Genomic DNA, 144,179 nt, shown 5'->3' on the forward strand with positions numbered 1-144,179 from the left:
AAATTTTTCAAACCATATCATGTAAGTGTGAATTTTCCATCAATATATAGGATTTGAAATGCTATCATTCATAAATACTTTTTCAGAGAATGTGACAAAAAATAATGTTGCAAAACGTTTATCCTTGTAACTTTTTATCACAAAACCTGTAGCAGATATCATACTTGATGATTCTCCAGAAATCTAGTCAAGCTTCATGTAATGTGTTTCACACAGCTTTCTAGACTTCCTTCATACTGTACTCAAAGACTAGAGCTTGCGAAATATCATGAGTTCTATTTGTTGCGTGAGTTTTTGCGACTGCCTGGTGTCTGTTGAAGTTCTCGAGCTCGTCTGTCTTCTCTCCATTTCTGCATCATCTTCATCATCTGTTCACTGATGTTCTGTTGTGAAGTAGGTGACATCCGGTCAAATTCTCCAGGCTTTAACGTGTGGCCAAGTATGTCTCTCTGTAAACATATATACATTGTATTTAATAATATTGTTGACTGAGGTAAAAAAACAACTGAATGTGTTGTTACTGTAACAATGTAACTTTCTGGAAAAAAGCTGAGGAATGTACATGATAAAGAGAATCTTTTAGTCTCTATACAGAGATATGGAACTCTTACATTGCCTAAGGCAAGGCTTGTCTCTGGGAATTTTTTTCCACATTAAAATCCTTACCCCCAGCCTTCAAAATATGTTTTCACCAATTTTCTGGATCTCAGCACAGCTCTGTTTGCTCTTACACTTTTTTAAGCTTGCTACAAATGACCTTGATACCAGTAGCCTATCACCTTGAGTTACCTACCTGTGCCCGCTTGATGTCCTTGACATTCTGTTGGAGATACCCATCTGTCTCTCTATCAAGCTCTGCCTTGTCTTCTCCTTGGCCATGGGCAACTAAAGGCCAAACAGTGGACAACACAGGTTATCGAAGGTAAAGGGAGTTAAATTCTGTTTTATATGCCGATATGACCATAGAGTTCAAAACATTTAACTATATCACAGATGAAACAACCCTCAGACTGAAATAACTTCAGAATTAGGTGTCTATTAAGAAGATGAACATCTTGATTCCAGTATACCAGTATAATGACTGAAAATTGACCATGTACCTATTCAGAATAAAAACTCGTAAATTAAAAATCAAACAATTAGAAATCTTACTTTTGTCTGCTCCAAGCTTCACTCTCTGTAAGAAGTCTATGAGAACTTCGCGAGTCTGGTTGTCTGGGGATTTGGCAGGAGTCGGAGCTCGTTTATCCTCTTTTATGGTAGGTAGTGGCTCTGGGGTTGATACCCGTGTAGGTGGGGGCGCCACACAGAACCGACTATAAATAAATATTGTCACTTCAAATTTCAGATATATTTCTAATGTTCATTCTGGGCATGTTGCAAGATTAAAAGATATAAATAAAAACACACAAAGGATTTCTCAAAATGTTGTGTCATGATATAATTTAAGTTTGGCTTAAATGGAATTAGTGAGTAAGAGTTTTTGACTCTATGGGTGGTCTCAACTAAACAGCGTATGTAGTTATTTTAAGACAAACTTAGTTGATATATATATATATATTGCCTCCAAAGTGACCTGACAGATGTGATATTAAATTGATTTGAGTAAAGAATCAATTAAAAATTTAAGTTCTTGAGTTCTTCTTTCATTTATGGAAATCTGTTTCCATGGATACAACCATTTCTATGGTAAGCACCATTTCCTGTAACTTACCTGATAACAACTGAGGATCTTCCTGTTGAGGCACGAGATCTCTGTGAAAAAAACCAGACGAGCAAATCAAAAACTAAACCTATTGAGCTATGTTGTCATTGATGAATGAGATATGCAAAAGAGGCAGAAATCCTGTGATCAAAAAGCACATGAAGAAAATGAAAATTTCTGATTGGATATGGCTTTGAAATACATTATCAACAAGTCATTTAATGTCAAATTATTAATTTTCTTGGTAGATTTACTATCATTGATTTCATGGGCACTCTCAGTCCATAAATTCAAATAATATCAATATGCTGTTAAAATTAGTATCTGTAAATTTATTGGGTTAGATATGTATATCCACAGTTTTTTTTTCCTTAAACCATGTAAGTTGAAGCTCATGGAAATAAATGAATCTACAACAACTGCATGTTTTCCATGATAATAAATCTATTTGACAGTAAAGGTTTTAATACAACACTCCAATGGCTGACGTGTGACACAGACTGAAATGTGACACTCATCAGCTGAAACGTGACACTCATTGGCTAAATGTGACACTCACCAGCTAAAATGTGACACTCATTGGCTAAAATGTGACACTCATCAGCTAAAACGTGACACTCATTGGCTAAATGTGACACTCACCAGCTAAAATGTGACACTCACCAGCTGAAATGTAACACTCATCAGCTGAAACGTGACACTCACTGGCTAAAATATGACACTCATCAGCTGAAATGTGACACTCACTGGCTAAATGTGACACTCATCGGCTGAAACGTGACGCTCATCAGCTGAAATGTGACACTCATCAGCTGAAACGTGACAATCAGCAGCTGAAATGTGGCACTCATCAGCTGAAATCTAACACTGATCACCAGCTGAAATGTGACTTACTTGCTGAAATGTGACACCCACCAGCTAAAATGTGATACTCATCAGCTGAAATGTAACACCCAACAGCTGAAATGTGACACTCTCAGACTTAAATGTAACACTCACCAGCTGGATGTGACTCTCTAAGGCTGAAATGTGACACTTAGTATTTATCATAAGTTATCCTCACCTATTTTGCCGACAATGAATTTGTGATTCTTACCTTTGTTCTATGACACTCACCAAAAAACACATGACACTTACCGGTTTGGTATAACCAAGGGCAGATACCTCCATTCTAAGACGTGCTATCTCCTCCTGGGCTCTCTGTTCAGCCTGCAGCCTCTTTCTCCGTTCCTGCACAGAACAAATGGCACCCATGATACAAAACCAACCAAGATCTTTTACTAAGCTCTAAAAGGTTTTACATGACATGCTTGGAATGCAAAAACATTCTAGTTAAATGTAAGAGTCAGAGAAATGCATCTTATATATGACTGTCCTTAACAGTTTAATCATAATTTAGTGCGTATTTTAATATTTGTAAAAATAAATAGCTTTAATTTTATTACTGCTAAAGTGTAAATGACATTTTAAGAATCAAAACGCCAACACACAGCAGAAGTTAAATGATTATCTTACGTTTAATGTTTCTTCCAAGATGAAAGAAAAGGAAATTATTATGTGGGAGAAGAATATAAAAATCAACCTTTGAGCAGAAATAACATATCCTCATATTTGCCTTGTGAACAGCCAGGTTAATGCTGAGTCAGACAGGTGGCTACCTCACTGAACAGCATGCTTGAGGCCCAATCATGCCAGCAACTGAGGTAAAATTTCTTGTCTAAGGACACAACCACACCACCATAGGGTGATCCGTGATCTCAGTTTCCATAGAAACACAAGCTCCACAGGTAGAGATCAAACACCTACTCTTAGATCTGCACCTGAGAAACACAAGCTCCACGGATAGAGATCAAACACCTACTCTTAGATCTGCACCTGAGAAACACAAGCTCCACAGGTAGAGATTGAACCCCTTGTCTTAGATCTGCACCTGAGAAACACACACTCCACAGGTAGAGATGAAACCCCATCATTCAGGTTTTCATCTGAGTGAGCATAGTTAAATACTCTACTGTCTGATCTATCACAACCCCCTTCAAGATTTATCTTATTAATTCTCCCTATGACAAGATGTTTTGTTTTCATCATGTGTACCTCCTGAACCATCTCCTCCAGTCTCATCCTCTCCATTTCTAACCTCTGTCTCTCCCCTGCTGCCATTCTCTGGTATTCCTCATCTTCCTCCCTAAACACCAAATTGATAAAAAAAAACATAGTCACATTATAAAAGAGAGATCATTATTAATGTCTATAGGATATGTACAACTGCTCTATATATTTTCCAGTTTATTTGAATACCCACAGAATACCATAAATTATTGTTGTTTTGATGATTGTATATTTTATTATCTTATTAGAATCTTAAATAGATTAGAAAATTAAATAATAAAGGAGTGAAATATCTAAATATAAAGTCATGATGGCAAATCATTCATCACTCATGTCAATTATCACAGGTTGTGTAGTTTGTATTCCTATATATCTCTTTGAGAATATTCACAGAAACACATACACAGGTAAACAGCTGAACTGGGAAGATTAAGTGAAATTTGTTATAATAATGCTGAACTTACTCTTACAATAGATAGCCAATCCACCATATTATATCCTTAATAAAACCTTCATTTATGGTTTTTTTTTCAAGTCATTGTTTGTACAAAACATTAACAGCACACACCAATATCAGTCCCATGTTAACACCTCACAAAACCACAATCATGGTAAGTATATGGGACAAACACATGAACAAAGAATAGACAATCCAAGTAAGCACAGTGTCAAGTGAGCTCAATTTTGAGGCATTAATGAAAACCTGATTTTGGATTAAGTTGCAATATCAAACACAATTTTTTTAAAGTATGACCATGGAGGCATAGTTATTTCTTAATTTGTAAAAACTTCAAACTTTTATATGATAATACATTAAAACATAGTTTAAATTTCTGAATATAGGTTATATAATTTTTTTTTTGTTTTTTTTGGCATTCCACACCAACACAAATGGTTATCCCTGGATACATGTCACACTACACACACAGACTGACAAGATACATTAGCTTACATAATAGGTGGTTCAGAACGGGAAAGGGAAGATTGACTGAAACAAAATGTGTCAAAGTGCTTCAAACAGGGTATAGTGAAGGATTGAAAAACACATATCCAAGCTCTAAATTGTGAATGTGTTAAATTTGGTTTTCCTGAAACAAAAATCAAGACTTGGATATCTATTTATTACTGTGTGATATTATCCACCCCAAACTTCAAACTTCATTCAGGGGAGAGGAGGAGAGCTGTTCATATATAAGCCCATAAGCTTTCCTAATATAGTTTGACCGGTCATTTTTCACTGAAGATAAGATCAATTTTATCTGCAGTAAAATGAAGTTTCTTCATGAATAATTCATTGCTGATTTTTTACACTCCTTGTTGATGTTTACCACGACAATATGTAGATAATTAAAACCAATTAAACTGTTACAGAGATACAGAAATATGGAAATTTTACACCCAAATGTAGAATTTAGGAACAGGATCCAGACTGAAACACGTCTCTACTCATAACCAATCTTCTCCATTCCACCATTACAATGACGTTGAATCACTGAAGCAGAGCTAAACACAACTTCTTAAAGCTGATTTTTGATGTCTATGATAACTTTAGAAAACTGAAATGTGGTCAACGGATTTCTGTATAAAACTGGTAGGAGACCCTGGTAAGGCTAAAGTTACATTCTACATGGAAAAAAGCAATAGAAGTAAAGGAAAATTGAATTGTAAAATGAACAATAGAGTCAAATTAGGAAAAAAAATCACATTAACTTAAAGAAAAAATGAAATGATCAATTGGAGATTGTATCCTCATAAGGCAAACTAAATCCATCCTTTTTGTTGAACAGTGAACAGAATCGAGTCAAACATAAAACAATTATTGATGAAACAAACAAACCTTATATGTCGAAGCCTGATTGATTAAATATATTCAGGATGTTAAATTATCATATGAAGTGTTGGTTACTTCCAGCATATGCAAAATGTTCTTTGTTTAAATTCATGTAAAGCATTGATAGTGTATATAAAGGTTAAACAATTAACAGGGATCAAGTATCCGTTAAGCTCAAGTATGGCAGGTAATTTAAATTAAAAATGGTTTGATAATTTGTCCCTAAGAATGCAGGAAGGCTGGTTTGTAAAACTATAAGTGACACAATATATAGATATTCTACACACATAGAACATTACCTACTCTGACAAAATGTGTGACAACTTGTGATGTTATTCAATCACTCTTGGGAGAACAAACGGTATCAGGATATGTTACTAAGTGTGTCTGGTAATCTCTTCACACAATAAAATCTACATTTGACAGGTGTAGGGATGTGCAACTGATCCATATTAAGAACCATAGCAGACACACTAACCTTCGTTCCTTGATTGCCAACTCTCGTTTGCTGATTTCATTGTCCTTCTGCATACGTGCCATTCTGAAAAATACAAATTTGTGATTTTGTGAACTTCATGTTTTTTGCTTGTTGGGTTTTTTTAGTCCGTGAATAGCCAGGGTCATTTTCAGCTGGGATCACTTTGAAGTAGCGTTAACAACCTGTGAAAGGCCGATCCAGTGTGATTGGAGTAAGAATGTAACCTTGACAACATAGACCTGTCTATTTCTCAACTCCCTGAGAATCATGCCCTGTCAATGGTAAGGAGTGTTGAACTACACACAAAGAATCATTACCTGAGTTTGTGTGGGTCGACACTTCACTGACTAACACATCACAGCCTCCTGACAAGTTCAGTTCAACTGTGCCACTAATAATTCACAAATAAAGTCTTGTAGCAGTTCACATTTCACACATATAAGTCTGAAACTTTGTTAAAGAAAAAACAATCACCTCATCCATCAAAACTGACGTGCCTGACATGACATCATATACTTATTTATCATGACATGACAATAGAGGCTACAAATACACCGCTAAGATGATTTCAATAATGAAAACCATCAGTATGGTATGGTATGGTACCTCTCTCGCTCAGCTTCCCTCTCCTCTCGGGCACGACGCCGCTCCTGGGGTTTGGTGTAAGGCGGGATAACATCGTTGTACCAGTGACGCCATGGTGGGTGTTGAGCTGGAGGCAATACAGACAGAGAATATCACAAATGATTTATAGGATTAAAAAACTCATGGACAGTTTCAGGCTTTTTAAAAATATATATAACCTTTAAATGTTATACATAAATTTTGATAACTTATGACCTTTTTACATAAATATCTTTAATGAACATTGTATCTTAATGGCAATAACTCAAGGGCCCATATTCATGAAAGCATTCTCATGCTCAAGCATAAATTTTGTGCTCAAGCAACTTTTTTATAATTCACCTAAATCATATAAAATAATCAAATATAAACCTTGAATATAGCTTTGACTTTATTCCTTTCAAAATTGTTTTTAAATCTTTGGCAAAATTAGCCTTATCTATTAATTTTTAATTTAAACAAGACATAAAGCTTTGAGCACAAAACTCATGCTTGAGCATGAGAACGGTTTCATGAATCAGGCTCTGGTCTTGATACAAATAAATTCATGTCCAATGTAATTTTTTTCAGGTCTGCAGAAATACGAATTACAAAATCCATTGTTAGCAATAAAACAATAATAACTCTGTTACTTTGAAGCCGAGATTATGTGTTCACCAGTAGACTTATAACACGACAAATTTGGCATGGATAATAAATGATTTTTGAAGACTAACAGTAAATACTTACACTGTGTAGGATCCAGCACAGGCATGGCAGCTTTCTGATCTTGTTGTAACATTGAGTATAGCGTCTTGAAGTGGTCAGTCTTAACCTGTAGTACAATGCAGTAATATAACATAAACATTAGAGAACTGAAAGTAAAATCAAAGTAAAAATATCTAGACATACCCTTATGACATAACATATACTGTGTGATAGTCGATGAATTTACTCAGGATACAGATAATTTTGTAAAAATTAGATCAAATAAATAAAATTTCTGTATACATAATTCAGTCTTTTTATCTATGAAGTAATATACGAAATCATACATTATAGAAAGCAGAATAAGTTCTACACACTAAATTATACAATATTGATCATCTCTAAGATGGTAGCCAATCAAAACTCTGCTTTCAGCTGTAATTCCTTCACAAACCAAAGTTCCTTTCACCGTGGTAACAAATGGAATAGTAATATGATTCAGTAAAAACCTACTAAAAATATATTTTCATCTATATTTATATGAGCAATTTACTATCAGTTTATCCCTTTAAATGATCGGAAGTTTTACCCTAATAAGAAGCACTTCTCTATGATGAACACTTGATTATACAGAATACTTTACAATCTGACCTCATATTGAAACTGTGGAATCATTAGTCTTGGTCCCTCTATCTTAAGGGTTTTTTCCATCTCCCCTGCCTGTTAAAAGAGGAAGAAAATGATTTTAAATAAATTTCTCTGCAAAAGGTCTGAGCCCATATTTGCTACAAGTTACCTATAATTCTATGTACCATCTGCTCACCTTTAGTGAATGCATTTCTTTTATTTCTAATTTGGATAATTTTGTTCTAAATTTCTAAATAAAATGTTTATCTGCAAAACGTTGTTTAGATATATCAATCAACAATAGTATCATGTATTTCAAACATTTCAATTAATTTTGAAAATATCCTTTTTTGAAAATCAAATCTGAAGATTAATTGTGTTACTATAATAAATTGCTATAAATCCAGATTCATTCGGAAGAGTCTTTTATCAATTCTTCAGAGGAAAAAAAGTTATCGAAAAACAGCTTAGATTTTCTGACTGACTTTCTATACATTATCAACTGGTTAAAAAATAGTAAGGAAAATTTTGGTTTTAAAGTTTTATAGTCCTTTGAGGATAAATTTTTGATGAAACACTACCGATGATGCATCTTTAAGTTTTTCTCTGAGAAGTCCCAGAAACACGAGTGTTACGTTGGTCAGCCATTCTGTGTGGAAGCCTGGAGTGTTTGATCCGATCATATACTGGTCCCATACATACAGAAGTGTGTCAAAGTTAAGGTAAGCTATCAAACAAAGAGAGGAATAGGTATAAAATTTACATATATCTCAGAGTAATTGTATACATTCAGGAGTTAATATGGAGGAGGAGAACATGAAGAATGAGGGAAAGACTGATGTATTCCTAGGAGATTTTCTCCTCTCTTTAAATCAATACTTTCAAAATGAATGACTGAGTATCCTACCATTCCTATCAGAATGATAATGAATTTCAAATCTGAGCTTTCACTTTAAGTAAGTTAGCAAAATCTGATGATTAGTACCGTTTTGAAGATCAGAATTGTAAGAAATACATATAATTTACATAGATGTGATACACTGTGATAAGGGGAAGTAACTCCATAATGTACACGTAAACAGATTAGCTCAATATTCATAAAGATAGTAATTTTTCCACTTAGGATATCTGGTTTGATAAATTTATCAAGACCGCTATGTTAAGTTGATGATATAAAATATTGTTGATATACATTATATGACAAGCTACTGAGTGTAAATGTTTGGTGATATCAGATTCATCAACCCCTCCCCAACCCCACTCCCCTCCCCCATAGATACAGGTCATACAGACCATATACACTAGCCATACACTGTTGAATATCAAAGGCCAATCTTATCAATCAGATATACATTATTTCTCAACAGAGTTACACAAACTCCTATAAGTAAGATGATAATTGCTTATTTAATTAGAAAAAGTTACTTTATATCATTATGTAAACAAAACAAAAAAAACAAAAAAATCCATCCAAGCTGTCCTAAATCAATATCATTGAGTAAGTTGATAACAGGTAAATTTGTTCTTAACAAAATTAAAACAAATTAGTATCAGTTCAAGGATTCCATATTATATTACATTAAGTGTATATTGCCTGGTCAGATAGCACAGTAGTCATACTAGCTTAACACCTAGGTGCCCAAGTTCAACCTTCCACAGGACTATAAAATGATAGTGTCACCTTCACCACTTAGTAAAATGTCAGAAGCACCCCAATTTCCTCCTACATATAGTTCCATACACTCAAACAACAGATATGATGCAATAAGCACAAGATTTTGGAGAAGCGATACTCACTGACAAACATGCCACGTATCACAGGACGGACAAGAGAGGTGAGACCTTCCATCAACAGTGCATATTTACCAGTCTCCGTTTCCACAATCTTTTCTGTATTCAAAGATATATAAGAAAAGATAAGTTTGTATGAGGTGTTTTGCTGAACAATTCATAGAAATTCAAGAACATATTTTTTATTATTTTCCTCTGTAATTTTTGTTTTGTTTAAACAGATGAAGAATAACTTTTATTATATTTTCATTATATAAATAATCAGGACTTTTAAATGTAGTTTAACATGTTACAAAAGACCTTAATTTTCAAATGAAATAAAATATTATCTAATTTTTCAAATTTATTGAATAGTAATTATCACCAATAATCATTTTCATTTAGTAAGTATAAGTTTTGATCTAATGTTATATTTACTGTTGTGAAACTGAATTTAAAAAGAAAACAAATAATGACCGCACCTATCTGGATTTATTTTAGCTGGATCTTTAAGAAACTGATTTTTTTTTCAAATCTCACTGAAAGTAGTTTTATATATTATTTAACAGTTTTAGGCCCTGCTTTTCAATACCAAGGGAAAGCATATTTTCCATTTGTGAAATACAGAGCTGTATTCATCCTAGGTGCCTCAAACCTGATGATTTATAACAATTTTTTGTGAAGACTTCAAGTTTTTGATGTCATTCCATCCAATGAGATGACAGAGTGACTTTAATTGTGCTCATGTATCTTAGTTCAGATGTACAATATGTAACCGTACTATAAATTTTCCTATATCTGAGGGAAGCTAAATGTTACTTGTTAGAGGTGTCTTACCCTTGGTGCTGACAACATTATTGACAATAGCCCTGGCCACACTTGGAAACTTCTCCTGTAATTCTCTAGCCACTTTGTCTACAAATGCTACCATCTCATCTTCATGTTTCTACAGGAACAAAGAATTCAATGGGTTCGTCAAAAAACGTCAAACATTATTGAGCCTATATTTGAGAGAATTACATAATGTTAATGTTTGTAAGTTTCAACAATATTCATTCAATAATTAAACAAAATAACACATATATATATTATATTTAGGATTGAAATCAAGTCTGAATCTTACATTAATTCAATTACAATTTATTAGGTTTAATTTCATATAGATATTTGGAATACGCTTTCTAAAATTCACTTCAATATCCAAAAACCATTAACTTTTCATTGAAAAATGTATTAATGTGATTTTAATTATTAGAGTAATTTAATGGGTCTTTTTGATAGCTTTCATTTTATGAAATATTTGTGATAAATTCTTTTCTTTGGAAGTGAAATGCAATCAGAATATAAACTTATGCCAATCTATCCCTTATACAAATGGGAAAGGAACTTAATAATTATATACATAACTATCTAATAATGACATTAATTTCAATCTCTGTTGTTTACTATTTAGAGCTAATGACAATATATATTGGTAAATATATGTTCTACTCCAGTGTTACAGATAAAGATCACAGTGACCTACATCAGAGCCAGTGTCTGTGACAAAGCCTGGCCTAGAATCCATGTAAGAAATGTATTGCTCCACCAATGCGGCAATCACTCGACCAGCAGGAGGCTCGCGTCTGTAATATGTGAAACAGAGTATGTCATAAAACACAACATAACAATCTACATAGCAACTGATGAAAGATTGTTCAAACTGACATTTATTTGATATTGATTTTCAAAGTCAGAATTCAAAGTCAAGACGGAGAGGGGAACGGTATTTTTGGTTCCTATTTTTTGTTTCTAATTTGTTTTAAGCATCTCTTAAGCACTCTGCAATTATGCTAAATACACCTATGAAAATGTCTTTATCATCCATGTAACAAAAAGTCTGACTAATGTCACTTTGATTTTGAGGTATTAATTTCAGACTCCACTCAACTTGTATCATAATTTATAGATTTCTTTGTGGTAATAGACCGATATACATGTACAATATACATATGTATATGATAAATATTGTAGGGTGTCATATATACAAAACATAGCTTGCTGTTAATGACCTCGACTTAAGGCCAATAATTTTCAAATATGTCATCATGAAGTCAAATATTAATGTGAAAATGACAAACCAAATACCCGGTCTACAACTTTTAAGACTATGTGGTGTAAATTTCTTACAAGTTTCAGCAGATGAGCAAGTAAATCTAAGCTGTCATATGTTATGATTTTATATATTTTAAATCTGTTAATTTTGAGGGGTTTTAGTTTTGGGTGTTTTTCAGGATGGCATTTAAATTCTATAAAATAGATACATTGAGAGTGATGTCAATAGAGTTAGCCTGGCAGTCTGATTCATGACTGCCAGAAGGTAAAAAAACCTTTTTGATTTAAATTCTTGGAATAAAAAAATGTGAAAATATAAACCATTAAAAAGGTATAGTGCTTACTTTGGCATGTTGGGTTCATTCACTTTCACAAATGGCACGACAAGGAGATGGTCTACATCTCGAAGCCTATTCTTGGTCTTCAGAGATGCATGGTAGTATGACAAAACAGCTTTCATGGCATAAAATGACCCTGGTAAGAATCAAAGCACAATGGTAAATTCTTTGTCACCTGTACAGTGATAAACTGCTTCTTCCTCATCTGTATACCATAACTGGCCTATAAGCCCAGAATACCAACACATTACATCTTCATTATCAGACAATAAAAATTCCCTTGTAGGTGACTATTCTGAACAAGTACAGAAATGCCAGGTTTTGTTGGTGGAGAAAAGACAGATTTCCTAGAGAAAAATCACCTATAGTCAGTACCTGGTGACTGCCCTATGTAAGACTCATGTCTGTGACGAGGAGGTGAAGGGCCAGTGATAAAAGACATTCAGAGGCCTTAATCACTTGGCCACCTCAGCCCCCTACATCATATATGTCATCCTACTTTTCATATCACTGTTAAAATGTCAGGTATGTATGTATACAAAAATAAGAATTTTTTTCTTTGGTTGAACGTTCCGTTATTTGTTTCATTTCTTTATTCATTTTCCATCTTTGTAAAAATTGTTAGCCCACCACAAATACCAGGTTATTTCTTGTCCTACAAATTTTGAAAATGAACGTACAAACCTATTACTTTCAGACAAAGAAACTGAATGAATGCCTAGTACCTAACGTAGCAGTTGCCAGAAGATCATTTCTACATAAAAACAAGTGCAATGATAAGGTAAAAAATATGGCAATGGTTTCAAAACACTGACCTAGTAATAAGCCTTACCCACAGATCCTTTAAGATCAGCAAAAGTCGACTCTGTATTTATCAGTGCCTCACATTTCTGGGATATCTCAAGGTCATATGGGGAGATTGCTGCCCTTGGATTACTATTCAGTTGGTCAACATACTGCTTTCTTACTGTCAAAATATATAAAATTCATATGTTAAACATATCAAAGAAGCCAGACAAGAATAAAAATGATAAAATTTCTAGGAAGAAAAATATGATGAATCTTGGACCAGAGTGGCAGTGTGGTGAGGAATGGATGTAGAGATGTAAATAATGTGAGTCAAATACAGATGGAAAAAGTCCAGAAAGGAGGTGAATCTTGAAAAGGACTGTGTTGTGTGAGGTGAGGGAATGAAAGAGTAGTAATGGAGAGCACAATTTTTCTATTTAGGAAGCAAGATTCCTGAGTTTTGGCCATAATTTTAGATAAGGATGTTTGATCAATCAAACTTCAGTATTATTCATAATTTTGAAAATCCAATTTATTCACCTGAATGAAAAACATGAAAATATCTTGCATGAATGGATAAGATTATTAAAAGAAGGACTGTGAATTTATAAAGATAATTTTAAAGGCTCAAAGTCTGCAATTACAAGGAGTGTCATTATATACATATGTAAGTCATAGCATTGAAGTATGGGGACATGATATATTTAAAATGACCACAGAAAGAGAAAGAATTCTAGCAGAGGATGGTTTAAAAACAGTAGCCAATGGTGCTATGGGCAAGGGAGACAATCAGAATACAAAGAAAGATTTAATCTAATAGATAAGTTTATCGATCATGTGTACCTCTACTGTTGGTGAGATAGAGTCTCCAGGCCACCTGTCTCAGGGGAGGAGGTAGTGCCTGGTTTAGACAAATGTTTAGCTTGTTTTTCATGTCTGGCCATTTCTTCAGCATACTAAGTGAGCCCTCTTCTGCATTCTCTATAATGAGATCAGACTTGGTTCCAACAGGGGCATCCTCTAGTAGCTGACGAGAAACCTCCTCATTCAAGTGTTGGTCCAAGAGAACTGAAACCTTCTTAGACAGGTTTGTAAATATACCACCTACAACAGAAAGTCTGTCTAAGTAACCAACACCTCTGTATAGAATCATTAAGCGTTGTCAAGTCACAAACTTAGGAAGCGTTACAGTAAAACCACATTAAAAATGGTTGGAAATTCTATCTACTTTGTCAGGAATATACAAGTAAAGCTTCAGCTACCTTTCTGGATCACCACATACAGCATTACATACTAAAGGAACAAAACTGATCTGATTTACTTTACACTACATTTATAATTTTTTCAGCATATAAAAACAAACCTTAGAACAGATATATGTAGCCAGGTGTTCATATACAGTACTAATGTACTATAACTACACATTCAAATCAATGCGTGTCACGCCAGTGTTTGGAACGTGATTGGAATGTAGGTATAAATGTACGTAGGCATGTATGTGCGCATGCACGGACTACTCGTCCATGTCCCAAGCACCGCCCTTTTCCCACTTCACTCTTACTTTGTCTCTCGATGGTTACACATTGAGAGAGACATATTCCAGTCATCATCACAAATTCCTTACTCTGGAAGTTCCTGGTAAGAATCTTGATTGTTAGTTTAAATTCTATAATCTTAAACATAATAATCATTTATTATATTTAACCATTTAATGTCCCTTATTTCATAGTATGAGTGATTATGTATGTTTAATATTTCTTAGGTTTATCTGTTTATGACAGTGAAATAAACACATTTTTAAACACTGAACTGCAATGTGAAGTCATATGAACCTATGCTACATATATAAAAAAAGCTAACTTAAATTACAAATTATTAATGCAGGTCATTGTGGAAAAGACATAAAACTTAATTTTGCTTGTTCCAAAACAAAACCTTTTTGAGTGATTTAGAACTGAACAGTATCTGTTTGATCTTTAACACCAATGTTCCTGGAGCTGAACAGTATCTGTTTGATCTTTAACACCAATGTTCAAGGAGCTAAAACGTATCTGTTTGATCTCTTTCACAATGTTCAAGGGCATGTTTACTAGTGTCAGACATCATACCATATACATGCACATGTATTGCATACATGATATATTGTTTATATGTACCTGGTAGAAAAAAAAGCACAGCAAGATTGGAGTTCCAACCAGGGACCATCTGAATTCAAGACAAATGCTCTAACAGCTTAGCCACCTCGAGCTCATCGTCAATGATCGACCAAGTCTATTTTGATATATATATTTATGTCATATTTATCAGTCTTTCTGAGATGAAATTTGAGTCATTTTCTATGTAAGCAGTCCTTTCAACCGCCATATGTCCCAATGATATAAGTCTAATATTTTTTCATGTTTCTTTTTATTATTTTTTGTCTCCTATTTTTTTGATTCTGATAACAAAAATTGGTTGATGTTACCAATGTTACAACACTGTTTTAGAGAATGGTATGATCTAAACATTAATAAAATTGCACACCTCCTTCAATAGCAGCTGTGGCCCTTTCCATAAATAGCTCCTTCTCAGCCTCAGACAAGTCTGTGAAGTACTGGACATGACTTTCTGTCAGCTGTTGTTGGATGGCTTCATGTAACTCCCCTAAAAATGTGTTCCATTCCTGCAATAATTGTTAATTTACTTAATTATCATTAAAATAATAATATATAAAAGCAGTGAGAAAATTTTGAAAGCGAAACAATGTTTCCGTACCACTTCCTTAGCCTCTGGAACACAATGAACATTTAGGAAAGCATACAGCTCTCACGGTCGTGAAATAGGTGTCCTACATTGTACAAGAAAAATCATGTATGTTGTCGTAACGTATTTGTTAGATAAAGTCAGGAGGTAAAATTAATACCATACCGATGCAAGACGTAAATTTAACATTTCAAATCATAGTCAAATAGATATTTACCTTTGAATCACTAATTCCCTGTTTACAATTTATCAACCATCGGGGATACGTTTGCTGAACCGCCATGATGTAAACATTCTTGGAGTGAAGGAAATGTTTGGTGTACTAACTACAGTCCGGTCCGCCCGGACCGCCAGGTGCCGCCTGGTATTGCTCGTTACAGTCCGAGACCGCCCAGTACCGTCCGGGAACCATATATTGACCGCCTGAACTTTTATTTGCACCTATTTCAAGATGAGATTGTCATATGCAAATATATTAACGACATCTATATAATAGTGAAAATATATTGTTCCGAGTTATGGGTTTTAGAAATCAGTGATGTCGCAACAATTTGCCATAGGTCTTGTTATTTGCAACTGATACCGGGACCGCCCAGGGTTTTATTTCTACACCATATACTTAAATTTGCCTTCTATACCTATATATGAATAGAATCAATATCTTTATCCAGAAATGATGAGAAAATATTTTAAAAATTACAAACTTATTTTCATTTGAAATAATCGATATCGCAGCAATGCGCTCGCATCCTGTTATTTGCAATAACGGCATCGCCTCGGCTTTAATTTCTATTCACGTATCGTTAAACTTGACTTTTATACATATATATGAAAAGAATAAATATCGCAATCAAAAAATGATAAAAACCTATTTTAAAACGTCCAACTTATTACCATTTGAAATCATCGTTATCGTAACAATGCGCTCACATCCTTGACTGGGACTGCTCGAGATTTTATCTCTATTCATGTATCGTTAAATCTGTATTATCTACATTTATGTGATTAAAATGAATATCATAATCCAGAAATAATGAAAATTTAATATATTCATATACAAAACTAGTTTCTTTACATATGAGTATTAAAATCAAAACATAGAGGTGACTTTCATCATGTTTGTTATTAACGAGATAAGGTTCGCAGTATTACTGATATTTTCAACTCAACACGTACAATACAGGCCGCGGAATTGACGTATACATCATCTATCTACAGTAATTGTAATAAGATATTGCGTATGAATTTATACATGAATAAATACATACAGTCATTCGGGCAAGGCTCTTTAGGGTAGAATACTTCATATCTGTCGTGGCCGCTAAGACATTTCTGGCGGAGTCTTCGGGTTCCTTAACTACACCACTACATGTTAACGGGATCTTTCGCCCTGTATAAAAGCCATGTTTTAAATTATTGTAACATAAATAAAGATTGAAACTATATTTGATATATTTACGAGGACATGGGAACTATGCTAATATTGTGGTACCAGAAGAGCAATTTTGTATATAACACAATAGCACAGGAATGTCAACACTGTAATGTAAACAAAAACAAAGTATCAAAATCAACTTTGGATTTTTATCAACATAGCATTGCTTCTAAACATGGTTCAGGCAGATTTCCTTGTTTTGGTATTTGTAACGCTATGTTCTTTTTAGGCTTTAGCTTTTTTATATCAATATTAATACATAATTTACTGTTGGTGTGTTTTTTTTACATCAGATACACGAACTTGTATGCTTTCAGCTACCAAGCTGATAAAAAAATCTATCTTTTCCTAGAAAACAATGGAAGTACTGTTACACACACGCGCATCACTGGGAACTGAGCGGGTATATCATGTGAGCATATACCTTATATTAACTAATTATTTCATTAATGAGGTAATTTGATAAATTAACTCCTTTGATTTAATCAAAACCGATTGCATTATGTTTAGACGCTGTTCTCCCACAATAGACAAGCTATGCTGTTCTCACACAATAGACAAGCTATGCTGTTCTCCCACAATAGACAAGCTATGCTGTTCTCACACAATAGACAAGCTATTCTGTTCTCCTACAATAGACAAGTTATGCGTTTCTCCCACAATAGACAAACTATGCTGTTCTCCAACAATAGACAAGTTATGCTGTTCTCCCACAATAGACAAACTATGCTGTTCTCCCACAATATACAAGCTCTGATGTTCTCCCACAATAGACAAGCTATGCTGTTCTCCCACAATATACAAGCTCTGATGTTCTCCCACAATAGCCAAGCTCTGACGTTCTCCTACAATAGACGAGCTATACTGTTCTCCCACAATAGACAAGCTCTGATGTTCTCCCACAATAGACAAGCTCTGATATTCTCACATAATAGGCAAGCTATGCTTTTCTCTCACTATAGACGAGCTAACCTGTTCTCAAAGAATAGGTAAATTATGCAGTTCTCCAACAACAGACAATCTTATCCTCGTTACTCCAGGGGTAACGATCACGTCTGCTCTCTGCATCCCTGGAATATGTTATGGAAAATTGAAGGTTCCATGTGTGATATTGTGACACCTTGTGGACAAGACGAAAAGATTAGTTTGATCCTTTGATGAACATTAAATAAATCTTGCATAATGGTATAAGGTAATGGCTTTGAAGTTGGGTGTCACTCCGTTGTAGTCTTCAAATGGAACGTACCATTTGGGGCAGAAAAATGCATCAAAGACCAAAAAGTGCTTTGGATATCAAAACAAAGCAGTGTTATTTCATTTATATAGCCTATGTTTGAATATGGTTTGAATAGCTGCAAATTACAAAATAGAAATGGATTATTTTCAGCTTTATAACATTTATATGACGAAACTCCTTATTGTTTCAGCATTGGCATTGTGGTTGATTTCGTTATTATTTTTCTAAGGTTTTTTGCTCATCATTAACAGTCTAGGGAAGGTGCTGCTCAGCTACAAAGACTTCAAGGCGTCGACAGCCTCTATGGTTTTTAATGTACACTAATTCGGACCACTCAGCAATGGAAACTGCATTGTTGGCAACAACATTGCTAGAGAAGAAGATAGCATTTGTACCTGTGGTTGTGGGAAAGAGATAAAAAGATGAAACACTGCAATTGGTAGGGATTTTAACATTTTCAGCATTTCTAAAAAAATGAGAAAAAAGTTATTAACATTAGTCTGACTACTCCACTCCAAAGCCCCATGTTAATTTGTTCTATGTATATTCAGCTTGAATATGGTAATGGTTCAATTTCCATGTGATATATTGTGATCACATGGGGCTGATCATACAGTGCCTCAAATTATCACAATTGACTGTATTTGTTTGGGATTACATGTCAAAAATCAAGGTCACTATTAATAGAAATAGAAAATGTGCTAAAAAAGTCAAGGTCACTGTTAATATTGATAGAAAATGTGCTAATTTACGATAACTATTTAGTTTGTTAGCCCATCATTATCAGCCCATGGAAGTATTGGACTGAATCGGGAAATATAGGTAAAGCTTTAAAATCCTTCTCCTCACGTATGGGAGAGGGAATATTAAACAAATGTTATCGAACCTGTAGATGTTTGTTGCCTGTAAATGAATTGTTATATTATTATTATATAAAGATTATTTATAGACTTGTGTATACAGATGTACATTTTATTGATTGTTGCTCAAAATTTAATACAATAATATTTTTAGGGACTTTGTCTTTAGAATGCACCAAAAGTTATCTGTAGTCACTTCACAAAGGGACATTTTTCAAAACAAGACACATCAAATACTTTATAAATTTAATTAATGAATTAATTAGTTACGTAAAGCTATATACAGTACATATAATTTAACGTTTCTGGAAATATGTAGATTGGACACCTGCGTGAAACAATATAAATGATGCTGGCATGAAGTTCAAGTTGCTTCAAATTTAAAATAGGTGAATTTTGATACTATATCATTGATTGAATTTTTTTTTATTAATTGATTGGTTGGTTTGATTGATTGATTCTTTGTTTTTGTTTTTAATAGGACTTGATTCTACATGGCATGGATTTGTAGACATGATTATAAAGGAAAACCGCCCTGTGGCAATAAATTCTGGATATGGATGAGTCTAAACTATTTCAGGAAGAAGCGGAAGAACAGGAAGGCTGTGCCCTTGTGCATGATAAACAAAAGTCTGATAACACTCAGTTAATTGCTGAAACAAACACAAATACCTTTTCATAGGTGGGTGCGAATAATGACGATGTTGGTCTTCCCATACCAGCTTTTGGTTGTACACCCACTCAAATATTTGTCTGTTTATATGACTGCAGAAACGATGTTTTTTAAAGAAAACATTACCTTTACACCTTGATTATGATATGGTTGTACATGAATTTCCTATTATTTATGAAAAGAGATGTTACAGATGTTATAACACACTCTGATCTCTCAGAATTCCAGGCACAGAATTTTCCTTAGATGCGAACATACAGGAATTCTATCAAAAAATAAAACCTGTATTTACAGGATGTGCATGTGGGCATCCGATATCTGATATTACCGACTGGTGTTGTGATAATTCATAATTAATATCAAACGTATTTGGAAAACTCTTGATACGTAACTGAGGTGGGAAAATATCATTTTCACCTGAAGTGAGACCAGATCAAAACCTGTTTAATACAAGGCAACTCCGTCATTGTTTTTGCAGAGTGAGCGAGAAAGATGCATGTTCTGAAACACATACATTAAAGTAAGTCACCAACCTTTTCGATTTAAAAACTTGAAGGCATAGGCCTACCTTCCACTACATTAACATTATCCAAATTCATTATACAGGTATATCTTTTCTCTCACCTCAGACAGGGATATCCCACGTAGACAAGGATATCCCACGTAATACCCCATCCTAGATTTTTCTATCTCGCCCGATCTGTCTAGTACCCTTACGTGCGTTTTCGCGGATTTATTTTGCGAATCGGTGTATTCATCCGTGTGTAGGCGTAGGTAGCACCTACATCCGTGCATTTTCAACAAAAACGTAGGTTATGTCAATGTAAAAATTGATCGATATTCTATTTGATTAATCATTTTTGAGATGTTTACAAGTTGTTTACAAGTGAAGAGGCTGTGTGGATAGTCTAAGGCTCCCACAGGATACACCAAACTCTGATGAACTATTATGGAATAATTTTCATAGCAGTGGGTGCGAGAAAAAATCTATTACCTTTAACCGAGGAGATCGGGATATCTCACTCTCGGGCTAAGATCTTGTAACAACCTAATCTCGGTTAACGCCTCGGTTGGGAATCTTTTTTTTCAGGATCTTAAATCTCTACTGATATAACCCGATCTCGCTCAGTTACAGGTTATAGATTTTATTAATCTTGTCCGTTAAACTTTCCATTAGTCCTTCCGCTATCCTGGCTGGGCTCTATCTGCTATACTCCTTGCCATGGGAATTTAAACTTGGGATTTGATTTCCACTGGGTGTCATTTAACAAAACTAGGACACTCTGACCAACATTTTGGCATTTGACCTACATCAAAGACAAAGTTTGTCTATGTTTTTTCTCCTTCTTGCTTGTCACTGAAATACACGAGGAAAATGCTGAAATATATATTTGGAATGTGCAGTATCCTATTTATAGTAATTTCAGTCAATAAGGAATTGTATTCATGCAACCAAGATGGAAGATGAATAAATATAATATCTTTTGTTTTAGTAATACAGGCCAAATAAAGGCATTGAAAATTCTTAGTTTTGTCTATGAGAATATTTTCTGACTCACTAATGGTGACTATATTTAGTGGCTATGATGTAAGGTGAAATCAACCTAGAGAAATGGCCTTCGACGTGTCAAATTGTTTATATGGGGGGAGTATATAGGTACAAGTTTGTGTTTCCAACAACACTTGTTAAACATCATCAAGTACCTGCTGCTATACTATACTGGATGTACACCTGTAATTATCGAGCTTATCCTTTGTTAGACAAGAGGGTGGACCCCATCTTAATGGTCAGTAGTAAACGGTCATCGTATATATAGAGTTTACCTTATCCCATCTATTCACTGACAAGCTCGTAGGTTCAACATGGCGTCTGTTTGGTTCATACTGCTTCTTGTACCTGCAGCCGGTAAGTACTTTTTTATTGTCTGTTGGTAACATATGCTTTAACTATACCTGTTATAACGTAACAAACAACATATCATGCTTGCCCGTTTTCTTTATTTTTAAAACAAATCGAAAACAGTGTTGGTACTGTAATTATATACCATTCTTTACCTTTTTTGAAAGATTAGGAAATTAGTTTTTAAATACAATTGTTAAACGAGTACTGCTCAGGAAGTATGTATAGTATATTCAAAGATTTCGCTCCGATAAAGAGAAGATAGCTTCTTGTACCATACTCAATATTTTTGTACTATTCAAAAACCTTTTTCTAAGATGTCATATTCAGTTTTGACTAGTCATTCTAGTTATCAAGACATTCCGCGCCAAAAAATTATGCCTTCGAGTAGTTGCTTTACATAAGTGTTTAAAAAGATAATACAAAACAAATCAAATATTCAAGATAACATATGTAATTATTGAAGTATCAACTATCAATGTATGTTTTTACTATATGAGTAAATAGCTCATTACTACTGGTAGTCACCCAATCAATTTAGTAACCATCTTGTTCACTTGTACTGTAAGATTGACCATTCGGTCTTTTACTTCGTTTGTAGTTTTACATTACCTGCAATATGTAAATCTCAGCTAGCACACGATGCATTCATAAATAAAGACATTATTTAGATTTGTAGTAAAATGCAAGTAACTTTTTTTTGGATTTGCAAACATCCCTGAAAACTTCTTTTTTTTTTACTTCTATAAAAAATGTACATGGGAATATCCCCATTTCACATCTCTTTGATAAGGTCTCCTGAAATTATGACTCACCATAGAATTAATAGCAACCTTTAAGTAAGTACAGGTCGCTAAATCATACTAAACAGATGTAAAGAGAAGAAAATAATGTGTTCTTTCACTGGTAGCATGATAATTATTTGATACATGTTATTTTGTTCTTGTTATTTTAATGATAAGATCATGCATTAAAAATCATATTATTTTCAGCAAAATAATTCATTATTAATTAACAACTCTTTATATGATTTGTAAGTTCATTTTCTATGTTATAAAATAAGTTTTTATTTTAACTGATAAAGATAGAAAGACTTAGCAACTTTATACTCTTTCTAATCTACTCGTTGTGTGTCCTATCACTATGACCTTTGGTATTTGTCTACGTCAGATCTAACAGTACGTAACGTAAGTCCATACTAAGATAGGACACGCTATGTGTATTGGGCGTAAAGCAAATAGCTTCAAAACTAATTACATTGTACCTACCGACTAGTCCGGATGTAAAGTCAGGTTGAGATCTGACACTCAGAAGCGAATTTATTTGAAATCTCTCTACACAACACTCGGAACAATAAATGTTTTTAATAAGTGTCCCTATTTACCCATGAAAAGTATCGATTTGACAGAAATTCACATTTAAAACTTACAAGCACTCTGCTACACATATACGTGAACATAATTATTTTTTTATTCATTTGTTTTTGCAATATTTCTATCAACGTTGATAAATGAAATTAAGCTGTTTTACTTACCTTTAAATGTGTTTAAAAAAAAAAAAAAAAAAAAAATCCTGGTCTCCATAAATAAAGATGAAAAAAAAAACCCGAAAGATCATCAGCGAATTCATTAATTGATTATATTTAACATTATTGCCCCACAGTATAAATAATATCCGGTAGTAACCCGCCAGACTTGATCCTGTTGGGAATATTCAGATATTGTCATGCAAAAGAAAGTTCTGACGACAAAAATATCATGGTTTGAAAAGAAGGGTTGTACAAAAGACGCAGTGAATCGCAAGGGTTCGATACAAATTTAGAATTGGGTAAAGTAGAGCCAAAAAATGATAAATGGGCAAAATATGTTATGACAATGTACTATTAATATGTTATGTTATGATATTCCTTTAACAACTGTAGAACATAAATATATCCTATACATTATTATATCTTTCCTCTTCAGTTCTTTGTTATAACTGCAAAGGCCGGTCGAATGGGAACTACGAGATAGGCTGTCGATCATATCTGATTTGCAATGATGGTGTCCCGACGATTCACGATTGTCCAAGAAACGACACACATTTCACTGTTTACAACAACATAACGGGACAGTGTGAAGAGTATGTAAAATATAGTTTTTTTTATAGGATCTGTGAAATATAGAGACGATGTTAATGTAATTGGCAATTAGGCTGTTAGTGGTTCTGGAATACTGGGTAATAAAATACAGATTATTTTAGGCTATCAATACATAATGAATATTTAGCAGGATAATTATTAACTAAAATTTATATAATTACCAGATATTTTATATAATTACCAGATATTTTTTACGATATTGATTGTGATAATGATACCTTAAACATAGGCAGTACACCATATGTCATGATTTACGTTCTAGTCTAAATTGGTCCATGATATATATAGTTAAAAAGGTAAGATGCTGGCTTGTAGCTTGTAGGTGTGAACACGACAACAAAGTAATTTAAAGAAGCTACGTTGTTATGGTAAAAATACCATTGTTTGGGACCCCCATTTCAACTTGGACTGTCGTCGCTCACCTTACACTCAAGATTTCTCCCTACCAAACACTAGCGAATTCATCAATTCGATTCTCTGTTGTTGTTGAAGCAATTGGGATGCTAAATTGGAAAATGGTTTCTCAACCCGTATTAAATTCCTATCTAAGCATTGACTATAGGGAATAGAAATCAACATTCTTTTTTTTGAAAAAACGAAATTTCAAGTTCGTCATAGTTGCGAAAACTTTTTAATTCCTGAGTGAAATGAAGAGGAATTAGCGTACGACCGATTTTTTCGTGGGAATAATAATTTCGTCATTTCGCGGTGCATTAACATGATCACGCAAATTTAAACAATGAAGTATTGAGACGTGCGTACTTTTACATCCAGATAATCAAATCTTAATTTGTTCAAATGTAATACGATCATTTTAAAGAGAGTCGGAAAAACTTATAATAAAGCATAGCTCAAATTCATAACTCAGGTAGCTACATAACGTTCAAACCGGTTTCCGGACAAGTGTTACGGAAAAAGTTATTCTTGGTTAAAACTTTAGTGACGTTTATTTGTAACTCGCGGAACATGCTGTTATGACGTTTTATGTTCAAGGAATTGAGTTTTACACCATAGAAATAAGTTATATAAAGAAATCAGACCATATCATTATTTTCACAGGATTTTTTTTTTTCAAATCAATTAAGGCAACGATAACTTAAAAAAAAAATAAAAACTATCTTTAACAATATGTAAACCAGAATCATAAGATAGTCTACAAATTTGATATCTAGCCCAAGCAGTGTGATGCATCCCTGTGGAGTGTTGCGGAACTGCATCGGTGCCAAGGATGGCCAGTACCCGGATGTGGAAGAACAATGTAAAACATTTTATACATGTTTCGCTGGATCATTCCTAGGACACAACTTTTGCCCGGCAGGTGAGGGAATCTTTTCTTTTAGTATATTATAACGACAATACCACATTGAATTGAATAAATGATGGTCGTATGATAATGATAATTCATATAATTGTTTAAAAAGAAGCGTGGTTGATTCTGAATTGAAAAATATTTTTTATCACAGAACTCGTCTTCCACTGTTGTTATATATACATAAAATGCATTTATGAAATGAAATAGAAATTTAAAAGTTTCATTGCTTGATTGTGATTTCTAACTCAGTCTGAAACTAAATGTTACGATAATTTATTCATCTATTTATATTGAGACGATTTGTTTAAAATTTAGATATCTTCATGTTTTTTTTTTCTGTTATACAAAGGGCTGGTATTCGATTCTATTCAAGGCACGTGCAACTGGGAGTATGATGTGCCCCCACCCTGCGGCACAAAAGTCGTTACATGAACGTGGGACTGAAGGGGGAAGCTGTGGGTCGTTTATTGTGACAATCTTTATATAAAAAATACAAATCGCGGAGTTTGAAGATTACTGTTTTTTCATTGATCATTTATTGATCCAAATCGCAATACGTTTCTGCTGAATTTCCACAACACAACGGGGATGTCAGTTAAATATTCAAAATATAGTATTTAGTATTCGAAGAATTAAGAATAGATATCAAAATCGTCAAATGATAGCAGCGACCATGCAGGAAAGACAATTTAGTGTTTTTTGTTAAGAAATGGTGTGCGCTTTCAAACTATGGTCTACAGTGCACTAAGAAAAATGATTCGTTTAATTTTTAAAATTCACTAATTTTGTTAAAATCAGTAACATCTCCATCCTCGTTGTGAAGTAAAATTACTGTAATCGTACGTATTTTAGGGTAATATTATTTTAGCGCTTTTGACGCTTAAAGTATGACGTAAAATATTATTGCGCTTAGCAATTACATTCTGTAATCTATATATCGAATAGATTATGCGCCAACTGGTGATGCGCCTAGATTTAATTGCATGGAATAAGTATTTTTAAAAATGGGGTGTCATAACGAAGAAATAACATGCATTAGTTACCTATAATAGAATTCCATTTATCGTGCTGTTTTTAGTATAGACAGGTATATATAAACAACAACAGAATACACTAACATGTGGACACAATCATAATCTAAACTCTAATTCAATAAAACTACGGCAAAATATGAACAAAATAAAGATTTACAAGGAGACTCCCGAAAAAGTACAGGGATAATATGACCAGGTGATCCGGAAGAGTAAGCGTGCTTTACTTCTTTGACGACGCCCTCCGTATAAATTTTGGTGAATCTAAATAAGTAATGTTGCATTCCCAAATCAGACCAAAGTATACTAACGAATATCATGATAAGAAACATTAACACTGGCAAGTTTCAAATAAATATTCTCCCAAGGATATAATACATATGATTTAAATGAAATCATATATCGATTTTGCATTATGTTTCATCAATTAGTAATACGAATACTTGCATTTCAACACAATGTGAAGTTAAGGTTCCTGGTAATCAGACATGCAGAACAGCTATTTGTAAAATGCTGGAGTTCAAAATAAAATACTGACATGGACAAGTTGAACCATACATTTTCGCACCTTCCCGATACGAAAACGGCAAATATTGTTATGTACCTCACGTGATTGGTGTATTAGTAAGACTTATTGTTACACGCCTCTTCTAACTGGTCCATTGGTAAGACATATTATTACACGCCTCTTGAGATTGGTCCATTGGTACGACTAATTACTACAAGCCTCTTATGATTGGCCCATTGGTAAGACTTATAGTTTCCTGCCTCTTGTGATTGGTCCAAAGGTAAGACTCACAAATCCACGTCCAAGGCGGCAATTTACGAATTACGTGCACACAGAAAGATACAAAAGGTATGATGTATGCAGCGATACAAAGTTAGTGTTCAAGTTATATTCTGTTACATGAAAAATGAATTAGAAACCTTGTGCTTCAGCTGGACGACAGAACAAAATTACACATGTACCCTGGCATGCACGTACCGACGTTGTCATAACTAATTTTAACACATTACAAATCGAAGTATACTTTTGACCCTGTTAGCATTGTATGAGTTTCAGGCACGTCATATGTTACAAGTTGCGTCAATGTGACCAAGTGAAAAAATAAGTAAAACAAAAATACCCCGAAAATCATTCTTTAAACATGCAGACAAAAATTGCAAATGATATATTTTTTAATGGAAATACTTTAAATGAATGAAAGGGAAAACAGTGTTATTGCTTACACTATATATTGTATGTGGTATTTCGTCATGTGTACAATAGGAATAACTCCATATCAAGATGTCTGATAAATAGGAGTTTCTGAAAATCCTAATCGAAATATTAGTTTATATTGAATCATAAACCAAAATCACAAGTACACGTACCACTAAAGGTATCTGCGACACGTACGCTGTCTACTTAGAAGTACTATTCATTGTTGTCGCAAGAAGCGCCTTGACACACAGGAGATAACAGCGTCAGCGTGTTACCAGAAAGGTCATCGTTACTGTCAGAGTCAAAATGGTGGCCCTGATTGTTCTCCTTTCTGCTATCTTTTACACAGGTAAACTTTGTCAGTTACGTGATGTCTTTTTCAATGTTTGAATGTTAAAGTTGACGTTACCGTACCAAGACCTTACAGTGTTATATAAATCTACTTTAAATATAAAAGGTTATTGGAATTGCGTACTAAAATTAATTGATAACACTCATTTAGGGAAATTCTATTTGTTCTAAAATACCGATATGTATGAAAGATATCTTTTATCAATATTTTCAGATCTTTTGGCTCTGTTATGTCTATTTCTAAATGTGTGTCCATTGTACAATTGATGCGAATAACACGTTTAACCTCTTAACTCCCAACTACGCATTTCTACGCATTGTGTCGTGGGTGTTAGGAAAATAGTCATATCTCCTTTATTTATGGAGGTATTGATCTACAGATTACATCAAATAAAACTAGAGAGCATGCTGAACAACTGTCGATAGTAGTAAATTTTGTTTTGAAAAATATTTCTTGTGTTTTTGCAAGCTAAATATATAAGGCATTTCCCCCCGAACATTTTGGATTGATGATGTCGTGTGCAGGGTGACCGTAAATGTCTATTCGCGGGTACGGTTTGTAGTCAATATATATATATTTTTTTTTTCAAACTGAGTTATCTACCCTGATATCTGAAAATGAATACACAATGATGCATGTAAATGCATTTAGAATACTTCTTCAATAGATCAGAATTTACAAAATGTGTATAAAATAGCTTTCCATTTAATGCTTCTTGAGTTAAATTGTATATAAACAGAAATAAACGTTTTTCGAAAATTTCAAATTTTGATTGCCATGGGATTTTAAAATGCAAAAAAAATTGCTTTGTTCCGAAACTATAGCAAAGAAGAGTTTTCAAATTCCAATTTCATATTCTGGAGAATGACTAAATTACTTATTTTGTTATACAAACCTTTCCTTATGTTATGAAATTTGGGAAGATAGAAATAAAATTTGTCAATTATTAAAAACGTTATACTTTAAAAATGAGCTGGTAACCATGGCAACAACCGGTAATGAGTAAACTTCTGTTATATTCATATCCCTAGGTCCCTACTCCAGTAGTTCACAAAACTATGCTAATGATAGGAAATTAATATTTTTTTCACATATTCAAATTCTGGTTGATATGGTAACATTATTATTGGTAAAATATGATTTTTGCCAAAAGATTTAAAAAGCTTGTTTTCCCATATTTCTTAATATATAGGGGTTGCTTAGAAAGGTGGCGGGAAAATGCTGCAAATTCATGTTGAAGCAAAATGACAGATTTCACTCAGGTTCATGAACAATTCCTGGAAGTTAAGAGATTAAATGAAAATATAGTATAATATATAATACAGAATATAGAAAATAACAATAAAAACATATTTGTTGGAATTACCTAATCATGGGGAAAATCAAATATTGGAAGTTCGGAATTCTTATTTGCAACGACAGATATGATCCGCTTAGTTTGAAACGTGTTCATAAATCTTATTGGAGATTATTTGTGAAATCAATAAATATTGAAACCAACTCGACGAATCTTTTAATGAGGTCAAAGTGCACATTGAAATATAAGTTGTGGATTTTTACGACGAAAAAAAAAAAAATGAAAAATTAGAATTGAAAAAAAATACCGGTATGTTCGCAAGATGTTAATTTAACCTCAAAACGTTAGAATATGACCAGGTTTCCGGACCGAAGATACGTAATAAGATATATGAAACACTTTCACAATGACATCAGCGTAATGATTTACTTGTTTGAAGGTTCGGCATATGAGTGTGCCCCTAACTCCAACGAGACGGTGGAGATAGGTTGTCGAGCTTTCTACCGTTGTGAGAATGGTGTCGGCTCCCTGGTTGATTGCACAGTGATCAACCCACAGTATGTCTACAACTCGGACACTGAAATGTGTGACGAGTAAGTTTACAACATTTTACGATTCTGTCGGATATTTGATAGGATTATCATTAAATAAATGTTCTAGACATCTACAATTTTTGCCTTTTTAAAAGCTAAAAAATATGATAATACTAAAGATGTGAGGTAACATAAATTTACAACGGAGCAGATGTTTTTGAATAAATATTTATACACATGAATACCTGGCTTGCTTTTCAATACTAAATATATTGTATCAGGCCTTTTACTGTTTACTTGCCGAGTAACGAAAATTAATTACGCTCATTTACTTATATCACAGTGCCCTAAAGGTGCCACCTCCTTGTGGTCAACAGAAGGACTGTACAAATTTGAAGGATGGAAGTTACGCTGACAAGGATAACAACTGTGTTAGCTACTACACATGTTACAGAGGCCATTTCTTCGGTCACAACAGGTGTTCCCCGAGTAGGTTTAATCTCACATGTTTTATGTCTTGTTTCAATTTAATCATTATTTTTTTTTATTTAAAAAATCAGCATTCATTGAATTTTCATTGGTTTGACATGTAAATTTTAAAATAGATGAAAAGGTGTCCTATTTACGTATTTTGCTCTGCATTCTGTTGGTAATGAATATACATTATGAATATAGGTCAAGTTTTTGATAAATCAAGTTTAAATCTTAATTATCATATCACTTATCAAATTAATGACTAAAATGCAGTTGTTACAAAATAATTTTGTCTTTCCCAGATTTGATTTTTGACGAGACACTACAGACATGTAACTGGCCACAAAACGTGCTTCCACCCTGTGGGACAAAAGACACTGCGTAAGTCCATGGTCCATATTACCAACATTCGGAACCTATGGAAACAAATTTCAGCCAAGAATAACCCTGAAGTACCTCATGCCACTTTGCAGAATTATTTATATAATAATTCATTCAAAATTGTGATGCTTTCAATAAAGTGAAAAGTGTCAAAAGAAGGTTTTAATGTCTTGATTTTATTATTGTTGTTATTATCATTCTAATCATTGGAGACTATCAGTACACGAATTATCACAAATGTCGCCTCGATTAAGATTGCACAACCATCCATAAAGAATTTAAGGAACTTTGCTTCATCACTCACATGTGACATAAGCTTTTTCATTCATAACACGGCTTCAACATAAGTCTTTTTAAAAAAATGAAAAATACAGAAAAAATCAGCATACATGTTATTCTTAAGGGTCATTCTGCTCAAGTTGCAAAGTTTCTGACTGTTCTGTACATTTATAGAACTCATTTTAGTACATATGAAGAGATTGATAATAACATGTAATTTCACATCGTCCGGATGCATTGTGCAGCTTCATTGTTACGGGAAATGGAGCTGAAATAATGATTTTGGCGTTACATATGTTTATCTAAAACATCAACAGGCATGAAATTTCACGTAATTTGACGTATAAATTTGAAAATAAAACGAAAAGAAGTTTTATATGTCTTGGTAAACTTATATCATTGCATTCTTTTTGTATATATATATATTTCCAGTTTCATTTACACAGCTGAAGCCGCTTACTCTTCCGGAACACCTGGTCTTCTCATCGTACGTTTCAGGAGTCTCCCTGTAAATCTTTCTTTTGTTCATATTTTACCCTAGTTTTATGGAAAGTTAGTTTGAATTATGATTATGTTGCCATGTTGGAATTATCTTGATTTTTTAACATTTCAAACGTTAGCTACTATACCGAAATCTCAATTAATTATCCAGATCAGATAGCATCATAGTTTCTTCATGTACATGTGTACTTAGTCCGATGAAGATTTCCAAACTTCTATCATAGATTTCAGTGCTTTTGATCGATTGAAGGGTTCAAGATGATCGATTGCAAAGATGGATTGGTTTACGTTCCTGTCTTACATTAGACAGAACCTCTTGACACAAGCTAGAGTCTTCTAAAATGGCAGGAGTTCTCAAAATAACTGTCATCATTTAAAAAATAGTTAGAATCGGTAACTTTTCTACCAGGGAGATTGACTCTTACCATATTTATTTGAACAAATTATTTGGCGAGACAGCATAAAATGAGAGTGGAATATGAGGAAGTCAACAAGATGATCAAAAGCTTAACTGAATTAAAGAAAATAGTATTGATCTTAAACTTCAAGTGCTTATTCATGGTATCTGCGTGTGTGTGATTGTTTAATTGAAAGATAAAATTGTCACCAAATTATCACCGCACATGCCAGTGTCGTCCATTAAATATCAGTTCTGTTTGGTATGCAAAATCATTTGTATGTATACCTATGTGCATTTCAAATAACAAGTCCACGGTTTTTATGTTATTTGATCTTTACATGCTGTACTCAGCATAGTCGTCGAGAAAGTAACAGATGTGTTGCTTCGATAGGTAGACCAGGAACTTGGACGAATTAAAGACCTGGTTAAAAACTATTATCAAATACCACGTCAGTTATTCCCTAGAACCGTCAATATGTTGATCCTATTTGTATTCCTGTCTGCGTTCTTCTCCACAGGTAAAAACCTTTCAGATTCTAACTATTTTTTATCATTTTCGTATTTGCAGCAATATTGATTATCAGTAAACTTAGTCAGTTTACCTCTAGCTTATCATATAAACATGTATATACATTTTAAAAAATTATTTCCTTTGTGTTACCGACATATAGTAGACCTAGATATTGTCCATCATTGTATATTCACTTTCAGTCCCTTTTTGTCATTGGACTTTTGTCTTTTAGGTTTTCTGTTTTTGTTTTTATTCGTTTATTTGTTCTGTAATATTTATTAAGACATTTTGTCATGTCTTTGTGGCGTTTTTTTTTTGTTAAACCCACACTTTTTATTACAACTACTGAAAAAATGTAATCTTTTGTTCATTTTATGGTTTATGTAACTGTAAGATATGTTTTTAATTTCATAAATAAATGCAAAGTCACCCTCTCTGTAAGGGTGGACTTTTTCATTAATATTGATTGTTGTGTCGTTTCTTGTCGTAGTGTGCAGATACATAAAAGGCATCTAAGGCATTAGCTTAATTTATGTACCGGAAACACTATACAAGATACTTTTATTGTCGAATTTTTTGTTAAATAGATACGAGTTATTTTTCTGTTAAAGAATTATAAGAGTTATTTCCCTTGATTTTCTTTCCAAAAATTACTAAGAGTTCTGTCCCTTGAATTAGAGGGACATCGGTCATCTGATTGGCCAGTTACTTTCGCGGGGATGCTGAGACCCCTGTCATAAGGCAGCCTTCGTTAATTGTAGGAAAACGTATTTCATTTAGTGGAGTAGATTTGCATTTGTTATGCAAAATTTACCCACCCACTTCCACCCTATTGTCTGTTCTATAGTAACGTTATTTATTATAAACAATTGTGGCGGTTTTTTTGTTAACCTCACATTGGTTTTTTATTATAATTACTGAAAAAATAATCTTTTGGTCATTTAATGGTTTATGTAACTGTAAGATATTATTTCTAACTAAATCAATAAATACAAAGTCACCCTCTCTGTAAGGGTGGACTTTTTCATTCATATTCATTGTTGTGTCGTTTCTTGTCGTTGTATGCAGATACATAAATATATTTATAAATATTGCATATGACTTTAACGTTTAAGGAACGAGTCAGCAATGTGCCGCAGGCGCTACTGAGAACATTGCCGTAGGCTGTCGAACTTACTACCGATGCGTGAATGGTGTTGGAACCTTAGTGGTATGTGCAGATGTTGGAGCCGAGTTTGTCTACAATTCGGCTACAGGACACTGTGATGAGTAGGTTTAATATGTGTTTATCTTTTAATCATATCAATCCATATTGGAGTTTTACAACTTTGTGTAATGTTCTTTTAGGCGATATTAGTATTCGTGTAACAATTCGTTATTGAACTCAAGACAGACAACAGTATGATTTATTGTACAAAAATAATCCATCCCATTTGTCATTAGTACGATATTATTACTGTTGGCATAGGAAAGGTGACAGTGAAAATAATCTATGTTAGTTTTATCCGAGTTATTATCCACTGATGACATCAAACTGCACATATCATATCTAAACATACATAAATATAAACATTAGAACGCTGTGTAATACTTACAGAAGATTATAAAAATATCAGTACCTGGCTATGGTATATAAATATTATATTTGCATAATCATCAAAGCTCGTCTGTGTAATACAAATATATCATATTTATACAAGCATCATGACTTGTCTGTGTAATAACATTTAAATTGATAAAAATATAATATATTTGTGTAATAAAAAATAATATTTGCACAAACATCATAGCTCGTCTATGTAATAACATAAATTTAAAGATATGTAAACAAAAAAATAACATGTCTGTGTAATAAAAAGATTTACACAAACAGAAACTAATGACGTTTTCTATAAATATCACCAAACGTTTGTGTAAAAACGATCTATATACGCATCATAACTCTTCTAAGTAACAACAGCAGTTCTATAGACGAAAGTGTTACAGAAAAGTCGGAACCAAGTACATGTAAACATTGTGTTACATTTGAAACATGTCATCAAAAAGACAATGCATTCGCAACTGCCAAATGTGTCATTTATATTTCTCGTTTTCATACGATGCTTGCACTAAACCATTCTTCAATATTATGATATTAGAGGTCTTTACAAAATATAGCATATGCCTGTATTCTTAGTCCACATAACGTGGCGCCACCGTGTGGACAGCAAAAGGACTGTACGAACAAGGGTGACAGAAGTTATGCAGACAAAGATAATCATTGCCATAGCTACTACACCTGCAACAGGGGTACTTTTTTTGGACATACTATCTGCGCTCCATGTAAGTAATACCTTGCTGTTCTTGTATTGGTAATAGTTGTTAATATTTGCGAGATTTTCAATTTCGCTTACTTTGTAAATGCATCAACATTCCCGAAAATAACACCTCTTGAAAACATTTAGATTGTAGCATCGCTTTGCCAACAGAGGGTCTGGTTAAATTAGGAACTGTGGTTTAATGAAGTCAAAATGCGACCTAATAATACAGAAGTCTGGTAAAAGATAACAATGGTTCACCAGTAGCCGCACCCTTTTTTCTCAAGATGGTTGTGCCTTTTGGTGCTTATAAGTTGTTAAATTTGAAACAAGTCACAACTGAGTTGATCAAACTATCATTTTTTTTTAGTTTTGTTGACCAAATATATATTCAATTAGTATTATGAGAGTGCGTTTTTGAATGATGGTTTTAACCCTACATATACATATACAACCATTTCCCTTAATTACTTGTTCTAGAAGACCAGTATCGTTAGTCTATTTCTTCTATACGTATAACTGCACCATGATGAAGTCAAATGTTTCATATGAAAGCATATTTGGATGTAAACATCAGATGGTTTATGATATGATTTTAGAATATTTCACATTTTTTACCTTTACAGCTTTGGTGTTTGACGAATCTTCTCAAACATGCAACTGGCCACAGAATGTTGTGCCTCCATGCGGGACCAAAACTACTTAAACCACAGAAGCCATTGTTTCCTACTGACATATTTGGGAAAACATAATGATTTTATGTATCAATTAAAGAAACCATAAATATCAAAAGTTGAACATTACTATTTGAATGTGTTATGATTCACTTCGTTATTTGTAATTTTTAGTCTGAATGGGCTGAAATCAGATCTCAAAACAAAGTGCAGATGATCATAACGTTATTTGGCTGAATTACATTAAAATGATCAACTAAAAATTACATAAAATAACCATCTCTATGAATAAACGAAACCAATAGACAATATGACATGTTATATTTGCTCGACTCTTTTGTTGTTATCCAGTTGTTTTTTTTTTGTTTTTGTTTTTTTTTAAGGATATTTTCTTTCAATTAGTCCCTTCTGTTGGTCCAGGTAAACAAATATTTCTAGTATATAGCAAATTACAAACAATCACAAAACAAACACAATACACTTAAAACAAAACACGTAAACATTTCTTTTCATTAAGCAGCAGCATACTGTGTTACATAAAATGACCTTTAAATTGTGAACTATCTAGACACCCAATATCAACAATTTAACGGCATTGATTGTGAACTACCCAGACACCCAATATCAACAATTTAAAGGCATTGATTGTTAACTTCCCAGACACTCAATATCAACAATTTAAAGGCGTTGATTGCAAACTACCCATACACCCAATATCAACAATTTAAAGGCATTGATTGTGAACTACCCAGACACCCAATATCAACAATTTAAAGGCATTGATTGTTAACTTCCCATACACCCAATATCAACAATTTAAAGGCATTGATTGTGAACTACCCAGACACCAAATATAAAAAAAAATTAAAGGCGTTGATTGCAAACTACCCAGACACTCAATATAAACAATTTAAAGGCAGTGATTATGAACTACCCAGACACATATTATCAGTAGTCAACTGTGATATAATTTTCGTCATACCCGTTTTAATTTCAATGAGTAATAGCCAAGAATATAAAACAACGATGTGACAATTACTATTGTCATAATATAACAATATATAGGGAGCTCCACACCAATCCCCATTAATACATCACGTGACGTCAGTACATCGGTCGTGTTATTTCCGCACTGAGAATAGAAATCTGGACTTGTTTGGTTACACCTGGATAGAAAGGATAAAACAAATGTATATAATAAACAAGCAAATGATAAAGAGTTATGTAAACAATGAAAAAGTATAAAATAATTTCATTTGGTGTTCTATTTAATGTTTTGACGCAAACATGATATCAAAGTCTTATCATCACGGAATCGACGTTACAAATAGAAAGGTAGATTCATTTCTTATAGTTCATTGTAAGCAGGGACAACAATCGAAAGTTACAATGCTTTGATGTATCTTAAAAAGTTTCCATAGTTATCTAAATATTATCTAAATATAACTTAAAATGAACTAAAATCATATAATGAGTTATGGATAACACATAACACTAATGCATTTTCTTCAGATTACCTCGATGGATTATGAAATATTGACACATAGCAGAATTAAAACAATTATTACTATAATGTATATAAATCTTATGTAGTATTTACTTAGTAAAAATCTTGCTACTTGTCAGAATTCAAAAACACATATAAACATTCTTTTCAGGGATAATCACAGAGGCTACGTAAACGTACAAATTGTCATGGTCAAAATCTTCGCGATTTCCACTTAAAACGAACTATATTTCAACGACGTATATTTTCGTCTGGACGTTAAAGGACATATAATACATACATGTCTCATTATTTTTCGGATTATATTTCCAGGACAAAGCTATGTACCGTGAAAAAAAGCGAAAATATCATCCCCGCGAAAATAATTGTGTCTACGTTATACATCGTTGCTCTGATTAATGCTCAACACAGTTGTTACCAAAAGATATTATAAGCTTTAAAATGTATATTTCTTACCAAACGTCATCCATATCCTTTAGTATATAAGTCATTATGGCAGAGTAAGGGTAGTGAACCAGTGTGATGTACTTCACCCACTTTAGCCAGTCAGGCGGATTGATATTAAGAAATCCTCCTATAACATTGATGATTAAAAATAAACTGAACACCTTTATCATATAATCTTTCTTTTTTCTTAACACAAACATCTATAAAATTCTAAATGATATTTCAATGAAAAATCGAAACAAGCCTAGCTCAAAAATACGTTTGTCATGAACATAAACCTTTGATTTTTTTATATCAATATACTTGAATTGCTTTTAAGGGTGCTATCTTTATTATGTTATAACTTGGATTATCAGTTAGGGAAATAACTTCATGACTTCATTGAAAGAATAAAACTTTTTGCGTTTTGTTTTGAAAATTGATTCTAATATGAATAAAATCGTTAATTACAATGTTTATTGTAAAATATTTTAATATATACCTAGTAATAGCCCGCCTAATATGATAACATTTCCCGCCATCATGCTCAGTTTGACGTTCTTGATCAGAACGCCAAGGTTATGCGCCAAACTCTAAATAAAAAAGCAGTGATATACATATATATTTTGATATATAGGATGTTATTAATGTAGCTTTTACATATTTTGAAAATGTTTTTCGTTCCGATGTCTTCTTTTATCATGCTGTTTTTAAAATAAAATCATATTACGCGATGTCCATATCTACTAGCTAGATGTATGACACAGTCCGTCCGTAACCAGTAAAGTCACGTGACTGCCATGATAAACTACATTAATACTTGACCGCTAAACTTGTCCAGCGCACTCCACTATCTATATTTTTTTCGAGATGATAAACTTGACACACGAACTTGGCATACATTCGAATGGCTGAAAGACGTACATTCTTCTGAATTCTTATTCTTTTTTGTCCATATGATGCAGAAAAGCCAATACAGAGGTAGTTCTGTTCAATTTAACAGGTTTTAGAAAAATAATATAGAGTAATTTACATTATCTTAAATCCAACACGAAAGCGGAAATTTTGTGTTTCGTTTTCAACCATGCAGGACGATGGATGCGCTACAGCAATTTATGAAGAATGTGTTTATTGTTGGAACTCCTCAATGATATAACGTTGAACGGTTTTAGTTATTTCTAGATGCCGTAATAGTTTCGTGTTGTAGAAATATACCGTCCTTATCAATGTCGTGAAGACAGATCACGGCTATGACCGAAGAGAAAGCTGACGTTTTCAGTGAAAACAGCCGTATTTCATGCAAATTCACATTTATGAATGTTATCTGTTGACGAAACTTAACATTATCTAACCAATATCATCATCATAAAGGAAACAACCACAAAAAGTAAAGGCAACATATCAACAAGCGCAGATATTCCACTGATGCTGTAAACATTGTGACGTCATCGTAATGTAAAACAGTCAACAATATATCTTTTATATGAATACTCCAACTAGTAACCAAATGAAACGAAACGCAAAGCACTGAGTATCGCAAATGTTGAACATTCGAACTTGGATAACAAACTGTTTCTTTACAAAAATGAATTAACAATTGCTTGATATGAACAACAGATAGATATTATTTAGTTAAAAGTTATATATACGCTTTTGTTGTATAAACATATTTCTATTGATAGATTTCTATCAATGCTGTACATGGTTTTACTTTCGTTGATTATACCATACTTTCGAGGTTTGACCCAACATATACTTAACATGCAGATTTGTGTTAATACTGTACTCTGGCTGCCAACAATATCACATGACTAATCAGGATTAGAACTAATCAATTTGATTTCGTTCCATAAACTTAAGATATTACAATATTGATATACATTTTGCCAAGAACAAAACTTCATTTCGTTGTTATTTTTTTTTCATTTCAATAGTTTTTTTCGTCAAATTCTCACCTGCATCATTAGACAGTTAAGCGTTCCAATCCCCAGGTATACGAAGTAGCCGTCCACCCCTCCCAAACCAGCCAACCAGTACACAGCAGTGTTAAACACAAAAGGTACTGAAAGCAGGAGAGGCATCTCACTGGTGATTTTAGCGAGGTAGTAAGCTGACAATCGGTACGCCCCGGCAGCCCGGTCCTTACTGACAACAGCACGCTCACCAGTAACTGTCAAAAACCATTCTATATATGCTACTACTAGAATTCCACGAACGGTGGATACAGTAATTAAATGTTCCTTGTTTCTCAAATATCTTATAAATGTTTTCAATAAAATGATCCAGTTCGCACGGAAAACTAGAGATATTTATTTTCGCATTGCAGAAAAAATAAAATATTAACATTTCATGTTGGAAATATAATTTTTCTTAACAATTAAGCATTTGCATAAATGCATTTTATCGATCGTGAAATACTCACATCCTAAAAGCGTTGTAATGAGCATTTGAAAGGACCAATAAATCAACGAAATAGTCACCTACAAGACAAAAAAGTGAGTTTCTTCATTGTGCACATCTTACATATCTTTAAACCTTACTCTTCCACGCCTCTATAAACCTCCTTTAACATTTCGATAACGTTTCTCACTATTTCACACCTCTATAAAGTTTCTTAAACTTTCCAAACCATACAAACTTTCTCCAACAAACTTTTTCCATCTCTAAGCATACTATGATTTTCATCTCTATAAATGTTCTTACTTCTTTACACATCTATTAACATTCTTACACTTTTGATATCGCTATAAACATTCTAAGGTTTTCGCACCTCTATAAACTTTCTTACAGTTCTACAGTTCTATAATCTTTCGTACACTTTCATATCTCCATGAACTTTCTTACACTTTCATACCTCTTTAACTTTCTGGCATTTTTACGCCTCTTTAATCCTTCTTAAACATTTACATCTCTGTAACCATTCTTACGAATTCAAATCACTATAAACTTTCTTGCACTTGCACATCTCTATAACCTTTCATACACTTTACATCTCTATTATCTCTCTTACAATTTCATATCTTTATAAACTTTCTTACTTTTTCACACCTCCATACACTTTCTTATTCTTCTCATCTTTATAAACGTTCTTAAGCTTTTACATTTCTATAAACTTTAATGCGACGCACAATTGTATAACGACATCAGTAAGCTATGATATGAAGATATTAACCAGCTTGATTATCGAAATTCGTGTTTATTACAGTCATACCAAACCCATTCGATCTCGGACGGTGTTGATCGAATCATCGATTTGAAAGAATAAAATGCTGGCAAAGGATGCTATGAAAGCAGCTTGTAGGAGGTCAAACTTTTCGAATATTCTTCCTTTCGATTGCTTGTATGACCTCCAGTTGAGCATTTTAAACTGAGTCCAAATTGAAGTGCTCCACCGTCGGGTTGTCTCCCCTTCACCAATGATACTTTTCTCCACCACAATGTCCTCAGATAATGGTTTAACTTAATGTTAAAAAAAGAGAGAGAAAAACAACATTACCAAATACTGTGTTATTTACGAAAAACAGTGCATCAACAAAACCCTGACCATCTTTGGTAAAGGAACGAAACAATGTGATAATTGATGTGACCAGGTCAAAATCAGCAATCAACAAAACTGGGACGTGATATATAAGATTAGCATTAAGTGGTAGCGGCCATTAGTTGAATATATACGTATGTAGTGACCTCATCTTGAAATTACTTCATAACAGACACACAAAAAGACTCTAACCTAACACGAGTTCCACATCTTCATGCCTGCGATCTTTCGTAATTTTTTTGACATTAGATCCGTTTATCTTGTAAGGCGAACATGAGCTTTCTTCCTTCCCGAGCAGACTGTAAAACACATACCTAAGCGTTGCATTTTTAGCGATCTATTTATTTATATGTTTATTTATCAGAACTAAAAGTGAATACTATTTTTATCTAGCAATGTTAATTTGAAATTCCTTAAACACATCAAATTATTAACTAGATCCCTGCATAAAACAGACACAGAACTCTAACCCATGTGTTTTACAGCAACACAAATATGATGCATTTGTCATAAATGTATATTCTGTATTAATTATCCATTAATATAATAATCAATATGTTAGCATTGCTTGACTTATATTGATGTTGAGTTTGATCATTAGTTTTCGTCGTTTTTAAATCCAATTGTTCGCTCTACTTACATTTGAATTTTACCAGTGTTCTCTTCTTCTAACTTCGAGCTTATATCAGGAGTCAGAATCTCTACTAGAGATAAAAAATCACTCAGTAAAGTTTCTTGATTAAAAGGCAAACCAATACGTGATGTTACATAATGATCCGATTTATGAACTTTCCTGGATTGAGGAATATTTGAAAAAAAAAAGAATAAATAATAAATCTCAAAGACACTGCGATCACTGATGATATTGACCGATTCTCCCTGAAAAGGTTTCCTTATGTGATAAGTTCGATAAAAGTTGGACATGTTAGATCCGAATCAGTATGCCTGTAGTTCTGTTATACTTATTTACGGTGTTCTCGTTTTGTGCACGTGACATTATTTACTTTGATTGGCCAAGTTTTAAACGACGGACTTCGTCGATGAAGCACAAAACGCTTACCCTTCCGAAACATCCGATCTTATCATTATGAGAAGTCTGATAATCGTGTTAGGTTGTTACGTACTATTGGTTGCCATAAAATATCTCGAATCAAATGTTCTAATATCATTTCGTATAACCTAATACCATATATTACAATCTCAGTCTGGAGTGGTTATACGAGTTACCAGGTTTCAGTGTTTTCAAATTGCTGTATTCGATTTTATACAATGTAGGATCAATGACTGTACAAAAGACACACAAGTGAATGAATCCTTTTTACGGTTTAGAGTGAGATACAGTAGAGCCAACCAATGAATTAAACAGCATCATACAGCTGTTTCGTACTTCTAGGACTCGTCAGTGATGCTAAGGACCTAAACATATGGTATAATTGGGATCAGGAAACATAAGTACTTACAAAGAAAGTCAGCTGGATTGTAATGTTGATTACAAGGCATTCCTAGTCTAGCGAAATGTTCTGTAACCTTGCTGGCTAAACCAAAGTATGCCATCTATAATAGAAGGTGAGAAACCACTTTGATAAATTTAACAAAAATAATAGTTTATTGTCAAAATACAGCAAATGTCAGCATCAACTTCAATGAATGTTTACCTTTCCTTCCATAAGCAGTAACAGTGTGGAAAACATGTGGAAAACTTGACTGGAGGGTTGGTGAATGGTAGCCACAATTGTTTTGTTACATTGTGTAGCATAATCCTTCAGCTGTTTCATCAAAGAATGTGCTGTACTGGAGTCTAGACCGGATGTAGGTTCCTTTCGATCATATGAAAGCAAATATTAATAACATGAAAGTAGTCCAACAATTTATATGAACCAACCGTGATTTCTGTGTTTTTGTATTTTGCTTTTGGGTTTATATATGTCTTAATAAGGTCGATTATTTTCCTACACGTCATTATTGGCGTGCAATATATATGCAAGAAGATAGTTGTAATTGAGGTTGAGCACTCACGTCTATAAGAAGAATATCTGGATCTGTAAGAAGCTCACAGCCAATGTTCGCTCTTTTTCTCTCTCCTCCAGAAAGACCACGACTGAAAATATCACCAACAGCTAGAACAAAATGAAACGATATAAGCAATCCAAAAATGTAATCGGAAACACACGCATAAACTTCTACCTGGTTTTACTTTACATAAATATATTTGAATACATACTCATAACGTTTGAAATTGATTAAAATTAATATTATATCCCTTCAGATATTATTGCGAATGTAAGAAAATATCACCATGCCACGTTTTCCAAAACTAGGATGTTGGGATATAATGAAATAGTAGAAATATTTACACGTAAATTCTTAAAACAGTACAATGGGAATGTAATAAGATATTCCGGAAGAGTAAGCATTTTCTGCTTCATCAACGACACCCGCCATTTATATCTGGGTCAATCCAAATAATTGTTTTCGAATGTCTTTAGTGAAATTTTAATTTCGAGAATGTATAGAATTACATGCAAGAGAGTGGGAAATGTCTTTCTACATTTCATCATGTTTATATTTTCAGTAAATACCTTTGCCACATATCACAGATGATAAGTATGTACCTGCTCACTGTTGTACTTACCTGTATGTAGACACTTCCTTAGGCCAAGGGAATCGACAATTCTATAGATCTTTTCAATCTTTTCCTGTTGTGGAACTTGGTCTGGTATCCGTATCATTGCTGTAAACTAGTAGTACTTTATATTTTTAGTTTTGAAATAATTCAACATAGGAACAGTTTTACCTATATTTGTAATATCACATGATCTGTGTATAATGACATAAGTTAAAATAGTCAGATGTCAGATGTGATAACCTGTTTGAATGATAATATATCGTACGTCGTAAAAATAATATTATAACTCATATTTCAGTGTATGAATGCACTTTTTCCTTATTAGAATATATATCGATTATGGGGAATATTGAAAGAATATAACATCATGTATCATATATTACAAGTGACCCTACTCATTGTTCATAAGAGTACAGATGGGATTATCCGAGACGTGACAATATCTAACTGGTCTTATCTCGTACATGTTACTTATCTTTATATATACAGGTAAATTCATCTTCATCTCAAATGTAGATGATGATATATCTGTATATATATGATATAGCTTCTCACACAGGTGGTCTCCTCTCACATATAAGTGATAATTTTAAAACAAATATTAACATACGATATCGTAGTTACATTCACTGTAAAGTCATAATAATATCTGATGCAAGTAACCCTTTCCATATTCAGGATCTTTCACAAACATAAATTAAGGTCATGCTTTCATGTAATACCGTCTTTCATATTAGAGACATTCCATTTAATAGGAATATGTAAATGAATCTATTTCAAATTGAGTAATTGTATAAATAAGCATGTGTATGACCATTAAGGAATATAGCAAGTTAACTAATAACATGCATTTTAAAATCTGCATCATATTATAATCACAAAATAACGAATGTATCAATAATTGAAAAATGAAGTGTTATCATTACATTGCATTTTCCGTTTTTTGCTTTTTTATTTATATATTTTTTTGTTTTTTGTTTTGTTTTTTTTTTTTTTTTTGGTTTTGTTTTTGTTTTTCCCAAAAATATGGTTTGTTCACAAGTATAATCATAAACATTGCTGAAGAAAAATCTTTCAATAATGAGATACTCACATAAAGTGTTTCCCAAAGTGTCAGATTAGATAAAAATATATCATCCTGTAGTACATAACCAAGACGACGCCTCTGTGTTTTGTTAAAGGGTTGTCCATTCAGATTGATTGTTCCAGAGTCAAATGGTATTCTTCCCGCCAAAACATTGAGAAGAGTAGTTTTCCCAGCGCCTGGAAAATAAATACAATAACTTTATTTACCTAATGGATCTTTTTATACGATGGTTAATTATTCTACATAATTTTTGTTGAAATCGATTTATTTATATCCATCCTCTCTCTCTCTCTCTCTCTCCCTCTCTGTCTGTCTGTCTCTCTCTCAACCCCAACCAAACCACCCTCCTCCTCCTCCTCTCTCTCTCTCTCTCTCTCTCTCTCTCTCTCTCTCTCTCTCTCTCTCTCTCTGAAACCAATAAAACCCATGCTTAAAACAAAGCAAGTTAAGTTCGTTAATAAGGAAATCATTATGTGTTAAGCAATTCTTCATTGCTTAATTCCTCGTATGGTTTGCAAATTACATGTGCATTTAAAGATAAGGAGTTTTTAGTAAAATGACTGAATACTTATTTGATATTGCACGATAAGTTATTGATAAAGGGGAAAATTAATTATTTTCTAAATATCATTATAGTCGATATAAAATTGTAAGTACATTATGCACTTCTGGCAAGTATTCCTTTTCTATCCTGGAGGCCACTTGCAATATTGACTGTAATGACACTTAGAAAACATTTTGTTTTGAATATTTTATCTGTGTCTTTATTTATCTATTCATCTACTTAATGTAAAAAATAACATGAGGCTAAAATATTTACCTGTAGGTCCCATAATAGCTAACAGATCGCCACTACATGCCGATCCAGAGACATCCCTCATTAGCACCTTTGCTTTAGTTGACACTACTAAATTTTTAAAATCCAGCCTGGAAGAACTTGAAATTGTCTCCATGTTTATAACTAGACACTAGTACTCTCGTATAGAACACTTCTTCCTGAAATTGAAACAGGCATTTGATATTCAAAACATGACAGTATATAAGGTGAATCATCAGCTAAAAAACACATTAAAACTTTATAGATTTCCGTTTTACCACCAACTCATGAAAACCAAAATCAAGCATTTTCTAGCATTATAATCCAGAAATCTGGAAATGTCATTGTTACTTGAATTCACATGTAAACAATCAAATTGATTAATGGATCGTTAGTTTTCCTTTGTGTTACGTTTTTGTATACATTGTGTGACATTACTTACTTGGATTGACCAAGGTTTACATGTTGGGTGTTGTCGATGAACCAGAAGACGCTTACTCTTCCGGCACACCTGTCTTAGTCTAATTGTATTGTTTCAGGAGTCGCCGTGTAAATCTTTCTTTTGTTCTTATTCCCCCCTTCCTTTATAGAATTTGAGTTTAAATTATGAATATGTTGCCACGTTGGTATTTTCGTTTTGTTTTATGAACAGAAGCTAGATGAATCTGTTTTTGAAATAGGATTTATGCTTAATGCAAAAACACATAGATAATAACTAGCTAACATAACAATACAGCAAGTATATCAAAAGAGGGCTGGAAGGGCAATTTGATTTATTGCAATATTTTGATTTTGACTTTTATTTCAACCAATTTGTATCATCCATCTGGAAAATCATAGGTTTGAAGAATTTGCATACCTATCGTGATTGAGGAGTCAAAGAAGGACAAAATACCTGTATGATACAGTTTAATTCTTTTTTTTTTTTTTTTTCTTGTACTTTGTCTCATTCTTAATGTGTCCCGTGAGCAATTATTGTGTTGCATTCTTCGCTTTCCTTATCTCTTTCATCAAGAACTGACCACAAAACCAATCATATTTTTTAAAAAAATTAAATAGCGCAATCTGCACAGTGTCCCAAAATGTTGTCAACTTGGTTCAGAAAGTTCTAACGAGAAAGGCGTATTATTGCATACTGGATATGAAAAATATCTATAATGATTATTTTCCAAATAACATGAAATAGAAAATGTAAACCATTGTAACCGTTAACTTTGAAAACACATCCTTAAATATATATATATATATATCCGCATTAACTACCATGTCAAAATTAGAATTGCTGTTCAATCCGGAAATTGGACCAAATTTCATTTTAATCACCTGATGTAGAGGAACATTTGTATCAAACTGAATGAGTAAAGTAACATTCGTATAAAACCACCTGATGAAAAAGAACATTCGTATAAGACCATCTTATGTAGACGAACATTCGTATCAAACCGAATGATGTCGAGGAACATTCGTACCAAACCGAATGATGTAGAGGAACATACATATCAAATCACTTGATGTAGAGGAACATTCGTTTCAAATGACCTGATGTAGAGGAACGTTCGTATAAAACCGCCTGATGTAGAGGAACATTCGTATAAAACCGCCTGATGTAGAGGAACATTCGTATCAAACCAACTGTTGTAGAGGAACATTCGTATCAAATCACTTGATGTAGAGGAACATTCTTATCAAATCACCTGATGTAGACGAACGTTCGTATAAAACCTCCTGATGTAGAGGAACATTCGTATAAAACCACCTCATGTAAAGAAACATTCTAATCAAATCACTTGATGTAGAGGAACATTCGTTTCAAATCTCCTGATGAAGAGGAACATTCGTTTCAAATCTCCTGATGTAGAGGACCATTCGTATAAAACCACCTGATGTAGAGAAACATTCGTATAAACCGCCTGGTGTAAAGTAACATTCGTATCAAATCACTTGATGTAGAGGAACATTCGTTTCAGATCTCCTGATGAAGAGGAACCCTGATGTTGAGGAATATTCGTATCAAACCACCTGATTTAGATGATCATTTGTATAAAAACACCTGATGTAGAGGAACATTTGTATAAAACCACCTGATCTATAGGAACATATATTTCAAATCACCTGATGTAGAGGGACATTCGTATCAAACCGCCTGATGTAGATGAACATTCGTATAAACCGCCTGGTGTAAAGTAACATTCGTATCAAATCACTTGATGTAGAGGAACATTCGTTTCAGATCTCCTGATGAAGAGGAACCCTGATGTTGAGGAATATTCGTATCAAACCACCTGATTTAGATGATCATTTGTATAAAAACACCTGATCTATAGGAACATATATTTCAAATCACCTGATGTAGAGGGACATTCGTATCAAACCGCCTGATGTAGATGAACATTCGTATAAAACCGACTGATGTAGAGGAACATTCGTATCAAACAACCTGATGTAGATAAACATTCGTTTCAAACCACCTGATGTAGAGTAACATTCGTATCAAACCACCTGATGTAGAGGAACATTCGTATCAAACAACCTGATGTAGATAAATATTCGTTTCAAACCACCTGATGTAGAGTAACATTCGTATCAAACCACCTGATGTAGAGGAACATGCGTATCAAACAACCTGATGTAGATAAACATTCGTTTCAAACCACCTGATGTAGAGTAACATTCGTATCAAACCACCTGATGTAGAGGAACATTCGTATCAAACCGCCTGATCTAGAGGAACATTCTTATCAAATCACCTGATGTAGAGGAACGTTCGTTTCAAATCACCTGATGTAGAGGAACATTCGTTTCAAACCGAATGATGTAGAGGAACATTCGTATCAAACCACCTGATGGAGAGGAACATTCGTATCAAACCACCTGATGTAGAGCAACATTCTAATCAAACCACCTGATGTAGAGGAACATTCGTTTCAAACAACCTGATGTAGAGGAACATTTGTATCAAACCACCTGATTTGGATGAACATTTGTATAAAACCACCTGATGTAGAGGAACATTCTGATCAAATCACCTGATGTAGAGGGACATGCGTATTGAACCACCTGATTTAGAGAAACATTCGTTTCAAATCACTTGATGTAGAGGAACAATCGTATCAAACCACCTGATGTAGAGGAACATTCGTTTCAAACCACCTGATGTAAAGTAACATTCGTATCAAACCACCTGATGAAAAAGAACATTCGTATAAGAACACCTTATGTAGAGGAACATTCGTATCAAATCGAAAGATGTAGAGGAACATTCGTATCAAACCGAAAGATGTAGAGGAACATACATATCAAATCACTTGATGTAGAGGAACATTCGTATCAAATCACCTGATGTAGAGAAACGTTCGTATAAAACCATTTGATGGAGTAATAAGTTTATAGTATGAAAATCAGAGAAGCTAAAGCTAGATGTTAATTGTCATTTCCATCTTGAATAGCATGATATACCAAGGAAGTTACCGATATTTATACTTACGGTACGTAGATTGCAGTGTGTTTTGATAAACTTATTTACCAAGTAACCGCCAATGCTGTATTCTGATTTCTGGGTAATACACATTCTGCCGTGATGTGGTTTTATTTTTATCCTTATAACACGAATGAGTAACGAGTCGTTTTTTATCAGGCTAAAATTCAATTCAAAATATCAGGGAAAGTACACGATATGTAGACCGTATATATCAGTTTAGGGTAAACTACATTGCGTGCATGGATCACTGACGATTGTAGATGCCTGGGGTGTCATACTTGTACTATACACATAAACAAACATGAGATTAGTCTACTTTTGCTGTTGTAAATACAATTGGTGAAAATAAATTTTTTATCAACAGCTATACAGAATTAGATCTTCCAATGTCTGTTTTAATATATCATCATATAATACGCATATATATTCAGTATTCGCTCAATGCTTAACCTACAAATATTTTCCTTGATCATATAAGGCGTTCTTTATGACCTCTAGTAGTAACTGAGTTCGTTTCAGCTTCAAACACGTAAACAATATCAACCATACCAACATGTTCTGATGAATCAATTAAAAACAAATAACAGATCCCACCGATACAGTTACACGGACATGTAAACTTTATACTTACGACCGTTTGTATGAGTCCACTAGTAACTGTCGCACTGACCTGTCCAATATCCCTCCATTGTAAATCGCCTTTTCTACTAGGTCAATTCAAATAGCACTGAATCATTACATAAGTACACACACACGTCTCGTCTAAACTGGAATCTAAACCTTTGTTGTATTCTTAATCAAAACATGTGTAAGTAACATCGCTGATTGCTAGGTATAACAAAAACCCGCGCGCACTGAACCATGGAACCGGTGTATCTTTAAAATAGGGCCCATACCCGGAACACCAAATCCGCCAAGTTGAAAGGAAGGTGTTTATATAGGGAATCCTTTGAAGCTAAGATTATAGTCTGTCAACTAAGAATGTCAACTTATTTTATAAATAGGATACGTACATATCAATAATGAAATAGGTAATATGAAAGTGTGTCATGTGATCCTGTAGTAGCCTCTTTCCGGGAAGTAGTGCATATATAACTGGGGTCATGATGCCTTCTGTACAAGGATGCTGTAAATCTGGTGAAACATAGTATGACAGGTGTAGAATGTGCCAGCCCAGAAGAATGTGTCAGATGCTGCAAGTTCCGTCAGGTTCTCTGATGTAGCGAATGCGATCATCCTCTTGTTCTGTTCACCGTCGTCACTGAGGAGAAATGGTTCGCCTGAAAACAAGATTCACTAATATATACGATAAAAGTTATGATAATTTACACTAAACTGAAAGAAGTACAAGATTAACTAATATATATGACAAAAGTTATCGATCGTACACTAAGCTGAAAAAAGTACAAGATTAACTAATATATGTGTGACAAAAGTTAAGCAATAAACCAAACAATGAGAAATTGATGCTTCAAAGTGCAGATTGAAATATGATAATTCTACAAAATATACTGGGCTTTTATACATTTCCTATCGAACAGCTTGGTATTGGAACAGTTTAAACAATACCCAAAAAAGATTCAAATCTCAAGTAAAACGTCACTTTCAAGACAACATGAAAGAGAAACATAACAGTGATTATGTTTACTATTGAGACACATAATGTTTTTTTTATCTACATTTTGAAGGACCCCAACGGAAATAAGCGTATATTATTACGCTTTTTGGGCTATCCTTGGATAGATTTGTTTAACATATATATCAGCTGTCTTTATTGTGATTTAATGTTCCGGTGTTGCATGTTTTATTTATGTCAATTTTTCACCTTATGTACTATGTAACATGTATTTTATTTATCATGCTTTGTATACATTTGTGCAAATCTTTCCTGAATAAAGGAGTAGATGCACTTTGGCTCAAAATTGGCCTCAAAAAATATTTTTTTAAATTGTTAGAAAACTCTTTAATCATGTACCCATTTGTGTTATTTAACAACTTATCAGTTGAAATGCAGATAAAAATAGGTTCATAACGCGTGTGATGACGTCACAAATTTCGCGGGAAAACGTCACGTTTACAAAAAGTCACGATTTTTTTTCGATATTTTATGACTTTGAACGAAAAATTAACTAACTCCCCAAGGGTGTACCAATTTTATATTTATCAATGAGAACGATTTCCACATTATGTTTGCGGTGCTGAAGTATTTTTTGGTACATGCCTGGGGAGGTATTTAAAATAACAAATATCTTCTGAATTTGTAACCACATTTCACGATTTTAGTGAGATTTTGACGTTGCCCAGCGTAACGTTAGCGTCGAGACCGACTACAAGATTGCGGAAGTAAATGGATGCTGAAATAAAAGACAAAAACATGAAAAATGACTTGACTTATGTTTGTTAATAAAATTAGATAATAATAATGAAAAAAATGTATTTTTAAAAATGACAAAAAAGTATCCATCTTAACAACTCGTAGATTTTGCAATCTCCTAGGCCCGAGTCTCATGCGCTACATTGTACGTTAGTCTAAACTCGCATAGAAGATCTTGTAAGTTTCAGCCTACATTTGAAGTATGTTACGTAGAAGAGCTGTCAACACAATCTGCACATCTTGTAGAAGTTGTCTACATCTCTAACAGGTATGTAACAATATTATGTAGAAGATATCCATGTTGTGTATTCGCGACATTGTCGTGATTTGTTTACGTTTGTGCATATGAGCAGACGTCAGATCTGACCTCGAAAAAATAGTCATTGTAGATATTGCTAGTGTTTTGATAAGTATGCAGTAAGTAAAAATACAATAAGAAGTATAAAAAATAAAATAAAACCTTTTCTTTTTTTGTTTGCAAACGGTATTTTCCATAATAACGTTGTCGGAGTCTGCGTCTAAAAATAGAATTTTGCAACCAAACAAAATGCAGGGGTTTATCGTCAGAAAAAAAATAATGGCTGAACTGTATTTGCTACAGTGTTGTTTTCAAAACATACACTAACATATAAAAGATGAGAAAGTGTCCCTATATACAAGATATAAACTAAAGAGTCAATTCACACACCCATAATAAATTCAGTGTACATCCGAAGTGTGTTGGTTTTGAATTATATTACTAACAAACTAAATAGTGACGTAGTTAGCCGCTGTAGTGTAATGGTGAAAGTGCGATGCTCTGGAGCTGCACATTTGCCGCGGCGAGTTCAAATCGCGGTCACAAAACATATTGTTTTGTTATTCTTATTTTTTTTCTATAACTTTCACCTCAATAATTCTCAATTGTAATAGTTATATTCATCAATAATGTACTGATAGAATTATAAATATTTGAATATTTTCAGGACGTTATATCATGTTGCTACATGTATTTTTCCATATAAATATCCTTGCATTCTAATACAAACAATTATATTTGCATCGATAGTCTTGGTGTTACAAATATTTCTTTTGGAGATATTGTAACTCTTACATCGCGTTCACAGGCACTCGAGGCCAGGATATTATTTTTTAAACATTGATTTTTGTTTTAGCAACGAAATACCAGCAGAATTCAAGTTTATATGCCGGTTGACAAATCCGAGGTCCACGGTCATTAAAAATACACAAGGCAAGCAACTCCAGATTTTAAAAAATCGACCCCTCGCTTGGAAACTGGCTCAAAAAGTAGTTATGATAAGTTCCTTGTAAAACAATATGTATCCGTAGGTAGTGTGTATATTTACCTTTTATTTGGTGCATAACATTACAGGCAACGAGAAATTCACAATACGTACATGAGATTAACATCTCAATAACCGGAGATTTTATCGTCCATGTAATTATCTTTGACGGAAGTAACATGCCATTTCAAGGGCGGTCACTCCGACTTTTTGGGAGAGGAGTTCCGGATAGCACTATGCCAGTGAACAGGTAAGAAAGATTCCGATGTCATTACGCGCGTAACTTCAAAATAGATATTTTTATTTCTACAAATACATTTGCGGGGATGGAAAAATAATGGCTGGGCAAAAAAGTCCACATTTGCCAACTCGGATACAATATCATGGTAAGGGATTATACAGAATGCATCAACTTTCAATCAAGCTGGCGGTAATGAGAATTTTTTTTTCAAAAAAAAAATAAGAAAAAAATCATGCAGATAATGAAATATTACTTTGACATTATATTCAAGGTCATGGATAAACCCTTAAATAACATCTTCTGATAACCAAAAAGGCCTTGGGTCATGATATTTGGTCAGGAAGTCCATTGTATGGATGTTTGCCAAAAGATACAGTACCTGTAGCAATACAAGCCCTTTGGGCCTCTTGGTTAATAAGTAATATGTATTTCTTTTCAAATATTCTCAATAACTTGACAAAAATCACTATGGAAAAAATCATTTAATTTCCAATTTCTAAGTTAATATATTTCCCCCACGATATTTTTCATAAATTGCGCCCTTTTTTCATTATCTGCATGATTTTTTTCTATTTTTTTTTTGAAAAAAAATTCTCATTACCGCCAGCTTGATTGAAAGTTGATGCATTCTGTATAATCCCTTACCATGATATTGTATCCGAGTTGGCAAATGTGGACTTTTTTGCCCAGCTATTATTTTTCCATCCCCGCAAATGTATTTGTAGAAATAAAAATATCTATTTTGAAGTTACGCGCGTAATGACATCGGAATCTTTCTTACCTGTTCACTGGTATAGTGCTATCCGGAACTCCTCTCCCAAAAACTCGGAGTGACCGCCCTTGAAATGGCATGTTACTTCCGTCAAAGATAATTACATGGACGATAAAATCTCCGGTTATTGAGATGTTAATCTCATGTACGTATTGTGAATTTCTCGTTGCCTGCAATGTTATGCACCAAATAAAAGGTAAATATACACACTACCTACGGATACATATTGTTTTACAAGGAACTTATCATAACTACATTTTTGAGCCAGTTTCCAAGCGAGGGGTCGATTTTTTAAAATCTGGAGTTGCTTGCCTTGTGTATTTTTAGTGACCGTGGACCTCGGATTTGTCAACCGGCACATAAACTTGAATTCTGCTGATATTTCGTTTAAATAACGTCAGTTATGAGTGCTAAAACAAAAATCAATGTTTAAAAAATAATATCCTGGCCTCGAGTGCCTGTGATCACACATCAATGTGTGTACTGCGAACCTCTCTCGGATTCCCTAAGTACATGTATATTATATTTTCCACCACCTCCCGGTAATATCAACAAAGCGGTTCGATCCCTCGAGAATTCAATCCACACATACCAATTAAATTTTTCATCTGTTACTGAAATTAGTTATCATTAATTATTTCTTGTTTATTCATTAACTACAAAAGTAAAACATTGATGATTCCGCTCTGATCGAAATGATGCTATATACAGCTAACCTTGTTCTATTTTAGCATCCAGTTAAAGGTGGAGTTGATTGCTACTGGCAAATACCGACATGTCAACATAATCTCGAACTAGATCAAACGGAGGTAAAAATGTCAACAAAACATATTTACACTTGATAGATTTGCCATTTTTCTGTTACCCTTTTTATTTTTGTTTTTTGCTTTGTTTTCTTTTTTTTGTCAGAAGCTTTACCGCAAGAACAAACGAGATTGAATTGTCACTTAACAATAAACAGTAAGCCCCAATTTCTTAAACAAATGTTCATTAAAAACGTTGTAGATTAAAACGATATTGACAACTTACATACAAACACCTGCCATGGTTTTTAGTCAAATTCTGATCTTAGAGGTAAACCTTATATCACCGTTTATCGCGCCCTAATACGTGTGTAATGATTATACCGTCATTGTTTATATTCGTTCATTACGGTTATTTGCCAAAGTTTGATTGCAACAAACTTACCTATACATACCAGGATAGTAATTGGCAATAATTTATGAAAATAAAATATGATAATTAATGAGGATGACATTAATGCCTTCTGAACTTCAGTTCAATGACTCTTTAGATTATCTCACAAGAGACGCCTACCTTTGTGTGCGTTTACCATTGACAAACGCTCGGCAATCTTGACAATTATGAGATATGGTACAAATAATTCGATGTTAGATATCAATCACGGAAATAAATAGACACGTGCAGCTGTGATTAATACACGTCATAGGTGGACTGTTTCATCGACCTCACCATGTTCTGCTGAAAAAAATAATTGTGGAAGATGATGGTCGGCGTCTTCTTATGGTAGTACACGTTCTCTACAAATTGATTGTCGAAGTGTTCTTCATAATCAGAAATTCAATCTCTGGAGTTCTTTAAAGTTCTAATACCGTTACTTACTGTATAAACAGGACTGTAATCCTGATTTGATAGTACTGAGGTAGTAAGGAGTTAAAAGTGCCTGGTCTAACAACTAGCGAGCCAGGAATAAAACACTGGGTTTTCGCGAACTTAAGGAAAAGGCCAGTGTTTTTATCATAAGTAGACAATCTAAACTTGTGTAGCAGGGTGTCCTTCGCAAACCTATTGTTTTTATATGCAGGAAATGCTACAATGTCTGCCTATCACGCAAAGACTTGATCTGTTAAGGAAAAGAAACGTATATTTTGTTGTTGTTTTTTGCTGTTGTTTTTTGTTTTTGTTTTTTGTTTTGTTTTGTTTTTTTAATTCCTAACTGCTACTTCTTTTAAGAACGATAGACCGAATATATTTAATCCACTCTGAAAGTAAATTCAGCGTAACATGCTCTCGTTTCATCCGCTCTCTGGTATTGTTTCCGGGAAATTCATTAGTATCTTGATTCTCATTCCAATGAATGGACGGGGATTCACGATATTTTGGATTAGATGCACACTTTTTTCAAGTTATGTTTAAAAATCCTTTATGGCGTTTATATGTTATACTGTGAATAAAGATTTGCCCTAATACATGTTACATTTTGAGTCAATATTACCTTCTGGCTATGGTCAATGAAAAAAAAGTCACTATAATTTGCTTTTACCAAAAAGTCTTTAAAACACCTAAAACATCGTATCATACAGGTCAATTTGTAGCTTTCTTCAATATGTCAAGCAAACATTTCTGTATCCAAGGTAACGAATTATGTCAGTGCTACATATTGTTCATAATGTGTGTTGCTCGTGTACCGTATATATATATCGATTGGAGAGTCAAATAAAGTTCTGTTTTGTTCTTACAGTAATACGTTTTCCTTTTCATCCTGGACTAATGATGTCCAGCATTCGGTCTGGAATGGGGATGAAACAGTAATTCTCTTGTAGACGGGACTGGTACATAACACATTTATCACTATCTGTACTCATACAGCACATTGGTCGTTACCGTCTCTGACACCGAATGTATATTGTCAAGCTCGACACAGAATGTGTCGTAATTATTGTGGTCTATAAATCAGTCCCGTATCACGTTTCTTGCGTATGAATGCATTTCTATAGAATGGAAGAGATCGTGTTAGTTCAGATCAATGGAAGAGAGCTCAAGTGCTTCCCTAAACTTTAGATGCGTTATACAAACAGTCAGGATAAATGACCACGTGGAACGTCCAAGGTTATACTGACCCACGGACATAAATAGCAAAACGAAGATAATGCTAATCGTAAACATCTTTTTGTACAGGGGATACACTGGTGATCTATTCTAATTCGTTCAAACTGTAGCTGAAAATTACCTTACCAAGTATCACGTTTATTTGCAATTTTGTAGTGATATGATTAGCAACAAGGACAGTAGTGACAGAGTCCCAATTCAATCTCAAATTCGATGAAAGGAAGAGAAGTTTTTGTAAAAGAACAACGAAACACAACCAGAGTAATTAAGCGTCTTCTGTTTCATCGACGACGCGGCCATGTAAATCTTTGCCAATCCCACCAAGCAGGCAGACTCCCAAAGGAGGACAATGTCAACACCCAGAACGGAACAACCGAGCATCAAACACGTCCAACGTTATATCCCGCTAAGAAATAAAACATCTCCAAACGAGATCACAGGGTCTACCAATTTCTTTCCTGCAGTGAATCACTTACCCCAATATTGGCACAATGTGGTAATGAGTACGGCACTGTTGTATTATCTTTAAGTTTTTTTCTGATACTGGGGTATAAATGGAATCTTCTGAATCATCACGATCTTAAGGCATTGATTAGGTGTTTCACCATAGTTGTCGACAGCTGACGATCGCTGCATACTTTACACCTGCCTTTGATAGATTTGAGACTAAACAGGCTATTGCATGGATTACAGCCACTATCTTTATTTCACCAGGGAATGCTTCCTTGTATGATATGGTAGCAGAAAAAATGCCGATATCTGACTTGTGAAAACCATGGGTTCTAACTCAAAATTACTGATGTATCACTCATTTCCACTCAAAAGAACACATTTAAATGAGAAATATCTTTCTAAACACCTGTCTGAAAATTAACGACACCGTCATGGCAACAAATTACTTACGTTTCAGCAAATCCGAACTTGGAACAGCTTCATACCATGACCATTTGTTGACATTGAAAACTTCGCTTCCTGTAAAGCTAGTTTTTGATGTATAGACATAGATTTAAGTCTTTCCAAATATTAATCTCCAATTTGCTGCAAAATATTCTGTAAAATATGAAACCCCACATATGAAGTTTGCTTCAAATACGCCAATTATTGAATGAAGATTTACATTTTTAAACATTTTAAAAGCGTTTATAATGTGATAATTTAATGAACTATAGTGCGAACATGTACAGCTACATGTAAAGATGTGAAATTTCTATTTTCATCATCAGAAAACACGGCATTACTAACATTGTATATGAAACAGAAGACGCATATCCTTCTTGAACATCTGGCGATGTTCTCTCTGCTCTTGTCAAAGGATTTTGTACAACTTTGTATATATAACCTATCTTGCCATCGTTTTGTTGTTGTTTTTTAGTTAGAACGAATATTTTGTCTGCATGTTTTTTCTCGATGAAATGTACAAATATAGTACGTTTTGATACTTGGTCGAAAGTCTGCAAGCTACGACTAAAACGTGTTGATCACAACTGCATTTTATATTTACGATAAACAAAACAAACTAACAAAATATGATTGATTCATATATTTGTTTAACATAACCTCTCTATATGCTAGATATGAACACATTTGTTTGACACCATTGAACATATGTTACATATTTCGTAAATCGTCCGGACCAAGATCCTATATTCTATATATACAAAAAATATACATGCATATTATGTATACAAGAACACAATGGTACAATTATATCGATTTCGATAAATACATAGATAAAAAAATGTTCCGACGCAATTAAAACAGATAGATTTTGATTTGAATAATTTTATATAAATATTATTTCATCGTTACAGGAGTGTGTAATGAGTGAAATGGTAAAAGAAAGATATCCAGCGCAACAATTTGTTATAATTTTTAGATAACTTAATAAAAGGCTATGTTTTCGGTCAAGCACAATGTTAAGTCACTTTGTACATTTCAAATATGTATTTTAAACAGTGAAAGAAATCCCCTTACCACCTCTGCTTGTTTCTCTTCCCAACCGTGGCGTTTTATATTTCTAGAGAAAATGGGGAACGGACAGGTCTGTGTATACTTGGTCGTATTCTTGCGCAAGGCACGTTACCCTAATTGCTTTGAATGTCACGCGACAGTTTCCCGTATGATGTTCAGTGAGGTAATCGCTAGCTATTACAAGATCTCGCTTCAAATTGAAGGGCCGATAAACCCAACAAAACACCCAAACACTTTACATTAAATCAATTAAACAATTAATGTAATTCTATTTATCATCTCTTTTTGAATTATGTTTTTTTTGTGATACATGTATACAACACAATTCATTGAATGTCGCTGAGGACGTTTCTAATTATGTCTTAATCAATGAACACCCCGTTAATCATGTGATAGACGGATTTCTGTATAAAATGTATCTATCTCGTTATTGAACTAGTACCAATAATTTACGATGGTGATTATATTTTATGTGACTCTCTTTGAGCTGTTTGACGGGTTAGAGCCCTCATCAAAACTTTTAGGCCATTTAACAGGAATGGGCTTATACATATATCATCAATTATGTAATGCAATGAATAATCATATTCAATTTACGGAAAGCAATATGTATGGGTCATTAGAACTACACAGGAATCATCAAAATTGTGAGAACACCGCTTGGTGAACCTTTAACTAGTCATAATGACGTAAAGAAAATTATCTCGACTGTAAAACGACGCCTCTCTCCCGTTCGATTGGTCTGTGTACTTAATCTCTCACTCAGATATCAAGATGGAATGTTTCTAAAGCAGTTATATCAGATCGTTAGCGGTTACAAATAAAACAGGTACCATTTGTGCGTGTGAGCCTTTTTTCTAACCCTCCTATTGAGCTGTCATGGAGACATTGACAGACACATGTACGGACATTTTTATTTTCATAAAAATAGAATTATACCACAGAGAAATGATTTTAACACATATCTTTATAAATCTAGTATGGACGCAATTCCGTTGAAATTGCTTGCACGTGCACATGCGATAAAAATCGCAGGGAAATGATATCAACAGAAATAACTGGTTGTAATTAAAAGATGGGTTATCATAGCAGGCATAGCTCGCAAAGTTTTAATGTCCTCGAGACACCTGGTTGGTAACACGAAATAAAGGACGAAACTTCGTAGTAACAAACAAAAAACCAATTATACCAAATTGCAATCTTTCTTAAACTTCGCAGAGCCTTTTTGCAGTATTTATATGAAAAGTCAGTCTAAATGTCTGTCAAAAAGTTATGTTAATGAGAGATATGGTAAGTTACTGTGTCTAACATATCTATTGTTTTTTTTCGGTTTTGTTTATTACATATCTATTTAAATGTTTGGCTATTTTGATATTCTATTCCTTATAGATTTGATTTCTTGGACCTTGCCCAGAGCCAAGTGAGAATGTAAAGCCGTCAATTTCTCAGTCTCAGGACATTTGTACACATCTGAACAATAGCACCAGAAACTGGTCACATTATATAGACATCTTTACAATGATTAAAATAGGTCAGGGATCAACGGACGTGAGATTTCTTCACTGATAACTAAGAGCGTTATGTTTTAACTATAGGTCGTGTATTATCGGACGTGAGATCTCCACAGACGGTATTATATTAAAGAGCGTTATATCTAAACTATAGGTCGCGTATAAACGGACGTGAGATCTCCACAGACGGTATTGTATTATAGAGCGTTAGATCTTAACTGTAGGTCGCGTATTAACGGACGTTAGGTCTCCACAGACGGTATTGTATTAAAGAGCGTTAGATCTTAACTATAGGTCCCGTATTAACGAACGTTAGATCTATACGGAAAATGTTGTATTTCAAGTGTCATACCTTCATAAACGTCATAAGTTTACGGACGTTGAAACTCCACAGAGCGTTACAGCTTTACAAGAAGGCGTGAGTTGACAGACTCCAGATCTCCACAGACGATTTTGTATCAACGACTATTTGAACTTTATGATAAATTAAGGATTAATTGTTACACTTTAGATAGCATGCCTTTTTAAAGATACGTGTAGTACAAGAATTACGAATGACTGAATCAATGTCTTCCATGTACCTGGCATAAACATTGTTGACGTTTATAATATGTAGCCGATACTGGGAGAGTGTGTGGTGATTTAAAACAAATATATGATATGCACTTGAAGTCTGTTTCTTAATGAAATGTGATGCATATATACCATTGGTTTTTAAGACTCCGTGGATTTGTTTTAATAATTTGTTAATGTTTTGTAAATAGTGACTAATGATATAGCTATCAAATTATCATAGTTTTCCATACAGCCCGATCGTCAACTCTCACTAACTCGACAGCGAGATCTACAACATGACAAACAAGGAGAGATAGTTTTATTAAAATGAAAAAAGGTATACATTCCGATCAAGCTTGTTGGTTACATCCTGATCAATATTTTTCGAACAAACAAAAAAACTGACCAGGAAGAATGAAGCTTTTAGAACGAATATTGATTGATGAGGACGACCGTCCACGGTACTGCTACAGTTAGTCTGAGATTGGAATCCGTGTTTTTGTTAACAGATCGCAAATTTGATATTTTCATGAATCGCCAATGGTTACGGAAACGTCTGCGCCTTTTCAGTCATGTTTTAGACCGGTAGTTAGCAGCGTGCAAGCACGTGTATAATCCTAATATGGCAGGTGTAACTTCAGCTTCTAATGATCTTATACTTCTGGCATTCTATCGTTGTGAGGAAGCATTTTTTACGAAAAGAACCTATCGGAAAGAAAAAGCAACTTAGAATATACAACAGAACCTTAATTCAAACACAAATTAGATGAAACTGTGGCACATAGGCATATAAGAGCAGAAGGAAGATAAGACCATGTGTTTCGAATGGGATAGCGTTGTTTTCTTCTACGGCCCCCGCTATAAAGATTGTGAGTCATATTACTTTCCCAAAGAAGGACAAGGTGAAGAACTGCGGACCACCAGGTGTATTTACGGTATTCAAACATATCCAGCTTCATATCCCACAAATAAATAGAAAATTTAAGATATCATATACTTTAAACCCGGAAATCGAAAGACATCTGTACGAGAAATGATACTAAATATGTGTTGTTATAAAGAAAAGGAACCATTAACACCATTTTCTCATGCTGACTTTAAATTCAAAGGTAGTTCAATTATCTTTTTGATATTTAAAAATTCTGAACTTGTGTATTTTGTGTTTCATTGCCGAGGGAGTAATTTTTGGCAACATATTGACATTTTACTGTATGTTTATTGTTCGCAGTAAATAAACAACTTAATAGATATAAAGATAAATACCAGCAGTTTGCACACATGAACAGTACTGGTATGGTATTGATGGAAATTGACCACTTATCATTGATCAATTCCGGCGAGAGGATATTAAGATCAAAACAGAAATAGATCATAAGCGTTATAGACGTGTAATAGTATTTACAAATATCACGTGATTACATCAGACATACTCTTAATAAGATTTTCACGAGAACATGTTTAGCGACGTTCACCTTTTTTAACAATATGTTGAAAATAGCGTTTGGTTTCCATCCGGAATCGATGTCCAGTAGCAAGGTACAGATAGAAATTACAAACATAGTGAGACATCCCTATTGCATACACGGCCTCGCGAACAACCATATATTTAAAATGACTCTGCCATAGCGGGTCTTTAGAAATGTTGTCGTAAGTCTCAATATTAGGAGGAAAGAAATCACCAATAGCATATAATATTGTCACTGGTAGTGTAGTAAATATTAGATAGAAAGACACAACGAGAAGCATTTTTGTCGTAGCCGATCTGTGTTTCGGTGGGGAACCATACAAATGGCGCGCCCGTCGCTTTGATCGACGAATTGTGAATATTAGAAGAACGTTCATGCCGAGAATTAACACCGGGACGAGAACAAACATGGTAGATTCTGTAACCCACGTCCAGTGTTTCCTAAACTCATCAATGCCGATTCTGATATCACAAGCATGATGTGTGTAGTCATAATCCCAAATGTACGCTTGTATACCTCCCGCAACCAACACGAACAGAGCCAGAAATAGAATAACCATGGCGGCTCTCTTCACCGTGCAGTAAATGCGACGTCCGAGAGGAAAACGGACTGATATAAACCTCTCGACAGTGAATGCCATCGTGAGCAATGGAGACATATACTGAACCGCCATGTAAATCACCGGAAACGCCTGGCAGACGACAGGTACACCGATCGTCTTAATTTCCCATATGTACTCAAGGTCAAACATCATGGACAGAACCAAAAAAAGCAGATCTGAAATAGCAAGAGAAGCAAGATAGCAACCGGAAGAGTGGAGTAGGGGGCGCTGAAGCCACATGATACACGCCAGGATGTTGCCAGGGAATCCAAACACGTACATGATGGCCTTAACAATCTTTGGAATCTCGTAAATCACAGGTAAATGTTCTTTGTAGATCACGTGCATCGCCATAAATGTTTGTACGGTTGCGTCCTCCACACCGGAAGTTGACGAAATGTTCCATGATTCCGTTGTGATGTTCATCTGAAACGAAAAAAATGGCGACAATGTCACGTCCATCAGACTAATCCTATCTATCATGTCTAGACTGAAGTCACATCAAGGCTTCCTAATGCAAATAACTATTCCCTGAAACTTTTTGGGCGAGCATACAATGCGATAAACATACGATCGCGTTACAGGCTTTCGACGCCATGAAGGAATTTATGTGACATTTACATCCCCATAAAATAGGCTCAAGTCTATAAACACGTGCCTTTATTTGTTGTATATCACGGAACCAATTTTAATTGATGTTTTTAGTCCATCCTTTTTTAATTGATACCTTTACATCGATTCTAACAAATATATGTAAAGTCTATCTGTTGTATCTATGTCAATATTTGTTTTGATTTGTATCTAGTCGCTTATTTATTTTACACAAAATGTTGCTATGTATGTTTCTAATTGTTGAATAGTGGATACTAGAAGACTATACTGAAAATGAACTATTTCTTTAACAAAAGAAGAAGAAGAAAATGTCTGAATTAATTTATAAGTGGACAGTGACACCTAACAAACTGTTGCTACACACGACATAGTGAATGATCATTACATTATATCGTTTGACTGTCCAGTCTAATTAATACTGGTACAATTTACTTTGTGTCTTCAATCCATGTATTTACCATTGAACCACCGGACGGTTTTCAGTAATAATAGACATTACAACATCAAAGACTAAAAATCATGGTGTAATAGATTGAAAAGCTAACCCTCACGTCTCTTTTCTTTTTACTATCTGGCTTTATGTATATACGTAAATGATTATAACAATACATTAAATTTGCCCACTTCCTGCTCAGCATATCAGTACAACTGGTCCCTCGGTATACTGACGTCACTGTGACAACTGGTCCCTCGGTATACTGACGTCACTGTGACAACTGGTCCCTCGGTATACTGACGTCACTGTGACAACTGGTCCCTCTGTATACTGACGTCACCTTGATAACAGGTCCCTCTGTATACTGACGTCACTGTGACAACTGGTCCCTCTGTATACTGACATCACTTTGATAAATGGTCCCTCTGTATACTGACGTCACTGTGACAACTGGTCCCTCTGTATATTAACGTCACTGTGACAACTTGTCCCTCTGCATACTGACGTCACTTTGATAACAAGTCCCTCTGTATACTGACGTCACTGTGACAACTGGTCCCTCTGTATACTGACGTCACTGTGACAACTGGTCCCTCTGTATACTGACGTCACTTTGATAAATGGTCCCTCTGTATACTGACGTCACTGTGACAACTGATCCCTCTGTATACTGACGTCACTGTGACAACTGGTTCCTCGGTATACTGACGTCACTGTGACTACTGGTCCCTCGGTATACTGACGTCACTGTGATATCTGGTCCCTCGGTATACTGACCTCATTTTGATAAATGGTCCCTCTGTATACTGACGTCACTGTGACAGCTGGTCTCTATGTATACTGACATCACTGTGACAACTGGTCCCTCGTTATACTGATGTCACTTTGATAAATGGTCCCTCGGTATACTGACGTCACTGTGACAACTGGTCCCTCTGTATACTGACGTCACTTTGATAAATGGTCCCTCTGTATACTGACGTCACTGTGACAACTGATCCCTCTGTATACTGACGTCACTGTGACAACTGGTTCCTCGGTATACTGACGTCACTGTGACTACTGGTCCCTCGGTATACTGACGTCACTGTGATATCTGGTCCCTCGGTATACTGACGTCATTTTGATAAATGGTCCCTCTGTATACTGACGTCACTGTGACAGCTGGTCTCTATGTATACTGACATCACTGTGACAACTGGTCCCTCGTTATACTGATGTCACTTTGATAAATGGTCCCTCGGTATACTGACGTCACTGTGACAACTGGTCCCTATGTATAATGACGTCACTGTGACAACTGGTCCCTCTGTATACTGACGTCACTTTGATAACAGGTCCCTCTGTATACTGACGTCACTGTGACCACTGGTCACTCGGTATACTAACGTCACTATGATAACAGGTCCCTCTGTATACTGACGTCACTTTGATAACAGGTCCCTCTGTATACTGACGTCACTGTGACAACTGGTCCCTCTGTATACTGACGTCACTGTGACAACTGGTCCCTCTGTATACTGACGTCACTTTGATAAATGGTCCCACTGTATACTGACGTCACTGTGACAACTGATCCCTCTGTATGCTGACGTCACTGTGACAACTTGTCCCTCTGCATACTGACGTCACTGTGACAATTGGTCCCTCAGTATACTGACATCACTGTGACAACTGGTCCCTCGGAATACTGATGTCACTTTGATAACTGGTCCCTCGGTATACTGACGTCACGTTGCTACTACCTGTCATCCCATGTTTCGGCTGTTTCAATTACTGGATTTTCGCTTATTTTAACCGAAACTAAATTAAATTAATACCGCAAAAAACATTGTTTATTATGAAAATTAAAAAAGTATTTTCAGAATAGAACTATTGTCGATATAGTCGATAATTGCTAGTGCCTTACTGGAAATTTTCCCAGTAAATAAATCATGGGTTTTGTCAAAAGGTTACTGGCTATTAGACGACGAAGCACAATTCAACGTTAAAGATTAAATTTGATAATAAATTATTGTTTAGCTTTGGAGAAGGAATTACAAGCGTGCTTACCAAAATACAAGAGAAACAGTAATAACTGCATTTCTAACTTTCTCAGTTTCTTTCTAGGACTCAGTTATAACACCATCCCAAGGGACAGGTTCTCACTTGGAAGCTATGATAATTACTGATGACGGACAATAACATACACCCAGATAAATGTACATTAGAAAAAACGGATCCTAGTCATGTATGTAGTGCCATAATATCTGGCGCTTTGCGTCCTAAGAGATATCGCATACACAATGAGGATGTGCTGGGGAAAATGGTTGACGGAAAGATTGTAATCGCACAGATTCCAATAGTGTAGTATCTAAATACACGTACACGGATGAATCTTTTATCTAAATAAGACCATCGGTATTTCCCAAACCATTTAATATTTGAATAGCAAACACAGAATCATAGAAATATCTTGACTGAGAACGAAACCACAAAACTTGAAAATATTCCGACATATTCAATCTGCCTTCGTCGGTCCGGAGGTGAGTTACGACCATTATAGACAGGTGAAAATTATATTCACATTTCTTGGCTAAGGTTTTATTTTTTCCTTAATTTACATTACTTCTTCGTGGTGTTTTTATGATAGAATTGATGTTAAATGGACAACATTCTTGTTGGTTGCGTCTTCTGTTCTTTTATCCCCGTGCCAAGTGATCTACATGTTTTACCATCTACAATGCCTTTTACGGTTATATGGTCTTTTTTGGCCATGTAACCACTGAACGATCACTCACCATTGGATTGATAAGGCCGGAATGAATCTGCAAAAATATTTTCTGAAGCATGGTCCGAATTTAAAAGTTAGTGATATGTCAGTGAAGATAATACATGATGACGTCATAATGTAATTAAATTGGTCCTCTGATAAAACCTAACCTAAATCGATTAATTGAGAAAAGTGCAGGTCTTTTAGTCGGTTGTGCGTAACCATGACAATATCAACATGATTTTCATTTTTTCAACATTTTTAATTGGATTATCAAATTTCGTATTTCCATCCTGTGTGTGCTCATTTCACATGCAAATGAACAGAAGGACGTTAGGTCATGACCTACAAATTTAAATCAAGAAAAATCGATATTGTTTTCCGAAAACTTCAAATAACATTACTGGCAATGAAGGCTTTAAAACTTAAAATCAACGTTGCTGTAAAATCGATATTACTTTATTTTGGAAACATCAATATGGACACAGGAGTAAACAGCTTCAAAGACCTGTTTTAAAATCATCATTATCTTTTTTCGCCCATTGACTTTGTGGTAAATACTATTAGAGATGTATGACTGGTTTACTGTTTCAAATAAAACAAACATGACTATTTCAGTGTATTTGAAATACGAATTTCAAATAGATTTAAACAATCGTGCTTTTGCTAAAAATCGAATTAAAAATAAATAGATATGAATGATCTATATTGGCTTACAAAAGTGTCATGAGGGTAAATACGGTATTGTGTTTACATATATATATAGGGTGGTGCTTTTTTTTTTCTACATTTACGGTAGTAGTGTTACAATACACATTTTTTCCACAAGATGGTCAGGGCTACTGAGGTTTTAGTCTCTAAACTTTATTAGCAATCATTGCTCTCGGGTTAGCATTAAGCATCAAAATGTTTAAAATAAGTCTATTTATGGAAACACAAGGTTTAAAATGTTCTAGTAGCGTGCTTGCCAATAGAAAACGCGGAAATTACAGTGAAAAAAATCTGTTATAGCTCAAGAACAATAAAAGATAATTAATTTTAAAAAATAGAATAACTACCCTTGACTATCCTATCCAATTAAACAGAAATCGCGATATCAAATGTAACTACAAATACCTTTAGCTGTCTTGGCATGAAATTTAAAGTTCGTTTGAAAGACACAGCTTTGCCTGTAAAGCTGTCATTCGCAGTAAATTAGGTAAAATTGAATTACGTCATTGTCTGTAAGGATTGGTACTGTAAGCCCAATAAATCACAAACCATTTTTGTCAACAATGTAATTTTTGAACAGACGTCGATTGTTTTTCAAACGAGATTTTGATAACGTGGATTTACTTGTGTTACACCAATGTTCTAACGTCAAACATGTCGATTTCACTTTATTGTTAAGAGATGTACTTTAGTCTACTATTGTTCCTGTCGGTACATCATAATGTGTTCATCCTAAAACACAATTACTGGAAATAAATCAATTTCTTTCTTGGTGATGACAGACAGTACAATAAGATTAGGAGGGATGGGCTTCTTACACTAAAGGGTTTGATACAACTATCGGCCGCTTGCTTTACATTATCCTAGTAAAGTAATGTTTTAAATCAGGTTCTACTCAGAAAATATTCTACTTTTACGTCTTTCCTCGTATGTAATTTACATTTCCAATCTCGTTTTATGAACAAATCTGTATTAAACGTTCAGCTGTGAACTGAATTTGACGAGCGTTTTACAGAACTCAAAAGAGAAACTCCAAATCAAATATACATATCAACTATATGTAATTACCGCCAAAATGGTCTCACGTGGAGGGATTGATGGTTTAATAGTTTGTTAGTCCAGATACAAACGGTTTTTCTCAACATATGTTCATCTCACTGGTAAAAGGCTTTACATTAAATTCATTATTTTACTCGATTTATTTGAATGAAAGATTCGAAATAAACTGAGTGCTTCGAACGTTTGATCAATGCTGGACCAGTGTTCCGAATATATCATTCATAGTGTTTCTGTCAGCAGGTTTTTACCACACGGTATACCATTGCTTACGAGACATACGGAAAGGATTATCAACGAACACTTCAAGGCTTCATTGGTGTCAGATGAAATAGACGACTGGGCATTTTCTGGCGCCAAACCGCCTAGTTTGGCCTCCGTTTTTAGGCCGGTGACCTGTAAATTAAGTCTATTGTAAAAGACATGTTGGGTCAATTGATATTCTCTGAAGAACAATTCGACATAGGTTTCGAGAGTCCGTCGGGGACGGATATCAGATAACGAAGGGAATAATGGTGATAGGAAATTAATCTTTGATATACATATTAAAACAATTGGTAGATATTGTCAGTGTTAATCAGTTTGAACTTCATAAATACATTTATTAGACTGGTCACAATGCTATCGGATTCGTTCTGGCCTTTACTTTGACTTTGCTAAATCGATTTTGCTGTGATAGCGTCTACACGTATTTTGCAAATGTACACTGAGGATAAATCTCCCCCGCGGACTGATGTCCATATATATGGACTACCTATTTTGATTAATGATATTGATAAAGACATCATTGATACTGTTTATTGTCTGGTACACTAAACTTATCTTTTGTTTCATTACTCAGAGCCGTTCTAGGTCCCATAAAGATAACTTAACTACATCATGTAACCAACGTATTCTGATTCATATATTATTCCATACAATCGACTCAATGTCTGTCCTTCTAAAATGGCTGTCATATTTTGTGTCGTTAAATTTTAAACAAACTTCCATTTTCATGATAAGTACCAATTCATATGTAAGACTAAAATTGTATATCTAAATATATAACCCCAGAATGATAATGCAGTAGGATAACAACGCCATTGTTCATTTGAAAAATATCAGAGGGATAGGAAAAAACCCAATATTTGTTCTTTGTTAGTGCGATTGAGGAACGTCAAATCACAAGATAAAATTCTAATGCACGTTCGACAAGCCTCGTGTTTGTCAACTGGAGTTTTTTCCATTATGATTCGCTCATCTGACCTTAAAAGAGAGAAAAAAGATTGCATTATCAGTGTTACATGACATCTGGCAATTACACAGCATTAACATGGAGTTTTAAGGAAACATACGCCTTTATTTGACAAAGAGAAGAACACTCGAGAGAAATCATGCTCAACTTAGTATACCTCCAACGAAACTTCTTGTTGCAGATCACTGGATACTCCCATAGAATTATCTAATAGAGAAATGTCTTCATACACTGCTAAAAGGTTTGAACAACCTCAAAATAGAGGGTTGGAATAAAGCACCTATATTTTGGCTTCCCTGATCGAAAACTATTACTTTAACAGTAAAGACACGTGAGCCCTATCGAGTATATGAACATTAACAAGAAACACATGATGAACGACCACATAACTTGTGTAAAAGGTGCTTGAGGAGTTGGTAGCTACCGTACATCAAAGCTTTGTGACACATCCAAATTGAATTGTAATATACATACAAAAGGATCAACATTATTACACAAAACTGTAACGATATTTAACAATTACAAAGAGTTAAATGTACCAACCAATAGAACCAAACAATACAGACACTATTTTAGTGGATGCTGCAACCAAGTAGAACCATCAGCTAAGCTTGTGTAGACGAATTTTCAACACGGCCTCAAAACATCCAGAAGGAGCGTTTGCCAGTATAAAACCGTCATCTGGGTTTTCCAACCTGACTCTATTTCCAATCATGGGCGGTCTAACATTGGATTTACGCACATCTCTGTTTTCTAATACAGTAGGCCTATGTCAAGGCATCTATCTTCACTTGGTCAACACATTAAAGTACTTAACTCGTATGTTTTTTGCAATTTTGAAAAATGAGAATGATGATATAGACTGTCGCACGATAGAAGATATGGTTATGACCTGCTCCCGCAGGTACAATTGCCACAGACTGAGCCAGGCCGTCCTCCACTTAATTCAATATAATCTCTAAATTGACAAGTTCGCTGCGCTCCACGAAACGGAGCAATCCGTCATCACACTAAATTTGAGGGGACGTGAGCTGCCACTCATCATATTCGCGATAGAATTATAACTATCATGAAGAGCAGCACGCTCTTGACCCTTTTACTGATATAGAAGGAGATTGGTAATTTTTGTAAGTGACAGTCAAATTATAGGCCTAGGGGAAGTAACCAGGCAATGAAGTTAACCTAGTCTCCATACAGTGCTTCCATGCTCCATTGACTTAAATTATAGGGTGTTCACTCGTCCATGAAAACAGTGTCTTATGAATGGTTGGTAGGTATTTTTATAATACGATGAATGTGTCATATGTAGGAATGCAATTACAAAAAAAATCATAAGATCATAATTGGATCTATATTAATGTAATCTACTATCACATGGCAATACATCAGCATATTTCATTGCAAGGCAATAAAATGCCGTGTAAACCAGTAGCTCGTGTGCTCATATCTTCATCGAGTTGTTGTCCTTTAAAATACATCAAGATCAATGGCAGAAGAGTGCTTGTAAAAATCGTAAATTAACTTTGTCATTGTTAAGTATGAAGATTTTTGATTTCCATCAAGACTAGAGATGCAGAGAGATGAAAGTGTTTATGATGTGCATATAAAAACTTATAACCTTATACTTTTTACTTTAGCTTAACCTACAACCAGGGTTGTAAACTGATTTCTAATCACAATCGTTGTTAATATAATTTTTACTCAAAACATGTTTTCCACGAGCAAAGATATCCTTGAGTTACTGACAAAATATGTCTTTCGTACGATAGAGTGTTTAAAGTATGCATTCAGGTGGTTATTATGTCTTCCACCTAATTCTCTCATTTTAGAAAAAATACATGTCGTCTTTTGGAGATCAGAAATATTTCTCTTAAAGTCATTCTTCATACAGAAAAAAAAACTTACAGATATTCCTCTTGGGTTATTGTGTTGAAAGATCGATTGTCGGAGGTTTGCTCTAAAACCGCAAGTCAAGTCTGATATCTTGTGTTCACGTACTTTCATTTTTGAACTATCATACATTCTAATTTACCCATTCATTTATATTGTAATTTTCCAAAGTCGTTTTCAACCTATTTCACTGAAGCCATCTGGAAGGACGAAAGTCTTGCAATGCACATTCATACATTATTCATAAATTGTTACCGAAGAATGAATCGTGTTGAACGAGTTTATTTACGTGTGTTGTGTTTTCTACAATCATCAAAATTCAAATACCCTCGTAAATCTAAATGAATGAATAATTCTATTTGCGATTTTGAGGAAACGAACTATTTAATGAAACATCATAGGCTAACGTCAGCACAGCAAGGTATTTCATATTAATCTATCACATTAAAGTAAGGCCTAAATACCTCACCACGTATTCATCTACCCTATCAAAAACATCAAGAAAATACCAACAGGGCAACATAATCATAATTAAAGCTCAAATTCCATAAAAACAAAAACTAGGGCAAAATATGTTTTACATCAAATCTCATAAAAAAGTACAAGAATAAAACCAGGTGTTCCGAAAGAGTAAGCGTCTCTTCTGCTTCATCGACGACACCCGCCATGTAAACCTATGTCAATCCAAGTAAGCAATGTCATGTTCCCACATGAGAGCAAGTTATACACCAACCGAACCAAAAGGCAAACTAACGAGCATCAAATAAGTCCAGCTTCATGTTGCACAAAGAAATAGAATATTTCTCAATGAGATCACTAGGACGCCAATAAAATTTCCCCATAATTTTCATTAACCTATATCTTTTGAACCTTTGTGTAACGAGCTTGTCAGTCAGGTGACAACCTCTGGCACTAAAATCGCGATAACGGGAACAGGCCCTTGGATATCAAATCAACTGTGCCATGTAAATATCATAGGTTGGAGATGCAGGAATATTGCTACCTAGAAATGGAAAATTTACAATAGGGAAATTGAAATAATCACGTTTATCATACAGCTTGATGGAAAGCTGTCCATGTGTGTTTCTCTGTAGGTAAAGATCGAGATAAGCAGCTGATGTAGAAGAGTTCCAGTTCTGGTTGATATATCCAATGGACGTAGTTAATAAATTTCTGGTTATTTAAAGACAAGACGTCATCATTATATCTGAAGGTGAAATTAAACGACTTGGCAAGGTCTCTGGGACTTGCGTTGGTAAGCTCTTCCATAAATTCAGCCTCGTATGAAAACCAAAACATGTTAGCCAACAGAGTCGTGCAGTTGGTGCCCATAGGTATGAACATTGTTTGTTGGAAGATCTTACCACCAATTTCGACGAAGATCTTGTCAACCAGAAATTCGATCATATTTTTGTTCGTCTTCTGTATAATTCCACTATTGAGTTAACAGTATCACAATAAGACTGTAACCCACGTTGGATATTGCTTGTTTTCAACGATTCAACTACCTCATCACAAGAAAGTGTGACGTATTCAACCACCACATCACGGGAATGTATGACGCATTCAACTACTCAAGTACCTCATCACAGGAAAGTGTGACGTTTTCATCTACCTCATCACAGGAAAGTGTGACGTTTTCAAATACTTCATTTCAGTAATATGTAGTCGTCGGACACCCATTGAACACTGCGGATATCTGCAGGATAATTAGGAAATTGCAGATAATAAAGTACACATGATATACATTGTGACTGATGTGAAGTACACATATACATCCTGACAGACGAAGTTGAGAATTTAGTCTCAATCATCACTCTCACAAATAACTCCGATTGAGAATAATAAACATGAACACACAAACGTCATGCACTCACTATCAGCCATACGACTCTATCTGGTAGAATTGCCATCAAGCTCCAAATAGTACATAAAATATAAAACAAACATCACAAGTTGTCAGTTCTGATCGACACATAAATCATTAGCTTCCCCAAATCATCGTCAAATAGATTGTTTCGTGTCCAGAATTCGATAAGAAGTGTATTGCTGATTGAACTGGAGCTATCTGTAATCGACATGTGCGATAACTAGCCATCGGTGACACTGTCTATAAATTGATAGCTCCATTGAGGGAAATAACTCAACCTGCAAGCAAATAATATCTTGGCTGTTTGCTAATTCCTCTAATTCCGAGGTATCAGCTAATTATACATCTGGCACCCTCTTCAATCACGGCATATTTTGTTCACTCTCACATTAATTTCCCAAATTCTGAAGGATTTTTAGTAGGAGAGACAGGAAAAGGAAAGAGTGGCATGGAGTTAAAAATCGCTCGTTCTTGGGTATAATATATTGAAATTGTTTAATTTATCAATTTAATAAAGATGCAATTAAACTATTATCTTAATTAAAAATCCTTAAACACCTGTTCATACACCCCTTTTCATTTACTCAGTTCCGTTTTAATCTCTAAGCATCATCTTTAATCTTCAAGCCCCGATTTCTCTTGCTTACGCCATTCGCATATAACTCTTCTACTATCCTTTTTTCTTTACAGAAATTTGACTCTTTCTCGTGACTACCTCCATTGCTCGCCAACATTCGCTCCTTACATATCTTCTATTCAACTGCAACAAAATCTCTGTTCCCTCACATACACCTCTTTTCCCCCATATCCTGTCATTTCTATTTTCTTTCCTTTCCAGATCCTCTCTAGTCCTATTTCCACATGACACCGTTGCTCGCATCCGTTTTTATTTCATCCTTTTCTCTCTCAAAATTTCCACCAACCTGTCCCACAGCATTACTTCCACCTCCGTTCAGTTTCCTGTCTCCTTTCACCTTTCATCGCGCCCCCTCTTCTCGTCCTTACCGTACCTAACCAGTGAGTGACAACTACGATCACAATTACATCCTGAGAGTTATTGCTAAAGGTTTTTCCGGTAATGGATTTGAGTCAGACTAGCCAACATGTTGTCGTTTTCGCTGTCTGTGATAGAACTGTTGGGTTGATTGATGAAATAGCCGCCGTCACGTCCGAAGTAGACGTGGTATATTGATAAATACGGAAAGTTGAATTTCTCACGGGAATATATTTCTTATTCCTTTACTGTCGGAATTTGGTGTGCTTATTCAATATAAAGACTTAGCTACAGCGATCGTAATCTTTTTTTTAAAATTTGTCACTCAATTACTACGATGACGATATCAAAATACTGGTTTCTGTTGTAATTATCTGAAGTACGAATTACGGAAAAAGATTACTGTACATGGAGGTACATCATATTTATATACAATTTATATACGTATCTGCTAAACACGGGGTTTTTATTTTATTTCATCAACATTTTAACATGCTGCCCAAGGCGTCGTTTCTTGGTCTTATTCTACTTGTACTTTTTAAGGAGTCTCCATGTTCTCGTTTATTCATATTTTGCCCTAGTTTTATTGAATCTGAGTTTGGATTATGTTAATGTTGTTATGGTGGTATTTTTGTTTTGGATTTAGAGATATGTTACAACTAGACCGATCATAATGATGTCACTGAAGGCGGTAAGGCGAGGACGATGCATGCTATTGTAAGTAAAATGGACATTATCGTACTACGTAAACTTGAATGAATACTTAAAAAAACCATGAACTTTCGTCGGTGTTTATGTTTATTGGTTTCATAGGTACTCGGTGTCAACGTTTTCATATGTCTACGAAATGATAAACAGGTAAATGGTCATTTTTAGAAATAGTGTCGTGAGAAATTTCCATTCATGAAATTAAATGCCCACAAAAACCCTATTTTTGGGAAGGCACGAAGATTGAATCTCGCGATAAGGTATGATATTACAGTAGATATCGGTATTCGACACCTGATATGGAATAATATAACTGTTTTACTTTTAAGTTTCATCCTCACATAAGGAACCAAATTTGCCAGTAAAGCTAGAATAACGAAGGTAACACTCGATGTTGACCTAAATATACTTGTCATAGTTAAATCAAGAATCTGCGAATAGTACCGAAGCCTTGGCTTTTTTGCAACCTTTCATATGAAATTGAAAGATTTGGGCGATCTGACCATATAACAAATAAACAAACCAACACTATGCAGATTTTAAAACAACAACGTAGAAATGTCGAAATACCTCTATCAGTGAAGATTATCTCTCATCAAAGTTCCTCGACGGTTCTGCGGGCCTTGTAGTGTGATAATTACGAGATTACAAGCTTTTGGAGCGGCTGATCTATCACTCGGACTTAGGTCAGGCAGGCGCCGGTTTACCGGTATTATCTGTACTCAACATCCTTCCCGAGCAAAGAAAACAACATAAACCAGACCATGCACGTGGTGTTCGGCACCTGAATCCGGAAGTTGTACCTAATAATTAAACTATTTCCGGTGTGCTTGCACGAGTTCCCGAACGACTTGGTGTACCATATCCGAAATACATGTTAGGAGATTTGAATACATGTTTGTTCGTAAGTGTTAATATGTTCATGGGCGTTAATGTTTAGAACTTCTTTCGTAAATGCACATGTGCAATATACAAATGAATACATTAGTATAAATATGTACTTGGATATTTTTTTACAGAAAGGCTGGTTTCTTTTTTCTAATACATTTTGATTACCCTTTGCGTTCCGCATAAGAATATTTAGAATAATATAGCAAGATGCCCTATCTCAGAAAAGATCCTGTTTACAATTCTTCTATGAAAGTGTTATGAATGTAAGTGACAAGCTGACAATATTTAGTTATCAACTTGCCACGGAGATGATATACACTATTCACTGCAGTGTGTGCATTGGTCAACATTGGTCAAGCCATGGACTCTATAATCACAATAAATATTACAAGTCGTATATCATTATCATTGCTTAATAGTACTGCCTTATTATTCATCGCAAACAAAGCATGAGTGTTTGGACTGAAAATTGCCAATTTGTAATCAATCCTTGTCGAATTATTTTCCTTGTAACAAAATGAGTTAACTTAATTTTAATAACACCCACATACATAAACTTTGAAGAATTGTAAACAAGTTTAGATTGAAACCATATTGCTGAATAGAACGTTATGGCTTGAAAGCACACCTCGTTCGTCACACCATACGGGGGTGACAGCAGTCATTGATGAACTGTTGTCTTTATTTATTACCCAAAACAGGTTCAAAAATTGAAGGAGCTACACTAAATTCTCGTAAAACCAGAATACATTCAATTAAAAAAGTAATGTAGCTGTTTGTCCTGAATTAGCGGATTCCGTGGAGATGATGCTAGAGCCACTGGTTTTACGCGAGATTATTGTAGTATTTCAGCAACGATAAAATCTTTTCGTGATTCTACCGGTAAGAAAAGACAGATGCTGGAAAAGAAACCATATTTGAACTTTGATTGACTAAAATGTTTGTTATGTGTTAGCACCAGAAAATAATTCAATGCTTTGGATTCAGATGCCATCTACAAAAGCATTTCGTATTTTGTAAGTCGATTGTTACATTTTCTTTTTTTTTATCAACCAATTTATTGACGCCAGTTGTGGTATATATTTATACTACTGTGCATTGCATGAACTCATTGTTTAAATGATGATATTCAATTCCTTTATTTAAACTTTGAATTTCAAAATCAATTCACTGAATATTTTATTAAACAATATATCTGTACATATGTTCGTGACATAGGGCTAATAAGATGATCGAGTAGGGTTATTAACTTATATTTTGTATCTCTCTTTGAACGCCAGAGATTACAACAGTAGAATATGTCTTAACAATTGAAAGGCTCTGACTGCGTAACGTGGTACGAGTTCACAAGTCTTACTCTTCAGAGAATCACTATGGAATTATCCAAATTGATTGTGTATCGTCGTGACTTTAAAAAGAGAGAAAAAAAGCAAGACTTTGATTTGTAATTAAGGAATTCCTGACAGTAAAAGGACAGACAAAATACTGGAGCCAATGGAAAGACTGTAACCGATTGCCTAAGGCTTTGCCGTATCAAAAAGTACAAAGAGGTGGCTAATGGTATGACGCTTATGTACTAATGATCGTGTCAACATGAGTTACTGATATATATCAAGATAACATATTTTATAATTTTCATGAAAGGTTTTGTATACATTCGAGTTGTTTATGTAGTGTGTTAGCTAAAGTTTAAAAGGTTTTATCATTAAACACGAACAGGCGGTGCATTTTAAACTAAAATGTGGTCTATATTTACACTTTATGTTCATTAAGTAATCATTTATATAACAAGAATTCTACAAACAAATTAATAAAAACGTACAACCACACCTTTGTAAATGCGTTTACAGGGACTGGAACATTTGTCACTTAGAATATCTGGAATAGCTAATGAAACTGTTTGTCTGATGTGTCAGAGATCTGTACACCTAATAAACAGGATGACATTATATACAGTGAAATGTATATAATAATTGTTTGTGTAGCATTTAATTCTATGGAGTTTGGATACTTTAGTCACTTGAATTTTATTATTGTCACAGCAAATTATCAGTAAATGTTAGTCACTAGTTAACAATGACCAAAGGTTTAACGCTAGTCATAGCAGACTGTCAGTAAATGTTAGTCACTAGTTAACAGTAACCAAAGGGTAGTAGGTAGTCACAGCAGACTGTCAGTAAATGTTAGTCACTAGTTAACAATGACCAAAGGTTTAACGCTAGTCATAGCAGACTGTCAGTAAATGTTAGTCACTAGTTAACAGTAACCAAAGGGTAGTAGGTAGTCACAACAGACTATCAGTAAATGTTAGTCACTAGTTAACAATGACCAAAGGTTTAACGCTAGTCATAGCAGACTGTCAGTAAATGTTAGTCACTAGTTAACAGTAACCAAAGGGTAGTAGGTAGTCACAGCAGACTATCAGTAAATGTTAGTCACTAGTTAACAGTAACCAAAGGTTTAACGCTAGTCATAGCAGACTGTCAGTAAATGTTAGTCACTAGTTAACAGTAACCAAAGGGTAGTAGGTAGTCACAACAGACTATCAGTAAATGTTAGTCACTAGTTAACAATGACCAAAGGTTTAACGCTAGTCATAGCAGACTGTCAGTAAATGTTAGTCACTAGTTAACAGTAACCAAAGGGTAGTAGGTAGTCACAACAGACTATCAGTAAATGTTAGTCACTAGTTAACAGTAACCAAAGGTTTAACGCTAGTCATAGCAGACTGTCAGTAAATGTTAGTCACTAGTTAACAGTAACCAAAGGGTAGTAGGTAGTCACAGCAGACTATCAGTAAATGTTAGTCACTAGTTAACAATGACCAAAGGTTTAACGCTAGTCATAGCAGACTGTCAGTAAATGTTAGTCACTAGTTAACAGTAACCAAAGGGTAGTAGGTAGTCACAGCAGACTATCAGTAAATGTTAGTCACTAGTTAACAATGACCAAAGGTTTAACGCTAGTCATAGCAGACTGTCAGTAAATGTTAGTCACTAGTTAACAGTAACCAAAGGGTAAACGGTAGTCACAGCAGACTGTCAGTAAATGTTAGTCACTAGTTAACAGTAACCAAAGGGTAAACGGTAGTCACAGCAGACTGTCAGTAAATGTTAGTCACTAGTTAACAATGACCAAAGGTTTAACGCTAGTCATAGCAGACTGTCAGTAAATGTTAGTCACTAGTTAACAGTAACCAAAGGGTAAACGGTAGTCACAACAGACTATCAGTAAATGTTAGTCACTAGTTAACAATGACCAAAGGTTTAACGCTAGTCATAGCAGACTGTCAGTAAATGTTAGTCACTAGTTAACAGTAACCAAAGGTTTAACGCTAGTCATAGCAGACTGTCAGTAAATGTTAGTCACTAGTTAACAGTAACCAAAGGGTAAACGGTAGTCACAGCAGACTGTCAGTAAATGTTAGTCACTAGTTAACAGTAACCAAAGGGTAAACGGTAGTCACAACAGACTATCAGTAAATGTTAGTCACTAGTTAACAATGACCAAAGGTTTAACGCTAGTCATAGCAGACTGTCAGTAAATGTTAGTCACTAGTTAACAGTAACCAAATGGTAAACGGTAGTCACAACAGACTATCAGTAAATGTTAGTCACTAGTTAACAATGACCAAAGGTTTAACGCTAGTCATAGCAGACTGTCAGTAAATGTTAGTCACTAGTTAACAGTAACCAAAGGTTTAACGCTAGTCATAGCAGACTGTCAGTAAATGTTAGTCACTAGTTAACAGTAACCAAAGGGTAGTAGGTAGTCACAACAGACTATCAGTAAATGTTAGTCACTAGTTAACAATGACCAAAGGTTTAACGCTAGTCATAGCAGACTGTCAGTAAATGTTAGTCACTAGTTAACAGTAACCAAAGGGTAAACGGTAGTCACAGCAGACTGTCAGTAAATGTTAGTCACTAGTTAACAGTAACCAAAGGGTAAACGGTAGTCACAGCAGACTGTCAGTAAATGTTAATCACTAGTTAACAGTAACCAAAGGGTAAACGGTAGTCACAGCAGATTATCAGTAAATGTTAGTCACTAGTTAACAGTAACCAAAGGGTAGTAGGTAGTCACAGCAGATTATCAGTAAATGTTAGTCACTAGTTAACAGTAACCAAAGGGTAAACGGTAGTCACAACAGACTGTCAGTAAATGTTAGTCACTAGTTAACAGTAACCAAAGGGTAAACGGTAGTCACAACAGACTGTCAGTAAATGTTAGTCACTAGTTAACAGTAACCAAAGGGTAAACGGTAGTCACAGCAGACTATCAGTAAATGTTAGTCACTAGTTAACAGTAACCAAAGGGTAGTAGGTAGTCACAGCAGACTATCAGTAAATGTTAGTCACTAGTTAACAGTAACCAAAGGGTAAACGGTAGTCACAGCAGACTGTCAGTAAATGTTAGTCACTAGTTAACAGTAACCAAAGGGTAAACGGTAGTCACAACAGACTGTCAGTAAATGTTAGTCACTAGTTAACAGTAACCAAAGGGTAAACGGTAGTCACAGCAGACTATCAGTAAATGTTAGTCACTAGTTAACAGTAACCAAAGGGTAAACGGTAGTCACAGCAGACTATCAGTAAATGTTAGTCACTAGTTAACAGTAACCAAAGGGTAAACGGTAGTCACAGCAGACTATCAGTAAATGTTAGTCACTAGTTAACAGTAACCAAAGGTTTAACGCTAGTCACAGCAGATTATCAGTAAATGTTAGTCACTAGTTAACAGTAACCAAAGGGTAGTAGGTAGTCACAGCAGACTATCAGTAAATGTTAGTCACTAGTTAACAGTAACCAAAGGGTAAACGGTAGTCACAACAGACTGTCAGTAAATGTTAGTCACTAGTTAACAGTAACCAAAGGGTAAACGGTAGTCACAACAGACTATCAGTAAATGTTAGTCACTAGTTAACAGTAACCAAAGGGTAGTAGGTAGTCACAGCAGACTATCAGTAAATGTTAGTCACTAGTTAACAGTAACCAAAGGGTAAACGGTAGTCACAACAGACTATCAGTAAATGTTAGTCACTAGTTAACAGTAACCAAAGGGTAAACGGTAGTCACAACAGACTATCAGTAAATGTTAGTCACTAGTTAACAGTAACCAAAGGGTAAACGGTAGTCACAGCAGACTGTCAGTTAATGTTATACACTAGTTAACAGTAACCAAGGGTAAACGGTAGTCACAACAGACTATCAGTAAATGTTAGTCACTAGTTAACAGTAACCAAAGGGTAGTAGGTAGTCACAGCAGACTATCAGTAAATGTTAGTCACTAGTTAACAATAACCAAAGGTTTAACGCTAGTCACAGCAGACTGTCAGTTAATTTTAGTCACTAGTTAACAGTAACCAAAGGGTAGTAGGTAGTCACAGCAGACTATCATTATTCTTAAATGTGCAACTATTTGCCACTCTTACCTATGGTATTTACATGTCCCAGTCGCCATACTGTTCTCGTTGAGAAATATTCTATTTCTTTGTGCGACATGAAACTTGACGTATTTGATGCACGTGATATTGCTTGTTGGTTACGTTGTTGTATACATTGCTCTCATTTGTGAACGTGACATTACTTAATTTGATTGACCAAGGTTTACATGACGGGTGTTGTCGATGAAGCAGAATAAGCTTACTCTTCCGATACACCTTATCTTATTCTCCCTGTACATTTTCAGTAGCTTGGATGTAAATCTTTCTTTTGTTCATATTTTGCCCTAGTCTTATGGAATTTTGATTTGAATTATGATTATGTTGATATTTTGGTATTTTCCCTTGATGTTTTTTGAATGGAAACGTGGCATGCAGGTTAAGGAAAACGTTGGGACTGACACTTAATCAGAAGTGTCTAAAACTTGCAACTCGAAATGAAACAAAAGATACACAAATGAATAGAACCATCTAAAACAAATTAAGAAATAAAAGAGCAGAAAAATGAAATGAAAAATTTACTGCACTCTACAGCTGTTGTGTCCTTCGAGGACATATCTTACTTCATATCGCTTAATGAAATGAATATTTTCCCTAAAACTCATTATGACGACACTTAACTTCCCTTGATCTCTATCGATCATCATCTCCCGAGACCTCTGTAAGTGAATTATTTGTTAGCAGGTGACGTTTTTCATGTGACAGTAAAAGATCGAGGGCAGTGACAGATGTAAAAGTCTATCATGCCATTTATTTTAAATACTGGTATGTATATACGATTGATATGTTTGACAAATTAAAAAAAAGACATCTGCTTATATTGGTTTATAGGTTGTTTCACAGTTTTGTAAAAGTTTCTGTTTCTAACGTTCGGTTTCAGTACCACATTATTTACATCTGTAGAAAAAAGTACAGACTTATCTTACACAGGTAATAACTCCTCTAGTACATATATTACCTTCATTGAAATGTGTTGTTGACTTCATTAGCACAGATATCTACAGCATTAGTTCAGTTAATTTTTCCTTGTCGTGTGTTGATATTGATATCCAACGTTATACACGTAAGTCTGCCAAAGGTAAGTGACCAACGTACCGCCAATACAAATGTATCCTTGCTATTTTACATAGTTTGTCGTAGCCCATTGCCTACAAAGTAATGACTGGTTGTCTGACCATAAGATGTGTCTCTGGTAATTCTACATACCGATGAAAAGCTTCGGAATGTTTTTCTAGAATGATTATAACTACAGACTACATTTGGAATAAGAAACAATTAATGCTAATGCAGTATTGCTAACCGCTAATGTAATACAGATCATCAGTATTACTATCGTATGGTGACACAGACAGATTACAATACACATCATCAGTATTACTATCGTATGGTGACACAGACAGACAGATTACAATACAGATCATCAGTATTACTATCGTATGGTGACACAGACAGATTACAATACAGATCATCAGTATTACTATCGTATGGTGACACAGACAGATTACAATACAGATCATCAGTATTACTATCGTATGGTGACACAGATAGACTGAAGAAGTGTTCACTTCTGTAGTATATGTTAAAGTTTCCTTTGTACAGTTATGCTATTCTCTTGTACATATAATTACTAATTAGTAGATTAGGCACAAATTTGTTATGATAAAGGTAGAAGGTGTTAACTCAAGGGCTTGATTTTAAGTATTGATATTGTATAACGTATAACTTTTGACATTCAAAAGAGTGTCATGTCTATTATCCTATATTTTATCATTTTACATAAGCAAGCTTATGTTACGCTTTGACAATCAATACACAATCATGCATTATCCTCCTGACAAACCGATACCGAATGACGGCCAATAAACAGTACTACATAATCTATCTTTATGAAGGATATTTTCAAATGCCTACATAATGCTAGCATAGCATTTATGTAATCAGGCAGTAAGTTTCAGTCATGCGTTTTAATTGACCACTCCCAAATGGGCTCAAACACACAGAATGAGTTTATCTATTAGAAAGAGCAACCAACTTTATTAAACCTTTTTACCTTGTGAATAAGGCATTGAAAAACATGAATACGCAATGTTGTCAGGTCTATCCAAATTCTTGAGTAAATTAACGCCAAAAGTTTACTCATTACATTTCACATACAGAGGGCACTGAACAAGAACATTTTCAACATTTTCGGAAAGACTGAAATACAATTTTGATTAGATTTCATGTTACTTGTACACCTAGTTCAGCTTAACTGTCAGTAATATTTTTTAAATAAAAGTCGTCAAGTATTTTCTTTTATGACATTCCGTTTCTTATTTCGTTATTTACACTTTTGTTAACGTTGTGATTTCTTTGACACAATGAGGTTATGACGTCACAATGGAAAAATGATAATCTTCATTCAATCCTCTGTCATATGAGATGTGTATAATTATAACAAAAATTGAGTGTAATTGACGTTATTACAATGGTTACACGTTATCTGACTTCAATCAAACAAGCAACATAAAATTTGACTTAAATACTAATTTCTTTTACTCTGTCATTTTGCATTGCTTATATAACACTCAAACACATTTTGTTATATATTATTATCATAATACTCGTTTACATAGGGAAAGATATGATATCTAAGACATTTCAAAACTTTTCAAAACTGATGTTGTTTGGTTTAATAGTAATATTGAATCAAGATAATTTTGAAAAGTCATAAAGAAATTTAACAGTTCCTAATATTCTTAACTGATTTGTATGCCAATTTAACGTTCAAGATAAACTTTCATTTGTTTAAACATAAGGCAGGCGAGATGGCTAAACAGAACATCTAGGCTTACAACCGAGTAAGATAAAAATCAAATAAAACCACATACCCTATACAATTAAGTGATTTATTTCGATAACGAAACCATGTCATCTTAAAAAGTTTCTAGTTTACAAATATGATTATCTTCCTTTTCTTGTGTGTTAAGGGAAAACAATATTGTTAAAGAACTAAAAGTTTACATGCATGCACACTTACGATTGCAATTCAATATTAAGTAAACTTGAGGAATTTGTTCTAAAGTATTCCAGTAATTTGGTTTACTCTAACGCTGATTTTCTTATTTTATCTCTGCTCACTGTAAATAGTTCTACGACATGGGATTCTTACCTTTAAGTGAAATCCGTTCAGTTGATCAATAAATTCTGGTCCCGGAACATGGTTTCCAGGTATACTCCGTCCGAGCTCGCTGACAGTATATGCCTCATGACGGTGTACGAGCTCGCTCTCATAGCGACTAGTGTATGAGAGGCGGATATAGAGCTGCTGATGCTGGATGCAAGGACTGACTAGTGCTAGATTAGACAACCGAAATTACTGATCCTGATACTCCATCAGAACCTGCCGAAATTATGCTTTGTTGGTGATATGGTCACGTCGTTATTTTAAGATATAATCTGACATCAAAAACCGATCATATCTCCTCTTCTCAGCTGAAGGTTGAAATGAAATACGTAAGGTGTTTCTATTGAACACCACTTCGATATTACTGAAATGCATTGAGTTAAAATGTGCTTTCATCCATCTATAATGAATTTGAACAAAAATAATTATTCGACATGGCTACTTTCGGTGACAGCGGTCAGACATTAGTGTTAATAATTTGCTTATCACCAGTTCGATCTAAATGGATTATGTGATATCTAAATAATGTTGGGCCATGGGAATATGTTAATATATTTCATTAATGAGACAAATTTGCAGTTACATTCCTTATAAAGTCCCTGTGATGAAGTAACAGTGACATCATTAATGGATTACAAGAGTAATTCAATACAAACATCCGTAGACATCCTAGCTGATGTCTGTTCTCTTTAATATATAACAACGCATATCAAATGTTCCACAGTAATTGGAGTGCTTTAGTTTAGGACTTCAAATCCTATTGTTAGCATTCTTATTAAATGCTACAGAATCAACTGGTCGCTTCGTGTGTCAGACGAAGTTATGTCGAGCGGATTGACCATTCACCTCTCGACAGGTGTCACTTATTACCGATTATGTCACCAATAAGCTGTTATCGGGGATCGTTGACCTCTATTTCAAGCACAGTTAATTGTCTGGACGGAGGTATCCTACAGACGGTTGTATCACAGGAATTTCAGTTCAAAATTTTTTGTGACTAAATATGACTGATTGCTTATAAACATTGATAAAGAACGTTACGTTTATAATTCCTGATGAAAGAACACTAAAAAGGTCGAAATAAAATAAATTTAAACTCAGATTTGGTCAAATATACGATTGAAGGAAACAATCACAAGGAGACACATGAAACATACCGGTTGAATAAGATTATACAATCAGTAAGCTTCTTGTTCTTCATTGACGACAATCGTCATGTCCCAGTAATGCCGCGTTCTTAGTAAGAGAACCGAGTTAAAACGAAGAAACCACCAGCATTAGTGACTATCGCGATTCGAATACATCTAACCCATATATTCCGAGCGAGATCAGAATGTCGGCCATACAACTTTCCCGTGGAGAAACGGTACTCCGTAGAACAACTTCATGGCTATATCCAATATCTATTCCATTCATCATATTCAACTCATTTCACTGATAAAATTTACAGTCGCTCATTTTGTCTTGTCGTTCTTAGTACGACTGCTGATGCTTAGAAGCCGTATCTGAAAGTTTTCTTCTGTAACACAATAAGAATGTAAATATATCTCAATTATACTCCAAGTAACATACGGCACATGTAATATACTTCAATTTAGGTCATGTTCATCAAAACGAGACCCGAAAGGATGAAATTGCGGCAATTCACACGATGCCTTAATTCAAACTTTTTGTTGAATGTCCTTGATCGTCTTTTGTTCAACCTTCGTCATATATTCCCTTAAACTACATCATCAGTCAACAGAGTAAGTTCTGAAGAAGACAAATATAACATAAACTCTTCTTAAACCATATTTTTATGATTACAATTTTCTGATTTAGGTTTCATAGTGTTTTTAAAGTACATATTTGAACAGTGAGTTTTATACATACGCAAGCAAGATTGAAATACTCTATTCGATTTCTTAAAATTATTTCAGCGGATATTAAAATGGAATATAGTGAATGAGACTAATTAATCCAGTTCATTATAATTATTGTTCCTGAAATGCAGCATGTGTTCTTTCAATTGAGTCTTTCAGGATAGATGCAAATTTTGATTTGAGCAATATGCTTTATTTACTGAAGAACTGGTATATACAGTCGGCAATATATAAAATCGTTTTATTCCACTTCTAACGAAACTCTACTTGGTTGACAGAGAGATAGCTTGTCAGTGTTTCACTATTGTCAGTTTGATATCTTAAAGAGCTGCATATATATGCAGTTACATCTATGTTGGAGACCATGGCGACACCGCATGTTTCATTTTAACATAAAGACACGACGTCACAAGTACTTGTATTTTATGTTTTATTACAAAAGTCTGATGCAAGATAAATACAGTACTAAAGTGTGTAATCAAATTCAAACATCAACACATCAAATGTAAACATTAACATGTCTATGTTAGAATTCCATTAATTGTCACATAAAACGTGTTTCTTTTTATTTATATGAATCTGTTTTGCTTTATGTATAGACATATCCCTAGGTTTACTGTTTAAGTAACAGCATTCCATATCAACACTTATTTCCTTCGTAAGAATTGATTGCTTTCAGAGATATTTATGTCCGCTTCAAATATAACTACTATTTATCTCTTAATCAAAAAGGACATTTTGAAATCAAACAGAGACATCGCAATCTACATCTAAAACAATACGACTCTTCAATGTAACAACTATGAGTGACCCGCTACTGTATACGTTGTCTGGCTGGTTTAACAGTAGAAATTGGCTCTGGAATCTTTACTTATAGCTGACAAATAAGTGAACATCATAAAACGTTAAAGACTCCATGGCAGCTATACAAGAAATAACCAACATGTTTACACAATCATAATCCAAACTCAAATTCAATTAACATAGGTCAAAATATAAGCAAAAGAAAGATTTAAACTCAGGTTCCTGAAAAAGTATCAGGAGAATAAAACCAGGTGTTCCAGAATAGTAGGCATCTGCTGATTCATAGACGACACTCGCCATGTAAATCTTGGTCGATCCAAGTGAGTTTTGTCACGTCCTCAGATGAGATCAAGGCACACAACGAAACCAATAAGCAAACAAACGAGCATTTAAAACATTCAGCTTCATATCGCACAGGGAAGTAGAAGTTCTCAACGTGATCACTATGACGACCGTGAAACTTCCCCATGATTTTCCCCAACCTGCATCTTTTGAAACCCGTTGTTACGAGTTTGTCCGTCAGTTGACGTCAATTGAAATCATTATGTTTATCATACAACTAGGTGGAAAGCTGTTCACGTTGGTTTTTGAAAGGTCAAAAGGCCGTATTAGTGGACTAAAGTCCCGTTCAATAAGTTAACGACAGTTTTCTGTTCAGGGAACATTTGAAACGGACCACTACAAACTCTACCGCAGACATGAACTTAAGATGCACCTGTTAATTCAACGTTGATCTTGAAAACCAAACCGAAGGCAGGCTGGTCCGATATTATAGTAAGGTAATAATGAGGGGTCAAATAGGAATAAAACTCCATTAGTGTATTGCGAGACAAAAGGATTAAGGAGACAGTTTAAAAGATAATATTTTAAAGTTAATCGCACATAAATGACGATATTTCGTTAATATTACCCTGGTTCAAGTGAAAATGAAAATAAATATAAGATGGTATCGATAAGATATCGTATCATGTATTTTTCCATCAGCTGTGGTTTACACAAGGAATAGTAGAGTATATTGAGTAGTTTTGTCCTTCTGGGTTTAGAATCCAGCAACCCATTTATCTTTGTTATCTTAAAGTACAGTTGTAAGCAGCAGCTTCTTAAGGCGATCGTTTGAAATTAAAAGTTATAGATATATCAAGTTTATAATTCAATTATCTGTCTTTATTAGATCACATGAAACTTGGATAGTAAGTAAATCCCCCACAGTTCACGAGAATGAAGTCTGTCCTATCATCACGCTATAATAAAGCAATTATCTCGGTCTGCGAAAGTCTTATAAAATATAAACAAAGTAGGGTTCTTGTTAAAACAGTTTTATTAATAATCGTTAAAACATATATAGATTTATAAAAGAAAATTATTAATGCCCATATGTACACCGTCACATAGATGATCTCGCTATCTGCCTCCCTCTCTCTCTTATTAATCTAGCTTTCTGATTACATGTGGTAGTTACGCCCAAAATATGGATTCTTTCGAACAGATAATGAAGCGTTTTCTCAGCGAACTGTTTGTCATAATGTAAACCCGGAGCTATCAAGAGCTCGGGATAAATGGTTGAAACCGACTAACATATAGTATACTTTATCAATGGTATTTCGAAATGGAGAGATCAACTCCTTGCTTGGTATCAGAATTCGTGCTTTCAACCAAACATGTCAGTAAACGATGATATGTTTACGTTATTAACTATTTACAAAAGTAAAAAACCTATTATTGAACGATAAAATAAAATATTAACACTATATAGCGAAACCATAAACTCATCCATCGAGATACAATATCTATCGAGATACTATATCCATCGAGATATTACATCTATCGAAATACTATATCCATCGAGATACGATATCTATCGAGATACTACATGCATCGAGATACATCTATCGAGATACTATATCCATCGAGATACTATATCTATCGAGATACTACATCTACTACGTATCACAATATTTTTGTCAACGTTTTGAAGTTTTCTACCCTAACAGCTTATTTTAAAGATAGAATAATGCATTAATACATGCACTTGCAATTTCCCCGCTGTTAACCATCAACTACGCAGACCGGAAATGCCTGGGGCTATCCAAACTGCAGAGTAACGTGATTGGAGTGAATAAAATTCGAGAATACTGCGGGTTTTTTTTATCTAACTCGTCAGGCAGCTATTACATTTCATTACCTTTTATAGATCTTCTTTATATCAGTTGTATTCGCAGTAAATGATAAAGACATGATTAACATATCAACACAGGATGAAAACTTGCGTTCTCACGGACAAATGTATGTATTTGAACAGTTAGGACAGGGGTAAGCTATTGTCCGTTATCTCTGTAAACATATTAAAGAGTTAAAAAAATCAAAATACGTTAATTGTAAGTAACATATAAAGATTACAAATATATCATATTCATTATTAAACAACAAATGTAACCATAAACAAGGCGATAAGGAATGCTAATGTGGAAAGTTTGACGTCATTTCCGCTACTAGTGCATTCATTCATGATGACACGATCACAGTTGTTTTTGTAAAATCCGACACATGCGGCATATTGCATGAAATGGGCTATGTAATGTTCCTCTTTAACTCCGTTTAGCAGGTGCGACATCGGCCCACGCGAGTAGATCGGGACGTCATCGCCACCATGGGTTTCGTACTCAAAAGGAACAGCCGCTTCCGCCATGAACTTCATGTCACCTGTAACAATGCAACACACATAGTGTTTGGCGTTAATTGCGGAAACTACTACATCCACCTACCCACCCATCCACCCATCCATCCGTCCATCCATCCACTAATCTATCCATCCATCCACCAATCCATCCACCCATCCATCCATCCACCCATTTATCCATCCATCCATCTATCCATCCATCCACCCATCCGCCTACCCATCCACCCATCCACCCATCCATCCGTCCATCCATCCATCCATCCATCCATCAATCCATCCATCTATCCATCCATCCATCCATCCGCCCATCCATCCACCCATCCGCCCACCCATCCACCCATCCACCCATCCACCCATCCATCCGTCCATCCATCTACTAATCCATCCATCCACCCATCCATCCACCTATCCATTAATCCATCCATCCATCCACCCACCCATCCATCCATCCATCCACCCATCCACCCATCCATCCATCCATCCATCCACCCATCAGCCCACCCACCCATCCATCCACCCATCCATCCATCCATCCATCCATCCACCCACCCTTCCATCCTTCCATCCATCCATCCACCCATCCATCCATCCATCCATCAATCCACACATCCATCCATCCACCTACTATCCACCCATCCACCCACCCACCCATCAGTCTATCAATCCTATCCACTACTTCCACCACTACGCGATTTTTTTTATTCTTTCAGACACAGATTTTGCCGATCATTTACCCACCCATCCTTTAGAAAGTACCAGATAAACAACACATACACTGACGGAGTCTCCAGACCTAATTTATCTAATCAAAATCAATAATGATTTTACCCATTGAAGTAAGACATGACTGCGTTTCGCCAAGCAATTTCTCATGAAGAACTTTTCGTTTTCTCATGTAGAGCCCTTAGTTAAACATACACTGGTTGTTCATTATGTGTCCGGTCAGGTTAAATCATGTGTCCCCAAGACGATTTTGCCATGATTGACTGCAGAATGAAGATACAATTCCAATATGTTGCATGCGAATACGAAACAAGAATATACGATCAATTACTACAGAATCTAGTAGTTTCCTTTCGGCTTATTCGTGGTCATCTCTCTGACTGTCATAAGGGAAGCTAATTATTCAATCTTAGACAGCCCAGACGACGTGCTGTACCCAGACAAGTGACCACGACGTTTCCATGAGTACTTTTCACGTTTGAACACTGAATCTGAGGGGAAATCTCGTTTGATTGTAAGTTATTGATATTCTAATGACGATAATGCGGAATCAAGGTAAATCACGTGTACATGAAAAAGACAGTTGTTATTGTAAATAGGAACACCTGATGACTTCTCTTTTGTTATAGAGAAAATTTTTCTCCCGAAAGGTCATTGGTCAAATTGGTTCACTTTTTTTCAGGTCAAATTACAATTGTACTCAGCAGAACCTATTCCCTTCTACGCTCTCTCTGTCTGATATTGATAGCTTGATCGACTTATAGACACATGTGGGACACTGTTATACTACCGTATGGTCATTGTTTATATGTCGTTCCGTTTTGATCCACACTCCTGCCAATGACAAGTTTTGATTATAGGTGTTCTGCTACTGACATTTGATTCACAGCGGATCCATCTGGGTAAGTCATAATGAACATCAAAGACCATGAGGTAAACGCCGTAAACTACAGACTCTCACACTTCTTAACGCTTTTAGACTACTACTTCAGAGAAAGTGTACAGCACCACTTCTCTTCAGTACCTTAATCGTAGTCACTTGCTGATTGTATCATAAATCAGTTTGGCGTGATGATAAAAAGTTACATCATAAATATTATGAAGAATAACATAGAAATGTGTAGTTTTAAAAATGTTTCTATTTTACTAGTATAGCATAGCATAAAATTAAAACTACTCTAATCTAATAAATATACCGAATACTATGTGTTTTTGTTTTTAGTGAGAAATTAAGGGGATTTAATCACATGTTTCAGGGTGAATTATGTCTGGTGACAAAGCTGTCCATGAGAACACTACTTAAAGTAATTTAAGCCAGACTCCATGACGTTTTCGCGAGCATTTAACTGTCGTTGGACCAAGGGCACACATATATCAACGGGAACGAATTCACAGCCATGTTTAGGTAGAGCGGTAAATGAAAGTGAACTCACGTGCTGCCAAAAACAACAATGGATGTCGCTTTACATCTCATTAATGAGACAAGCATTACCTAACCTTATTAAAAATCACAGATATCTGCCTCGATATTGGGTTAGTCCGAAAATGCACTTATATAATCTTAATAAATGGTTCTACAGACAAGCTGCAGCAAAAAATTGAATTAAAAAGTCGTAAAATATGAATATGATACAATCCTGACATCGTGTTTTGTGTGTTATTTACGAATTAGTATTTATAGAATTCCCCATAATATTTCGTAAGAATATGATAATCGATTCGTAATGTAATTTCAACGATATTACCAATTAGTCGACATTTAATATTCCATCAGAAATATGTTTGATAGTAAACAATGTCGAGACCAGGGCCGTTTTTTATAAACTGGGTAGGATACTTTTGTTCTATCTGATGACGGGGAATATAAACACGACGACGGGTTCTCGTCAGAAGCGACACAACCATCAGTCACTGTCTTCTTGATTGATATGAGAAGTCTATCGACAATCTTTAACCGTTACTAGCATGACGCATTAACCGAAATAGAATGTTTAAATGATATTAACTCATTTTAAACGAGATTTTATCCATATGATATATATATGACACAACAATACATACCCAAACTAGAGGATAGAGATACGCAGAGTGGAAGTCGTATATACAGTGTGTATAGTTTGTGGGCATTGATTTACCAAATGAATCTAGGATACAGCGTGTAGCTTAATACCCACTAGATCGACAGTGATGTAGTGATTCATACCCTTTATACAGGAGATTTGGATTCTTACACATTGTATACCTTTATTAATTTAATAAAAATCAATTTCAGAAATATTTTATTGGAACTGTGTATAAGACTAAACGCAAAAACTGATTCTTTAAAACACTTTCAGTGTTTAGGCTAGATTTCACTTTTACGAAAAGAAATCAGAAATGTTTAAAAACAAACCCTTGTATTTGTATTAAACATGGACAGGTAAAGCTTCCGACACATTAAAAAATTGAACAGAAATGTAAATGTAACAACTCCTTATTACATTTACATCCATAGCAACAACTTATATAACGACACGAATTATCTTGTAATGATATACTTACGTGTATCTGCCGCGGAATTGTTAAACTCGCTGCGGTTTCCCCACCTGTATCCTGGTCCATTACTATAGGCCAATGTGGTGTACGGTATACCGTCTAAGGGTACCTCATCCGCGACAGGATCAGAATATCCTGGAACAGACCAAATAGGGGGCTTTAAATAATTGAAAAAGTCAGGTATATTCAGCATGCTGCTTTACAGTAACATTTGTTTATCACGGCCGTTTACTTGCTTTTTTCTCATTGGGGTTACCGTGATATAGAAACTTCCTTACAGAGATGTGTTCCCGCGAAGTACTTTTTGCGCTGCACGTGATTTATTGATATAAATATAAACAGATGAAATGTCAGCATGGCACCACAAAACAGGAATATTGATAAAGTTATTATAGAAGTTATGAACACAAGTATTGTCCTAATCATGGCGAAGTCAGAGTTGAAGAAAAATGCTCCCTAGAGCTAAGCTATGAATTATTTCAACACAACAAATTTAGCTACAGCAGCCGCTTACTATGGTGCTAATTTATCAAAAGGACAGTTTACTACGAAGCTGTGTGGTAGACCTGATCATTTTAATTTCCCCAGTGAACATGTTTCATTTTCACGTTCCCGTACTTATCAGGTTTTTCTTTGTCTATCGCAGGCGGAAAAATGACTTCAAAATGCATATTAATAAAGACTACATCTAGGTTTTGATCTTTCTTTGTGAAAATGTTTATTTATGAAGTTATGTGTACTTGATGTTCCTCGGTGTGTCTTTAATGTGTATCATTTTGAATAGGAGCCAATTTATAGTTGACCTAGTTTTCTGTAAGAAATAAATAGATAAAGAAAATAAAAGGTTTGCTGTGTACGCTAGTGTATTTGATGTTTTTTGATATAACGATCCGAAAAGCATGTGATATTCCTCACCCAAAATGTCGTTGCCTCGTTTCGGGTATCCACCTATGGTAAAGACATGTGAGTGATCAGCCGTCGTGATTATCAGCGTGTCGCTTTCATCCGTCAGACTGACGGCTTCACGCACGGCTGACTCTAATTCAAGAGTCTCGTCGAGTGCGATGTTTGCGAGGCCGTCATGGTGGGCATGGTCAATCCGAGCACCTAAATGAAATCATCATCATCATCATCATCATCATCATCATCATCATCATCATCATCATCATCAACAACAACAACAACAACAACAACAACAACAACAACAACATCAACTTCATCATCATCATCATCATCATCATCATCATCATCATCATCATCATCATCATCAACAACAACATCAACTTCATCATCATCATCATCATCATCATCATCATCAGCAGCAGCAGCAGCAGCAGCAGCAGCAGCAACAACAACAACAACAACAATCATTATGTTTCAGTGACTAAAACATTTGTGGTTGTGTTGTTAGGTGTTTTTGAAAGGAAAACCATTTTTTTTTTGTTTCTATCCGTGTTGTTGGTGTATTATTTTGTACATTAAACCTACAATAACAAGCTCGGCGATATAAAAGCCATTGACAATGACGGCTGAACCTCGATAGAGGTCGACTACCGGCAAACGTACAGAACTACTGTCATTTACGGAGCTTATAATCGATCACCTGGCACTGATTATACCTACACAGAGTTTGATATACAGACGGCAGACGTGCTCTGAATACTATGTAAACGAAACAGATTTATGTGTACATCATTTTACAGACCAATTAAATTTGAAGGCCCGCTCTACGTTAGTAGAAGTATTTTACTTCAAAGTGCTTGGAATGTTGAACCCAGAAGAATACCAACATTTGTAACTTAGACGTCAGATTATCAAATATTCATGATGCTTTCACTAGTGACTTTAAAGAAGGCAGCACTAGTTTCAAAGCATTTCAATGACGGAACAAAATTCAGTTACAGAAATATTTGCTTATTTATGTAAAATAAAAAAAAAATGATTATGTACAAGACCGTACAAGACCTAGATAATTTGATAACAAACGGAAATGGTAGCTACATAATTCATGTAATAAACAAAAAGACAATAAAATATGAAAAAAGAAGTCAGAGGTTAGAAATAAGCATCTCCGTTAATAAAAATAGTGTGGTAGTTACAATAGCACGAAGAAAAAATAGTAGTAACCATGGAAATATTTTGTAGATAATAATATTAAAAGACAACAAGTTAATACACAAAATATCGATCACAGATGAACATGTGTACCTCTACAACAACCATCATCATTAACGGTATTAATGGTTGTAGGTTATAAGGATTCAATCCTCAGCCTCCTAGACGTAAGCATGGCAAATATCGGTGACCAAATTCAGATCGTGTTGGTGTTAATATACCATCAAATCATCAATTTTTGAAGGGACTGTTTTCTTTGATTTCGTTAATAACATTCACACCAAAGAGAAAAAAATAGTGAAAATTGACAGCAATTTAAGCATTAGTGGATTTCAAAAGTACGATTTATTGACGAAATCAAATGCCAACCAAACAGTATTAATTTTTCAATCATGAAGTTTGAACCTCACCAAAAATGTATTATTATTTTCACCTTCAACCAAAAGAAAAAATCCTCGCTGATGTCGTTTCAGGATCTTTATGGCTTTCGACACCATTTCTGTTAGAGAAGGTTCGCCGTTAGGGCCCGAATCTCGCTGGTAGTTGTATTGCATGTGACTAGGATGGAACAATCCTACAAAAGAACATGGTTTTTTTTATCTATTGTGGTTAATTTTTGAGTCAAGAGGGTCGGCGCAATAAGTTCAAGGGAAGAATATTTGCCAGAACGACTTCCAATAAATGATATCAAATCAATTTTTGTATCGCGAAGCTATATATGCGTCTATTCTTATATGACCCCAAAAGTTGTATGTCTAAAATCACTGTTATTCATATATTTATACAATGTACACAACATAAACAATCAGACCAATCTATATCTGTAGCCGAGTACAAAAATAACGAAAACATAACTAAGAAACGTGTCTTTGGGGAGATAAATGAAAAGCGTGACCGTAGATTTCCTATTTCAGTCATTTCATCGTTGTATTTTATCCTTGAATGAACCATAAATCTTGTCAGTAAACTCGTGCGTGTATAAATCTGATGGTCGTAATGACTCGGAGAGATTGAATATACCGACCCAGTAGATAGTCTGTCGAAGCGGGGTCTATGGCGTCAAACTGCTGCTTGTTCCATACATAAGAATGGCGTCGTCCTTCGGCGGATTGGATGCTCTTCCAGTCCTTATGGGGGTATAATAAAGAAAACCTATACTTGTTATCTGACATTAAGCCTTGTCTTATTATACGAAAACATATTTTGATAGACATGGCTTTAAAAGGTCAAGGTTAAATAGTCAATTGAAGATCATTGTCCATAACCCACTGATTTTTGCCGTATTATCCTGTATAGCTATGCATTGCACTATAGTAGGTACTCGCTTCCTACTAATAACTGGGTTTAGATGAAATCAATAGGAAGATTGGCTGGCGACAGGCAACGAATATATTGACGATAGGGATTATAAATCAAAACAAATTATATTTTCATATTTGTGCATCTGAACAAATGATATCATAGCTTAGACTTGTTTGTTTCATTCCAGTTCACTCATCATAATCTGTGTTTACACAGCCATAGTTGACATAGAGAACATTTTACGGTGTCTTTGATATGCTCGACCGCAGTTCTATCTGTATGTCAAACGTGTACTCGACCGCAGTTCTATCCGTATGTCAAATGTGTACTCGCCCGCAGTTATATCTGTATGTCAGACGTGTACTCGACCTCAGTTATATCTGTATGTCAAATGTGTACTCGCCCGCAGTTATATCTGTATGTCAAACGTGTACTCGCCCGCAGTTATATCTGTATGTCAAATGTGTACTCGAGCAGTTATATCTGTATGTCAAATGTGTACTCGACCAGTTATATCTGTATGTCAGACGTGTACTCGCCCGCAGTTATATCTGTATGTCAAACGTGTACTCGCCCGCAGTTCTATCTGTATATCAAACATGTACTCGACCAGTTATATCTGTATGTCAGACGTGTACTCGCCCGCAGTTATATCTGTATGTCAAATGTGTACTCGAGCAGTTATATCTGTATGTCAAATGTGTACTCGCCCGCAGTTATATCTGTATGTCAAATGTGTACTCGACCAGTTATATATGTATGTCAGACGTGTACTCGACCAGTTATATCTGTATGTCAGACGTGTACTCGCCCGCAGTTATATCTGTATGTCAAATGTGTACTCGCCCGCAGTTATATCTGTATGTCAGACGTGTACTCGACCTCAGTTATATCTGTATGTCAAATGTGTACTCGCCCGCAGTTATATCTGTATGTCAAACGTGTACTCGCCCGCAGTTATATCTGTATGTCAAATGTGTACTCGAGCAGTTATATCTGTATGTCAAATGTGTACTCGACCAGTTATATCTGTATGTCAGACGTGTACTCGCCCGCAGTTATATCTGTATGTCAAACGTGTACTCGCCCGCAGTTCTATCTGTATATCAAACATGTACTCGACCAGTTATATCTGTATGTCAGACGTGTACTCGCCCGCAGTTATATCTGTATGTCAAATGTGTACTCGAGCAGTTATATCTGTATGTCAAATGTGTACTCGCCCGCAGTTATATTTGTATGTCAGACGTGTACTCGACCAGTTATATCTGTATGTCAAACGTGTACTCGCCCGCAGTTATATCTGTATGTCAAACGTGTACTCGCCCGCAGTTCTATCTGTATATCAAACATGTACTCGACCAGTTATATCTGTATGTCAGACGTGTACTCGCCCGCAGTTATATCTGTATGTCAAATGTGTACTCGACCAGTTATATATGTATGTCAGACGTGTACTCGACCAGTTATATCTGTATGTCAGACGTGTACTCGCCCGCAGTGATATCTGTATGTCAAATGTGTACTCGCCCGCAGTTATATTTGTATGTCAGACGTGTACTCGACCAGTTATATCTGTATGTCAAATGTGTACTCGCCCGCAGTTATATTTGTATGTCAGACGTGTACTCGACCAGTTATATCTGTATGTCAAACGTGTACTCGCCCGCAGTTATATCTGTATGTCAAATGTGTACTCGCCCGCAGTTATATCTGTATGTCAGACGTGTACTCGCCCGCAGTTATATCTGTATGTCAAATGTGTACTCGCCCGCAGTTATATCTGTATGTCAGACGTGTACTCGCCCGCAGTTATATCTGTATGTCAAACATGTACTCGACCAGTTATATCTGTATGTCAGACGTGTACTCGACCAGTTATATCTGTATGTCAAACGTGTACTCGACCTCAGTTATATCTGTATGTCAAATGTGTACTTGCCCGCAGTTATATCTGTATGTCAAATGTGTACTCGCCCGCAGTTATATCTGTATGTCAAATGTGTACTCGCCCGCAGTTATATCTGTATGTCAGACGTATACTCGAGCAGTTATATCTGTATGTCAAACGTGTACTCGACCTCAGTTATATCTGTATGTCAAATGTGTACTCGAGCAGTTATATCTGTATGTCAGACGTGTACTCGCCCGCAGTTATATCTGTATGTCAAATGTGTACTCGAGCAGTTATATCTGTATGTCAGACGTGTACTCGCCCGCAGTTATATCTGTATGTCAGACGTGTACTCGCCCGCAGTTATATCTGTATGTCAAATGTGTACTCGAGCAGTTATATCTGTATGTCAAACGTGTACTCGACCAGTTATATCTGTATGTCAGACGTGTACTCGACCACAGTTATATCTGTATGTCACACGCGTACTTGACCTCGGTTATATTAATATGTTCAGCGTTGTACCCGATTGATATTGTATCACTTTACTGGCCTGCACCCTATTTTTGTTATATTCATTGCTATATATCATCATATACTTACTTCTATCAGATTGCGTTGATCTTGTCTTTGTTTGGAGTCAATGGAGTTTGTTTCCGGGTCGTTTGTGTTGTTCGGGAGAAAAAATCTCCTACCCCCTCCCATAGCCACCTGTAAGGGACGTATGAGGTTGATTGTAACAAAATCACAACTGCCTGCAACAACAGACTTAAGATTGATAAAACCTTTTGGCGATATTCGTTAGAATCCCTGGTTTACTTTCACAGCTGAAGCTGAAATTGATTTCGAGTAAATGACGTTTATCCAAAATATCGATGTACTTACATTGATGTTAGAGTTATCATGGACAAATTGGTAGGCAATGTCTTTACAGTCACCCTCTATACCCTTCATACTGACGTCCCCCTCCCAACCACGGTTTGCAGTGTGGGCGTAGGTAGAGGCTGGGGTAGCATGGGTAAGCCGTGCTGTAGATACCACACCTGTAGCTCGACCTGTTCAATAAATCAGGAAAAAAACACCAGTTCAGCAGCCAGTCGTGTCAATATAAAATTAAACAATGAACGAAAGTAATATTAATCCTGAAAAAGTACAAGGAGAATACAACACTTTGTTCAGAAGTGTAAGCTGGCTAAATGTAAAATATAAAAATTCATGTAATAATAATTGGCCAATTGTAATTTGATATACCAACCATCGGCCTGAAAGTGATCGAGGATGGACTCCACTGCTTGACCCTGCTGGCTACTACAGTTATTCTTTATCACAGTATCCCTCACACCAAAGGTGTACCAATTGGCCTTCACCCCACACATGATAGCTGTTGCAGTAGCAGCCGAGTCTGGGATCTGCTTGTTACTGCCATACGTCTGTGGTAAGATTTGTTAAATGATATCTCCATCCTAAAAAATAGTCTGTGTGGATCGACTCAACATTTTAAACAAGAAAAAAAAAGATTTTCCCCTTATTTTCTCAAATCTTTTAAAGCTTATTGTCTTGTTAGATCGCCTTTATCATGAACTTAATGATATTTATATTATGGAAATATGTAAGTAATAAAGTTGACAGTTGATATATTCGTAAATCATATAAAATAAAACTGATACCACTACGCCTACAGTTACGATCACTTCTTTATGATATTTGTGCACAAGGATTAAGCATTAGTTACGATATGAAAAGAAACTGTCGAACTGTCTGTGTGAAGAAAATGATACAGAAAACACGATATGAAATCCTAAGCAGTATTCAGTGCTATACAACTTGCTTCAACATATAGGCAATTGAGCAATTGAGAAGAAAGTCAAATAATTATCAGAAAGCGTTTAACATTGATCAGACGAATGAATAAAGTTTAAACACCTGCAGTGATCTTTATTATTTAGCTCTATCATAGCTTATTCTTTGTATAGGAAGGTAATATTCTCTTTGTTGTCTTTTGTGTAATAACCACACTACTATCATATCAATTGAATCATTACTTAAACTCAAAGTCAAGGAAAAACATGATGTGCTTATGAAACACGGCTACAAAGCTTTCGTTAGAGCTCGTCAAGGACACGCCAAAATAAAGAAACAAAAATACTCGACTCGTTTCATTAATTGCATTTGAAACGGAAGCACATTTATATATATATCAGAGACACTATGCAGCTGACATATATCAGTAACATATAAAGTTGTTAGGGGATCAGACTTATCATTGGTCACATTTGTCAGGGACTAGAAGAATTTGAAGATGTATACTTAATTATGTATTTCCAAATCTTATTTGTCTTTCGTCAGGGGTAAGCGCATGGGTGTTGTGTAGGTGTGGGTGTGGGGCCCTTAGTACATAATACATGGTGAACGAGATTCTTCTGACTTTTTGTACCGAAGTTTAGAAGGCACTCTCTGCGCATGTGACTTTGTCGTAGTTATGTGGAGGTGTCTTAATGTTTTAGATGTAAGTATTATGATACTGGGAGTATGTCTTCCCATTTTCAAATGTTTGATGATTGGCCGAATGAAGATATGTCGTAATGTGTAAGTGATGGAAGAATGGAGAAGGTGTCTAGATTTATGAAGGGTTGGGGTTACGCTTAGGGTTCACGTTCATACATAACGTCGACTCCATTGAGGGAAAACTCGGTCTTAATTCTTGCATGAAATTAAAAGTATACCTTGGACAGGGCCATGTTCGGAAACTCCTCCCACTTCAAAACTGTCTCTTCACCGGATTGGTTGTTGCGCTGGCCTTTAAGAATCCTGGCTGCAGTTATAGTGGGCGTGCTCATGCCATCTCCGATGAAAAGGATGATGTTTTTAGCTAAGTTATTGTTACGTTTAATCTTTAGCTCCTCCTTCAGCAAGTCTCTCGCTATCTGTTCCCAATTTGTTGATGTAGCTACAAAAAGAGTACGAGGATGAGTAAAGAACACGTATTTGACGAACTATACACAAAATATCCGAGACACCATGATGACAAATGACTTTATATCCTTATAGAACAAGATGTTGTTTTGAGCATTGATCTTCCAAATAAATATGATATTTGGCTACATATTTGGCTATCGTACAGCAGAAAGTGCGAACACCTCAATTGTCCTATGATCGCTTTCCCCATTTCCCGATGGTTGAATGCTTTACTTTCCAACATTTGATATGGAATGTTGTAATTGATTGTTTTCCCTTTATAAAGATTTTGTTTCCTATGTCTTGACCTAGGGGCTCTAATAATTTGTGTCTTTTGTACAAATTCTTTTGTCAGTTTTCGGTATTGATTTGTTTTTGTTTTGAACTAGATTGACATTTTACAATACTATTGGTGATAAATCGGAGTAAGATTTTAATAAACACAACATTTACATCTAAATTGATATTTAGAATGTATAGCTGCTTTCTCTCACATTTTAAATTAATACAGAATAACGCCTTTTTCACAAACGACGTCTTGTTTAATTATCTGTAATCGCGGAATGCAGTGTTCCATGCGCACAAGCAATGGTTTTGAATTGCTTAAACATCCCTTTGACAGCCATGGCCATTTAAGGTCGATAAAGCAGATAATTTGGACCCTTACTACAAAGACTACTGAATGTCACTGCATTTTAAACCTTTCTTGTGGGAAAAAGACTTTGATTTGTATTTCTGCAAAGGAAAAAATCTGTCTAATCTTACAGACAGTCATGTCATTCTATATAACGCAGTTGGTTTATTGCACTTGAAAACTATACCCACGTGTCGTTTGCTTAAAAAGATGAATATCAAATTAGATCATATCGTACGCTTTCTTCACACATACTGTCATAAATACGGCAATTAAACTCATTGCAATTCAGATTATATTAGAATGATGTAACCAATAGGTTTCCACTCAAAACAGATAAATCTTATAATATTATCTTGAATGTATTGGGATTTTTTCTTACATTTTGTGAAGGGAATTTAGAATGTGCCGCCAGAGCTGACGAGAATCTATGTTTGCACTCAGTGGACACTAGAAGTGCGGACTGGTTTATTGGGAATTTTGATCCCTAACGAGCAAAGAGACAACCATGTGTTGCTCCCATCCTTGTGGCCAATCATGCTTATATATTCTACATCCTCGATATGTTTATGGTTTATACACATATATTTCTCCTTGATATTAAGAATCAGTCCAGTATTTACATTTCTGTAATTCATTAAATATTTCTATGGCTGAATTCCATTTAACAAAATAACAAGGAAAGGAATATGCATTGTAATCGTGAGTGACTCTAGTTGCTTTAGAATTGTTTAGTTTCGTGTTTTCGTACTCTTTGATATGTCCGCATTATATTTTAAAGCGACAAATGTCATCACATCGCAATATGTTAGGTATAGACCTTTAAATCAAGGTCGTGTTGTTGATCCACACAAAAAGGCATACTTCTGGATTCTATTCAGTTGAATTAAGTAGGACTGGAGTTATGCGTGTGCTGCTTGGAATGTGTTATAAAGTCATATGGTACTTTTGATGGTCCAAAAACTAATATACGACAAGTATTTATACAACATGTAACACTTACCACAAACTGTAATCATCTTCAATTTCACCTAGTGTATTTTGAGGTTCATAAGACATAAAGCAGCCCCAGAATATCTTTCACCTTCAGGATTATATAGGCGTATTAGGGCAAATATGCAGTTGTTATAACGATTCAGAATCCACAATTTGATTTTAAAATGGTGTATTTTTTCAATCTAGAAAATAATATTTGCCTAAACTTATCTACAGATGACATAGTTGTTCATGTGACTACATGAAATTAAAAACGTGTTACATTTCAGAAGTGGATGTCCTAGAGTTGATAATGAAGAAGTCCAGTTCCTGTTGGATGTATTTTCATCGTCTGCATGAATTTATATACGATATACATGTAAACTATATACAAAAACCATCCTGTACCGTATCAAAATTAAGAAGTGGAGATGTTCTTGCTCGAACAAAAGCCCGAGCGATCGGGTGTCCCGCCAGCTTCCGCTCTTCCCTTCAGGGACCTAAATGTAGTCGTATTTATACTAAAATTGTTGATTAACTGATAAAGTAATAATATTACACATTAGCCAACAGGTTAAGAAGGATTGAATAATACAATGACATGGTCTAACACTCATAAATGACAATAGATTCGGCTGTTTACAACAAGATAAGATTACACTGACCTTCATACAGAAAGTTTAGATAGGCCTCAGGTAATGACCAGGGAACGAACTAATACATGAACATGTGTAGTAGATCAGTAACGACAGAATACCTCTGGCCACTGGTCAATACAAAATTGTTCACAGTAGATGTCAGTGATAAATTAACACAGGCAGATACATTATGATGAAATATCTGACGTATGTCTAACACAATTTTGAATAATTTAATTTACTCACTTATTAACTTTTAATAGTTCATACAGATTCTTTAATTTAATTTCTAGAAACGTAAAATACATCTTGCACTTTCTGTTCAAGAAAATGTGAATGTTATACATAAATGTATTTGTACAGATAAATGATACGTCTTACGCCTCATATATATGTATATCTGCTAATATGTAGTGGTTAAAACATAACTAGTATTTTCTCTCAGGAAAATGTTAGACTCGTACATATATCTTTATGTAATCGTGCAGGTAAATATACCATACAAAAATATTGTATTTCAGTCATTGTCTATAGTTTCTCTGACTTATACAGGCTATGCGCGTTGTTACTAGTGATAGGCTTGCAATAAACAGTGTATTACGGATTTAATCATAAAAATGTTGATGATTCTTATCTATAAACAGCATTTATTTCGTCATTATTCTGAGCACAACTGTTAAGTAAATGTTTGTGTATACGTGTCTGTATATTCGTATACTCTTGTCATATATATAGGTATCGCCTGAAGATGGCCGTTAGGCCTGAAAACGTTAGCGGAATACATTTGCCGTGTTGATTTCATTCTTTTCAAATATATATATATACTTATCATATTGTCTTATACAAATACATATATCATGCTGTAGTATATATATACTCAACAAAAAAATCGTGAAAATGGGAACAGGCCCTTGAATATCGAATCAACTGTAACATAGGTTGGAGATACAGGAAATATTGCTATCCAGAAATGGAAAAATCACAAGAGGGAAATTATACAGCTTGATGGAAAGCTGTCCATGTTGATTTCGTTGTAGGAAAAGGAAATGAAATTTGTAATCTTATTGGCCATTCTATTGATTGATTAGTTACTAGATTTATATCGGGTTGTATTTTAATTACTGACGATCTTAATAAAAATCAGTTAGCTGTAAATCCTGGTCGTATTATTGATTTCATGTAAAGAGACCACTTCATTCAATTTGTTGAGGCGCCTTATCATTTTACAGAACATTCATATTTTCTTTTAGATTTATTTCTAGTTTATTAGATTTTATTGATGTAAATGTTGTTAAGAAAGTGTTTTGTCGGTCGGTCTTTTTTACCAGCAGATACAATATACCACTGTTCTATTAACACATTTTAGATGTTCATCGTAATGCATCTGATTCAAACTTTCAAAGACATGTTTGGTTACACAACAAAGGTAATTATAAACTGTTATGTGATAATTAAGATTATATTGACTAGGTTAACCCAATTGAAAATATGACTGTTGATTATTTCCTACTTCTTTTTTACAATTCTACGATTTTGAAAATTGCCAAACAATTTATTCCAAATATAACTGTACTCGTAAGACATAACGGATCACCATATGGATGCACAACGTTATTAGAAAATCAATAAGACTTCATTGATAATAAGATTACATGAAGAAGAAAAAATACACAACGGTTTAAGCGGGTCGAAATTCATGTATTAGTGCAAACAGAAAAGCAAAGCCTGATTATATTTCAAAGTTAACGGATAAAATTAAAAGTACGTCTCTACGTCAACAGGAGATTGATGGAAATTGATTTATACCCTTACCTCAACCAAAACGTACTCTGGTACATGATAATACATGGAGACTATAAACAAAAAAGCAGAACTGTTCAATAATCACCTTATAAGTCAGTCTACCATTGATGACTCTAATGCCATTACCTGATGGTACCATAATTACTCCCAATAAACTTGAAAATATCTTTATTTCTGAGCAGGATTTAAAAGGTGCTATAAGTATGCGAGATATTTCAAAGGCTTCAGTCCTAGAATTATCAAGGAAGCAAAAACGGGTCTGCGGTTTCAACCCTTACTTCATTTTTTATAAGTCTTTTCACTGTGGTAGATATCCTTCTAAAGGGAAAATAGTAAAAAAAGGTTATGCATCCATTGTTTCAAATTGTAGACCTATATCTTTGATCAATATTGTTGACAAGTTCATGGAAAGATGTACTCTAAATATATGTACTATTTTTTCCGACACAATTTGTTTTACTAAATGTCAATCAGTATTTACACCCGGGAATTCTTCAACTGACCAACTTTTAGACATTACCAACGATATTGGGAGGGCTTTAGATGCGGGTAAGGAAATTATAGCTGTATTTTGTGACATAAGTGAAGCCTTAGATCGGGTTTGGCACAGGGGTCCTATATATAATTTAAAAGTAGTCAGTATTTCTGGTATATTTGGTGTAAAAATTATTTATATGACTGAAATAAAAAAAGTCGTTATAAATAATGTTATCCTTCGGACTCAAAAATATTACAACAGGCGTATCTCAAGGTTCAATGTATTTTTAACGATATTGATTGTAAAATAAATGTTAGCCTCTCTTTTTCTCTTAGAATATATCAATGATATAGTGAACGATACTGATTGTAAAATAAGCCTATTTGTCGATTTCACTGTCTTGTACATACCAGTCGGAAACCGAACTATCGCTATAAATACTATTAATAATCTTTTGAAAATACATAATTGGGCGAGTAAGTGACTAATCAAATTCAACCCAGACAAAACATAATTGTTATCAATAAGCCGAAAATCTACAATCCTATAACAATGAACAATATCACTGTATCCAATAGTAGTTGCCATAAACATTTAGGAGTATGGTTGTCAGATGATGGTGCATGGAATACACATGTTAATTATATATTGAAAAAAGTGTCACCAAGACTAGTTGTATTAAGAAGTCTAAAAATACTCCTGATAGAAGCTCTCTTCAAACAATATAAATTTCATTTATCAGGCCTACTTAAGTCAAAATTTAAAAAAAAATCCATATTGAGGACGCGAGAATTGTTACGTGTGCTACAAAATTGTCAAGTATAAGTTTATAAAGATGTGGACCTGGAAAAATTATCTAAACGACACGAAAACCATAAAATCTTGCAGTTTTATAAAATGTATCTTAATAAAACACCACCGTATTTGTCTAACTTAGTCCTGAATAAAGATTCCGATAGTCATAATATTTTTACAAGAAACTCAAATAATTTACTTCCAAATAGAATGAAGATCCCAGTGATGGAAAGATCATTTTTAATTTCCTCGATACAATATGGAACGCTTTACCTGAAGACATTCGGTAAAATCCGTCTGTCAGTAAATTCATTTTTTCATTTTTTTTTTTTTTACAAAAATATAAGGTAGTATAGTCCCTCATTACTGTAACATTGGTTCAATTGTGGGATCGAACAACGTTACACGATGTATGCACGATGTATGTACTATAGGAAAATTGGACGAAATAAGCTATCGGACATTTGTGCCGACGTTGTGCGGTTCTATCAAAAATGTGCGATTCTATCGTGGTTGGTATAAATTTTGAAATGACTTATAAATAAGTGTGGGATAGAGTTCATTTATTTTTTAAATATATAATAATACAACTAAGTATAAAGTGTATTTCTTAATTAAGACATTAATTTAAAGGTTTGGCACTTGCAGATATATCAGATACACACCGAATCGTTAGATACACTCGTAAGTTTAAGTGTTTTGTTTACAAAGTGACACGCGTAACCAGCCTTAGTGTAAGAACACACATCATATATACATTATATAGGTAAACATTAAATGGATGTCTTTTATAGTCACAGAGATGAATAATTTCAAATCTTATACTATTAGAAAGGAAATTGTATTTTCATTACTTCTGTTTTACTCTCATTTTTCATTCATTTTGAAAACCAACAGTATATGCTCAGGTAAGTCTTATGTGTTGTGTTACGCGAGCGACCGAGGCGGTACAGATCCATACCTGTCACGTATATATACCCGTATAGGGACTACTACTCGCCTCTTTATGAAGTGTGAGGCTATATACGATAAGAATAATTAATGCAGGGTCCAGCGTTATTCAGAAAACTGTCGAATTAGAAATGACTGTTATAATCAACGATACATTTTTATGTTCACGTGATCGCTATTCAGTAATTTCTTCATGAATTTTCCGTTTAATTTTCAAGTCGTAATAACAGTCAACCACTTTTACAAAACCGCACAAAAAGTTCGATCCTATCGCACAGTTGTGCACACGATACTGTTTCGTGCGTGTGTAAAACGATGTATGCACGATGTATGCACGATGTATGCATGATGTGCACATGCAGGTTTTGGTGCATTGTGCGTTACCACACCTGTAAAATCATGTACGTATTACATAAGTACAACTTATATTTTAAGAACAATAATATCTTGAATGTACCATAAGTGCTCAAAACGATTACATTTTAGGTTCAACTCTGTCGTATGTGTTCTGCGTGTAGTAGTAGTTTTGTGAGGGAAACATGTTTACAGTTCCTTTGTTGACTGTGTGTACGTTGACAGTACGTGATAATCTGAACAGTCTAAATAAATATAAAAGCAGTATTGCATCAAAAACGCGAACTCTGATCTTGATGAAATCATGCATGCCTTTGAATATCTGAAGTTTTTGTGTGTCACTGAATGAATTTCTTATCACATGTTAGTATACCTGCATAAGTTATAGTTAATAACTACTGTACAAACAGACGGTTTCAAACTCGTATTTTCCTAAAATTAATGAATGAACAAAGCAAAAAAAAAATTACTGGTCTCACTCTAAAAGTTAAGCAAATACATTTACCTGTCACGCTATAACAGTTATAAAAAGTTCCCCGCCCCAAGTGTGTATAAGAATAAAATTAAACGACTATAATATATGTCTCCTGTGCCAAATCATGTTGATTTATGTCGGAAAGTTTAAAATGTGTCTGTCTTAACGAATAACAAGATTTTCCATAGCCTACCAATAGTAGGTACTTATAATACATGTGTGAAATAAATCGCGTTAATTGCTAGTATCTATGTTGTCCTATGAGGTGAATTCTCAATTCTTGACGGCCCAGCGATAATTACTTTACATGTATACGGAAACACCACATCCAAATGTTTTAAAATTAAAAAATCTATGACTAACATTAGAATAAAGACACGCCAGTTTAAGTCTCTTACCTGCACAGATTGTGAGCAGCGAACACACACACAACACTCGCAAGGCGTCCATGTTGTCGCTCAAACACTGTGGACGCGATGGCCACGCTTCAGTGAACTTGTCTATATGTGCAGTTGAAAGATACCTGTTCTCTGGTCATTATCTGATGTATGGAAGAAATCAACAGTCATCGACTTTTACTGTGTTAATGGACCTCAACATGGCGGGCCAGATCATTGTCAAGATCTCCAGATACATGATACATATGTGGTGTATATCTAACCACGTTCCCGTTGTACGGAGAGATATCATAGTTTTATCGAAATGTTACAATTACTCTCTACATCAAATGGTATGCTGTAATTGGCATTCCAGATACATACGACGTAAGATAAAGATAATATTAACAATTGTAGTGGTTGGGAGATGATTACGTACCATTTGCCTATAGCTCCTCGTCTAAGCCTACAGCCTGCGCTACCATCCAACATAGCCTAATGTAAGAAAATTCGGTACCGTTATGAAGTCCAAAATATTCGTACTTTTCATCGCGACAAATGCGACCAACTCCAGTTCTTAACCTTACTGAATTATGAACATGATTCTTTATTTAGATTAGGGATAATTTTCTTTGTATTACAGTTATAAATTAAAGTCCATTTATCTGTTTTAAAGTGGGATGGAATATTAAGTAAATACTCATGTTTTCTAATTTCAAAAGTAAGCGTCAGACTGTCCCGCAAAGAGCAAAGATGGACACCAGTTAAATGAAGTGTTCAAATTTGGCTCTGATCCTAAAAGCTTGACCCTACGAATATGGAACTTTAAGTTTCGCGCAAAGTTGTTTTTTTTTCACTATACTTCGTACGTTTTTCACCTCATGACGATAATACGAAGATAACAAGAAGCAACCCGATTTTCTCAGGAAGGCAAACATGACTACGTGAAGCACGCGCGGTGCCGACGTGTAGTCATGCCATTATGGTACCATGATACCGAGATGGAACCGCCGTGTCAGCGAAGACAGCCGGATCAGGGACTCTATGGAGTCATTCTCCTCACCTTGGAGACTCAGCGCCGTCTTCTTGAACCTCTAAATCTTGAGTTACTACTGCTTTCCTCTTCTGGTTTCTGTATTTACCGGCTAGTTTCGTCTCCTTGTTTGCTCTGCCTCCGATAGCATGTTCAATTTAAATCTAAGTTGAATTATACTTGAAATAAAGTTACAGTGCACTGTGTGTTTGTATGTTCTAATTGGTATTTAAGTTTTCAGTGTAGGTCGAAGGTTTCATAGTATTGGGAGGTCACATGATAAATTCGTGACCTTGTTGGAATGCATCGTACTTTCAATACGTCTTCGTGTAGCCTTCACGTTGCCTCCGAGTGCCTTTTGGTAGCCATACAAATAGAAATTCACATCTTCGTGAAGCCTTTTTGTGACATTCTGTTTCAGCGTTTGACGGGTTAGTGGCCAAGTTAGGACCAAAATTCGTGCGAAATTCAAAATTTCCGTCTTAAGGCCAACTGGTATCAACTTCGGGATAATGTTTATTAAAGACAGTACTTCAATATTCCCACAATTATTTTTTTATCTGTTGTTGACATGATTACTCGTTTACAAAAATCTGTACATTTTAATAAAATACGTGCCTTGAATGACAATTTAATTTCCTTCTTTTTAACAACATAGTGCATCATCTTTTGCATTCGACGTTATAATTTCAAATACTTCATCTCGAAATTTCGGATTAATATCTCAAAATTTCGGATTTCTAACTCAAAATTTCGGATTACTAACTCCAGTTAAAATAAACACAACGTGGCCGGAAGACGCTTCCGTAGAAACCAGTACAGAGTGAGTCATTCGATACCCTTAACAAAAAGTCTGACTGTAAAAAGATTTCACGAGATACACCTTAGTTTTGTTAAAGAAGTATTGTGTTCTGTTTAAGAAAATAGCATAACAAAGTATGTACCTTCCTTTGTTGTAGAACGTTTACACAGATGATTGGTCGCTTAAGCTTCATGGCCTCTAATGCGAGCCAGAGTGAATAGCTTACTGACCCAATTCTGCGTTTTTAGCCACCTGACCGAAGGGTCAAGTGAACTTCTGCCATGGTGGAGCGTCCGTCGTCCGTCAGTAGTGTTACGTCCGGCTTTAACTTTTCAGTTTAAACAACTGCTGCTAAATAACCATTAGACCAAATATTTTGTGTGTGTTCCTAGGATAAAGCCAGACAAAGTTTGCAAGGCCAAAGAGGTCAAATTCATTAAAACATTTAAAGTACTTGTTCTCATGAGCAAAAAGGCCTAGAGGCATAATATTTTACTAGTATGTTTCTAGGATGAAGCCCGACAAAGTTTGCGAAAAGAAATGACCTTGACTCATATTCAATGTCACAGGGGTCAAATTTGTTAAAACATTTAAACGACTTGTTCTCATGAACTAAAAGGCCTAGATACATGATATTTGGCTGAAATATATACCAGGTGAGCGCTGCAGGCCCATCGGGCCTTTTGTTTTCTGTGTGATGTTTGATGTACGGTTAACAGTTTTAGTTTGAATTTTTATGCGAGGTTTTCCCTTGTCTTCAAAATATTTGTGGAATTGAAATAAAAATGATTCCACGAGGGCGCAAGTAATAACTCTCGTACATTATTGTCATACTCGTCTCCTTTATGTACTGAATTTGTCAATCGCCAATTTAAAAAAGATATGCGTTTTACCTCTATTATCTGCTGCGTTGCATGTGAAAGAAAGGTGAACGTAATTTTATTCCTTCGTCATGTTGGCTTAAAAAGAACCGGTTTGAGATGTGAATGATATACTACTCCGTTCACCGGAGTGCAAACACTTATGTAGTTGGTCAGGCAGCTTTTGTTGACGCAAGTTAAACACTGCGTCGCCACAGGAAAATGACACCAATACCGTGTTAAAGCAAAAGAGAGGGTGGGGATAGGGGTGCTGCGTGCAGGGCAATAATATTAGTAAAGAAGGTGGATGGAGGGGGTTTTCGGCCATACAGTGGGGTAAGTTTTTGAATGGATAGACTAGTGTTTTAAAATTTTTGTGAATGGCCTGCATCAAGACAGGTACACCAATAGTTGTTTTCTTCCTATATAACAAATAAAACACATCTGCTTTCAAAAGCGAATTCACTCTTCTTTAACTGCGCATTTATACATAAATAACTACTTACAGCAATACTTTAGGTTGTTTATGATGTTAAGATGGCAGCCAAACATGCATATACGCTTTAAACTTTAGCATTAAGATAGAAATAGAAAATAAATTTACAGAACCGGACACGCTGTTTCCTTTTTAAAAGACGTGCTCAGAAAGCATTCACAATGACAAAGAGTTTGATATTAACTGTCTCTTATAACGAGATTGACACGTACAATCTCTTATGCACAGATACGTCCTCAAGTCACCAAACATATTACTATCAAGAAGATTAGCTAATCAACGAGTTTTAGAGGGTATGTTTTGATACAACAACATTATACAACCGTTTCGTCCCTACGGTTTTCGGAGCCTGCACGGCATTAACATGTTTTTGATGTTCTTTGGAAATCACTTAATTTTGAAAAAAATAAATTTAAACGTTTGGGTAATTGCTCGTATCGACTAAATAAGCCGTTCATAAAACGCATCATTGGTTTCAACAATTTAGGCTACATATTACTGACGTGTCGAGGAAGAACTAAACAGTTGTACGCTGCAATTCCATTCATTATTTGACTATTCAAAATAACGATTAATTAAAATTTGCATTGAAATGTTCTTTTAACCTGTAAGTATTTTATACATTTTCCTCAAACTTTTCACAAAGGCAAGGAACCCAAAGTGTCGATGGATTAACAGGACAATGAAAATCAATATATCACAAGTAGGTCTAGTTATTCCTTACAATCTGTTAGGACTTCGTCTGGTCCTATAAACATTACGTGGTGAATCTGCAATACATCAGTTAGTAACGAGTAGATCCGATGATATCATAAACTACACTGTACTGGATTGGTTTGTATATGACGCATTAGACTTACTGGAAAAAAGATTCTCGAGAACTGCAAATTGGAGAACGTTTTGATTAATTTGAATGGTGACAATGTTTGAAATATACACAATCACTTGGTGATCTTTTGATATCAATCAATATTGAAAATGACAAAAGTATGGAATTTTGATAACGTAGGCGATAGTGAGGATCTAGGAGGGGGGATATGGCAAAAAGTGTGCCCCTCAACTGTAACATACAGTATGATGAGTGCTTCACCCTATAAAGTACACTTAAAGAGCCGTCTGACGGGTAAAGTATCAAATTAAAGGAAAATTCTCCGTCTCAGAATTAGCATGATATATCTGTAGGGTTTCACTGCAGAGAGAGAGAGAGAGAGAGAGAGAGAGGTGGGGGGGGGGGGGGGAGGGGAGGGAGGTCTGCTTATATTAATCAAACCTAATGTACATTGTATGTAAGGAATATGTTGAAGAGGAGAAAGGAACTATTATCAAGGAGTGATACCCATGTAGCGGACAAAAAGTCTTTATCAAATCACCAGGGCGATATGACTCTTTCTCAAGACTACACAGTAAATACCAAACATACAATACATTGAATGATGACTCATAAAAGATGAAAAGATCACTTATGACAAATCAAGCAAAATAACCAAATATATAAAATCCTTATCTATAAATATTAACATATAAAAATATATAGACCAATACAGAAATAAATAACTCTTTTCGATATTTCAGCCAATCAGAAGGCCAGGATTGGTAAATTTTGTCTGAAAGGCCGTCGCAATAGGCTGTACGTACTGAGTACGTTTAGCCTAAAAACGAGCTGCCCACTGGGCACAGACACTTCCATTTTTAAAGGTCTCTTTAGGTTAGTTTTGAAATGAATTGGCGTGACGTCACCAAGCAAATGATTCCGGTAAACAAGGTTGCTCAGTTTCATTGTGACGTGTGGAGACTCGGTTTTACACTTCATATTAACTGAACTTTGTTAATGAAATCAGAGGCGTGTATAAACAATATATTCAATTATTCATTGGCACATGAATATAGGTCAATAAATATTAATTACCTGTTGTTTTAATTAACGATGAGAAAATCACTTATCGTCCCACCAGTATTTTAATATCAATCACATGTTCAAGGTTTTTTCTATCTATTTAACCAACCATGCATGATGTATGGACCGGAGTGATAATATCACATTATGTATTCAGACTGACGTGTAAGACTCCTAACCCTAACCTAATATCTCTAACACACCATCATGTCTTTATATGTTCTACATCTATTCCTCTTTATGCTTAAATGATCAAGCTTCATGGAAAGAGTGTATGATTTAATCAAACTATTACACATACAATAGCAAGTGTTAAAAGGACGCATTTTCAATAGTAAGGTATTTCACACAAAAATATACGTAGTAATTACTAAGTAGAAAGACTTAGATTTGTTGTGGTAAATGGAAAATTTGAAACCTAGGTACAGTCGACTTCATTTTAGAAATAATGATTTCGAAAAGTTTAAACGGTGACCTTGACCAACAAATTCTCAAATCAGCGTTTCTACTCAATGTACTTTGTGCAAAGTTTGATAAACGTAATATGAAAATGGGGTTATTAGAATGATATGATTGAATATTTTGGATTATCTTTAATCTTGATTTTGACTTTCAACTTGACCGAATCATAGTTTTATGTCATTTCGTCAAACGAGCAACAGTGATAACTTATATTAGTTGTCTCCAGGCAACAGAAAACTATTTATATACCAAATAATAACAAGAATCACGATATCATATGATATTTCTCATTGTGGCATATATGGTACCTACACCCGCCTTTGTATCCCAAAAACAAAAGATTCAAAAATCCTGTCCTCCCCACAGTCCCATGAGCCATTACGGCAGAGACATAGAGATGGAAAGGGGGAGGATAGGGTGGGCTCCATAAAGTTATGGTAAGTATTTCATCATGAAAATTGGTTTTACATAAAAAAATCATTTCAGTAATAATTACCATAACGTTAGTATGCGAATTCGCAGTGGAGCATCGAAGCCAGGCATCCCATCCAGCACAACAGAATCCAGTGGTAAGGGGGAAAATGAATGCCAGATGTGTGGGAATAAAACCTCCCCGTGCAGGAGTAGGTGCACCAAAGTATCGCCTACCGGAAAGTCATACCCCTACTGAGGGAGACGGCCACTGACTGCTACCAGAAGAGGTCCCAGCGAATACAGAGTGGAAAGCTAGGGATCGCAGATAAAAAAAAATACGAAGGTTTTTCTGCCCTGCCAGAAGGCTGCAGACATGACCTCCTGAAAGGAGAACCCATTGAGGTGGGTCATGGACGCAGCAAGGGTCCTAACATCATGAACCCGAATTTTCGCTCTTGCTTGAGCCTGATCATCAGAATGCTCACAAGCATACTTAATGACCTGACAAACCCACATGGAAACCGTCAAAAGGATATATATCGATGACCATGTTTGAGCAAAAAAGAAGGAATCGAGAACGGATCAACCTCTTTGCCGACACACCAATCACAGGAGATCTTAAACCGCGACTGGTAGACGGCAGAAGAGGAAGCACTGATATATTGCGCGATGCGATCTGACACCTCGCGAGATAAGCCCGATTTAGCGATGCTTCCTGAGATAGCTGCTACGCGTGAAGGTGAAGGAGGATCCTCTACCAGAAACGACAAAAGATCCGGAAACCAAGGTTGCCCCTACCACAGAGAGGCTATTAGAAGTACGGAGCAGTGATGCTCCCGGACTTCTGTAGCACCGTGCCCATCAGTGATGATCCCGGAACTTCTGTAGCACCCTGCCCATCAGGTTTAAGGGAGGAAAGGCATAGGCACGCATCCCCTCCCAGTCCAGAGATAGAGCGTCCACGGCCCAAGCCTTCGAATCTGGGACCGGAGAGACGAAGATTGACAGCTGATTATTCAGGGAAGTGGCGAACAGATCTATGAGAGGTCTGTCCTTCACCTGACAAATTCCCTTGAAAATCATTGGACACAGCTGCTATTCCGTCACCACCGCTAGTGGCGCCTGGAGAGAATGTCTGCCAGCACGTTCAGCTTGCCCGGAAGATGCTTGGCCATGATAGTTAATTACATTTCCTGGCAGAGAAGAAGAATATTAATGGCAAGAACACACAGGATGTTAGACCTGGTGCCTCTATCTCTTCAGATACGCAACAAATGTACTGTTGTCCGTGGCCACACAAATCACTTTGGACTGCAGAACCTTCCGAAACGACTGAAGAGCCAAAAGACCATACCTCGAGTACATTGGTGTGCTCCGAGAGCTGTTTCCCAGACCACTCCCCCGAGCAGCACTGACCGTCGAGGTAAACTCCACATCCCTTCATGGACGTATCTGTGAACAGAGTCATAGAGTGAATCGACTTGGACAGATACACCATGCGGAGAACGTTCTCCTGAATGTTCCACCAACGAGGGAACTCTCTAACCGACTGGGTAAGAGTAATCCAGGCCTCCCATTCCCTTGAAGAAGGAACCCAGTTGGCCAGGAGGAACATCTGGAGAGGTCTGATGTGAAGCTTCCCTAGGGGACCACATCTGCCAGGGCGTTGAGATACCACAGAAAACTGAGGAACCAACTTTCCTGGACATGCGACCACGTGATGAAGGTCGGAGCAAGTGCCCTGGCCTTCTAAAACTTCTTTATTGGTGGAAAGGCTAAACCCCGAACCATGTCGAAACGATTCCCCAAGAAAACTAAGTTCTGAGATTGGGAAATTTCTGACTTCTCTGTGGAAGGAATGAAGCCAACTTTGAGCAAGACGTTCAGGACCAGATGGGTGTCTTTCACTTAAGTTTCCTTACGAGATGAGGCATGAGGGAATCGTCGAAATAAATGTGGACATCTATACGCGAGAGTAAAGAAATCCCACGACCGCCTGCAGCAGCTTGGTGAAAACCACAGTTGCCGTCGTGAGCCCGAAAGGCATGGTCCGGAATTAGAAGACTTTGCCATTGCAGGTAAAACGGAGGCACTTCCGTGCCGACTTCTTGATGGGGATGTGGAAGTAAGCACATTTCAGATGAACTGAAGTTGCCCACATTCCGTCCCTCACGGAAGCCATGATGCCCTGTGGAGTCTCCATCTTTCAGTTAGGATAATCTACGTGCCTGTTGAAGACACTAAGATCTATGATTGGACACCACGCGCCGGACTTCTTCCGAACCAGAATCATTCTGGAGTAGAAGCCGGTAGTGCATTGCGACAAAGTAACCTCCTCGACCGCGCCCTTGGCAAGCATGGTCCCTACTTCTTCCTGGAGCGCCCAAGTCTTTTCCGGATCCCCCGAATGAGGAAAGAAAATCGGCTGGGAGGCCAGGTGTGGATCCCGAAGAAGGGTGATACCTAGACCCTCCTTGACCACAGACAATGCCCAAGCGTCTTCTGCGATCTACCACTACTGCGGAAGACACGACGGGAGACGCCCTCCCACAGGAAGCTGTGGAAGGGGCAGATCCAGATCCTGCCAGACAAGAGAATTGTCTGCACTCTTGGAGCCTAATCCTGCGGGACAGGGAAAAGATCGTGAGACGGGAGGATCGCCGTCCACCAGGTCCAGCTCTTTGTCTGCCGCGGCCAAGGAGCTGAAGGAGTCAGGAACCCTTCTTCTTAGACGACTTAAACTTTCTCGTAGTTTTCATTATGAGGAGATTGGGGAAATTCCAAATTGATAAAAATAAAAAGAGAGAGTATGCACTAACTACACAATCAATAAATCATAATGTTCTATCTTGAATTATTTAAAGACATTGTCAATTACATGTCTTCTGCGTTATCCACTATTCGAAGGAATTAAAACGTGTCATTCAGATTACAGCAGCAGTTTCTGTCACATGTTATATCGCAGAATAAACAAACAAATCTGAAACATTTTTTGTTATTGTTTTGAATTTTTTTTTTTATTATTTTTCACCGTTGAAAGATTATTTGTAGACGTTGTGTTATCAAAATTGGAGCGTTTGATATGACAATCTGTAGATATTTTTTTTCTGTTGACTACATTTTGATAAGGCTTGGTCGACGTCGTGATTAAGGTTTTATTAACATTAACAACATGAATTATTACTACATATCACAGATTTGAAATACATTTGTACATGAAATGTGTAATTTTTCTTGAATTTAAGGGTCCAAAAATTAAGATTCCAGTCTGTTTCTTAATTTTGAAATAAAAGAGTACGATTGGATGAAAACAAAGTTGGCAAACAACTTATTATAAATTCATAAAGTTTCGAGAAAAAATAGTAATATCACCTCCTGCCATCAGACCTTTCAATATCATCGATAGAACAGAACTGGTGGTTTTGAAAGTTTCACAAATCCTTAAAAACATTTTTTTAAAATTGAAACCGCAATGTGATTTTACATAGTTTCCTCATGTGTTTATGGTATTAATTAGCAATTAATTGGCTTCTTTATGACAACCCTTGTGTCGGTTGATACATAATTCATAATCAAGGGTGAAATAAAATCACAAAACCTTAAAAAAAATGAACCATCGACAAAAAACGAAGCTTAACAGTATATATGAAAATATGCAAAAATGACGAATTTCCGGACAGGGTAACATCGACCTTTAAACAAATCTTCAAAAGGCTCTCTACCACGAAAATATTTGGAAACAGTGGTAGCAGCTTGTGGTAATTGAAAAGGTTTTTTTTACAGAAAGGTATGTATCTATTTATTAATGTATCCTGATAAGAAAGTTTGATCAGTATTAAATAAACATCAGCGATTTCAAGTATGCGTATATCCATTACAATTTAATTTTGAATTAAATACATGTTATTGCACATGAGTAGCAATAGGATCGGGCACAAGTTTTACATCTTATATAAAGTCCTTTTCAAACATGTTAAAACACACATTACATGTACAAGGTGGCAGTGGGATATAATAACAACGGAACATTTTTAAATAACTTGAAAGAGAGAGAGAGAGAGAGAGAGAGAGAGAGAGAGAGAGAGAGAGAGAGAGGAGAGAGATGGTGTCCTTTGAGGTTATGTTCTAACATTTTAAAAAAGAAAAAATACACTTGTAGGAATGTTCCATCATTATAACGAGTATATAAAAAACTATCAACAACATGTCGCATTAGTTTAAATACATTTCAAAATAAAATCCGGATTCCGACGATATAACAAAGATCATTTTCACAAATCTGCATCTCTTTACGGCTAAATATAAATAAAGAGTAAAGGGAAATTTTTATTGTCTATTAAGCTCAATCTGTTAACATAGAGGTAGCAGGCAATATTGTACAGAAGACAAGATTGTTTATTCTTAAACACAGCTCCATGTAATTCAAGCCTCGTGATGGGTCCACTCGGAGTAGAAGATCATGACCTCACGGCACCATTGCCTTATCACATATATTTGCGATATCACCTACAGAATGCCAGAATGTCGTCTCCAACTTATCATGCTTATATCGTTCAATTTCTACAGGCAAGTGATTTTACCTCTAAACAAATTCTTATTAAATGTTTTCTTTCAATACAGTTCTCAATGAATGGCAAGTCTTTTTCATAAGTTAGTCATTCAGTTTCGGGTCGCGTAGAATCTATCAACTCCTTAATATCACTCAAAAAACAGAGAAGTCTTTAATAATATCGCCTTACACATATACTACAATGTATACCCTTGACATTAAAGATAAAGATTTTGTTTGTTTTTCTTAAGACTTTCGTAAATAATCAAAAGATTTAAGATTGAATGCAATAAACTCCTATTTAGATATAGTTCACATGACATTCACGTTATTAACAGTATGATATAGAATTCGTTACTCTCATCATATAGTTAGCAATTTTCCGATCTGATCATTTCCATTTATTAGAAAACAAAAGACTTTAAAAACTGTCGGGGCATGCATATTTTGCTAATGCAAACTCGTATTTTGACTGTCACAATCCGGTTCACCAACCATAATGTTATAACCTGCCATGAATTGGTTTAATAACCTGGTATGTTAATTATGTGTAAACCATAAATGTGATGGCATAGCAAATTTTAATGTGTTTTTTAGAAGGCTATGATACAACAGGCCCTTTTGCGGCTTTCCCTGGTTTTTATACTTTGCTATTTTTAGACTCGCTTTAGTTCGTATTACCCAGATGAGAATCCTGATACGTATACATGTGTGTTGTATATATTATTCGTATGTATTCAGCCTTCTGTTACTCTCCTTTCGTTGCACTACTGGTCTATTTTCTTTATTTCGCTTGTTATCTGTTCGTCCGTGATAAAATTGATTGACAGAAACGGATATCCCACCACATCTCAATTTGAGCCGTTTTTATGTCAAAACGAAGCTCGTTGTTATGTTTATATAAAAAATAACAAATTGCTTTATTCATGTCAAATAAAAATATTTCATCAGCCCTTACCTCGACTATTAAAATTGATGATCATTATTATGATGTGTTGAATTGACCCAACGTTTCAGATTCCGAGGCGTTTCGATAGAAATTACATAAAGTTTGTTTCCGACTCTGATAGTATCAGTTTAAAGGACTAAACATTCGGTCAAGGAGTCGTACAGCCACAAAGTAACATCCTAGACATTTTATGTAGATCTGTATTTCAACTTTTGAACGCTTCGTTGGAGGTTTTATATGATCAGGCCCCACTTGTATAAAACATCTCAACTTGAGATTTCCTCAAGTCGAGATTTTCCTCAAATGATATTTCCTCAAAAACGGCTTGTATAAAATTTTTTCAAGGAACAGGAGGGAGGCATCGGCTAGGATGTCCTGAAATTCCTTGAGGAATTTTCATACAAGATATTTTCAAGGAGATATTAGCTGAGGAAAATCTGGGCTTGAGGAAATCTGAAATTGAGATATTTTATACAAGTGGGGCCTGGTCCTCAAACCAGTTAGTTGCTAAATTATAAGTGATATTGTAGAAAACGGCACTTCATAACATTGAATTATCTGAATGAGGAAAACATCTATCACTCCTTATGTAGGTAGTATTATGTATATGTATATACAATGTACCGTCTTTAAGTCGAATTCCCTCATGTGATGAATGATTTCCACAAAAAATATAGGTATTGATTACACTAAACTGTTAAAAGCTTGTCTTTGGGTGTTTTTCCAACTCAGAAGACCATCTATGATCACAAGCTTCGAGATAACGGGAAGTTCTGGAAACGGTCAATACATTACGGGATACATAGTCATGTGTGGCGACTTCGGCACTGAGTGGCAGGAGGTCAAGGACAACAACGGGAGCGTTAGGGTAAAAATCAAATTATTTAGATTAGTACCTTCAAATGTCTTATGTGTTGATAAGATTATTTATTGGTTGATTTTTTCAGGAATTAAGATACATGCATTACTTACATATTAACCTTATTTTTGTTTAAATTTAAGTGTTGGGCTGTTTTGATTTAATTTACTTACTATATCTATATATCGCGCGTTATTTCTTTTTCATTATTGTATATTTCGAGTTCTACGTGAATGTGTCGTTGATAGATATTTACAGGAAACCATAATGATCATGACATCTCAAAATCCGACCTCGTTTTCCCCATCTTTCGTCATACATCGGGGTGATCCCTGTCGCTTGGCATTCCCATGTAGCTTTCCGTTTAGAAATACTTGGTTGTCCAATTTACCAACCTGGTTCGTATACCAAGTATTACTAAAAACATATTTTAATGTAGTGTTATTGGCTGAAATCGCATATCTTAAATCACAATGTGTATCATATATTCACGATATAAAATACTAAGATAGCTGTTTGAGTTGTGAAAAAACTTATTCTGTGCGAAGAACGACAACTCTAGTCACGGTTGCCTTATGCCTATAGAGAAATATTTTAAGTACTAAATGTTACACATAGCACCACTAACGAATCCGGTTTGAAGAGTAAATCTATGTCTTGCTGTATTTTAACGTGACATGATATTTATTTTTGTTTACAAATGGTTTAGGACAATGTTCATGCTGGAAGGCTTCGGCCGTTACGGAGATGCCGCTTTTCGACATGTTTAGTACCACAACAACACATTTAAGCGAATGTGGCAAAATTGTCACAAAGAGGACAGATGTCGTGCATTCACCTTCAACTAAGATTCTGGAGTTTGTCAAGGTCTCAGCTACACCAACTACTTGAACACAACATCCTACTGCAAGATATGCAGACAACATGGGTTCATTTATATTTGTAAAACTTGATGAGAGTCCCTTAGGTCCATTTCACTTCAGTCACAAAAAGTTTTTTTTTTTTTTTTTTTTCGTTTCAATGATGCTACCGAAATAATCGGACAATCTTAACAGGTATATCATCAGAGAGTGGTTTTGCAGTACTACCAGGATGTACATTCCAGTAATATTTGGGGTTTTGAAAAGATATTCATTTCAGTCAATATTTGGCTATTGAAAAGATATTCATCCCACTTAGTATGTGGCTATGAATAAGACCTCAATCCCAGTCAATATTTGATTTTGGAAACGATACCCATCCTAGTAAACATGGCTATAGGGACAGTTGCATGAAATTTTCATCTAGTTTTGTTTTTTCAGAAATAACGAATTATCTGTTTGTTGTTTTGATTATCAAAAATAAAATGTATATCTGATATGTTATTTCAATAGAACGTTTTTCACAATGTACTTGTACTGAATTAATATTTTCGTTTTCTTTAAAAGAAACATCCTTTCTCTCTCGTGCGCTTTCTTTCTTTGCTTCAGTGTGGCTCTCCTCTAAATAGGCACAAATATAGGAAAAGACACACTGAGACTGTAAAATATGATTTCACATGTTAAACAAACAAAATTGTGACATCATACTGTATTATAATGCGAAAAACATTACTCTGCATGCTTTCCTTTACACAAAACTTTAATGATATGTAACAGAACAAAATCACTTGTTACATGCCGCTCAAATTAGTGCTTTAAAGCTATCAAAACTCTGCCTACTGCAACGTACTGCAATTTAAAAGAATCTCGTCATGAAATTATTGTGGGTTACAAATCCTGATTGTTTGTTCGTTTGTTTTCTGACCAGATGAATTATAATTGCTTAACACATTAGATATCACGAATCATATTACAATTTTAATATCTATGACATACAGTAACCTTCCATTATCCATCATCTATATTGTTAATATGTCGAAGTCGACTGTATTCAAGGGTTTATTCTCAATATCATGATTTTTGTTCAAAATGTCGGAAACCAAGATGTAGGTTTATGAAAATGATAGTCGTCATTATAAAATTAGGAAGAAATGTTCTTTTTCATTATGCGATATGGACGTATTTAACGCTCGTTAGCATGCACGCTGCTCCTTTATTTACCGGTGTTGTCATTCTAGTTTAAACAGACTTAATAATTACATGTACCCAACCGAAATACAGTTACATGTATATATGTGGAAAGCAATCAAATTACAGACGAGGACAATGAGTAAATAAGTTATTTATTCTGCAGCCGCGTGAGTCTGAATGATAGTATCGTTAATTTCCAAAGCGTTTAGTTTTATTAATGTATTGCTGCACAATGCTACAAATTCTTTGGTTCTCTTCAATAGTTAAGTTATGATCTCCGTGTAGTAGTTGGTCAAGAGTATAATTTACAGGAAGATTTGCAAAGCATTCATTCCTTACATCGGTATAGGTAGGACAGAGCATAAGAAAGTGCTCGGTTGTTTCGTGTCCCTGTCTACACAAACAATAGGGATCTTCAACCAGATTACGTCGAAAAAGATGAGCGTTTAAGGAACTACAGTTCATTCGTGGTCTGGCGTGATGAACCTGATCGGTGCATTTTCCATTACTATGATGAGGAGGGACGGTAGGGGAGTGTCTGTACAGGTAGCGTTTTAGGTTACTTATAGAGTGATTGTTTTTAATTTCGCGGGGTAACGAGTTCCAGAGGTCAATAGAAGAAGGAAGAAAGGATCGTTTGTAGAAGTTGGTCCTGCAGAATATTCCTGCGATGTGGGAGTAGATTAGAGAGGTATGGAGGAGTGAGGCCAAAAATCATTTTAGGTATCTGTACAATTTTCTTTACGTTACGACGGAATTGTAAAGTGACCCAGCCAGTCTCATCATAAAGTTTGACATGACTAGTTAATTTGGTTCCCCCCGTTACGACCCTAGCTGCTTCGAGCTGAATATTCTCCAGTGACTGAGACTGTAAGGCAGTAAGATTATCCCACACAATATCACCATATACTGACGAAAGAAAACTAAAGGTTTGGAGGGAATTTCTGTCAATTTTGAATTTAACTTTCCTAAGGTTGGCTAGTTTACTAGACGCTTTCTTTTTAATATAATTGATATGTTCCGTCCAATTGCCATCATGAGAAAGGGCAATACCGATGTGTTTGTGGTGTTGAACCTCATTAACAGGAACAGAATTCATATATAATGGGGGATGGTTAAGTTTATTAACATTTTTACTAATAACAAGTGATTCAGTTTTATCGGGATTAAATTTTACCAACAATTGCTCTGACCATGCATAAATCTTCCTTAGATTTTTATTTAAAAAGTTTGCGCACTGTGACGGAGTATCAATTATGGTAAAGAGAGACGTGTCATCGGCAAAAAGTTTAATTACAGCACTGATATCATCTACAATATCATTAATAAAAATCAGAAAGAGCAGGTGTCCTAAAATTAACCCTTGGGGAACACCAGCTTTTACAACCTTCCACTCGGATATTGTAGAATTTATAACCACTCTTTGTAATCCATTATTTAAATAACTTTGGAACCATGACAGTAAACTGCCAACACCAAGTTTCTTCAATTTATAGGTAAATCCTGAATGCCATACTCTGTCGAAGGCTTTGCTGCTGTCACAGAAAACCATCTGACATTCCTTACCTTTATCAAGAGCAGAAAAGATATCATTAGTAATGGCAATTAATTGATTAATTGTAGAGTCACCCGTTCTGAAACCAATTGGGACGGAGATAACAGAGAGTTTACAGTTATGAATTGATACATATATTTGTGTACACACCTTTCCATTACCTTTACTAAACTAGATTTTAAAGATATGGGTCGATAGTTGTTGAGGAAGGACGGATTTCCTTTTTTTGAACACAGGAACAACATATCGGGAAAAGTGGAAGAAATTAAAGACTTCTTAAAGATTGTTTCAAGAGGTAACTCAAAATATCGGCAGCCTCTTTAAGGAGTCCGGGGTTAATGTGGTCAGGACCAACAGCTTTAGAACAGTCTAGGCAAGATAAAACAGAGATAATGTCCTTTTTATCGATATGTTTATTAGTAAGTAGAGGTTCAACATGAACAGTGGTTGAAAGTTCCGCATCAGTATCGTCAACAAAGGAGTTTAAACAGAAATAGTCATTAAATGCATTAGCTTTATCATTATCATCAGTAGAATTACGAACATGGATTGGTGGTATGATATTTACCAACCGTTTTCCACCAGGACTTACCATGAGTGTCAGTACCCAGTTTTCCACCGAGTTTACGAACATATTTTGATTTAACAGTACGGATTACATTTACAATTTTATTATTTTTTTTGTACTTACCCCAATTATCTACAGACCATGACCTCTTAGCTATTCTAAATAGTCGCTTCCTTTTCCGAATTAATTTACGTATTTCAGTGTTCATCCATGAGGATTCACTACTACGTTTTGTAACTACCTTATTAGGAATACATTCTTTAGCTAAAAAAATCTTTCTGCAACAGAGCATTTGACAACCAAATTTGGATTACTAACACATATAACATCAATGAGGGAGGAAGAATTCTCAGTGTAGAAAGTAGGGAAAGAAATCATTTGGGATAAATTATAAACCTGGAGCAAATCATGAAGTTAACGACGGACTGATTATTAGTCACATAATTCGCATTCAAGTCCCCAGTTAAAACAATGTTGTCACATCCCGTATTATATGCACTGGGATACTGGGGAGTTTGGGGGTCTGTCAAAAGTGCCATACAATACAGTTGTACCTAATAAGTTCAACCCATACACATTCAACGGTCGGTAACCCTAAATCAGATCGCCGTTTAGCAGGTATATTATCTTTTACATAAACAGACACTCCCCCGCCAACCTGATCTGATCTAATATAACAAAATGGTTCACAGTAACCAGGTAAGATAAGCTAAGTTATCATTTGCAGAAAGCCAAGTTGCAGCGAATGATAGTATACTAACATAATGCAATTCGGTAAATAAAATGTCCGTTTTGTTACGTAGACTTTGTACATTTAAGTGTACAAGGGAGTATTTGGAATTGTCATAGTAACCACTTGCGTTACTAGAAAGATAAGATGATTCAGAAGACATATCATTCTCTGGATCAGAAGAAAACAACAGATATAATAAGTAATAAATAGATAATTACACACTTAATGTTAAAATTTAAACAGCAGTGAGCACGATCAATAGGTCCCGGACAGCTGCAGACGTTGGTATTTACTTTCAAATGTGCCACACAAGTTCAAAATGATTTTAAATTGAATAATCCTATCCGAGCACGGTAAAGTGACAGTGAGATGGGCATTATGTCACATCAGTACTAATGGACAATGGTAACAAACGATATTCGGACAGGACTTGTTGGGTGAAATGTCAACACTGGAACGTGTAACATAGAAGAAAGGGGTCGGGGATAATGTAAAAGGAAGAAACGAGAGGTGGAGAAAAAAAGGAGGACATAAATGTGTTAGAGTAGTTCCAAGATACGAGGTCGAGGTCCCTCACATTTCAATTGAAGACTTGTCTATATATGACAATGAGGGGTGATAGGTTGGCAGATACATGTGTAATCACAACGTCTTACTAGAAAATCTAGTAACATATATATACATGTATATTCAAACAAAATGGAAAGTGTAATCGTGAACACACGTGATTTTTCGGATTTATACAATGTAGGGAATTTTCAACCATTACGCACCTGGCGTTGAAATCTTACTGCAATAGATCATTGCCACCTGAGCATGACCTTGTGTTATATACACTTAAGCATGTTGATAAACAAGTTACATTCAGCAAACTTACATAAGAAAAAAGTATAAAATAATAGTGTAGAAAGATATGTGCGTGATAAGCAGTTCAGTATTCTATTGTAACACACGTATACGCTTCCTGTACAACAAATGATACAAAGAATTAACAAATCAGTCAATAAACATTTGCATAATATGTGGAAACGCATTACACGTGTGTAGGTACGTGTGTGTTTCAGGTACTTTGTTCAAAGCGATATGTACCGAAAATGAAAGTGAAAGCTCACTTGTCTGATTACACTGACAATAAAAGTAAATAGCACAATCATATGAAATACTACATGTAAACAGATCAGATTATATTTTACGGTATGTACTTGTAGTAAGTTTAGGACACTTATATTCCCTAAATCAGAGACATATTTCAATAATTAATAGTTCATGACAGTTCATGTCAGAAAAAATAGTGAAGTAAATAATAGGAAAGAAGGAAAATAAATAATAAATATAATGATTCAGTAAATATACATAATTCACTTGTAAACAGGTATTGTACATTGTAAATGGGATCACCAATACAACCATTTTGATTTATTTTTACTGTGATTTCGAAAGGGAAAGATGGAAAGAAAAAGAGATATAAAAAAAATAAAAAACATCTCTACTATTATGACCTAAGGTTTTTTTTAGATAGTAAGAACATTATTTAATTTCAGCAAATTTTAACTGCAAATATAAAAGAAATCAGTAATTTAACCAACACATTTGTGGCAAGCACAATTAATACATGTACTCGTAATATAAAATACTCCCCCCCCCCCCCCAACACAATAGAGTAAAGCCAATTTCTTTGTATAAAAAGAAAGTTTGTTGGTAAATAATTACATGTTTAATTAAGTAAATAGCGAACATTACTATATAGCCTATCTACCGGGAAACAATAGTGTTAGACTATGACTGATCATCAACATGGCCGACAACATGACCGAAAGGGACCAGGTCGGCCACATTATGGATGTGCACAACACGTGAGAAAAGCTAACTCAATGCGGTACTTTGTAAGGTCCTCGTTTACAGACACAGCAGCGAACTCTGGACAGTCGTGAAAGGCTTTGCTAAATTTAAGAAGCTTAAACTTCGCGTCCACCGATTTGAGCCGCACGATAACTTGTCTTGGCTTAGGTGAAGTCTGACTGCTGCTGGGCTGTCTGGATTTCCCAACGCGATGGGATCTCTCCACATTTGTGAGGTTCAGTTCCACTTCAGCAGCACTGACGGCAGCCATGACTTTGGAGGTGTTGTCCTCGGTATTGTCCTCCGGAATTCCTGAGAATCGAACTAAGGACCTTCTCCCATACTGTTCAACATCATCAATCATAAGGCGCAGGTGATGGTTCTAATGCTCCAAGGACTTCACACGATCGAGTAGGGGTGTAACCTGATTACGGATCTTAGCACCAACCATCTCCCTAATCATCTCCCGGACCGAACACTTAAACACCTCAACCATCCGACCTATGTCCTCATCCGAGAGTCTAAATCCACCCATGACAGATGGCCCTGGGGGGTTCGCTAACTGCGAAGAGGGGCTCGCAAAGCTGAGGGGTTGAGAAGAACTTTAATGGTTGTATTGGCTAGTGGGAACGTAAGGCATAGGCTTAGGAGTAGACGAGAATGTACCAGAAAAGGAGTCGTCACTTGATAAGAAGGATGAAGGTGAAAACGATTTGTGTTTATGTTTTTTATTGTCCCAGTGACTGGTGGAGTTGTCTGATGACCATGAACTTCGGTTACGCTTGTCCCGTTGTGAGTACATGTACACCAGCATCGTTTACATGCTAATACACACGTACGCATACAACATATACGTGGATGTCAACAGTTTGGAGTTGAACGTATGTATAGCATCTTTAGCGATTTAGTTCTCCATAAACATTACCACATCCTGTCAGGGCGCCTTCAGACCTCAGAATGTCTCTTAAACAGGCATTGAGGGAAAAAAATTCAGGAGTCGACCAAAGTGGTTGTTCACCCAAACAAGGGCCGATAACTTAGATAAAATCATGTTCTCATTCTGGAAAGTGACATCAATCACTTGGTTTGGCATTTCCGATGTCGCCGATGAAGCAGAAGACGTTTAAACTACCGGAACACTTGGTCTTATTTCCCTTGTACTTTTTCATGAGTCTCCGCATACATTTCTCTTTTGTGTTTCTTTTGTTTTTTCTTTTATTTTGTGTGCTAGATACTGTATAGTGCGTGCGTGCGGACAATGTGCACACGACGTTTTTGGTGCGTTGGGCGTTACCACAACTAGTTTATGTATATATTACATATAAAATAATAATCGGTCGAGGAGTGAATCTAGCTTTTTAAAGAGACTTTCACATCAATATTAAGTTAAAAAGTAACTTTCGCTTATTATAAAATGAAATTCTAAATATATGTAAATATATGAACATTTTAAAATCTGTAAAGCAGTAAAATAACATTCACTTTTAACTACATGTAATGTGTTTATCATCCAAGAACGTACTCAGAGAAAGTCACGTGATCATAAAGTGCATACGTGTGTTCAGGTCGGAGGTAATTTTTTTACTAATCCGGAACTTTTCCGTGGTATTTTCCTTCAGATTTTAAGATGATGTTCATTCTCAACATTTGATGCTGTAAATGTGCAGAATGTTGTGATCAGTTGCTTCAATAAGTGACTTATTTAAGATTTTGTATTTTCCACCTGACAACAATGGCATCGAGTGAGAGCGAGAGACAGTAAACGTACAGATGCACGCCCCAGCCAGAGACCTACAGGTAAGCGTGAATCTTATTACACTTGACCAAGCTCATCAATACTCGTCACCTGTGACATCAGGTCTCAAAAGAGAAACTTTTGATTCCTCTCCAATGACAATGGCAAATATTTTTTTTCTCGTAAACAAAGTAGTGTAGAGAATTTAGATACAAGTACAAGTAGGACATATACATTACCACAATTACATCACATTAGTACAAATGATATTAGTTTTCCCAGTTTAGCCGATCATTGATTATCTTCATAAATTTTACAAGTGATATCAATTTATCATTTGCAACATAATTAAATAAAGTGTAAAATTTAAATGTACTGGGTCTTTCGAAATAATATCTGGATATTAATTTCTTTCTAACCTTCTTCTTTCTATTAAGATATATCAAGTTGTTTTTTGCAAATCCTCCACAGTGTCTGCTAATAAAACAGTTTAATATAAACTTGCAGTTCTCTCTCCAAATTCTCTGCCAAATTTGATAGACCGTTACAATTATGTGTTATCAAAAAGTTTTCTAAGTCATTTAGAAAGATAGAAAATAGGAATGGCGATAAATTACTTTAGCTTTAATACCATTATACATACTCGTTATTACGTTAAAACATTTTCCACATATATCACTAGTAATTAATTTGTTCCATAGACCTATTCTCCAGACACTGTCGAACGCCTTTTCAAAGTCTACAAAAGCACAGTACATACGATTTTTGATTTTTTTGAGAGATAAATCAATTAAAACATATAATGAAAATTTGTTATCAATAGTAGAATGTTGTTTTCGAAATCCAGTTTGATTTTCAAGAATAAGTTGGATACTGTCAGCATATTTATTAAGACGTTCATTAATTATAGCAGTGAATAATTTACATAAACAACTAATAAGTGTGATTGGCCTATAATTTATAGACTTGTACTTATCACCCTTATCTCTATACACAGGAATTGTGTTACCCACCAGCCATGAATCTGGTATATTACCAGTATCAAATATATAATTTAAAACTTTTACATATATAGGAATAAAAAGTTGTACTGTTGATTTAATATATTCATTACCAACTAGGTCCTCGCCTACAGCCTTATTAGGTTTCATTCTGTTGACACATTTCAAAATTTCAGCTCACGATATAGGTGCGTTTAGAAAATCATTGTTACCCAGGTTCGACAGCTCTTTGAGCTCAGATATAGTAAGAACAAGGTTATCATCACATTCAACACCATTATTAAAATATCTGCTAAAAAATTTGAAAAGATCGTTGATGTTTGCCTTACATACTTTATCATTAGAACAACCATGATTCAATATTTTCCAATATTCGTTCGGGTTCCTAGATCTGAAGTTATTTAATCTAGTATCCATTTGATTTCTATGTGTATTCACAGCGGATTTCAGTGTTTAACGATATCTTCGTTCTTTTTCGTATAGGTTTTCCATAAAAACTGTACTACCATACCTTTTATACAGTCTTTTTTTTTCTATAATTCTGTCTAGCAGATTTACATTCTTTAGTGAATCATGGCTTATGAAAATGTTGTCGTTTGTGTGTGAGATGGATAGTACCGAAAGTATGTTTGGCAGCATCGACGAAAATTTCACATAATTCGTGTACAGTTTCATTGATAAGATTCAAATTAGCAGTACCATTTACACACAAAGTTTCAACACTGTTTTGTAAATTTGATAATCGATTACGTAATCGATAAATACTCCTTTACTATAATCATTAAATTTTTGGGGTTTCGACACATAATTACTGTTTTCAAAAACCTCAGTATTGCTACTAGTATTACAGTTTTTGGACAAACACAGATGAATTAAACAGTGTACATCTGACAATAAAGATAAGTAATCAACTATATTAGATAATTCAAAATTACTTATACAGAAGTCGGTCACACTAGTGTTTTTGTAAGTCAGTTTACCGACTCCTCTGTCATTACCCATTCGGCCGTTTAAAATGAAAACATGACAATGACTACATAATTCTAGTAGGTGTTTTCCATAGTGATTTAACATCTTATCCTGGGAACATCTTATTTTTGGTACATAAATATCTTCAAGCTTATGAACATCTGAAATATCAATATTTTCATTAACTCTCTATAAAATCAGCTGAATCAGCTGTTCTACTGTTAAAATCGCCGAGTAGACAAATACATTTAACGTCATTACAAAAAAAATCAGTAATTCATTTTCAACATCATCAAAATATTCTGTTGAAGAGTATTTGGAATTAGCAGGGGGTAAGTAAATTATACCAAACAATACATTGCCTTGATTATTGAGAAAAGAGCTCTTCATTTTAACCCATAGCGTTTGACTGATATCTGTTTTTAAATGATATCTATATTTTGCATATTCATTTTTTCTATGTTTACACTGTGTATCCCTCTATATCAATTGAGTCTGCGTTATCAGTCTTAGACTCAGTAATGCAGATCATATCGTATTGTTGGACATGTGCCATAAATTCTGCATATTTAAGTTTACTTACAAGTCCATTTACATTTATGCAAGCTACTTTAAACGTAGATTCATTAGGACATTTGGACAGTTATCCCTCCGCGTGTTCCTAGACAGTTTGGAGAGATGTCTCTTCATCCGATCGGGCTGCAGGGGGTTTAAAACCCCGCCGTGGGTTATATGATGTATGAAATCTAGGATTTTCGGATGTGAATTTACTGCGTTTAGTAGGAGTTACTCTGGATTTGTTGGAATGAGATGAGTTAGGCGATTCCGCACGACTGGGTGGTCCGAAATCACTTAACGAAGGATGCCAACTAGCAGCAGGTCTAGGTCTATCACCTGGTCTGCCACCACATGATTATGTGGTAAAATACGGAAGTTACAGGATAAAGTTCAATGTGTACAATACGGACGATCACCACAACATATGTCATCTGTACCTTATTCCATATCAGATTGACGATGGGAAACACTTAAAGACTTCATCATACTCGGAGTTCGGTGACACGGTGTTTACCGATAGCCGCCATCTTATATCTTACCCGATAATTCTGTGGAGTCACTGTCCAAGAAAATGGCAAGTGAATCGGATGTCATTTTACCTGTTAAGCCAACCGAAACTTCACCTCCCAAAATGTCCAATGCTATCATGAATTGATCACAACAAATTAATACATTGAAGCAATACTAAATATAACTGCTGTCTGATTGTAACCAGTTGATATAAATCTTCTACCGATGAATATCATGTACTATGTGTCTAGACCATTTTAACTACCAGTAATAGGTAGTTTCTCCTCATTTGTACTATAAGTACTTTCCCATTTTCGATGTCAATTTGTTTTAGAAACTACTTTTTACTGTCGTCACTTGAAAAAAAACCCCAACAAAATATGTAATTGTGTGATTTCACGAATAAATCCGTTTGTGAGAACTTCTACTTTCCCCGTACGTAAAGAAAGAATAATTGTTGGAGTGTGCGTGGAAGCGCACGCACAAATCACTTGCATGATTATGAGAATGTGTATATTTCCCGTAGTCTTGTGTATGCACCATTGGTACACAGTGCCCTGCATTTCATTCTCAAAAGTGTTCTACCGTACGTCAAAAACAGAAAGACGTCAACCGTTAAGATTTTATGCACATTATGACAGTAACTTTAATATATTGAAAAATCTTATTCGTTAGTTCGTTATTTTAAACTGAAGTCCCCTTGCCTTGTAGGAAGGCGATATTGTCAAATATATCCTGCTATTGTGAATTCTATTGTGACTATGTATAGATGTATGTGTGGTAGGTGTCCTAGGTAATAATGTATAGATGTATGTGTGGTAGGTGTCCTAGGTGACTATGTATAGATGTACGTGTTGTAGTTGTCCTAGGTGACTATGTCTACTGTATATCTGATAGGTGTTTTACGTGATTATGTATAGATGTATGTGTGGTAGGTGTCCTAGGTGATTATGTCTACTGTATGTGTGGTAGGTGTCCTAGGTAATAATGTATAGATGTATGTGTGGTAGGTGTCCTAGGTGACTATGTATAGATGTATGTGTGGTAGGTGTCCTAGGTGACTATGTCTACAGTATGTTTGGTAGGTGTCCTAGGTGACTATGTCTACTGTATGTGTGGTAGGTGTCTTAGGTGATTATGTATAGATGTATGTGTGGTAGGTGTCTTAGGTGACTATGTCTACGATATGTGTGGTAGGTGTCCTAGGTGACTGTGTATACTGTATGTTGTGGTATGTGTCCTAAATGAGTATGTATAGATGTATGTGTGGTAAGTGTCCTTCGTGACTATGTATACGGTTTGTGTGGTAGATGTCCTAGGTGACAGTGTCTACAGTATGTTTGGTAGGTGTCCTAGGTGACTATGTCTACTGTATGTGTGGTAGGTGTCTTAGGTGATTATGTATAGATGTATGTGTGGTAGGTGTCTTAGGTGATTATGTATAGATGTATGTGTGGTAGGTGTCCTAGGTGACTGTATATACTGTATGTGTGGTAAGTGTCCTAGATGACTATGTATAGATGTATGTGTGGTAGGTGTCCTAGGTGACTATATGTAGATGTATGTGTGGTAGGTGTCCTATGTGACTATGTATAGATGTATGTGTGGTAGGTGTCCTAGGTGGCTATGTCTACTGTATGTGTAGTAGGTGTTCTAGTTGGCTATGTCTACTGTATGTGTGGTAGGTGTCCTTGGTGACTATATGTAGATGTATGTGTGTTAGGTGTCCTAGGTGACTGTGTATACTGTATGTGTGGTAGGTGTACTTGGTGATTATGTATAATGTATGTGTGGTAGGTGTCGTAGGTGACTATGTCAAATGACTGTGTTCTAGGTGTCCTAGGTGACTATGTCTACTATATGTGTGGTAGGTGTCCTAGGTGATTCTTTATACTGTATGTATGGTAAATGTCCTAGGTGATTATGTATAGATGTATATGTGGTAGGTGTCCTAGGTAATTATGTATAAATGTATGTGTGGTAGATGTCCTAGGTGACTATATATACTGTATCTGTGGTAAGTGTCCTAGGTGACTATGTATACTGTATGTGTGGTAAGTGTCCTAGGTGACTATATATAGATGTAGGTGTGGTAGGTGTCCTAGGTGACTATTTCTACTGTATGTGTGGTAGGTGTCCTAGGTGACTTTGTCTACTGTATGTATGGTAGGTGTCCTTGGTGATTATGTATACTGTATGTGTGGTAGGTGTCCTAGGTGACTGTGTATACTGTATGTTGTGGTATGTGTCCAAAATGAGTATGTATAGATGTATGTGTGGTAAGTGTCCTTCGTGACTATGTATACGGTTTGTGTGGTAGATGTCCTAGGTGACAGTGTCTACTGTATGTGTGGTAGGTGTCCTAGGTAAAGGTGTATACTGTAGGTGTGGTAGGTGGCCTAGATGACTATGTATAGATGTTGGTGTGGTAGGTGTCGTAGGTGACTATGTCTACTGTATGTGTGGTAGGTGTGCTAGATGATTCTTTATACTGTAGGTATGATAAATGTCCTAGGTAATGATGTATAGATGTATGTGTGGTAAGTATCCTAGGTGACTGTATGTGGTAAGTGTCCTAGGTGACTATATATAGATGTAGGTGTGGTAGGTGTCCTAGGTGACTATTTCTACTGTATGTGTGGTAGGTGTCCTAGATGAGTATGTCTACTGTATGTGTGGCAGGTGTCCGAGATGACTATGTCTACTGTATATGTGGTAGGTGTCTTAGGTGACTGTGTATACAATATGTGTGGTAAGTGACCTAGGTGACTATATATAGATGTATGTGTGGTAGGTGTCCCTGGTGATTATGTATACGGTTTGTGTGGTAGGTGTCCTAGGTGACTGTGTATAGTGTACGTGTGATAGGTGTCCTTGGTGACTGTGTATACTGTATGTGTGGTAGGTGTCCTTGGTAATTATGTATACTGTATGTGTGGTGGGTGTCATAGGTAACTGTGTATACTGTATGTGTGGTAGGTGTTCTAGATGACTATGTATACTGTTTGTGTGGTAGGTGTCATAGGTGACTACGTCTACTGTATGTGTGGTAGGTGTCCTAGGTGACTATATGTAAGATGTATGTGTGGTAGGTGTCCTATGTGACTATGTATAGATGTATGTGTGGTAGGTGTCCTAGGTGAATATGTCTACTGTATGTGTAGTAGGTGTTCTAGTTGGCTATGTCTACTGTGTGTGTGGTAAGTGTCCTTGGTGACTATGTATACTGTATGTGTGGTGGGTGTCATAGGTAACTGTGTATACTGTATGTGTGGTAGGTGTTGTAGGTGACTATATGTAGATGTATGTGTGGTAGGTGTCCTAGCTGACTATATATAGATGTATGTGTGGTAGGTGTCCTAGATGACTGTGTATACTGTATGTGTGGTAGGTGTTCTGGTTGGCTATGTCTACTGTATGTGTGGTAGGTGTTCTTGGTGACTATGTATACGGTTTATGTGGTAGGTGTCCTAGATGACTGTGTATACTGTATGTGTGGTAGGTGTCCTAGGTGAATATGTGAACAGTATGTGTGGTAGGTGTACTAGGTGACTATGTCTACTGTATGTGTGGTAGGTGTACTAGGTGACTATGTATACTGTATGTGTGGTAGGTGTCCTAGGTGAATATGTGAACAGTATGTGTGGTAGGTGTCCTAGATGACTGTGTATACTGTATGTGTGGTAGGTGTCCTAGGTGAATATGTGAACAGTATGTGTGGTAGGTGTACTAGGTGACTATGTCTACTGTATGTGTGGTAGGTGTGCTAGGAGATTCTTTATACTGTATGTATGGTAAATGTCCTAGGTGATTGTGTATAGATGTATATGTGGTAGGTGTCCTAGGTAATTATGTATAGATGTATGTGTGGTAGTTGTCCTAGATGACTATATATACTGTATGTGTGGTAAGTGTCCTAGGTGACTATGTGTGTGGTAAGTGTCCTAGGTGACTATATATAGATGTAGGTGTGGTATGTGTCCTAGGTGACTATTTCTACTGTATGAGTGGTAGGTGTCCTAGGTGACTTTGTCTACTGTATGTATGGTAGGTGTCCGAGGTGACTATATATAGAAGTATATGTTGTTGTTGTCCTAGGTGACTAAGTCTCTACTGTATATGTAGTAGGTGGCCTAGGTGACTATGTCTACTGTATGTGTGGTAGGTGTCCTAGGTGACTGTGTATACTGTATGTGTGGTAGGTGTCCTAAATGAGTATGTATAGATGTATGTGTGGTAAGTGTCCTTGGTGACTATGTATACGGTTTTTGTGGTAGGTGTCCTAGGTGACAGTGTATACTGTATGTGTGGTAGGTATCCTTGGTGATTATGTATACTGCATGTGTGGTAGGTATCCTTGGTGATTATGTATATTGTAGGTGTGGTGGCTGTCCTAGGTGACTGTGTATACTGTAGGTGTGGTAGGTGTCCTAGATGACTATGAATAAATGTTGGTGTGGTAGGTGTCCTAGGTGACTATGTCTAATGTAGGTGTGGTAGGTGTTCTAGGTGACTATGTGTAGATGTATCTGTTGTAGGTGTCCTAGGTGACTTTGTCTACTGTATGTATGGTAGGTGTCCGAGGTGACTATATATAGAAGTATATGTTGTTGTTGTCCTAGGTGACTGTATGTGTGGTAGGTGTCCTAGGTGACTGTGTATACTGTATGTGTGGTAGGTGTCCTTGGTGATTATGTATACTGTATGTGTGGTAGGTGTCCTAGGTGACTGTGTATACTGTATGTGTGGTAGGTGTCCTAGATGACTATGTATAGATGTATGTGTGGTAGGTGTCCTAGGTGGCTATGTTTACGGGAAGAGTCTTATGTGACCTAGGTGACTGTTAATACGGTATGTGTGGTAGGTGTCCTTGTGTAGATGTATCTGTTGTAGGTGTCCTAGGTGACTATATCTACTGTATGTGTGGTAGGTGTCCTAGATGACTGTGTACACTGTATGTGTGGTAGGTGTTCTGGTTGGCTATGTCTACTGTATGTGTGGTAGGTGTCCTTGGTGACTATGTAGACGGTATGTGTGGTAGGTGTCCTAGATGACTGTGTATATTGTTTGTGTGGTAAGTGTCCTTGGTGATTATGTATAATGTATGTGTGGTAGGTGTCCTAGGTGACTATGTACACTGTATGTGTGGTACGTCTCCTATGTGAACATGTATAGGTGTATGTGTGGTAGGTGTCCTAGGTAGGTGACTATATATGTCTACTGTATGTGTGGTAGGTGTCCTTGGTGACTTGGTGATTATGTACGGTATGTGTGGTAGGTGTCCTAGGTGGTAGGTGTCCTGACTATATATAGATGTATGTGTGGTAGGTGTCCTAGGTGACTATGTATATATATGTGTAGGTGTCCTAGGTGACTATGTATACTGTATGTGTGGTAGGTGTCCTAGGTGACTATATATAGATGCATGTGTGGTAGGTGTCCTAGGTGACTATGTATGATGTGTGTGTGTATGTGTGTTGTAGGTGTCCTAGTTGACTGTGTATACTGTATGTGTGGTAGGTGTCCTTGGTGATTATGTATACTGTATGTGTGGTAGGTGTCCTAGGTGACTATGTCTAATGTATGTGTGGTAGGTGTCCTAGGTGACTATGTCTACTGTATGTGTGGTAGGTGTCCTAGGTGACTATATATAGATGCATGTGTGGTAGGTGTCCTAGGTGACTATGTATAGATGTATATGTGGTAGGTGTCCTAGGTAATTATGTATAGATGTATGTATGGTAGTTGTCCTAGGTGACTATATATAGATATATGTGTGGTAGGTGTCCTAGGTGACTATATATACTGTATTTGTGGTAGGTGTCCTAGGTGACTATGTCTACTGTATGTGTGGTAGGTGTCCTAGGTGACTATATATAGATGTATGTGTGGTAGGTGTCCTAGGTGACTATGTCTACTGTATGTGTGGTAGGTGTCCTAGGTGACTATATATAGATGCATGTGTGGTAGGTGTCCTAGGTGACTATGTTTAGATGTATATGTGGTAGGTGTCCTAGGTAATTATGTATAGATGTGTGTGTGGTAGTTGTCCTAGGTGACTATATATAGATATATGTGTGGTAGGTGTCCTAGGTGACTATATATACTGTATGTGTGGTAGGTGTCCTAGGTGACTATGTCTACTGTATGTGTGGTAGGTGTCCTAGGTGACTATATATAGATGTATGTGTGGTAGGTGTCCTAGGTGACTATGTATACTGTATGTGTGGTAGGTGTCCTAGGTGACTATGTATAGATATATGCGGTAGGTGTCCTTGGTGACTATGTATGTGTGGTTGTGTGGTAGGTGTAGATGTATGTAGGTGATATGATATGTCTACTGTATGTGTGGTAGGTGTCCTAGGTGACTATATATAGATGCATGTGTGGTAGGTGTCCTAGGTGACTATGTTTAGATGTGGTAGGTGTCCTAGGTAATTATGTATAGATGTGTGTGTGGTAGTTGTCCTAAGTGACTATATATAGATGTATGTGTGGTAGGTGTCCTAGGTGACTATATATACTGTATGTGTGGTAGGTGTCCTAGGTGACTATGTCTACTGTATGTGTGGTAGGTGTCCTAGGTGACTTTATATAGATGTATGTGTGGTAGGTGTCCTAGGTGACTATGTCTACTGTATATGTGGTAGGTGTCCTAGATGACTATATATAGATGTATGTACATTAGGTGTCCGAGGCGACTATGTATACGGCTTGTGTGGTAGATGTCCTAGGTGATAATGTATACTGTATGTGTGGTACATGTCCTAGGTGACTTTGTCTACTGTATGTGTGGTAGGTGTCCTAGGTGACTGTGTATACAGTATGTGTGGTAAATATCCTATGTGAACATGTATAGATGTATGTGTGGTAGGTGTCCTTGGTGATTATGTATACTGTATGTGTATTAGGTGTCCTAGATGACTATGTATAGATGTATTTGTGGTAGGTGTCCTTGGTGACTATGTACACGGTTTGTGTGGTAGGTGTCCTAAGTGACTGTATATACTGTATATGTGGTAGGTGTCCTCGGTGATTATGTTTACTGTATGTGTGGTAGGTGTACTAGGTGACTATATACAGATGTAGGTGTGGTAGGTGTCTTAGGTGACTGTATACTGTATGTGTGGTAAGTGTCCTAGATGACTATGTATATATGTATGTTTGGTAGGTGTCCTTGGTGACTGTGTATACTGTATGTGTGGTAGGTGTGCTTGGTTATTATGTATACTGTATGTGTTGTAGGTGTCCTAGGTGACTGTGTATACTGTATGTGTGGTAGGTGTCCTAGATGACTATGTATAGATGTATGTGTGGTAGGTGTCCTTGGTGACTTTGTATACGGTTTGTGTGGTAGGTGTCCTAGGTGACTGTGTATACTGTATGTGTGGTAGGTGTCCTTCGTGATTATGTATACTCTATGTATGGTAGGTGTCCTATGTGACCATGTCTAATGAATTTGTGGAAGGTGTCCTATGTGACTATGTCTACTGTATGTGTGATAGGTGTCCTAGGTGATTCTGTATACTGTAGGTGTGGTAAATGTCCTAGGTGATTAAGTATAGATGTATGTGTGGTAGGTGTCCTAGGTGACTATGTCTACTGTATGTGTGGTAGGTGTCCTAGGTGACTATGTCTACTGTATGTGTGGTAGGTGTCCGAGGTGACTATGTCTACTGTATGTGTGGTAGGTGTCCTTGGTGACTATGTCTACGGTATGTGTGGTTGGTGTCCTAGGTGACTATGTCGAATATATGTGCGGTATGTGTTCTAGGTGACTATGTCTACTGTATGTGTGGTAGGTGTACTAGGTCACTATATATAGATGTATGTGTGGTAGGTATCCTAGGTGACTATGTCTACTGTATATGCGGTAGGTGTCCTAGATGACTATAAATAGATGTATTTATGGTAGGTGTCCGAGGCGACTATGTATGCGGCTTGTGTGGTAGATGTCCTAGGTGATAATGTATACTGTATGTGTGGTACATGTCCTAGGTGACTTTGTCTACTGTATGTGTGGTAGGTGTCCTAGGTGACTGTGTATACAGTATGTGTGGTTATTGTCCTATGTGAACATGTATAGATGTATGTGTGGTAGGTGTCCTTGGTGATTATGTATACTGTGTGTGTGGTAGGTGTCCTAGGTGACTGTGTATACTGTATGTGTGGTAGGTGTCCTTGGTGACTGTGTATACCGTATGTGTGGTAGGTGTTCTTGGTGATTATGTATACTATATGTGTGGTAGGTGTCCTAGGTGATTGTGTATACTGTATGTGTAGTAGGTGTCCTAAATGACTATGTATAGATGTATATGTGGTAGGTGTCATTGGTGACTATGTACACGGTTTGTGTGGTAGGTGTCCTAAGTGACTGTATATACTGTATATGTGGTAGGTGTTCTCGGTGATTATGTATACTGTATGTGTGGTAGGTGTCCTAGGTGACTATTTCTACTATATGTGTGGTAAGTGTCCTAGGTGACCATGTCTAATGAATGTGTGGTAAGTGTCCTAGGTGACTGTGTCTACTCTATGTGTGGTAGGTGTCCGAGGTGAATATGTATAGATGTATGTGTGGTAGGTGTCCTAGTTGACTATGTATACTGTAGGTGTGTTAGGTGTCCTAGTTGATTATATATAGAAGTATGGGTGATAGGTGTCCTATGTAATTATGTATAGATATATGGTTGGTAAGTGTCCTAGGTGACTATGTCTACTGTATGTGTGGTAGGTGTCCTAGATGACTATGTCTACTGTATGTGTGGTAGGTGTCCTAGGTGACTATGTCTAATGGATGTGTGGTAGGTGTCCTAGGTGATTCTGTATACTGTATGTTTGGTAAATTTCCTAGGTGATTATGTATAGATGTATGTGTGGTAAGTGTCCTAGGTGACTATGTCTACTGTATGTGTGGTAGGTGTCCTAGGTGACTATGTCCACTGTATGTGTGGTAGGTGTCCTAGGTGACTATGTCTACTGTATGTGTGGTAGGTGTCCGAGGTGACTATGTCTACTGTATGTGTGGTAGGTGTCCAAGGTCACTATATATAGATGTATGTGTGGTATTCGGTTTGTGTGGTAGGTGTCCTAGGTGACTGTGTATACTGTATAGGTGGTAAGTGTCCTTGGTGATTATGTATACTGTATGTTTGGTAGGTGTCCTAAGTGACTATGACTACAGTATGTTTGGTAGGTGTCCTAGGTGACTATGTCTAATGAATGTGTGGTAAGTGTCCAAGGTGACTATGTCTACTGTATGTGTGGTAGGTGTCCGAGGTGAATATGTATAGATGTATGTGTGGTAGGTGTCCTAGGTGACTATGTATACTGTATGTGTGGTAGGTGTCCTAGGTGATTATATATAGAAGTATGGGTGATAGGTGTCCTAGGTAATTTTGTATAGATGGATGGGTGGTAAGTGTCCTAGGTGACTATGTCTATTGTATGTGTGGTAGGTGTCCTAGATGACTATATATAGATGTATGTGTGGTAGGTGTCCGAGGTGACTATGTATACTGTATGTGTGGTAAGTGTCCTAGGTGACTGTCTACTGTATTTGTGGTAGGTGTCCTAGGTGACTATGTCTACTGTATGTGTGGTAGGTGTCCTAGGTGACTATATATAGATGTTTGTGTGGTAGGTGTCCTAGGTGACTATGTTTCTCCCGTGAAACGGCCGCTCATGGTATGGTTATTACAAGTTCTTTTGGGAATTTCAATTCATGTCCTAGTCTCAACATATTTGACCACCTTTGAAGTTATAAACTTAAGGAAAATTTGGTTTTCTTTTTCTTTAAGTTTTACAAAATGTTTTACTAGTTCAAAATTGTTTTCTCGATAAAATAAGTAATACTCCTGAAGTGTTCTCTACATCATCATACCACTTTTGGATAACCATCCTTTCAGGAATCTTTCTTTTGTTGACAATTTGCTAAGGTTTATTATACTTGAGTGTGGATTACGGTTATGCTGAAATGTTTTTGTATGCTTTTGTTTTTTCTTTTAATCAGTGTTTTACATGGCGGGTGTCGTCGATGAAGCAGAAGACGCTCACTCTACCGGAACACCTGTGGTCTTATTCTAATTGTACTTTTTCAGAAGTCTCCGTGTAAATCTTCCTTTAGTTCATATTTTCCCTAGTGTTATGGAATTAGAGTTTTGATTATGATTATGTTGCCATGTTATTTTCTTAGCAGTTTTTAAAAACCATATTAAAAGAATTTAATGATAAATGCCCAGTTGCAGTACATACATTACTAATATTCTTTACCGGTTTACATTCCACATCACCAGTCGTTTATAAAGTAAACATTAAGTTATACATTATGCTTCACAGATTATGACGTGTTATCGGTTTAATCCAAAATATAATCACTCATCTTGTAACGTCTAAGTATGAAGGAAATCTCCCAATCTCTCCATAAACCGTGACGTTCGGTTTACTTCTTTAAATACCAAATGTACGCTTACAGAGTTATAAATGTAGCTTTTGAATAAAATTCTATTCTCAAATTCCCATACTTCATCTGAATATAGAATAATTGGTTATACGAGCGAATCAAAAAATTTTAACTTGAATATTTCTTATTTTCATAGACTGCGTAGTTGTTTTGAACTGTTCCCAGATTTTCAGTTTTGCTTTATTAAAAATTTATATACAAATAAAAAAAAAACCGATTGAAGTATAACTATCTCATCATTACATCAAATGAAAATCTGTTGAACATTTTCTCTTTGTAAATATCACGTTTGGTTTTGTTGGTATTTTTCTCAAGCTCCAAGTATTATAATAAACATTATTGCATTAAACTTATCGTGAGCAGATTGAAGTCCTTTAACTGATTAAGACATAATGATAGTGTCGTCTGCATATAGTAATATGAACAGTTTCAAGTATATTCTGATATTTTCTTCCGACGTTTCTGTTGGTTTTACACAATTATCACTGTGTTGTGGAAGAAAATTCTCGAGATCATTAAGATAAAAAGCAAATAAAATGGCGACAGGATTTTCCACCAAATGAGCATTTCAGATACTTCATTTCCAATTTTAACACAATTTTAGTAATGCATACAAAAAACAACAACAAAACATTAACAAACAATTTTTCCCAATTAAATTATTTTTCTGAACTTTTCATTATTGCCCAAGTAAAAAAAAAGTGAAAAATAAATGGATGTTAAGGCATGAAGAATGAAAATAATGTCATTGGTAGAATGCTTTTTCCTGCAGCCAGTCTGAGCCGAACGAACTAATAATATTGTTATTTGCAGACATTTTGTTCAATCTATTATAAGTATTGAAGTAAAACCATTACCAAGACATGAAACCAGACTTAGTGGTATCATCAAGGTCACCTGGATTACCTGTATGTTTATATACAGGTTTAATGACAGCTACGTCAGCTGTATTTAATGAAGCAAGATTCCTAGCGGCCTTCGCAGTCACCTGAGACAAGCAATACTGGTATAAAGATTAAAGGATGTGTAGCTTTTAAGTGTAATGAAAAAAGAAACTTTAAAATCGCCCATCAGCTAATGGGGGTCAGTCAAAATCAACATGCGCATACCATCAAACCGTAAAATTCCATCAATTCTGTTTCCATTCTCTCTTGGTGGATTTTTATGTCACCCGAGACAAAGTGTCAGGATGACCTAATGCCATCCCCCTTTTCCGGCGTCGTGCGTCGTAAACTTTTTAACATTTTCGACATGTAAAAAAAATCCTGAAGCGATTTCAATATTTTTTTTATAACAACCATCCGTAGCTTAAGGCGCACCAAAATCGTAAATTGTATTGTCCCCAACCCCCAGGAGCCTGAGGGGGTTCATTCCCCGAACAC

The 144,179-nt window shown here is 35.5% G+C and overlaps 3 protein-coding genes and 3 pseudogenes across 3 annotated transcripts; 2 read left to right on the forward strand and 4 right to left on the reverse strand.

Moving 5' to 3' along the window:
• Positions 1-275: 275 nt before the first annotated feature.
• LOC132544209 (uncharacterized) lies at positions 276-16,077 on the reverse strand. The gene is made up of 19 exons (XM_060207777.1): positions 16,012-16,077; positions 15,576-15,714; positions 13,896-14,156; positions 13,096-13,230; positions 12,270-12,399; positions 11,357-11,456; positions 10,669-10,777; positions 9,859-9,951; positions 8,643-8,788; positions 8,086-8,154; positions 7,477-7,561; positions 6,730-6,835; positions 6,124-6,186; positions 3,800-3,890; positions 2,843-2,935; positions 1,715-1,755; positions 1,153-1,316; positions 794-885; positions 276-449 (listed from the first exon to the last, which is right to left on the reverse strand). The coding sequence occupies exons 1-19, from the start codon at positions 16,075-16,077 to the stop codon at positions 276-278; spliced, it is 2,157 nt and encodes a 718-aa protein (XP_060063760.1).
• A 1,878-nt stretch (positions 16,078-17,955) lies between these two features.
• LOC132544178 (uncharacterized) lies at positions 17,956-20,352 on the forward strand (annotated as a pseudogene).
• A 15,909-nt stretch (positions 20,353-36,261) lies between these two features.
• Positions 36,262-45,422, reverse strand: LOC132544179 (uncharacterized). The gene is made up of 14 exons (XM_060207747.1): positions 45,290-45,422; positions 44,476-44,645; positions 43,389-43,494; positions 42,773-42,873; positions 42,412-42,573; positions 42,217-42,310; positions 41,397-41,460; positions 40,949-41,055; positions 40,430-40,677; positions 39,641-39,698; positions 39,174-39,388; positions 37,721-37,811; positions 37,249-37,366; positions 36,262-36,451 (listed from the first exon to the last, which is right to left on the reverse strand). The coding sequence occupies exons 1-14, from the start codon at positions 45,420-45,422 to the stop codon at positions 36,262-36,264; spliced, it is 1,857 nt and encodes a 618-aa protein (XP_060063730.1).
• A 4,443-nt stretch (positions 45,423-49,865) lies between these two features.
• LOC132544180 (C-C chemokine receptor type 5-like) lies at positions 49,866-62,814 on the reverse strand. Its single transcript, XM_060207749.1, has 2 exons — positions 61,794-62,814; positions 49,866-50,044 (listed from the first exon to the last, which is right to left on the reverse strand). The coding sequence occupies exons 1-2, from the start codon at positions 62,812-62,814 to the stop codon at positions 49,866-49,868; spliced, it is 1,200 nt and encodes a 399-aa protein (XP_060063732.1).
• Positions 62,815-86,582: 23,768 nt separating this feature from the next.
• Positions 86,583-108,571, reverse strand: LOC132544181 (alkaline phosphatase-like; annotated as a pseudogene).
• Positions 108,572-116,946: 8,375 nt separating this feature from the next.
• LOC132544182 (uncharacterized) lies at positions 116,947-121,769 on the forward strand (annotated as a pseudogene).
• Positions 121,770-144,179: the final 22,410 nt, after the last annotated feature.

The sequence above is a fragment of the Ylistrum balloti genome, unplaced genomic scaffold (genome assembly GCF_031769215.1).
Source record: "Ylistrum balloti isolate Yb309-2 unplaced genomic scaffold, AGI_CSIRO_Ybal_v1 Utg369782, whole genome shotgun sequence".
Taxonomy (NCBI): Eukaryota; Metazoa; Mollusca; class Bivalvia; order Pectinida; family Pectinidae; genus Ylistrum; species Ylistrum balloti.

Bases quoted from the DNA above. Each gene is read 5' to 3' on its own strand.
- LOC132544209 (XM_060207777.1), bottom strand. From the start codon at position 16,077: ATGGCGGTTCAGCAAACGTATCCCCGATGGTTGATAAATTGTAAACAG. The intron at 14,157-15,575 runs GTGTGCAATTTT...TTTCTGTTGTAG, and splicing joins CACAGCTGCTATTGAAGGAG to GTGGTATATTTACAAACCTG. The intron at 9,952-10,668 runs GTAAGACACCTC...CTTTGAATACAG, and splicing joins TAATGTTGTCAGCACCAAGG to AAAAGATTGTGGAAACGGAG.
- LOC132544179 (XM_060207747.1), bottom strand. From the start codon at position 45,422: ATGGAGACAATTTCAAGTTCTTCCAGGCTGGATTTTAAAAATTTAGTA. The intron at 44,646-45,289 runs GTAAATATTTTA...TTTATTTTCCAG, and splicing joins AGCTATTATGGGACCTACAG to GCGCTGGGAAAACTACTCTT. The intron at 41,056-41,396 runs GTAAGTAGAGCG...TGTGTTTTACAG, and splicing joins AACACTGGTAAAATTCAAAT to TCTGCTCGGGAAGGAAGAAA.
- LOC132544180 (XM_060207749.1), bottom strand. From the start codon at position 62,814: ATGAACATCACAACGGAATCATGGAACATTTCGTCAACTTCCGGTGTG. The intron at 50,045-61,793 runs GTGAACGTCGCT...TCTTGTTTTCAG, and splicing joins TCAACATATTGTTAAAAAAG to GCGAACCATTTCTCCTCAGT.